Source organism: Cucurbita pepo, chromosome 16, assembly GCF_057944985.1.
Source record: "Cucurbita pepo subsp. pepo isolate OVF chromosome 16, ASM5794498v1, whole genome shotgun sequence".
NCBI classification, from domain to species: Eukaryota; Viridiplantae; Streptophyta; class Magnoliopsida; order Cucurbitales; family Cucurbitaceae; genus Cucurbita; species Cucurbita pepo.
In genome coordinates, this window is record NC_141813.1 from 8950677 (window position 1) to 9058161 (window position 107485).

Here is a 107485-nt window from a genome sequence, read left to right on the forward strand (position 1 = left end):
GTACTCTCTTAATATATTTAATAATATTACTTTTGTTTCTCAAATTGAACCAAAGAGTTGTAAATGATGCATAATAAAAATTATAAACTAATGATTGAAGTTTTAGTCAAACTAATTTAAATTATTTAAGAGTATTTTTTAAACAAATGGTAGAGTTCAACGAAGGAGCATCACTATCACTATCACTCTCTTACACATACTCATTAGGCGAACATCACTTACCTGTCACTTTAAGAATAATAAGAGGATGTTTGAGTTATAAGGGAGAGATGTAGTGGAGTGGGCTAGTGATAACATATTTTTTTTTGTTTCAGCCAAGGTCAATTGCTACATTCATAAACGAGTTTCATGATGGGGCGTGGTTTACACTTAGCCACCAAGGGTTGAGCTTTGGGCATTGTAATCCCTTTACCTTCACTCATGTCAACTAACGAGTTGTTCAATCTTTCCCATTCAAACCCTTGTATCAACGATGCTAAAGTCAAGCCAGCCACTCGTTGCGCCATTCCCAAACCAGGACAAGCTCTCCTCCCCAACCCAAATGGTATCAGTTTGTATGAGTCCGCTCCATTCTTCATCCCATTTTCATGTCTTTCAGGTTTAAAGCTGGTAGCATCTTCCCATAGATTCGGGTCTCTATGCATAGCCCAAGCATTAATCAATATTATCGTATCACGAGGAACATCATATCCTTCTATTTTGCATTCTTCAAATGCACAATGCGGCAAAAGAAGAGGAGCAGCTGGGTGAAGCCTTAAAGTCTCAGAGATTATTCCTTGAACATAACTCAAACTCGATAGATCAGCTTCGTTAACTAAACGTTCGTACCCAATCGAATTGTCTATCTCAGTTCTTGCTTTCTCTAACACTTCTGGATTGTTGAGCAATTGAGATAATGCCCACTCCAATGTCACAGCTAACGTGTCAATCCCGGCTAATAATATATCCTGCAATAACCAAAAACTTTCATAATGTTTAAGATTGTTGGGAGGGAGTCCCACGTTGGCTAATTTAAGAGATAATCATGAGATAATAAGTAAAGAATACATCTCGATTGGTCTAAGGCCTTTTGGGAAACACAAAACAAAGTCATGAGAGCTTATCCACAGAGTGGACAATATCATACCATTACGGAGAGTTATTATTTTTAACATAGTATTAGAGTCATGCCCTTAACTTAGTCATGTCAATAGAATTCTCAATGTCGTACAAAGAAGTTGTGAGCCTAAAAGATGTAGTCAAAAGTGACTCAAGTGTCGAACAAATGGTGTACTTTATTCGAGGGCTCCAGATAAAGGAGTCGAGCCTCAATTAAGGGAGACTGTTCGAAGGGCTCCGTAGGCCTTAGAGGAGGCTCTATAGTGTACTTTGTTCAATGGCTCTAGAGAAAGGAGTTGAGCCTCGATTAAGGGGAGGCTGTTTGAGGGGCTTAGTAGGCCTTAGGGGAGACCGTAAGGATTCAAGCCTCGATTAGGGGGAGGCTGTTCGAGGGCTCCGTAGGCATTAGAGGAGGCTCTATGGTGCACTTTGTTCGAGGAGAGTATTGTTTGGAGGGAGTCTCACATTGGCTAATTTAGTGAACAACGCTCATAACATTGTAAAGAGTCATCATTTGATCTAACACATCAAACACAACAAATTAAAATGAAATCATTAACAAATGGGTAGGAGTTAATCATACTTGAATCAATCCTTTGATAATTTGATCGCTGTAATATTCAGGCTCGGTATTCTGCAAGCTAAGTAAACGGTGAATCATAGTGTTCCCTCCATCATTTTTATCTCGAATTTCATCAACTAATTCTTGAAGGAGTTCATCAGATGTCTTTGCAAGCTTCTTTCCCCTCTTCCCAAAACCGGTTGGATCAATGAAACCCCATAAGGGTATGAAGTCTGCTGGATTGGTTGCTCCACTATGAGCCATAATTTGTGTCACCATCTCTTTAAACTTGTAAGAATGTCCCTCAAAACACTTCTTCCCAGCCACCATTCTCATAACAATATTGAACATAAGATCAAGCAACATGGGCTCCAATTCCACGACCCTGAATCGATCTTCCAATGAATTCCCACATAATTTACATAGCAAACATTTGATTTCCTCTTCCCGAACTCCCAAGAACAAATTGAGGCGATTTGTTGAGAAGATCTCAAGGGAGCCAATCCGGCGGAGGTTTCTCCAATGTTCACCGTAAGGGGAGACCGACATGACGGTATGGTTGTAGTCTAGGTACTTCCCAGAGTTCAACAGTGGGCGATTTGCAAGAGCAATATCGTTCTTTGTGAAGCATTCTTGTACTGCAGAAGGAGAAGAAATGACAATAACCAGACGGGAACCAAATCGGAGAGAGAAGACATTGCCGTATTTTTGAGAGAGGTTGGTGAGTGTTCGATGGATGGGATGGTTGAGGAGATGGAGATGGCCTATTAGTGGAAGACAAAACAGAGGGCTTGGTGGGAGTTTCAAGCGATGTGGTTTCAGCACAAAATTGAAGGCAAAGAGAAGAGTAAATAGGAAGAGAGAAATAGAAAGCAAGAGAATATCCATGGAGTTTCCGATGTGGGAATTTCGATGTTTGGATATAGATAAGGTTCAACTCTCTTAAAAGGGATAATATATAGATGGAAGACATTGCCCCACTTAGCTCAATCCAAGCATTTAATAAGGAAATGGGACAACTTTTTAAAATATCATCTTCTCTTAAATTATTGATATATTTTAGGGTTTAGGATTTAAGTAAAGCATGGTGTTGTTGTCGTACTAGATATTTACGACTAAAAAACATTGAATCATTAGAGCTATATATGATCGATCTTGGTTGTGGAGTGATTCGAATATCAAACAATTGTTTTTGCCTTGAAATATTCGATCAATAAGGTAATCAAAATCTTACTTCTCTAGCACTTTCTTATTATTTGGAATCAACGTCTTATTATTTGTATCAGAGTCTTATCATTTGGTATTAGAATTTTTCCTCAAGTTGATTCCTTATCAAGATTTCTATTGAAAATTTTCTCCATGTTTTTATTTTTTTAAAAAAATGATCATTCCCAAAAAACTTTTCTAAGGTATAATTTTCATATTTCACCATACAAAATGTAAATAAAAATCTAATAAAATGTACATAAATAAAATATTACGTTCTATATGAGAATATTTGTTGAAACCACCGGACCAAAATGGTGTGAAAGTTATCTATTTATAATAAAATAAATTACAAAGATATGAAAAGGGTAATAAATAGAAATAACAATAAATGGGAAGATAACTATGGTAGGCAGATATGATATACATGGTAAACTATAATTTAATACTAAATATCCTAAACACTACCCACATAATTTTTTTAAAAAATCAAATTTAATATAACAAAATAGTCTCCCACGATCATTGGGCATGCTGTTGTGGCAAGTTCGAAAGAACAAGACATATCGAAATTATGGCACATGCGACTCGGGCATGCTGGTGAGAAGGCGCTCCAAACATTGGTGAATCAGGGAGTCATTAAGGGCGCCACAACTGGTAAAATTGACTTTTGTGAACATTGTGTATTTGGTAAAAAAAAAATGTGAAGTTTGGTACTACTGTAAACCAAACAAAGGGCATCTTGGATTATGTTTACACTCATGTATGGGGTCCCACGAAGAATATCTCATTGGGAGGAAAAAGGTGGTTTGTCACCTTTATTGATAACTACTCGAGGAGAGTTTGGATGTGTCCCATGAGGCACAAAAACGAGGTTCTCCAGATCTTCCTGGAGTGAAAGAAAATGGTAGAGAATTAAATAGACATGAAAATCAAAAAAGCTGAGATCAGACAACGGTGGAGAATATACTTATGATCCATTCCTTAAAGTATGTCGAGATGAATGGATCGTTCGACACTTCACTGTTCTTGGTAAGCCACAACAAAATGGAGTTGCTAAGAGAATGAACCAGACATTGAAGAGAAGGTTCGATGCATATTGTCTCAAGCAGGATTGAGGAAGGCATTCTGGGCTAAGGCTCTCAGTTATGCAGTTCACTTGGTGAATCATTTACCTGTTTTTGGAAATGGTGGAAAAACTCCGCTCAAGGTATGGTCAGGTACTTCTGTCAGAGATTATGATAATTTGCATGTGTTTGGCTGTCCTGCTTATTATCATGTGACAGACTCAAAATTAGATCCTAGAGCAAAAAAGGTCAAGTTTATGGGCTTTAGCAAAGGCGTGATGGGCTATAAAATTGTTAATAGTCGAGATGTGACATTCGATGAGTCTGAAATGTCTTTGCAGAAGATTGAGAATAATGACGAGGCATCGAAGCAAGTGGAGAAGGTGGTGTTCTCTCCAGATATGGTGCTCCTACGGAAGAACCTATCGAGTAGGTAGATAATAACTCTGATGTCATAGAGCTGGTGGAGCAAAGCCTCGTAAATGAAAGAGTGGAGGCCTGAGTCCATCACCAGGAATAGACCACGAAGGAAAACTCGAAAACCTACAAGGTTTGATGAAATGATAACATATGATTTCCCTATGATTTATGGAGTTCCCAATAGTTACAAAGATACTATTCAGGGCCCAACCATTACAAAAATGCTATTTAGAGCCCAGATAGCTTACCAATAAGCACATAAACTAAACTTGGGATTTGGTACAACTTCCAAAACCTAAAAATAAATTCGTTATAAATGGGTTTATGCAAAAAAAAAAAAAAAAAAAAAAAATGATTCTTAGTGATTGGTTGCTACCCGTGGATGTAGGGAAATTTCTTCTCTCCGAACCACGTAAACATCTTAGTGTCTCTTTGTTTAAATTTCGTTCGATGGTGTTGTGAGTACATTCGATCTTGGTTCCGCTATTGGTAAAACAATTAGTATCAGAGCTTTGTGGTTGTAGCATTCCGGCGCACAACAAATCTATGTGGTTATAAATGGGTTTATGAAAAAAAAAAAAAAAAAGAACAATTCTTAGTGATTGGTTGCTACCCGTGGATGTAAGGGAATTTCTTCTCTCCGAACCACGTAAATATCTTAGTGTCTCTTCGTGGTAAAGAAGATGGAGGGAACACTATGATTCATCATTTACTTAGCTTGTAGAACACCGAGTGTCTCTTTGTGGTAAAAAAGATGGAGGGAACACTATGATTCACCATTTACTTAGCTTGTAGAACACCGAGCCTGAATATTAGGGCGATCAAATCATCAAAGGATTGATTCGAGTATGCTTTAATTCCTACCATTTTGTTAAGAATTTCTTCTTAATTTGTTTTGTTTTGTGTTAGAAATAACCCTTCTCCGCTGGTGTCCACTCTGAGCAGAAACTCTCATGGCTTTGTTTTGGGACCAATAAAGATTTGTTCCTTACTCATAAATCCATGATCATCTCCTAATTAGCCAATGTGGGACTCCCTCCCAACAATACTCAAGAATCCTCCCCTTGAACAAAGTACACCAGAGAGCCTCCTCTGAAGCCTACGGAGCCCTCACACAACCTCTCCTTAATTGAGGCTCGACTCCTTTCTCTGGAGCCCACGAACAAAGTACACCCTTTGTTCGACACTTCAGTCACTTTTGACTATATTTTTTAGGCTCACAACTTCTTTGTTCGACATTTGAAGATTCTATTGACATGGCTAAGTTAAGGGTATGACTCTAATAGAAATAACAACTTTCCACAATTGTATGATCAGCTCTTGTGACTTTGTTTTGGCTTCCCCAAAAGGTCTTAGTGTTAGGATCTATGCCTCCAAAGCCTAGTCGTTAATTATTTGGTTTCTAACAATAATTTATTTTATTTGTAATTTTATTGCTATCCATCGTATGAAAATCCAAGGTTATTAATGTAATCTTGAACAGTATGTAGTTGACATACAAGAGGATCGTGTTCAAGTAATAACCTAAAGAGTCTATAGTATATGGATAAGGTTGGGTTCCTTATCCTAGTAACACTATTGATACAACCCACTTTATAGTCGTTACAAATGATTTGATCCAAATCGTTCATGTGGAGACATGTAATTAGGGGTATCCTATACAATGAGTTTGTATAATACTGGACCAAGAAATATTTAATCACTCTTTATAAATCCGTTAATTGAGAAGATTAATATTTCACATGATGATCATATGCGACTTGATCTTAATCCTGAGTCAGTATGAACTCCGGCCTATGAGGGCTTATCCTTTAATTTACATGGGTGAGAATGACTTTGTTAGCCAATTCAATATACCTAACATTTTGGGGATTTGACCAAATAGGGAGTTGGGAACATAATATCATGAGATAGAATTCACTTCTTTCCATATAAGGAATATAGATGAGTTGTTCTCTTAAGTACTGATTTCGAGACTTGAACAATGGCCTCACCCTCTCATTGGCCTGAGAGGGACTTGGTTTATGGTTGAATCATAAATAAATTGTTCATTAGAGAATCAGTGGTACTTAAGATGAAAGATGTAATTATATGGGTAAAACGGACTTTTGACCCAGTGGTAATTATGAACAACTCGTGAAGAATCGACTTGCTTGTAATGGTTATATCAATGGACATAACTTGTCCTGCGGTGCATAAGAGTGCAACTCTGGTCTACAATAGAGTGATCTATAGTTAATGAATGGAAATTGATTAATTAAAGAGTTTAAATATTAGTTTTGTATTATTGGAGCTATAAATAGGACCTTCGGGTTGAGCCAAAGACACACAAATCTCTCCTACTTCTCTGGAGAATGAAATTACATCTCGAGAGAATTCTCGAAATTATTCTTCTCCAATCTCTAACTATTCTTCTCCAATTCCTTAGGGATTTTCTTTGAAAGAAGATTGACCTTGTGCTCGAGTCATAGCAAGGAAGATGTCCAATTCCTTAGGGATTTTCTTTGAAAGAAGATTGACCTTGTGCTCGAGTCATAGTAAGGAAGATGAAATTACATCTCCAGACAATTCTTGAAACTATTCTTCTCCAATTCCTTAAAGATTAACCTTGTGTTCGAGTCATAGTAAGGAAGATTGACCTTGTGTTCAAGTCATAGCAAGGAATCTTGTGTTCGAGTCATAGCAAGGAAGATTGACCTTGTGTTCAAGTCATAGCAAGAAACCTGACCTTGTGCTCGAGTCATAGAAAGGAAGATAAAATTACATCTCAAGAGAATTCTCGAAACTATTCTTCTCCAATCCCTAACTATTCTTCTCCAATTCCTTAAAGATTGACCTTGTGTTCGAGTCATAGCAAGGAAGATTGACCTTGTGTTCAAGTCATAGAAAGGAAGATTTCGTGGAATGTTGAAAGAGCTTTTGCATGGTTGGAATACTTCAAGGAGTATTGCAATCTAGGATTTCTAGAAAGGTAAGTTTTTACTCTTCTATTTATTGCTTTTTTTTAATTCATAATAAAAATCAAAACAGTTCCAATGATTTTGCTACGTGGATGAAGAGTTCATTCCCTTACCTTAGACCAATGAAGATGTATTACTTATAAACTCATGATTATCTCCTAAATTAGCCAATGTAGGACTCCCTCCCAACAATCTTCAACATTACGAAAGTGTTTGGTTGTTGCCGGATATATTATTAGTCGGGATTGACACGTTATCTGTGACATTGGAGTGGCCATTATCTCAATTACTCAACAATCCAGAGGTATTAGAGAAAGCAAGAGCTGAGAGAGACTGTTTGATTGGGTACGAGCGTCTCGTTAATGAAGTTGATCTATCAAGTTTGAGATATGTTCAAGGAATAATCTTTGAAACTTTGCCGCTTAACACAACTGCTCATCTTCTTGTACCACATTATGCATTTGAAGAATGCAAAATAGAAGGATATGATGTTCCTCGTACGTACACGGTAAGCTATTCCCAACTACCTTAACCTCGTTGTATTCGTTCTGTTGTCGGTGCGCCTAGACTTCCATCAAAACCCGAAAAACAAAAACTAAACGAATATATGTTGTAGGTGTTAGACGAACACGACTCTCCACAATGGTATGATATTGTCCACTTTGAGCATAAGCTCTCATGGCTTTGCTTTGGGCTTCCCCAAAAGGCCTCATACCAATGGAGTTAGCATTCCTCACTTATAAACCCATGATCATTCCCTAAATTAGTCGATGTGGGACTTCCATCATCCAACACCTCCCCTCGAACAAAGTGCGCCTCCCCTTAATCGAGGCTCGACTCCTTTGGAGTCTTAGTCATTTTTGACTGCCTTCGAGGAGGGGCTTGACTCCTTTTCTTTTGAGGATTTGAGGATTTACCAATTTATTGGCACGACTAAGTTTAGGGCATGGCTCTGATACCATGTTAGACGAACACGACTCTCCACAATGGTATGATATTGTCCACTTTGAGCATAAGCTCTCATGGCTTTGCTTTGGGCTTCCCCAAAAGGCCTCATACCAATGGAGTTAGCATTCCTCACTTATAAACCCATGATCATTCCCTAAATTAGTCGATGTGGGACTTCCATCATCCAACAGTAGGTACATCCGAGATGTACAACGCTATGGGAGCATGAGATGAAACAAGCATGATGTACAGTGAACGGGGATAAACAAGAAACGACAACGTAAATGACGTCGACGAGTTTCGAAGAAGATAGAGAATCCTCGGGAAATCTGGAAGAAGTCGGGTGTTGAAGAAGGATCCACCAGATCGGACCCAAACCCAAGTATCCAAACATGAGTACCCAAAGACTACATCCCAGCCCAGCAATACCTTCCACCCCGAAGTTCGTTCCAACCCAACAACACTGCCCAGCTCAACAAAACATTCCAGCCCAGTAACTAAATTTCAGCACTAAACCACTCGGCCCAAATTACAAGTCACAACCCAACCGACTCTCAATCCAATAATCACAGCCCTTCCACATAGATAGTAGACGACCTGTGCACTCAAGAGAGGAACCCGAGATATGCACTAACCCGGAACTGATTTTGACCCTAATCAAAGTCGGTGTGATGCCATATTTCAAAAATTCTAAGTTAAAACATTAGAATTGTGAAACGAAATGAACATTCTAATAGGAAACGACTTTCGGTGGCATTTGGAACAACTTCGAGGAACAGAGGATTAGCGTACTCGAATTTAGGAAAACGCTGCCTAAGGGAAACTAAGTAAGTGATCTTACTATAAAATAGGTTGGACAATTGTTGGATGTATGACGACATGTGTTTAGTGGCCCCTGCATGCATTATTTATGTTTTATACTTATGTTGTGATGTATGAAAGATTTTGAAATTTCCTTAACATGACGTTATTTCCATATTAAGATGAGATTCATGTTTTAAACGTCATGGCGCATGATGACAATGATTTTTCCTAGGACACAACCCTAGTTAATGTTAATGATGATGAATGCATGAACATCATTGCCATATATTACTTAGAGTAATATAAGGATCAGAAATTGGGGTTGTGCCATAAACAAGTTTTTAAGATGAGAAATCATAGGGACCTCATGCATGCAGTGTGTCACAATCACACTTTTGATGGCAGTGGACTTGCGATTGTGCGACACTCACTTTCCAACGACAAGTGAGCTAAGCCAATTTGTTCTTACGTCACCTACGGCCAAGCGACGTATGCTCGAACCTCTGGCCTCGGTTTAAGAAGAAAGTTTTAGAAAACGAGGACAGAGAGAGATTTTTGAAAGAGACGTTATATATGCAAGCAAGAGAGTAACAACAACGGCTCACAGTATATAACCTTTGGTAGGGAGAAGTTGAGAACTAGTCAGATTCTCGTATAGTACATTCTGAGGCATTTCATATCTGGCAGGCCTAGACATGATTTTTTCGAAACTCATACTCCCTAGAAATACAAAAGTAAAACACTAGAACATGGAAAGACATAAAGGGTTTGGCTTGTCATGGGCATGCGGCCATGGGCAACACGCCTTGGACGAGCATGACCGTGACACAGTGTATACATAAACATTGTTGAAAAAGATTTAGTTGTTATTTTTATGTTTTAAGTTCGAATATAAGATGACTGATATGATCTTATGCCGATATCAAATCATAGATATGATCTTAGGCCAGATTCTTTGTTTTGGTATGATATTCTACTTTCTGTTAAGATTTTATTTTTATCGTCCGTTAACCATTGTATTGGCTATAAATATAGTCATTGTTCACCTAATGAAGTATTGAATTTCCATCCTTCTACAAACTTATCTTCATTAAATTTAACATTTGGTATCAGAGCCTTGTCTCTTTCAGCCGCAGCTAAAGATGACTACTTAAGGCAGCTTTCTTCAACCAGCAGTACCAAAATTTGTTGGTCACTACGATCATTAGAGCATGTTAATGGAGAACTTTCTTCGCTCTAGAGAATATTGGCAAGTAGTTGAGTCTGGGATTTCTGCTATAGCAGATGATGATTACTCAGATGAACAGAACAAGGAGGTAGCATATCAGAAATTGAAAGACTTAAGAGCTAAGAACTACCTTTTCCAGGCCATCGATTGCGTAATTCTAAAGACTATTTGGATAAAGAAACTTCAAAAGGAATTTGGAATTCAACGAAGAAAAAAATTCAAGGAAATACAAAGGTGAAACGAGCACAACTACAGGCTTTACGCAAGCACTTTGATACCCTTCATATGAAGGAAGGTGAGATTGTTTCTGATTTCTTTTCTCGTACTCTCACAATTGCTAATAAAAATGCGTTTCTATGGTGAAAAGATGAGTGATGTTAGCATTATTGAGAAAATCATGCGCTCCATGACTTCAAAGTTTGATTACGTGACTTGCTCCATTGAAGAATCCAACGATTTGGACATCATGACCATTGATGAATTGCAGAGTAGTCTACTGGTTCATGAACAACGTATGCAAAGACATACTGTGGAAGAGCATGCGTTGAAGATCACTCTTGACAACATTACAGGGAGAACAAATCGTGGAGGTGACACAATTCAAGGTAGATGACGAGAACATGGGAGACCAGGTTTTAACAAAACTCTTGTTGAGTGTTTTTATTGTTATGACCTTGATCATTTTCAGTATGAATGTCCCAAGAAGAGTAAGGGAAACGAATCACAAGCTCATTTTGCTGAAACTTCTGAATCGCTACTTCTCATGGAATATGTTGAAGAGATGGTAGAACAAAAGGAGGACTCAACAGGTTGTTTGTCTGAAATTGAAGCTCCAGGGTTCATGAGCAAATCAAATCTTTCATTCATTTACTTACTCTCCTGTAATAGAATATCTTCTCTTCTAGCTGAGATAAGGCAAGCAAGGTCATAAAATAAGGGAAGGTGTAATAGGGGTTAAGTCGCTTCTCTGTCTCTTCTCCTTTCAAAGACTGTAACCTCGCCTCGGGCTCTTTTCTTTACTGTCCCTGGCGTTCGTTTCCAGTTGAGCATATGAAAGACTTCTTTCACTAAAACATATTCCATTCTGTCCGTGATTTAACCTATATCTATTGTTCTTTCTCTTTGGCTCATTACACTAAAGGTGAAAGAAGTTGTAACAATAAAAGAATTGCTTCTTATGGCACATGTTGAAAAAGCAACATACGAAACCATGCAGTTATGTGGCACATCACATCGACAACTTACTACAACCTCTACACCACAACAAAACGGAGTGGCAAAAAGAAAAATGCACTTGGATGAGGAGGTTTATGTGGCACAACCTCTTGGTTATGTGAACGGGGAGAAGGGAGAGATTCACACGTTATGGCGAAGATATCTGGCGATGGAGATGGGTTTTTGCCAGAGGTTAGTAACGGACAGGTGGTGGATTCCCAGGATACGTCGACGCCGATTCCGCCACCAAATCCAACATTGTTGATGATCTCGGGATCTTTTAGGGAGGGGAAAAGCTCGTCGCAGCGGTGGACGTTAGTCAGGTCGAGTATGGACGCCGACGACTTCTTGAACTTATTTCATGGTTCGGATCCAGTGAAGGTGGAGCTCAATCACCTTGAGAATGAAGTACGAGATAAGGATAGAGAGCAAGAGGAAGCTCAGACGAAGATCAAGGCTTTGAAGTTGTCTGAGCGGCTCAGAAAGAAGGCAGTTGAAGAGCTTACTGAAGAACTATCAAAGGCCAAGGAGAAATTAAAGTTGACAGAACCGCTTCTTGAAAGCTAGAATCTTGAAATAAAGACAATCTATTATGAGAAGAAGGCTTCACTGGCAGCTCAATTTGTCGCTCATGCTACTCAAAAGGATGATGACATGCCTCCAATAGATAACATTTTTGCACCTTTGAAGGCTGAGCTCAAGCTTGCACGACAGGAGATTGCAAAGCTTCAAGATGACAACAAAGCATTGGATCGTCTAACCAAATCAAAGGAAGTGGCTTTGGTTGATGCTGAGAGGATTATTCAAAGTGCCCTCGGCAAGGCCTTTATGGTGGATGATTTACAGATCACAAATCAAGAGTTAATGAAATAGATAGAGATTTGTCAGGAAGAAAACAAAATCTTGGACAAGATGCATCGACAGAAAGTTGCAGAGGTTAAAAAATTAATTCAAACTCTGAGGGAGCTGGAGGAGGTTGTCCTTGCTGCGGGATATGGCTGCTGGGGTGCTGTGAGAGATTATCAGCGTAAAATTTAGGAGATGAATGAGGAAAGAAAAACGTTGTACAGAGAGTTGGCTCGTGCAAAAGTGTCAGCCAACAGAGTGGTTGTAGTCTAAGCAAATGAAAAGATCCAGAAGTTACTCATTGATAAGCTTTTCCTTCAGCACCGAACAAGCCCCCGTTCGAGAATTTTCAGTATTGAAGATGAACCAAGGAAAGGAATTGATTCCAAATGGTTTCTCCTTGTCAGATTGCAAAGAAAGCATGGTTGAGTTCTTTTAAGGAATCCATGATTAAGGCATTTAATAGGACTGATCTTCCCATGTTCCATTATTAAGCTTACCAGAAATTCAGTCTTGCACAGTCGAAGCAAACACATTGATGATCGTTTTCACTTCCTCTGTGATTTAAGTAAAGATAGAACTGTGATGTGATATTACAACATTGTCCTACTAAAAAGCAAGTGGCTGATATTATGACAAAACCTTTGACTCTAGTTGTGGTTGAGAAGCTATTGATCTTGAAGTTTGATATAAAGACTAGGTCATCCGAGGGAATATTGAAAAAGATTTAATTGTTATTTTTATGTTTTAAGTTCGGATATAAGATCACTCATATGATCTTACTCCCATATCAAATCATAATATGATCTTAGGCCAAATTCTTTGTTTTGGCATGATATTCTACTTTCTATTAAGATTTTATTTTTATCTTTGATTAACCATTGTACTAGCTATAAACATAGTCATTCTTCGCATAATAAAGTACTGAATTTCCTTCCTTCTGTAAACTCATCTCAATTAAATTTAACAAACATCGGGCTACTTCCCCTTTTACGGGGACGGGTACAGATGCATACACTACGATGATGATGGTGATCATGCCTCGCATGACACTTAGGGGTCTGCTGACCTCCGAATGTCGTTACGGACAGCTAGCTCGACTATAATGGATCTAGGGGGTGCGAACCACGTGAGGATTCACGCTCACACGTGTGGGTCGTGTATAGAGAGAAGTACTACACATTCAATTTAGTTCAAACTAGAGGCCACCCCTATGATATTTTTAACGATAGGTCACTAGAACATGAGTTGCATGTGTTTGCATTTTTCTAGTCCGAATAGTAGCGTCACTTATTAATTATTTCTTAAAATACTCAAGCGGTATGCTACTTCTATTTCAGGTAAAGAGAAGGCACCTCTATACGGCTGACGACGATATCACAATCAAAGACCATGACACGTGCATAGGCTAGTAACATTAGACTTAGGTTAGTATAGGTCGTTTTGCATTTCATGTTTTACCTTATTTATTATTATTATCATTTTTGTTTTGCTTTTGAATTATGTTTTTAAGCAAGTTAAGACCATGAATATGTTTCTAAGTTGATATTATCTTTTTAAGATGAAGTTATAATTTACGATGACATTTTAAGAGTTAAATTTCGTATATAAACTTAGACTAAGATGACGATAGTAAAAAAAAAACATGGTTCAATTGACCAGGCGTAAAAGCCAAAAGCAATTTAAATTTGAAAATTGTGTAAATAAAACAAAACTCTTTAACATTTCTACTAACTGGGTGCAATGAATTGGAGCTATACCTTTACTTTTCATCATCTGTAGTAATAATTAGTACAATTTATCTATTATTTTACTCTACTTTTGGACCACCCAATTATTGTCTTCAAGCCGCCACACGTTGAAATATTTATTAGCCGAAGTGAATTTTTCATAAATAAAAAATGAAATAGGTGGTGGAGATGAGACGTAGAAGGCTTCTCCGGCCATGCCCTGCTCTATGGACATCTCTAATTTGAAAGACAATTAAGTGTATTTTGAATCGTGTATATTCAAATAGGACAAACAACTTCATTATTTTCTTCAACGTTTGGCATTTTCATCCATAATACATATATAAATTAGCTAACGTGTGTTTAATGATATTTATATAAAATTTCAATCTTCATTCGTTACGAAGCCAATGTCCTAGTTCTACGAGTTAGTATGTGCTTTTTCGAAAAAAATCTACATCATAGTTACACGACTGAACAAGACTTTCCTTTCCATTTGAGGTTTATAGGCGTTACCCGGTTTTCGAATCAGATGTTTGGATGGTGAGTTATACTCCACCCGGCATAGACATCTTCCATCTATATATTTGAACCTCGTCTATATCTATAAACATTGAAATTCCCACATCGAAAACTCCATGGATATTCTCTTGCTTTCTATTTCTCTCTTTATATTTCCACTTCTCTTTGCCTTCAATTTTGTGCTTAAACCACATCGCTTGAACCTCCCACCAAGCCCTCTCTTTTGTCTTCCAATAATAGGCCATCTCCATCTCCTCAACCATCCCATCCATCGAACACTCACCAACCTCTCTCAAAAATATGGCCATGTCTTCTCCCTCCGATTTGGTTCCCGTCTCGTTGTTGTTATCTCTTCTCCTTCTGCCGTCCAAGAATGCTTCACAAAGAACGATATTGTTCTTGCAAACCGCCCATTGTTGAACTCTGCAAAGTACATAGACTACAACCATACCGTCATGTCGGTCTCCCCTTACGGCGAACATTGGAGAAACCTCCGCCGGATAAGCTCCCTTGAGATTTTCTCAACAAATCGCCTCAATTTGTTCTTGGGAATTCGGGAAGAGGAAATCAAATGTTTGCTATGTAAATTATGTGGGGATTCATTGGAAGATCGATTCAGGGTCGTGGAATTGGAGCCCATGTTGCTTGATCTTATGTTCAATATTGTTACGAGAATGGTGGCTGGGAAGAGGTTTTATGAGCGACATGACAAGTTTAGAGAGATGGTGACACAAATTATGGCTCACAGTGGAGCAACCAATCCAGGAGATTTCATACCCTTATGGAGATTCATTGATCCAAGTGGTTTTGAGAAGAGGGTAAAGAAGCTTGGGAAGACATGTGATGAAATCCTTCAAGAATTAGTGGATGAAATTCGAGATAAAAATGATGGAGGGAACACTATGATTCACCGTTTACTTAGCTTGCAGAATACCGAGCCTGAATATTACAGCGATCAAATTATCAAAGGATTGATTCAAGTATGATTAACTCCTACCCTTTTGTTAATGATTTCTTCTTAATTTGTTGTGTTTTATGAACGACTTTCTACAATGTTATGATGTTGTCCACTAAATTAGCCAACATGGGACTCCCTCCCAACCATATTCCCCTTGAACAAAGTACACCATAGAGCCTCTCCTAAGGCCTACGGAGCCCGCCTCTAATTAATTGAGACTCGAATCCTTACAGCCTCCCCTTAATTGAGGCTCGAATCCTTACCGCCTCCCCTTAGGCCTACAGAGCCTTAAAAAAGTTTCCCCTTAAATCAAGGCTCGACTCCTTTTTCTGGAGCCATCAGACAAAATACACTATAGAGCCTCCCCTGAGGTTTACGGAGCCCCTCAAACAGCCTCTCCCCTTAATCGAGGCTCGACTCCTTTCTCTGGAGCCCTCGAACAAAGTACACTATTTGTTTGACACTTGAGTAACTTTTGACTACACCTTTGAAGCTCACAACTTCTTTGTTCGACAATTGAGGATTCTATTGACATGGCTAAGTTAAGGGCATGACTCTAATACCATGTTAGAAATAACAACACGTCATAATGGTATGATGTCAACCACTTTGAGCATAAGCTCTCATGGCTTTGTTTTGTGCTTTCCCAAAAGGCGTTAGACCAATGAAGATGTATTCTTTACTAACTCATGATTGTCCCCTAAATTAGTCAATGTGGAACTCCCTCCCAACAATCTTCAATATTATGAAAGTGTTTGGTTGTTGCAGGATATATTATTAGCCGGGATTGACACGTTAGCTGTGACATTGGAGTGGGCATTATCACAATTGCTCAACCATCCAGAGGTGTTAGAGAAAGCAAGAGCTGAGATAGACAATTCGATTGGGTACGAGCGTTTAGTTAACGAAGTTGATCTACCGAATTTGAGTTATGTTCAAGGAATAATCTCCGAGACTATGCGGCTTAACCCAGCTGCTCCTCTTCTTGTGCCGCATTGTGCATTTGAAGAATGCAAAATAGAAGGATATGATGTTCCTCGTGATACGATAATATTGATCAATGCTTGGGCTATGCATAGAGACCCGAATCTATGGGAAGATGCTACCAGCTTTAAACCTGAAAGACATGCAAATGCTATCAAGAATGGAGCGGACTCATACAAACTGATACCATTTGGGTTGGGGAGGAGAGCTTGTCCTGGTGTGGGAATGGCGCAACGAGTGGCTGGCTTGACTTTAGCATCGTTGATACAAGGGTTTGAATGGGAAAGATTGAACAACTCGTTAGTTGACATGAGTGAAGGTAAAGGGATTACAATGCCCAAAGCTCAACCCTTGGTAGCTAAGTGTAAGCCACGCCCCATCATGAAACTCGTTTATGCATGTAGCAATTGACATTGGTTGAAACAAAAAAAAAAAAAAAAAACGTGTTATCACCGACCCACTCCGTTCAACTTTAAATAAAGTGTATGATCATGTATTAGAAATCATTCTAAATGTGATGACCTCTCTACATTACAATTCAAACATCCTGAAAGTGATATTCACTAATGTATGTATGTGTAAGAAAGTGATGCAAATCTCAAGTATAAGAAAAGAGTCGGAATCCAAAGTACAATTATAGGTCCTTATATCGTCATAATAATCATGTTTGCATGTGTGCATTTTTCGATCTCAGTATAGTATTACTTGCTAAGAATAAGGACTTCCTAGGCGATTGACAATGATTGTTATCAAATATTGTCATCTTTGGGCTTTCTCTTTTTAAAATGCATATGTTAGGGAGACGAGAGATTAACACACTCTTGTAAACAATGTTTTATTCCCCTCTCCAACCGAATGTAGGATCTCACAATTCTCGCTGACACATTACTCAGGTTTCGTTACCTTCTGCAACCGATGTGGGATGTGCCCCATCTCATAATTCTCGCTAACACACTGCCCAGGTTTCGTTCCCCTCTGCAACCGATGTGGGATCTTACAATCCTTGCTGACACACTGCCCAGATTTCGTTCCCCTCTGCAACCGATGTGGGATCTTACCATCCTTGCTGACACACCGCCTGGGTTTCATTCCCCTCTCCAACCGATGTGGGATCTCACAATCCTCGCTGATACACTGCCTGAGTTTCGTTCCCATCTCCAACCGATGTGAGATCTCACAATCCTCGCTGACATATCGCCCGGGTTTCGTTCCCCTCTCCAACATATGTGGGATCTCACAATCCTCGCTGACACACCACTCAATGACGGGATCTAATACCATTTATCATACTCAAACCCGGGATCTAATACCATTTATCATGCTCAAGCCCGGGATCTAATACCATTTATCATGCTCAAGCCCATAGCTAACAGATATTGTCCTCTTTAAGCTTTGCTTTGTTCTTCTCTCCAACCAACGTGCAATTTCACAAAAACCCATGTTAGTTCTTATATTTTTAATGTTATCAAAATTTTGTTCTTTACGATTTTAAAATCTAATTATAATGCAATAATTTATCACACAAATTTTTAAACTTGCTAACAAATTGTATAATTAACCTCATTAAAACTAATTCAACGAATAAATGATGCAAAAATGAACTAACAAAACATCAATCATGTCACAAAAATGTATAAATCCTGTAATGAAATTAGTGGTTGTACCTATCACAATCACTTTGAAAAGTTAATCCAAACACATAATAAATGTCAAGACCTTAGAGCTTATCTTTTACATTCAAGAACATTATCTGATAGCAAACTTAAGCATCACTTTGACTTATCAGTAACCTCCATGGGAGATCTTAAATACTCAATCAGATCAATTGACTGTATAAAATGAACATACTTTAATGATTCACTGTCGGGTTTCAGTATCAGATCAGCACTGAGTGATGTAAATATGATTAACAGTGCCAAGAAACTTCACAACACTTGAATGACATTAATATATCCTAAGACTTCCAAGACTGCATAAACTTAGATTACCCACTAGATTTGAAGCTGAAGAGCCTACAATCTACAGAAAAAGTGAACTTTTCTCAAAGAAAAACATGTCAAATCATATTGATATATTACTCCTGGGATGTGTTCTAACAGATGCTCAAGGAATATGCAAGTATTCGACAATTATCGATCTGAAATCTAAACGTTCGGAGTCGATGTTGAAGATGATCACTCAGTTTTCACTGTCCGTGGAAGTCTTCCGGTTAATGAAGCTGTGCCAACTTGAAAATGAAATGCTTCGATAGACGAGGTAAACGACAAAGGAGAGATATGCAGCGATGAAGACGAACACGAAAATGGCAACAAGCACTCCGTTCACTTCTGATGAGAAGAAGCTCACCAAAAGATACCCGTTGATGGCCATCACCAAGACTGCCACTAGCCAAGAGGACAACTGAAGGTGCAGAAGGGCATGTGAGTTCTTGAACAACAATTTTTATTTGTTTCCAAACAATTTATGGAACAACATGGAGGTTTAAATGATCTTTTAGACCGGTCTAAAACCACGGGCTACAGCTCAAGCCCACCGCTAGCAGATATTATCCTCTTTGGGCTTTCCCTTCTAGGTTTCCCTACAAGGTTTTAAAACACGTTTGCTATGGAGAGGTTTCCACCCCCTTATAAAGAATGTTTCGTTCTCCTCCCCAACCGATGTGGGATCTCACAATCCACTCCCTTCGAGGCCTAGCGTCCTTGCTGGCACTCGTTCCCTTCTCCAGTCGATGTGGGAACCCCAATCCACCCCCTTTGGGACTCAATGTCCATGTTGACACACCGTCTCATGTCAACCCCCCTTCGAGGCTCAACCTCCTCGCTGACACATTGCCCGGTGTCTGGCTTTGATGCCATTTGTAATAACACAAACCCACTACTAGCATATATTGTCCTCTTTGGGCTTTTCCTTTCGGGCTTCTCTTTAAGGTTTTTAAAAACGCATCTGCTAGGGAGAGGTTTCCACACCCTTATAAAGAATGTTTCGTTCCCCACTCCAACCGATATGGAACCATCTATGACCCTAAAACATGAAACTAAGATGCAAGGTGCCTAGTAACTAATCTAAACATTCCCTACAAATCAAAAGGAAAAACAAAGATGTGACCAAGATCATTTGATTTGCATGATTTGCAGAGAGCTGTATAACATATACGTAGAACAGTGAACATCATACACATACCTTTAAAATGGGGCCAATTCTGAAACTGCCCATTAGATGTTCCTTGGAAGCCAAACAGAGAAGAGGAATCAGAGCAAAGGGTATCTGAATTGACTGAAGGACATTGAGCCATTCATTAAGAACATCGACCATCGAATCAGAAGTTTCGAACGCGAGAGCGACAATCATAGTTGGCACAATCGCAAAGCTTCGAGTTATCAAAGCTCTTAGCCATTTTTTCAACTTCAAGTTCAGGAAGCCACCCATGATAAACTGTCCTGCATAGGTACCAGTGATGGTGCTACTTTGGCCAGCAGCTAACAAACCAATAGCCCAGATATACAAAATGGGGAAGAGCCCTCCACCATATTTATCTTGAAGATATTGCCCTGCATTTACAAGACCAATGCTACTAGCTATGTCGGTGCCATAGAAAGCTTTAGCAAACACAGTTGTAACAAACAAGTTGATGATGAAGGACACAAAAAGAGCAAGAGTGGACTCAATGGAATAGTATCTAAGAGCTTCTCGAACCCGCCCTTTCTTGCTCGGATTGACGTCTCGTGACTGCACGAGAGCGGAGTGAAGAAACACGTTATGAGGCATAATGATACACCCCACAACAGCTACTGCCTGTTTAATTGTCTTGGAGCTAAGTTTTGGAATCAAAATACCTATAAAGAACATCCATTGTTGGCCATTGTGTAAGTGGCTAACACAATATTGACCAGAAAACTTACATACCAAACATAATGAAAGACCAAGAACAAAAATAGAACCTCACCCAATAGAAGCTCCTTCCCATCTGGCTTAGTTTCACCAAAAATCCAAGCAAATGAGAGTGCCATGGTAGCAATAAGAACAGCAAAAACAGCCTCAAGTTTCCTCACACCATAATTCTCAAGAAACAGGAAGATAAAACTGACAAGAATCCACAAAAAAACACATTCAATTAAGGAAACACATAATCATACACAACAAACTCAATTTGAATCAAAATTACCAATCAAAAGCAGTGATTATAACTCCAGCCCAAAGCGGCAAAGCCCCATTACTCAGAATCTTAATAGCAATAGCACTCCCAATAACTTCCTGTATATCAGCCCCAATGAGGGCTAACTCTGCCATGACCCACAGCAAAATTCTCGCCCAAGATGGGTACTCTTCTCTACAAAGCTCGGCCAAGTGCTTGCCAGTGGCAACACCAAGCCTGGCCGAGAGCAACTGGATCAAAAGCCCCATGGCTGTAGCCCACAACAGAAGCCACAACAAAGAATACCCAGCTATAGCACCAGCCTGAAGATTGGACTCCAAATTCCCAGGGTCTAAAAACGCTATACTCATCAAAAACCCAGGCCCCGTGAACAGCCAGAGCTTCCTCCATGAAAACGGCGGCAAACCCACATCCAAATCGGACTCCGCTTCGTCGATCCCAACAACCACAACCTTCTCCGTTAAATTGTAGGCAGTTTCTTCATCTTCCTCCTCCAACAACGGCTGCCGCCGCTGATCATCGGGATGCATACTTGGATAATTAACCGAAATATTGAGTGGATTACAGAGCTTTCGCTTCTCGAACCTGGGTTTTGAGTATTTTTGCCCAAAATTCCCCTCCCAAAAAGCTTTATCGAAGATAAAGAAAGAAACCGTCAGTAGCTAGCGTACTCAAACTTTCTTTTCCACCAATCCTTTTCAGAATTTCAAGACCCAATTAACCAAAGAAGAAGAAAGAACACCAAAATTAATCTTGACTGATTCACAGAAAGGATGAAAAATTTCACAGTCCCCAACAAAGGGGTTCCAATCAAACTCTCACCTTCCAAGATTTGCGTGCTCGATTAAAGTTTAAAGCCCCCAAGCAAGAGCAAACGCCAAAAGACGGGCCACTAAGTGAGCTCGAGACGAAACGGAATGGAACGGTGTGACGGGGATATACCGTAGTACGAAGACAGCGTGGCTGTAAAGCAAGAGGACGTGGAATAGGAATTGACCAAATTTGGAGATATTTTGAAGCAATTGAAGAAGGCGAGCGTGCGGCATGGACGAGTTTGATGATGCCAACTGTGTGGACAGAACGTGGACGTGGATGCCATCACCGTGCCCTGCCCGTGCCCTCGTGGATTCCACCAAAATGACTTGCACGTGCAGTCCACGTGCTTTTCTTTTATCTTTTATTTTCTTTCTCCTTTATATGATTTTAAAATATTAAACCCTTTGGAGATTCTTCATTCAATAATTATTTCTTGCCTACTTGTATTAGAATTTAAATTAATTTAATTTATAAAGTGAAATAACAAATTATATTATTTTGTTTTAGTGACTTTATTGAATAATTTAATGTATGCGAAATTTTAAAAATGTATGTGTTGAATAATTCAATAATTTATTGCCGACTCACACCCAAAAACAGAAATAAACAAAAAGACATAATTATTTAAGTGATTAAGAAAAAATAAATTCTCCATTTATGATTGGTAGCCAATTACTATAATTACTTTCATACTACACAATCTCACTTACAAAATTCTTCCCAATTGCTGCAAATATTGACAATGATTCCACATCTCAAAACAATACTAATTCTGATACATGAACCAGAGTAACACTAATGTTCATACATGAATCGAGATGATTCATGTACCAATACGAGAGAATGTTCTAATATGGGAGATGAACCAAAAGAATCTAATAGATTCATGAATCAAAGCGGGAAATATACCAAAAATATTCATGAATCAAATCTTTATTTTAGTATTTTGTGATTATTAGGATCAATTGAGATTGAATTCTAAGAATTTTAAGGAAAAAAAAAACTATGTAGGGGATATGTATGGATTCATTTAATTGTTACAAACGATTTGATTCAATTCGCTCATATGGAGACATATGAGTAGGGATGTCTTGTACAAACAACTTGCACGTGCAATCCACGTAGTTTTCTTTTATATGATTTTAAACTCTAAACCGGATGAAGATTCTTTATTCTATAATTATTTCTTCCCTACTTGTATTAAAATTTAAATTAATTTAATTTTTAGAGTGAAATAATAAATTGTTTTGTTTGGTTTTCCTTCATTTTAATTTTGAAGTAAATTTTAAAACATAGCATAAAATCATTTTCAAAATAAACTCTTAAAATTTTAAAATATTTCGAGTATTTTAAACTTTTAACTCATTGAATTTAAATCAAGTAATTCAGAAGTTTAGGTTCCGAGATATATAAAAATAATTTAAAATAAATCGATATATATATTGATATTAGGGTATGCAATTTTTTGGATTCATATAAACAATTATTATGACACATTATTTTGTAATAAAAATTGGGGAGAGTGAGCAATGTTCAATTGTATATGACTCGAGCCAAATTGCCTCTACATTAGACTAAATCATTCAGCTCGATTTTGTCTCTACTCTACGCCAAGATCTTTTATGTGCAACGTCGCATCTCAGTCATCATTTTGATTTCCATTGACCAACTCATGCATCATGATGTCATCTCGTGTTTCAGGACAATCATCTTTGCTTACTTGAACATGTCTATTGGAATCGACCCATGTATAGCTCATCTCATTAGGACATCACGAACATCCATCCATCTGTATTCTTATTGAGGCATGAACTCTCTCTTGTCGTGTCATGTTATTTATGGACTCCGTACTGAATAGTAGGTGCATATACCAACCTTCGACATATGGCCTAGGTCACAATGTCGATACACCCATGTTGTTCAAAATTGTCCTTGACAGACCTATTTTAAAGGAAGTCACTCGAAATGCTTGTCTTGCAATGTTCGCCCACACCATGACACACATATGCGCCACAGGAAAGCTCACTTAGGCCACAAGGCGCAAGAATACCAAACACCATGCCTACCCTAGAGTACATTTTTAGACCTTTTTAATTTTTTTTTTTTTTTTTTTTAGAGTAGACGTGATTTGGGAAAGCAGTCATATGACCACGTGGAGTGTCTATCGGGTATCCGATTGACACCAAATTTGGTGAACTTTCATATTTCATATAAACGGATCAAACTCTTAGAGATGTCGTCGAAAATTATATCAAAACCCAGACGTATGAGGTTATGGTCCAAGGCCCTACTCGGCCCTTTTCGAGCTTATTTTTGACACTCATGTTGCCTCGTTATCTCCAACTTTGTTTATGCCTCAACTTGATTTTAACACATACTCTTCTCGATGTGTTAGATGATACATAGTCTTCCTCGATCATATCATAAAATTTATTTATCTCGACTCTCACATGTGTTGGATAGGCGCCACCCTTTTCTATTCCCATGTTAGTCACAAACTTTTTAGTAAGGTTATGACAATAGACCGACAGCAAAGGGTAAAGAGTGGGCAAAAGAATAGCAATGTTGGTCAGAGTTGGGAACAAAGCAGGGAGAAAATCATAAACGTGGGCGGCTGTGGATATTTAATTAGTTTGTTGTTCATCTGAAAATAACCAATTACTAATTTTAGACATAATCTATATTTTACAAAAGTTGGAGTGCAATCGTGTTAATGTGTATATCATGTTTCTGTCCACGTTAATCTATATCGAATTTGTTTCATGCTTCACAAATAGATATAACGAAAATTAAGAGTCTTCTTTTCAACGCTCGTAAATTATTTAAAACATAATCTTTTTCTCAAATTTTAAAACTTCAATCCAAATTATTTCATATATTTTGTAGTTGATCATGGAGACGAGTAAAGAAGAGCACATAAATAAACTAAAACCACATTCGAATGAGAGCGATCCTGCTATATATATATTATATACCAATAATGTGCACATTCCTTTTCTGTGTGAGATATAATATTTGAAGAATATATTAGTTATGAAATATATCTTAGCTATTATTTTTTAATATTCTTTCCTTTATTATTGATTATTGATTTGTAGTATATTTTATTTTATTTTTAATATTTAATTAGTTTATATTATTATTATTTTTTTTTTTTTTTTTTGTAGGTATCAATGGATAGTTTGTATCAGGAATATGGATGAAAATAGGCACCTTAGATTCCAATTCTATTTCTCATTTTTAATGGAAATTGTTCGGAAGTTTAGGGTATTTTTAAAACAAAATATTAATAGTTGATCTAAAATTAACGGGGAGATATTTTGATTTTTTTTTTTAAAGTTTTAAAGATATTTTTAATATATGTATTTTTAAAATTTTAAAAGTCAGAATATTCTTTTTTATTAAAATTCAAAAGATATTTTTGATCATGTATTGTGTAATTGGTTTGGCATTAAATATATAACGACGGCATGACTTACCTTTGGACAATCGTTTTGATCGCATTTATGACAATCTTTACCATAATATAATATAATATTAAATGCACTATAATATTTTATTTATTTTCCTTTAAAAAGAAAACTCTAAATAATTAAACACTCTAAATTAATCGTGTCCCTTCAATCTTTTTGAATAAAAAACAAAAACAATCACATGAAAACTCAAAACGTTTTTAATAGAAATCATTATAGTGACATGCTTAATTTCATTAGAAATAAAAAAAAAAAAAAACTTCAAAATCAACTAGAAATTGCAGTTTAAAATAAAATATAAGTCGATAAATATTTGAGAGTAATAAAATGAAAAAAAATGTGAAAGATAAGAGCAGATACCGTGATCATCATGACTAGTAGTACTCCATCATGTTAGAATCGTCATATGTCCTTGTCTTTTCTTCAAAACACTTTTAGATAGATCGAATATTGAAAATATTCTATCTATTAAGGTTAGATATACGGGGAGTCACAAACCTATATCAAAAAACCAAATGATATACAAATCATTCGAAACTTGGTCGACTATCGCCTACCATAGATTCACAAATGTGTAATGTCACACGTCATACTCATGAAAATTATTCAATTCTCACACGAGTAGACAATTGCACCCAAGGTTTTAACTTTAGTCATATGATATATTTTCTTGAATTTTTAAACACTTAGTCTTGAGATCAATTAGATATTAACTACCCATCCAATCCGTGTGCATCACAAGTCGTAACCACAAAAATTCCAAGGTAAAGGTTGCATCTGCTCGGGCTCAAAAGGGGGCCTGCTCGAGCTAACTGCACATGGGATCTCTATTTCAAGCCCGTTCGATGTCCGTTTGTCAGTTTTTCATCCTAGTTTTGATAGTAACCTTATTTTAATGTTCATTAGGTATCTCTAGAGGAAATTTGGAATTTTTGAACAACTATTCGACTAAAGATCAAAGCTCAACAAGGTATGCGTCAGACTTGTAAGTAATCACACAAACTCCTAGAAAATAATACTTGTAGAGATTGCTTGGATTCGCATGTATACTAGAACAAGTTGACCCTAGGGATAGTTTAGCATGACCTATACCTAGAAATGTGGAATAAATGCGCAATTATATGCTTTTGTATGCGAAAAAGAATGTGCTAGGTCTCATTTGCTGTGTTGGAGGATAAGATTTTGTGAAATTAGTGCTCCGGGTGGCATAATTAGGCTCAGCGAGTTAAAATTTTTGGAGTTAAGTTTAAAGTATTTATGCATGATGAGGCTTACATAGTTTAAATTATTAAGGGTAAGTTTAAATTATTTGATGCAAAATTAGGTGAGCCAATTCTAATGGTAGAATTCTAATTTATGATTTTGGACTTCTAGATAAAATTAAATTTCAGAGAACAGCATTAGACTAGCATCAAGGGTTCGTAGTTGCTTCGACCTAGGACAACCAAGTAAGTGGTCTTTCTATTAGCATGATTAGAAATTGATGTTGTATGATGACATGTGCCCCGTAGTTTTACACGTGTCATATGCTTGATATGTGTGAAATGTTTATGAAATGATGTGATATATTTGACGATATGTTTGAGATAAGATACGTGAATGATATATATATATATATATATATATATATATATGTTATGATATGATATGTGAATGACATGATATATATGATGGTGCGATGCGTTTGAAGATATGATACGTGTCATATGCTTTATGATATGATACATGTATGGTATGACATGATAAGTTGGGAGACACGATATGCTTATGATATGATACACATGACATGCAATAAGATGTTTTGACATGATATACAATCCTGAAATTACATGAAAAGTTATAATAATGATATGATATGAAGGAAAACGCTAGAGGGATTGTCATACATGATAATGAAAATTAAAAAAAAAAATATTGGAACCTCATGCATCATTGTGTGTACATGCATCGAGGAATACGCTCGTTCTACGATGGTACGAATACGTACGTTACGAGGCATGAAAACGATCATTATGGTTATCATAATGGTGCGACGACCTGACAGAAAAACAATAATTATGTTTATCATAATACTGCGACGATCAGGTAGGAAAACGATCATTATGTTTATCTTAATGCTGCCATAGTCGCTATTTTTAAATGGGTGTTCGACTTCATTAGCTACCAGAGAATGCTAGCCCGACAAGAAATGGGCTCAAGAGGTGTGCGAATCGACTGGTGGGTCCATACTCACACGTGTGGACCGTGTGTAGAACAGTAAATACACATCCAATTAGCTCGTTTAGGATAGCCGCATAAAGAATATAGACTAATATGATAGGCCCTACTCATAATTGTGTATGCTTGCATCTAACTCCAATAGTGGAGTCACTTACCGAGTATTTCCTAAAATACTCAAGCCACGTGCTACTTTTATTTCAAGTAAAGGTAAGGCGTCCCTGTACGGTTGACAACAACATCCAACTCGAGACCATGACACATGCATCCATAAGGTAGTCGCATTTATTTTATTTAAACTAGAATAAGATGTTTTTAATTTAGATATTTATTTATTTCATTTAATTTCTTGTTGTGTCGTTTTAAAGATGCTTTCGAACATGCAAGTCTATGACAGTGTTTTAGGATGAAGTTTATGTTTTATGATAAAATTTAAATGCTTATTCCGCACAAAAATGATTACATTATGATGATGGTAGCAACTTTAAGTAAGTAGAAATTTAGGGTCGTTACAGTTTTAGTACTTCCTTACCCATTATTTTAGATAGATGGATAGATGTATAGCTAGATACTTGGATAGATGGATAGATGTATAGCTAGATACAAGGCATGCTGGTTTGCAAAGGCTTTATAACCAGCTTGAGGGTGTCGACTCTGATTACACATTTTGCCCTATGGTTTGTGTCTTTGGATGCTTGTTGTGGATGAGATTCGCATCAACGTGATGTTAAAGTCTCCATTTTACTTGTTAATATTGGTTTTACGCTCATAGTTCTTTGTTTTATGCGTCATGATTGGAATCCTATGATCCCCCTCGAATGTTAGTGATAATATTGATAGTTAGTAATTTATCTAAGAAAATTGTTAGTAGTTTTAACTAGTTTAGAAAATTTGTTAGTGTTTTCTCCCGTATAAATACTCATCAGATGTATGCTCTATTCACCACAGTAAAGAGAATTGAAAAGTACGGGTGCTTAAATTTATTCTATTAAAAAACGCTATCCCTCAAGTTGTTCTTTCTGCTTCATCTATTTATTTCGATACATTTCAATTGTAGACTATATTCAACACGGTCATAGTTGATGCGAAGACTTGTAAAACACCGATAGAGATTGGAGTCATTCTAAATAGGGTGAATTGCTTCACTAATAAGAGCTCTCATGATAGGGCGTGGTTTGCACTTGGCTACCAACGGCTGAGCTTTTGGCATGGTGATCCCTTGGCCTTCGGTCATATCAACTGGTGAGCTATCCATTCTTTCCCAATCAAAGCATTGAATCAATGAAGCCAAGGTCAAGCCAACAATGCGATGCGCCATTCCTACACCGGGGCACGCTCTCCTCCCCAACCCGAATGGTAACAATTTGTATGAATCGGATAACTCTATTGCAGCATTTTCATGCCTCTCTGGCTTAAAACTTGTGACATCTTCCCAATGATTTGGATCTCTATGTATCGCCCAAGCGTTAACAAATACGATCGTGTCACGTGGCACATCATAGCCTTGGATTTTACAATCCGTAGATGCGCAGTGTGGCACGAGCAAAGGAGCTGCTGGGGTCAGCCGCAATGTCTCTAAGATTATTCCTTGCATATAACTCAAACTCGACAAATCCTCTTCATTGACTAGACGGTCTTGTCCCGTGCAACGCTCTATCTCAAACCTCGCTTTCTTTATCACCTCTGGGTTGTTCAGCAGGTGCGAGAGTGCCCATTCTAATGTCACGGCTGTTGTGTCGATTCCTGCTAAGAGTATAACCTACAAGAATTCATCATCTTAGGATCTCTTAGCGTGGTTGGTATGTTATGAAAAAAATACTTCGAACTAAAAGGCTTACTCTATGCTAAAAATATTTCTACCATAACTATTAAATACAATAAACTAATAACGTCAAATTTACGTTTTAAACACTATAATCGACTAAGTCGGTGGAGAGATGGGCAATATGCAGCTAGCGAGGGATGTTAGAAATCTTTGGAAATTGAAGTCGTGTAGGGGTATTTTGATAATTTTCATATATCATAAAATTTAGAAAGAATTCTCAATTAAATACTCATAAATATTAGGGGTGTATAGACTTTCTGGTGTGAAATGCTTTTGGACCAACCCTAAATTTTCGGTAAGTTGGATTGGTGGACGGGAGTTGCAAGAGTCAAATATTCACAAGTCACAATGCATTACTAATACCAGCTACAAATATCAAATATTCTTAATTTTCGTCATAATCTTAAAAATATGGTAGGGTATGATTGAATTATAACTCTATTTTCAAGTTGGTCGGGTTGACTTAACTAAAAAATATCAACTTACAATTACAAAATTTTAATTTTTGAAAAATTCAAAACAACCCAAATCGAAATAATTTAATCCAATAGAGTTGAATAGTTTGAATTGATCAAGTTCATGGGAAATACTTTTTTTTTACGGTGAAAGTTTCAAACTTTATGAAAACGACTTTGAGTGACTTTAAATGGTGAGACATATAGAAAAAAAGAGCATTAAACATACATGTATGAGGCCTTTGATAATTTGGTCACTGAAGTATTCAGATTGTGTGGTCTGCAAGTGAAGCAAATGATCAATCATCGTATTCCCACTTCCTTTTTGGTTCCTAATCTCATCAATCAAGCCATGAAAGATAGCATCAGCTTCTTCTCCAACCTTCATAATCTTCTTCTCAAAACCACTTGGATCAATCCAATTCCATAAGGGTATGAAATCTCCTGGATTTGTTGCCCCAGCATACAACATTACTCTCTTCACAACATCTCTAAATCTCTCCGCTTGTTCTTCATCCGACACATCGTCTCCAAAGTACCTCTTCCCCGCAACCATCCTCATCACAATATTCGACGTAAGATCCATAATCATAGGCTGAACCTCGACAACAACAGTATCACCACGACATAGTTTACACAACAATCGCTTCACTTCATCTTGTCGAATTCCCGAGGACAAATCAAGTCGACTTGTTGAGAAAATCTCACGAGTACTAATGCGGCGAAGGGTACGCCAAAGCTCACCGTAAGGGGCAACGGCTAGTACCGTGAAGTTATACGTCAAGTGCTTTCCCGTGTTCAAAAATGGTCGATTTGCGAGAACGATGTCGTTGTTTGTGAAGCATTCACGGACGGCGGAAGGAGATGATATGACGACGACAAGACGGGAACCGAATCGGAGAGAGAAGACATGGCCATGCTTGTTTGAAAGCTGGTGAAGGGTACGGTGGATGGGGTGTTTGAGGAGATGGAGATGGCCTATTATGGGAAGGGAAAAAAGTGGGGTTGGTGGGAGGTTTTTGGCATGGCGTGGGAAGAACTTGAGGGCTAAGAGGAGAGTGATCGGAAAGAGGAAAATGTAAAGCAAGATATGAGCCATGGATGATGGTGTTGTTTAATTTGTTGGGACTTTTGTTGGAGTGGGTATCAATTGTTAGGTGAAACATAAGGGAAGATATTTTGGGCAGGGTGATGGGGACGCCTGTGGCTTTGTTTGCTCCGAGCTGTGGAAAAATTTGAAAGCAACAATGATGGTGGTATCATTATTGACGATAGACTTGACTGACTACAAGTTATTAACATTTTTTTTTTTTGGTTTCTTTATTCAAACAAAGATGCTTTTGTAACAATTATTGATGTTTGTTCCATTTTTTTCCACCAAATTGTTGAATTTTCTATCTTCCGACAAAAGCTTATAAGAAATATAAGCCAAACTATATTAGGAAATTATAATATTACCCTTAATATTTCTTAATATTTCAAAGTTGTCCTTACAAGCATCGTCCGATCCAATGTTAGAGAAAACTGAGACTTGAAAGTGACCTCGAATAATATGGTAGTGTATTTCGTATTTCTTAAATTTTTCAAAATTGTCCTTACAAATATCATCAAATATCATAGTTTGAATGTTAGAGAAAATTGGAACTTGAAATGAGTGTAGCCGTGACCAGAATAATATGGTGGTGTATGAATTCAGTTTCTATCTCAAGTCAGTGCACCGGAATTTTGAGGCTTTGAAACTAGATGAGATTCAAAAGATGAAAGCGAAGACAAATTAAAATAAACGTAAAATAAAATAAAATAAGAAAATCCGGTAAAATTAAAATCAATTTAAAGCGGTGATGTTCAAATGTATTACAAACATGAAACAATTACAAATCGAAATACAAATGATTCAAAATATAAAAATGAATTGACGTTTCAGAATGACCCTTTCTTTGACCGCACAACTTCCAAATGCTCCACCACCTTGATCTCCCACCTAAAAAAACCTCAACAAAGAAATGGAAAAGGATAAAGGGGTGAGTATAAAAATACTCGGTAATCTCCCATTGCATCCTTTACCTAATAAGAGGGCCTAGGTAGTTCTTCCCTGATATCATCTACTTATGCAGTTCTCCATCTCTTATCAAGGCGGATTCATCTTAGGCACAGTAGTACCTCCTTATGTTGTCTACCTATGTAGTCCATCATTCCCTCTCAAAGTGGGTTTACATCTACACATTAGCAATTTTCCATGTCACCTACTTATGTAGTCCCTCGTCTCCTCCCAAGGCATGTTTAACTCATTTCTACAGTAACACAGTTTCTCGTATCACCTACTCATGTAGTCCATCGTTTCCTCTCAAGATTGGTTTACAGGTCCTCACTCATTTCTACACACAGTAGTAGTTTCTCGTGTCACTTACTCATGTAGTCTCTTGTCCCCTCTCAAGACGAATTTACAGGTCTTCATCCGTTTCTACACACAGTAGCAATTTATCATGTTACCTACTCGTAGTCCTTCGTCCCCTCTCAAAGTGGGTTTACGAATTTTCACCAATTTCTACACATAATAGTAGTTTATTGTGTCACCTATTCATGTAGTCCCATGTCCCCTCTCAAGGCAGGTCTACGGGTTTTCATATGTTTTTACACACAGTTGAAGTTTCTTATGTTCCCTAACTCATGTAGTCCCTCGTCCCCTCTCAAGGTGGGTTTACAGGTTTTGACCCATTTTTACACAGTGACGATTCCTTAAATTGATATCGTTCATGCTGATAGCGATTTCGTAAGTTTTCATGAGGTTCTTTGGTGCCGTGGAGATTTATTAGGTTCTTAGGGGCGTCTAGGCATTTAAAATCTGATCGTTCACAACGAAAAGCATATAGAATAGCATTCATCACAAATCTCATCATAGAGACATTTTAGTAATTTTGTACATCATGTATAACATACTCATCCATATTGTCTAACTTGTATTCTAGTCATGCATCATCACCCATTTTAGTTGATGTAGGTGGACAAGAGTTTGGAGGAATGTATTGTGCCATATTATTTGTCAAACTCAGAATTTTGTTTATCGATGTAACCTATAACATGTAGTGTAATTGTAAGTGTAAGTGCAAGTGGAAGTGCACTATCTCTCATTGAAGTGTTGTGATATTGTGGCTGAGTTACAGGGTCGAGCTTGTCTTCCTTAGCTGTCTTCTTGTGTTATTATTTTTATTTTTTAGGACACAAGACCACCAAAACGATATGTTTTCTTGTTCTAGTGGCTTGGTTTTGTATTTGTTATCAATACTCTTTTAAACTCTCATCTTCCAATCCTATACCCAAATGAAGCTTGCTTACTTAATGTATTATGGGTGCAAAAACCTTTTCATTCCTGAGTATCTTTTTATGTTGTCATATTTTTTAAAATACACTATAAATTTTTTTTTATTCTACTGGTTTGCTACATACCATAGGTGACAGACTTTGGGTAGGGGTTATGAATTTGCAATGTAATACCGGTAAAGACTTACATAAGTGCTGACAATAAATAATAGACGTGCAAAGTTATTCTTTTTTGTTATTTTTAACTCAAAGTTTTCCTTTCGCGTGCGAGATCGGTATAGCTTGTTGTTGTTACGTAGATTTGAGAATTTGATGTTATTGTCAAGCTTCTCATATTTTTCTATGGTTTGGCTCTTATAATGTACAATTTCTTAAAAAATGAGATCGGTAGAGCTAAGTCTTGATATAGCATAGAAATGTTGTCTCATATCTTGCTCATTATTCTAACAAGATTATGGTAACTTTTCTGTCTTAAGTTTATTTAATTTTATTTTGGTTAATTGACTTACACATACAAAGGTACAAAGTTACCTTCTCTATTCTCTCTATTAAACAAAGCAAATGCAATATAAAATTAAAGATAGTTAGTTATGGGTAATGAAAATTATAGTATTTAATGAGCAAGGAAGTAATTCACGTGTGGATTTAGCTAAAAATGAATACGTTATACCATAAGATTAAAGCTACGAATACTATATTATAACGTTAAAAAATGTTATAATAAATTAAAAATAGCATAATATTTTAGCTATATTAAACATATTATAGCTTTAATGAAACGCTATAAAATATTTTTATAAAAAACGTATATAACCTTTGGTTTTATACTCTGTTATAGCATCTATTATAGTTATAAAAAAATGCTACAAAAAGTCTTAGACTTTTAATAACATGGATTGTCACAATGTACAAAAAACATTAAAAAAAAAAAAAAGAGTCTACGATAACGTTTTTTGTATGCTACTGTATCTATGATTTCTTGTAGTGGTAGTGTCCTTGCACGACGAAGATGGTAGAAGGAACGATAATAAAAATACTCTTCTCAAGCTCACTTGTGGAGAATATTTGAAAGGTTGAGTGAGGGTAAATCGAGGGAGAGAGACCAACTATTAATGGGAAAACTCTCATGGCTTTACGTTAGGCTTCTCCGTAATTTTGATATGGTCCACTTTGAGCCTAAGCTTTCATGGCTTTACAATTGGACTTCTCCGTAATCTTGATATGATATGATCCACTTGGAGCCTAAGCTCTCATGGCTGCTTCCTCGTCCTTACTTATAAACTTATGATATTCTCATGGGTTTGTTTTGAATTCTCTCGTATTCATTACTTATAAACTCATAATTTCTTTGTTGGATTATTCGTATTCTTAGTTATTCTTTGAAAAAGAAAAAAAGGGCTTCCTTGAAAATTATTATTATTAAAATATATTTTTCTTTGATTTCTTCTTTGATGTTTATTCCTAGCTAAGATATGTATCTTAAAATACGAGATTACTAATAATTACACGTAACCTTACTTTTCTTGACGGCCACAGTCTTTTTTTTTTTTTTTTTTTCTTTCTCACATTTATTTAATCTTTGACTAAAAAAGAGAGTATAGTTTATTAGTTTATTTATTTTTTCATGGGAGATATCTTAGCACTTACGGATCGAACTTTATATCATTATCTCCTTCGACCACTCTTCTTTTATAACCATACGTTAAGGCTCACAACTTCAAACCTTTATAATAATATAATATTGTCTACCGTTAGGTTTTGTTTTTATTTACTTTTGGTTTTTCCAAAGAATCGTGTACTAATAGAGATAATATCTCTTATCTATATATTCATGACCTTTTCCATAATTATATAATTTTTTATCTCAACCATGCTGATACATTCTCGAACTTTTACAATATTTAATAAATTATTTACTTTTAATTTTGTGTCTAATATATTTGAGATTTTAAAGTTTTAATTTATCTATGAAATATAAACTTATATTTTGTTAAAAATTAAAAATTGGAATCTATTAACAATCAAATGGATAGTTCATCAAATTGTTACTGTTGGATGATGGAAGTCCTACATCGGCTAATTTAGGGAATGATCATGAGTTTATAAGCGAGGAATACTAACTCCATTAGTACGAGGCCTTTTGGGGAAGCCCAAAAAAAGCTTTAAGTGCACAATATCATACCATTGTGGAGAGTCGTGTTCGTTATTATTATTATTTTTTTAGTTTGACTAAGTGGATAGAAAGCATATACACAAGATTCCTTTCATCCTAAGTTTGGGTAAATCAAGTCAAACTTGGCTACATCAACTTTTCTACATTCACATTTAATCCATTATTTTCAAAACAAGAGTCCCTTTGGATATAAAGATGGCCATGAAGGAGAAGCCAAAGCCAAGGCCAAAGCGGCAACCATGGATATGCTCTTTCTTTCCATTTCCCTCTCTATGCTATCTATCTTTCTAGCCTTGAGCTTTCTTCTTCGACCACCTCGCCAAAACCTTCCACCAACACCATTTTTTTCTCTTCCAATTATTGGTCATCTCCATCTCATCAAACACCCTCTCCATCGAATCCTTCACAACCTCTCCAAAACCTATGGAGACATCTTCTCCCTCCGATTCGGTTCACGGCTCGTTGTAGTTGTATCATCGCCTTCGCTCGTACAAGAATGCTTTACAATGAACGATATTGTTCTTGCAAATCGCCCATTGTTGGGCACCGGAAAGCACTTAGCATACAACCATACCACCATGGCCGTCGCCCCTTACGGCGATCACTGGCGAAACCTTCGTCGAATCGGTGCCCTCGAGATTTTCTCTACGAGTCGGCTAAATCTATTCATGGGAATTCGAGAGGATGAAGTTAAATGCTTGATGCTTCGATTACGTGGGAGTTCGTCGGAAGAATTCACTCTAGTCGAGCCCGAGACCATGTTCTTAGATCTTATGTACAATGTTATTATGAGAATGGTGGCGGGGAATAAGCCTTACGAACACGATAAGGGACGATCGAGGGAATTTAGAGAGCTCGTGACAAAGATTATGGCAGTTGGTGGGACAACAAATCCAGGAGACTTCATACCACTATTGAATTGGATTGATCCCACAGGTTTGGAGAAGAAGATTATGAAGCTTGGACGGAAAATGGATGAACTTCTTCAAGAATTAGTTGATGGGATAAGATATCAAAAGGGTGGAGGAAACACTATGATTGATCGCTTACTTCATTTGCAAAAAACCGAGCCTCAAAATCATAGCGACCAAATTATCAAAGGCCTAATACAAGTATGTATATTCCTCTCCTTCTCCATTTTTTTCGTATGATATTGTCCACTTTGAACGTAAGTTCTGATGGCTTTACTTCTCGTTTCTCCAAAAAACTTCATTCAATTGGAGATGTATTCCTTACTTATAAATTCATGATCATCCTCTAAATTAGTCAATGTGGGACTCCCTCGAACAAAGTACACTATATAGCCTCCCTTGAGGCTTATGGAGTCCTCGAACAATCTCCTCTTAATCGAGGCTCGACTCCTTCTCTCGAGTCCTCGAACAAAGTACACTCTTTGTTCGACACTTGAGTCACTTTTGACTACACCTTCGAGACTCATAACTCCTTTGTTCGACATTAAGAATTCTATTGACATGACTAAGTAAGGGCATGACTCTATACCATGTGAGGAATTATGATATTGTCCTCTTTGAGCATAAGCTCTCAATCTTTCTAAAAAGTGTTTGATTCTTGCAGATCATATTAATAGCAGGGATTGACACAACAGCCGTAACTTTAGAATGGGCGCTCTCGCATCTACTCAACAATCCAGAGGTTTTGGAGAAAGCAAAAGTCGAGATAGACAGTTCCATTGGACAAGAGCGTCTAGTTAACGAAGCCGATTTGTCGAGTTTGAACTACCTGCAAGGAATAATTTCGGAGACTCTAAGGTTGACCCCAGCAGCTCCTTTGCTAGTGCCACATTGCGCTTCAAAAGACACTAAAATTGGAGGGTATGATATACCACGTGACACAATTGTATTGATTAATGCTTGGGCTATTCATAGAGATCCCAGCCTTTGGGAAGATGCCACCCGTTTCAAGCCTGAAAGGCATGCAAGCCCTATTGGAATTGACTCATATAAATTTCTACCATTTGGGTTGGGGAGGAGAGCCTGCCCTGGAATAGGAATAGCTCAACGAATGGCTACCTTAACTTTGGGAATGTTGATTCAATGCTTTGAGTGGGAAAGAGAGGGCAGCTCGTTGGTTGATATGAGTGAAGGAGAAGGGGTTACTATGCCCAAATTTCAACGATTGGTAGCCAAGTGTAAACCACGTCCGATCATGAAAACCATTTTTAGCGAAGGAGTTCGTCACAATATCTGAAATGGGAAAGAAATCTCACGCACACTGATTTTTCTTTTGAGAGTAGAGAAACAAAAAATGATCTTAGACTTTTATCTTCAACATTCTTCCCATTTTCGTTTACCACTAACTTTTGAATTTAAAACCCACTAAAAATAACATTTAATGTTTATTCAACTCTCCCATAAACTTGAAGAATGCTCCTACCATTTGTCATGCTAATCATCTTCTTGTATTTGTCGAAAAGTACTTTCGGTAGCGGTTTTGTAAAGATATCTGCAACTTCATCCTGACTTACCACATGTAGCAATTCCACACTTCCTTCCTTCACATAATCTCGGATAAAGTGAAAACGAACGTCAATGTGTTTGCTTCTTTCATGGTTCACTGTGTTCTTTGCCAACTCAATTGCTGACATCTTGCTCAACAAATTAATTTCTAAGTCATATCGCGTGACACACACACCAAGATAATGCCACATATTGAAAGTGTCACGATCTCGATGTACTTTTCCAATCGTCTATGTCTACCAACCAACTTGTAATCTTCTGTTTTCGAGTAGAATAACCCATGTGACAACGCTCCTTGGATGTACCGTAGGACTCGATTCAATGCATTCCAATGTGAATAAATCGGCTCCCCCATGAACCGACTTATAATGCCAACACTTAATGAAAGATCTGGCCTTGTGCATGTAAGATAGCGAAAGCTTCCTACCAAACTCCGGTACCTATTTGCATCTACTTGTACTTCTTCGAAATCTCCTTTGCTTTTGCACCTGGTTCCATAGGTATGCAATTTTCCATCTGGTACTTCTTCGAAATCTCCTTTGCATATGTTTACCCACCTGGTTCCATAGGTATTGATACCAGGTTGCAATTTTCCATCTGGTACTTCTTCGAAATCTCCTTTGCATATGTTTACCCACCTGGTTCCATAGGTATTGATACCAGGTTGCAATTTTCCATCTGGTACTTCTTCGAAATCTCCTTTGCATATGTTTACCTTCCATCTTGTACTTCTTCGAAATCTCCTTTGCATAATGTTGTTTCCTGTGATATAAAAATCCTCTCTCTCCTTGTTTAATCTCCATAGACATAAAGAGCAACAAGTATCACATTACCTTTTCACACTTTGCATTTTTTTCTATGCGAACCTGAGACCTGTGCGTTGTTAGGTCAATGTTCTAACCACTTAAGCTATTCAACTTGACTGTTAATAAGATTGGCTCCTCCGCAATGATATACCACCGATGGCTTCAACCGGGCTCTAATACCACTTGTTGTTTTTCGATAATCGGTCAGGGAAATCCTTGACGGAAAGTTGTTGGAAGAAAATAAAAATGCAAAAAATAACAGAGAGAGAGAGAGAAAATTGCTGAAATTTTTACCGTGCTTAAGATGGGGTGGTTTTTTCTTGTCAATAGATTTACCTCTTTAAACAATTAACTATCCTAAAAATGCTGGTGAGTGGCCAACTAAATGCCATTTCTTTTGAAATGGCCGCCTACAAAATTAGTAATACATTCCACGTGTTTGTCAAATGTCAAGGAAAATATTTAATCAAACTAATTAAGATGTGTAAACCTAAATAAGGAAACCAACAGGCTTTTATCTAACATATTCTTCTTCTAGAAACTTGACGTCTCGGCTGATATGAAGTCTTTTCGCTTTAGGATCATACAAACGATAAGCTTTTGAACCTGCTTCATATCCCACGAAAATCATTGGCACACTTCGGTCTTGTAATTTGGTTAAATTTGGTGTTGTATTTCTTGCATACGCCAGGCTTCTGAACACTCTAAAATGCTCTACATTAGGCTTTCTTCCTCTCCATTTCTCATAAGGAGTTGCTTCAATTACACTCTTCGTTGGGGATCTATTAAGAATGTAGACAGTTGTCTTCACCGCTTCTGCCCAGAAATACATCGGCAAATTTTTGCACTTCAACATTCTTCGCACCATTGCAATAATAGTTTGGTTTCGTCGTTCAACCACACCATTTTGTTGCGGAGAATAGGGTGCTGTTAAATATCTTTTAATCCCACTGCTCTCACAATATTCTTTGAACTCAATACTTGTAAATTCTCCACCTCTATCAGTTCTAAGCGCTTGCAATTTCTTTCCGGATTCAGTTTCAATTTTATTTTTTACACGTTTGAATCCCAAGAATGCATCATATTTATTTTTGAGCAATTCAATCCACATATATCTACTAAAATCATCTACCAACAACAAAAAGAATTTATTACCTCCATGAGTTGTTGGAGTAATTGGACCACACAAATCGCCATGCACCAATTGTAGAACACTAACGGCTCGAAAATTCGTTTGTTGTGGGAATGGTGTTCTTCGTTGTTTAGTGATTACATAACTATCACAAACTTGTTTGATCCTTTCAACATGCGGAATTCCTTTCACGATTTGTTTCGTAGACAGGTTTCTTAAAACCTCAAAATTCAAATGCCCATATCTAGCATACCACAACCAAGAATCTTCAGACAACTTACCAAGTAGACATGTTGGTTTGGTTGTTTTTAGGCTAATTGTATATAGCCTATTTCTTGACCGCTTTGCTTTTGCCAAGAACTCTTTTGCCTTTGTGAAAATGACAAGTAAACCATGTTCGATCTCAACTTTACAGCCCTGTTCATCCAATTGTCCTAAACTTATAATGTTACTTTTAAGTTTAGAAATGAAATATACATTAGAAAGGATACAGTGATTTCCATTTTCACATTGCAGCAGCTATCTCCACGTCCTTTTATCTCTACAAGTGATCCATCTCCGAACTTCACCATGCCGGTCACTGACTCGTTCAATTCTGAGAACCAACTTCGACAACCAGTCATATGATTGCTGGCTCCCGTATCTAGGAACCAAGTGTTGTTTTTTTTCTCAATTACTTCCGGGACAACCTTCTCTTCATAAAGAGCCATCTCCGCCAACTCTGGTGAACCGAGAGTTCAGACTTCACAAATTTGTGCTGTAAGTAAGGCTGGCTCATACTCATCACCTTCGTCTCAGTCAAGTGCGCCTGATCCTCCCTTTTCCTCGATCTACAGTGGGATGCATAATGACCAATCTTTTGACAATTATAACACTTCACCTTCCGATATTCTGAGGCATAGTGGTCTAAGCCTTAACAATTGTAGCATTTTACCTTGCTCTTGTCACGCTTCTTCTCTTGATGTTACGAGTCGTTTCCATGTCCATGACCTCTCCCTTGTTAGATAAAAGCCTGTTGGTTTCTTTATTTAGGTTTACACCTTCTAATTAGTTTGATTAAATATTTTCCTTTGACCATTTGACAAACACGTCGAATGGATTACCAATTTTGTAGGCGGCCATTTCAAAAGAAATGGCACAGACTTAGTTGGCCACTCTCCAGCATTTTTAGGATAGTTAAATGTTTAAATCGGTGAATCTGTTGACAAGAAAAAATCACCTCATTTTAAGCAAAATCTTCAGCAATTCTCTCTTTGTATTTTTCGCATTTTTATTTTCTTCCAACCACTTCCCATCAACGATTTCCTCTCACCGAAAAGAATTTCCCATGCCAATTATCGAAAAAAAACAAGTGGTATCAGAGCCCGGTTGAAGCCATCGGTGGTATATCATTGCGGAGGAGCCAACCTTATCAACAGTCAAGTTGAATAGCTCAAGTGCCGGCATCTCCATCACCACCACGAAGAGGTCGACGCCGTAATGACGGGCGTCGAGTTGTCGTTGAGCGAGTGATCAGGGAGACAACGACCGCCATCGTTCAGTATCGGATGTTGACAAGGTCCAACTACAACGAGTGGACCTTGTTGATGCGCGTCAACCTACTAGCACAAGGGTTATGGCACACTGTCGAGCCAGAGGAAGGAGAAACAATTGAGTACCGGGAGGATCGGCTGGCGTTCGCCGCCATATTACGATCTGTGCCCCCAGAGATGCTGGCGTTTCTCTCCACCAAGCGCACCGCACAATCGGCCTGGGAGGAAATCAAATCCCGTTGGGTCGGTGTACAGCGAGTGCGGAAATCCAACATCGAGCAGCTGTGGAAGGAGCTCTCGGAGATTGCTTTAAGGACGACAAATCCGTCGATGATTTTTCAATGCGGATCACGGGACTCGCCAACAGCATCACCACTCTCGGTGGCAGCATCAGCGAGACAGAAATCGTGAAGAAGATGTTGCAGGTCGTCCCCGATCACCTTGAGCAAGTCGCGATTTCAATCGAGACATTGCTTGACGTGAACGACCTAACGGTGGAAGAGGTGACCGGAAGACTGCGTAACGTCGAGCAGCGAAAGAAAAATACTGTTTCAGCTGTCGACAAGGAGGGTCGTCTACTCCTCACTAAGGAGGAATGGCTTGCACGCCTAAAGCTCCGTGACGACACCGGCGAGAGCAATGGGCCCTCCAGCCGCAAAGGCGGTAAGAAGCCATGGAAATCTTGGCGCATGCGCGGGAAAGAGGCGAAGGCGGATCAAAAGAAGGAGCCGACTGATGACGGGCCAATCCAGTGGTCGTATTGTGGGAAGAGAGGTCACCTGAGCAAGAATTGCTAGAGCAAGCTCAGGAACAAGGAGACGGCCGAGAAGGCCCATGTAGCTCAATCCGAGGAGGACGAGCTGACCCTTTCCATGGTGACTGCATCAGTCCTACCTAACGTCCCTAATTCCGATTCCAAATCTACGGAGGTAATCGACGACGGCATAACTGCTCCGGTGAGCGTCAAACACGAGGAAGAGTTTTCCAAATCTACAGAGGTAATCGACGACGGCATAACTACTCCGGTGAGCGTCGAACCCGAGGAAGAGCTCCAACTGTGCATAACAAAGGCACCGGCTGGGGAGCCAATTCAACTGAAGGAGGAGCAAGTGTTCGCTCAAATCGGTGAAAGAGGCAAGCAGCAAGAGCACCGACGATGGGTCCTCGACACGGGGGCAACAAACCATATGACCGGGGCCAAGTCTGCGTTCTCTGAGCTTGACTCGGGGATTCGCGGGACGGTGAAATTCGGCGACGGCTCCGTCGTTGAAATCGAAGGGTGCGGCACCATCCTGTTCGTCGGCAAGGGAGGCAAGCACCACAAGCTGACCGGCGTCTACTTCATCCCGAGTCTCAAGGCTAATATTGTGAGCCTAGGTCAACTCGATAAGGCAGGTTGCCACATTTCCATCAAGCGCGGGCTACTTAGGATCCGTGATGATCGACGACGGTTGCTCACGCAAGTTCGATGCACGAAAAATCGCCTTTACATCCTAGAGTTGGAGATAAAGCAACCAATCAACCTCTTGGCCTGGTACCGGAAGATGGAAGACCTACTGGGAAGAGGTGAACCACCTGGACTGACAGGCGCGCCAGCTCGAACAAGAGGTACCAGATGTGGAGCTCGAACAAGAGCTCGGGTTATTTAGGTTTACACGTTTTAATTAGTTTGACCACAGGTTTTAGGAGGAGAATGTTAGATAAAAGCCTGTTGGTTTCCTTATTTAGGTTTACACGTTTTAATTAGTTTGATTAAATATTTTCCTTTGACCATTTGACAAACACGTCGAATGGATTACCAATCTTGTAGGAGGCCATTTCAAAAGAAATGGCATAGATTTAGTTGGCCACTCTCCAGCATTTTTAGGATAGTTAATTGTTTAAATAGGAGAAATTTTGTAGGAGACCATTTCAAAAGAAATGGCACAGATTTAGTTGGCCACTCTACAGCATTTTTAGGATAGTTAATTGTTTAAATAGGAGAATCTGTAGACAAGAAAAAATCACCTCATTTTAAGCAAAATCTTCAGCAATTCTCTCTGTATTTTTAGCATTTTTATTTTCTTCCAACCACTTTCCGTCAACGATTTCCTCTCACCGAAAAGGATTTCCCTTGCCGATATCGAAAAACAACATCCCTCTCCAGCGACCACTGAACCTCGCCCTCGGCTATGGCCTCCATTGTCGCTACGTTTTTTCTCGAACGTTGAACTTTCACCTTTGCCTTTCGATTCTTTTGCTTTCCATTCTCATTGAGTCAATAAGACATGCTCAGCATTCTCTTTGTTGCCACCGATCCGTTCCTCGTATGCTTTAAGACGGCCGATGACTTCCTCCATGGTCATCACCTTTAAATCGGCAAATTTCTCTATTGCCGATGCGATATGAAGAAACTTAGAAGGTACTGAGCGGAGAAATTTTTTCACCAAGTATGCCTCTTCAAACTTGTCTCCAAAAGTACGTATTTTATTAACAACTCCTGTCAACCTTGCTGCATAATCATCAATAGTCTTGGACTCCTTCATATTCATAATTTCGAACTCAATCTTCAGAGTTTGGATCTTTGCCTCCTTTACACGTTCAACACCGACATGAATAGTTTTTAACGTCTGCCATGCTTCTTTTGCTGTCTCTTTCTGATCCTTCCTTTCATCAAGACTATCTAGAGACTTAGTTGATTCGGTTGCGTCCCACACCCCGTGAGCACGCAAATAGACCTTCATCTTCATAGCCCATGCTGAGTAGTTGGTTCTCGATAACGTCGGATATTGGAGTGATATCAGACCTTCCTTTGTTGCAGACTTCGACGACTCTCCTCTCTCTCCAGCGTTGTTATTATTTCTCGGCATGATCTTAGGCATGTAACCACGCTCTGATACCAAATGACAGAAATACAAGAAAGTGATTTTGCATAATAACGTTATTCTCTAAGAGAGACAATACTTAGAAAATAAACAAAATCAACTTATTTTTATTCAACTTATTACACAGTACATATATAGACAGAAATAAAAACTAACTTCTTACAATCTTAGCCACACATTAATAGCCGCTAATAACTTCCCTTGATCTTAGCCACAAATACTAAAACTGACATAATTTAAAATACAAACATCAAATACAAATGAATTACGATTAATACAAGATTAAATAAACTAACACTTCACACCAATGGGCTGACTTCCTTCCGGTAATTCTGTTAACTCCCATGTATTGTTGTGATAAATCGCTTTAATCTCCTCATCCATGGCAGTTTTCCACTTCTTGTCTCGCACCGCCTCTTCAAAGTTGATATTTTCAGCATCTGCTAGAAGACATACAAGGTGTACCTCATTTGTTGAATCATACAAGTCTTGCAAACTTTGCATTTTGGGTTGTCATGGTTGATCTTCATCATCGAAAATTTCTAAGTTTGTTGGTATACTTGTTGGTGCAATGACTGATTGGTATATTTGTTGGTGCAATGACTGATTGGTATACTTGTTGGTGCAATGACTGATGATTCTCCAACTTCGATATTAACTTCTATCGAATTGTTCCAGTCCCATTCGCTTGCTTCATTTACTCGCGCATCACGATTCACCATCACCATCTTGCTTATCGGGTCAAGTAGCTTGTATCCTTTTTGTTAGGTTATGGAGCCTGATGCTTATTTATAGCTTGGTCAACGGTTATATCCGGTAAAGCTATATTTGGTAAAGCTATATCCGGTAAAGCTATATATGGTAAATAGCTATATATAGTAGTTGGCTAAATCGGGTAAAGCCATATATAGTAGATGGTTAAATCGGGTAAAGTTATATATAGTAAATTGGACTATATATATATCCCGTCTGGTAGAGCTTTGAGATGTAACTTTCCATTCTCTGTAATTCTCTCTTGTTGTACATACCTGAAGTCATCAATAAAGAAAAAATCCTTTTAGCCAGAGTTCTCCTTGCACTTTTCTCTATCCCATTCTTTGTGTTCATCTAGATCGAGCGTGTGCGTTGTTGTGCGATCCTAACACTTTTGTCTTCTCATCATACTCAATAAAAATATACCATTTGCTTTTGTCTTCGAGCTTCATTCTTCGCTGATCCGGTAGGTGAGCATAAGCCACACTACCGAACACTTTGAGATGAGAAACTGTAAGCTTTTGTCTGCTCCAAGCCTCTTGTGGTGTTTGATCATCTAACTTCGCATGTGGACATCGATTTTGCACATAGATGGCGCATTGCACGGCTACTGCCCAAAATTCCGTTGGCATCCTTTTACTCTTGAGCATTGACCGAACTATGTCGAGAGTGGTCCAATTTTTTCTCTCGGCCACACCATTTTGTTGAGGGGTGTACGGTGCAGTCAGAAATCGCCTTATGTCTTGCTCCTCGCAATACTCCATGAAAGTCGTCGATGTATACTCACCACCTCTATCGGATCGTACAACTTTGGTGTGTCTACCAGTTGCCTTCTCCACCATCACTTTGAACTTTTTGAACACCTCAAATACCTCAGATTTTTCTTTCAGAAAGTAAACCCAAGTTTTTCGTCAGTAATCATCGATAAGGGAAATGAAATACCTTTTACTGTTGAAAGACTCGGGGGTAATTGGTCCACATATATCTGTATAAATCAACTCGAGAGGTTGTTTAGCCCAAAATTCAGCCTTCTTTTGAATTGAGGTTCTCGCATGCTTGTTGAGCATGCATTCTTCACAAAATTTTCTTTTGTAGTCCATGTTGGGTAACCCATGAACCATATTCTTCTTCGCAAACTCTTTTAGGCCGCCATGATGTAGGTGACCAAAGCGGAGATGCCACAATGATGCATTGTCTTCTATGTTGACTCGCAAACAATTTTCTCGTATGCTTCTTAAATTCAGTATGTACATCCGATTTCTTCCTACCTCGACTCGAGCAACCAAACGCCCTTGCTTGTCCTTCAGATGTAGCAGGCGGCCTTTTAAGAATATCGAGTAACCTTTCTCTTTGAGTTGCCCATACTCAATATGTTGGTCTTGAGATCTGGTACGTAATAAACATGATCATCTTCAAATGACACATGACCATCTTCAATCTTTTGCATCTCTTTGAATAGGTACTCGTCACCACACATATGGTTGGTTGCCCCTGAGTCGAGGTACCACAAAGTGTCGTTGTTGATGTTGTCATCATTTTGAGCCATCAAGAGAAGACCTTCATTTGTTACGCCTTCCAAGGCTAGGTTGGTTGTTCCCTCCACCTTTTTATCGGCTCGACAATCTTTTGCAAAATGCCCCACTTTACCACAATTATAACATTTGTCGGAGTTACAATCATTTGCATAGTGACCAAATTTGTGACATTTGTAGCACTGAATGTTGGAATAAATTGATCGGCCGCCTCTTCCTTGACTGCGTCCTCTTCCATGCCAATTTGCTTGGCTCGACTGTCCCTTCTTCTTATAGTATCCTTCATGACTGCTGCCTTGACAACCATTTCCACGACTTCCACGCCACGACCTCTACCTTGAAAATTTTGAAAATAGAGTACCTTTTCATCTTTGATTGACACCTTGGTTTGAAGTGCTTGATCGAGTGTTTCTTCCTTCTTCTTCTTACGTTGTTCGTGTGCCTCGAGAGAACTGGTGAGCTCGTTGACGGTGAACGTCGCTAGGTCCTTTGACTCTTCTATCGCGCATACAACATTCTCAAAGTTGTTGGATAATGATCTCAAAACCTTCATGACTGCTGCCTTGACCACCACAACCATTTCCACGACTTCCACGACCACGACTTCTACCTTGAAAATTTTGAGAATAGAGTACCTTTTCATCTTTGATTGATGCCTTGGTTTGAAGTGCTTGATCGAGTGTTTCTTCCTTCTTCTTTTTACGTTGCTCGTGTGCCTCAAGAGAACTAGCGAGCTCGTCGACCGTGAACGTCATTAGGTCCTTTGACTCTTCTATCGCGCATACAACATTCTCAAAGTTGTTGGTTAATGATCTCAAAACCTTCTCCACAACTCGCGTCCCGGCTAACATTTCTCCGTTTCGGTTGAGTTGGTTTACCACAGTGTGTACACGCATGATATAGTCAGATACACTTTCCGACTCCTTCATTTACATGCTCTCCAACTCGCCACGAAGAGTTTGGAGACGCATTTGCTTGACTCGGTAGGTTCATTTGAACACTTGTTCTAAAATTTTCCACGCTTCTTTTGAAGTAGTTGCACTGGCAATCTTCTCAAAGTCCGACTTGTCAACGGCTCGGAACAACATGTATAGTGCCGCCTTATCCTTTGATCGCACCTCTTTTAATGCCTTGTTTTGTGCCGCCGTATAACCCGTGGTATCTTTTATTCTTCGAAACCTTCTTCGACCACCTCCTATGCATCTTGAGACCTTGAAGAGCTTTCATTTGAGTGCTCCAATTCTAATAGTTTGTCTTCATTAGTCGCGGTAGCGGCATTTGACCCGTCACTTTCGCCATTGGCTCTATACCAATTTGTGAAAGAAATCTCAAACACATTGATTTTTCTTTTGAGAGTGGAGAGACAAAAAAAAATACTCTATTTATCTGGAAAACCCTCTTCTATTATTATTATTATTATTATTATTATTATTATTATTATTATTATTTTCTTTTTTTATCTGCTTCTTCACAATACAAACAGACAGTATATTTATAAGCATTCACATGTCTTCTAAGACTAATTATAGCCATAAGAATGTCACTATTTCTAGAGCCATAAAATGTCAAAATAGGATTGACCTTTTATCTTCAACCCTATTTGGCCTTTTCCTTTTGCCACTAATTTTTTAATTTAAAACTCACTAAAATTAACTAAAAAAACATTAAATGAATATGAAATTGCTCTAATTATATTGGGCATGTTCTTCTATCCTTTCTAACATATATGAATGCATACAACCAGGATCCAACAACATTGTAAACACTAAACAGTTAGGGTAAGTGGAGTAGCTGACACCGCTATGCCTGTCTCATCGGCTTCCCTAACTGCCCTGCTGCAGTGCTCTCTATCCTCCCTAGTTTTGCCCTGCTGGCTGGTTAGCATCCTGATTCTTCTTGTGTGTACACTTTGGCACTTTGAGGCCTGACTTGCCACATCTAAAACATGCCCATTTGTTAGCTGCAACCCTCCTTCTGCCTCTCCTAGGCACTAGTGCATGAGGCCTCATTCAGTTAGCCTTCTGTGACCACTCTCTATCAGCTTCCTGAGGTCCGTTTTGTTTAACCTTCGGCGTTTGGGCAGCGGTATTGATCATGGCCCTTCTCCTGCCCCTCTTTGGGCGCTGATCCGTTAGTCATTGCCTTTATCTTTGGAGACATAATCTATCAGAAGACAGAAAATTTTGGTTACTACATATCCTAGCGCGCATCATTCCATTAAAAAACCATAGATTGTAACATCATAATCTTTAGGCTCTCAAGGTACCTACATACTCATGAAACTTACTCTAAGCCTCATAATTTCTCATAAGTTTCCTTAGGTGTCATCGAAATTTGCTAGATTCTTAGGATGTCTAGGTGGTTTAGATCTCATCTCACATTTTCAAGTTACTTGGAGTTAGTTCCTCGGGTCAATCCTCTGGGTGCTTTTAGGTCTAGACCCATGATCGTTGCTCGCAATTTTAGGATGCTCGGTCTACTAGAGATGTACTGACCTCGACCAACTTGAAAACCGTTCTAGCTCTAACACTGTATTCTTAACTTGGTTCACTCAAACATGCTTGGTTGGGGAGATATTTCTACGAATCAACTAAAACACGGGTTGAACGGGTCAAGTTATCCAAAACACATGTTACTCTAGGATGATAGTGTTGTAAATAAACTTAAATGAGAGAGAGAAAAAAAAAAAAAGCCTTAAGGTAAATGAGAGAGAGAAAAAGCTGTTATTATTTTTTTGGTTTTAAATTTGGTCCAAAGCCATATGTATTTTAGGAAAGGAGAGTGTATGGGTGATAAAACGAGGGAAGAAAACATGGGATAGTTATGACCATTTATAGCGTTAGGAAAACTTATAAATAGACCTTTACTCCTCAATGTAACAGCAGAGCAAAGAGAACAAGAGAGAGCAGCACAGCAAACTGTTTGAGTTAACGTTCAGTGTAGCTTTTGAGAATTTTTTGTCTCCTTGTCTCGCCCTCTCGACACCCCTTTAAAGTTTCGTGAGAGTTATCTAAACGAGTTAGTTTTAGAGCGAGCGTCTATTTTCTACAAGTTGGTATGGAGTGGCTTTTAATTTCTACATATCGGTATGAGAGCAAATTTATTTTCTACAAATAGACGTGTGCCCTCTCTTCTCATGCCACGTGTCCACTAATCAGCTAGACGCGCTCACCACCCATTTCAATGACACGCGTCCCTCAAGTAGTTGCTTACAAATTCTATTTTTCTAGAAATCTATGAGTTTTTGCTTCAATCTATTTTATTTCAATCGAAACTCAAATCAACCTGGTTTCTTCAGGAAAGTTGCAAAGTTTTAACATGTCTATGAGTTTCTGCTTCAATCTATTTTATTTCAATCGAAACTCAAATCAACCTGGTTTCTTCAAGAAAGTTGCAAAGTTAAACATGTCTGCACATTTTTTTCATGTAATTTTTAATCAACTATAGGAAAAGTTGATCTCACTCAAACTTGACAAAAATCACATCCTTACGGTTTCTTGAATGTCTGGCATGACTCCTCCTTTCAACCTTAATCTCCTTTGAGTTTCTTTGTGGAAGTTGTCAGATCATGACATCAAATAAATCTCAAAGATCGATTGAAAAATTGAGATAAAGATTTCATAGATCATACCTTTGAAAGGAACTCGTCGAAAATTGACCGAAAAAGTTGATTCAAATTCCCATACTTATTCTCCTCAGTCCAATGTTAAAGAATGCATATGTACAAAAAAAAAAATAATAATAAATAAATAAAAATACAACTTTGTGGCCCAAAAAACGTGCTCACTAATTGTCAATTTTTTAGTTTATTTATTTGAAAAGCAATTTTTAAATGCTATTTTGTAGCAATTAAAGTGAGTTCGGTAGGGTTGGCAACATAAGAAAAAGTAAGCTCAAACAATAGAATATCTAGTCCCTTCACAAAGCTAAAAAACATTATTTCGAGAATTAATATTACATATAAAATACAATATATTAGTCTCCAACTAATTAAAACATATATCTTCCACTAAATACTTATAGTTTTAATTCAATTATTACTTTCTTGAGTAAAAGAAAATTTATTGTACGTAGCCGTAAATTTAATTGCCGTGTTTACTCTCATTTAAGAAAGGAGATATTGAGATTTAAAATGTCAATTAAATTCTCTCCAAATAATTGATGGTCTCCAATCTCAATCTTAGATATATATTTTTAAACACTTAAGATGGTAAGCCTAGAAAAAGTTCGGTACCGATCAATAGGATATTCGAAACTTTATAAAATGTTAGGTTACATTTTGGCGAGAGTTCATAAACGTTTAGAAAAAAAAAATCAATTTTTACTTTTAAATTTACTAGCAAATTGTTAATAATACATTACGAGATGAAATAAACGACTGTCGTAATAAAATTCATCAAGCTAAGATTTCCTGAAAACTTTTGCGTATTTGTATTAATGGAAATTAAATGGAAACTCAATTTTCTCCTCTTCATTTACTCTATATATTCATAGTTGAAATGAGATGATAACCAACAAAGCAAAGAAAAAAAAAAAACATGGAAAACCTTATGCTTTGTCTCTGTCTCCCTCTAATGGCATTCATATCAGCTCTCATATTTCTACTCCGACCCTCCACAAAGCTTCCCCCAAGTCCCCCTTTTTCCCTCCCAATTATAGGCCATCTCTATCTCCTAAAGCGTCCCGTCCATCAAACCCTTCAAAAGCTTTCTAACAAGTATGGCCATGTCTTCACTCTCCGATTAGGCTCTCAACTCGTTGTCGTTGTCTTGTCTCCTTCGGCGGTTAAAGAATGCTTCACAATGAATGATATCATTCTAGCAAATCGACCAAGCTCGAACATTATCAAGCACTTGACTTACAACAACACGATCTTTTCGGCGTCCCCATATGGCGATCATTGGCGCGAACTCCGCCGAATTAGCACCATAGAGATATTCTCAGCCACTCGCCTTAATATGTTCTTGGAGACAAGGAAGGACGAAATCAAACACCTACTTGGTAAATTGTGTTGCATTTCAAGTGATAGCTTTGCGAGAGTTGAGATGAGTTCCATGATTTCTGAGTTGTCGTCAAATATTGTGATGAGAATGGTGATGGGGAAGAGGTTTTATGGAGAGGGTGTGTCGGATTTGGAACAAGCGAGGAAATTTAGAGATATTGTGAAGCAAGTTATGCAAAAATGTGGGAGTTTTGATTCAAGAAGTTTTATTCCATTGTTGAATTGGATAGATATTACTCATTATGAGAAGAGGATAATAAAACTTGGACAAAGGAATGATGAATTCTTGCAAGGCTTGATTGATGAGCATAGGAATCAAAAGGAAGAAGGAAGAAATACTATGATTGATCATTTACTTTCTTTGCAACAATCCCAACTTGATTTCATGAGCGACCAAGTTATCAAAGGCCTTATAATGGTGAGTTGAACCCGTGAAGGTAGGAGAATTTGTTTTCTCCGAACCACGTAAATCTTTGTGACTCTTTGTTTAATTTATGTTTGTTGATGTATGAGAATTTGTTTTCTCCGAACCATGTAAACCTTTGTGTCTCTTTGTTTAATTTATGTTTGTGGATGTATGAGTGCAATCGATCTTGCTTCTGTTTCCGCTACAAAAAGATTCATATGCTAAAATAATTTGCTTCTTCTCTCGTGATTCGTGCAGGTAATATTGCTTGCAGGCACGGACACAATAGCGGTGACTATAGAATGGGCACTATCTCATTTGCTCAACAATCCGAATGTGTTAAAAAAGGCTAGGATTGAATTGGACTCGATTATTGGACAAGAGCGATTGGTTGAGGAATCAGATATGTCGAAATTGAGTTATTTGCAAGGAGTAATATCCGAGACTCTACGATTAAACCCTGCAGCTCCTTTACTCGTGCCACATTATGCATCTGAAAATTGCTCGATAGCGGGCTATGAAATCCCCCGCGATACAATCATCTTGATTAATGCTTGGGCTATACATAGAGATCCAAATATTTGGGAAGATGCAAATACATTTAACCCTGAAAGATATAAAATTACCATGGTAGATGATTTGTATAAGCTAATTCCTTTCGGCTTGGGGAGGAGAGCTTGCCCTGGTGTGGGAATGGCCCATCGGGTGGTTGGTTTGTCTTTGGCATCATTGATTCAATGCTTTGAATGGAAGAGAGTGAGTAGTGAACTGGTTGACATGACTGAGGGCGTAGGGCTCACCATTCCTAGAGCTCAACCATTGGAAGCCATGTGTAAATCGCGACCAATTGTAGAAAGGGTTCTCATGTAGTAGTTAACATTTATGAAAGACCCGTTCGGATATGGAAGCTGATGCCTATTTATAATAAATGATTTCCTAGAAATATAGGGTAGGTGTAAAGATAAGATGTAGGGTAGATATTTCATAAAGATTTGATAAATTATAGGGTTAAATTTGTTAAAGTTATATTTAGTAAATTGAAACACTCGGTATACCCAATTGCAAGTGATTACAAGATGTACTTTCTGTATATTGGTGTACACATATGAAGTCATCAATAAAACCTTTAGCCAATATTCTTCCTCAAATTTTCTCTCTCCTATTCTTTGTGTTCATCTTGATCAAGTGTATGCGTTGGTGTGCAATCCTAACAACTGGTATCAGAGCTAGGTGAAATTCACCACAATCTGTGAAGATGGAAAGTTCAAATATTGAAATTGAAAAGTTTGATGGATCCAATTTCGGTTTTAGGAAGATGCAGATTGACAGAAAGATCTTCATGAACCACTGTTGAGGGTGAAGCTGGATACTATGACCATGGAGCAGTGGAAGCTCAAGGATCGCCAGGCCTTATGATTGATCCGGTTGACACTGTCTAGAAACATGGCGTTCAACATCATAAAGAAGAAGACGATGTTAGACCTATTGAAGGCATTGTCGAATATGTACGAAAAACCATCGGCTATAAATAAGATGTATTTGATGCGGAGGCTGTTCAATCACAAATTTGAAGATGACAATGATTCCATATATTCAGCAAAAGATACTGAGGTGCTCTAAACCATAGTGTGGACAACCCAGTTGAATCTTCGATTTTGGATTCAGGTGCATCGTTTCATTCGTCTCCAAATCAGGAATTGTTTCAAAATTTCAAATCAGGAAATTTTGAGAAGGTGTATCTTGTCGACCACAAAACCATGGAGATTGAAGGAAAGTGAGACGTCTCCATACAAACTCAAACTCCAGCAGAAAATCAATGAACATTAAAGGATGTCAGATATTCCTGGTCTCAAGAAGAACTTGATCTCTATTGGTCAGTTGGATAGCACAGGTTATGCAACCGAGTTTGGAAAGAGTTCGTTGAAGATTGTGAAGGGTGCCATGGTGGTAGCTCGTGGCACAAAATCTGGAACCCTATATACCACTACAAGGTGTATAAACATGGCTGCTATTGTTGAGAGTGCTTCCAATTCAAGTATATGACACAATAGACTTGGACATATGAGCATCAAAAGAATGAAGATGCTGGTTGTGAAATGAGTTTCAAGTATATGACACAATAGACTTGGACATATGAGCATCAAAAGAATGAAGATGCTGGCTGTGAAATGAGTTTTAGAAGGTCTGAAATTTGTTGATATGAGCAAACAAGTTCTACGTCCTTGTGAGAATTGCGTTATGAGCAAACAAGTTAGCTTCACAACAATTGCCAGAGAACTGAAGAAAGTGCCATTGGAAATGGTCCATCAGACGTTTGGGGACCATCTCCAATTCCATCACTTGGTGGATCAAAGTTTTATGTCATCTTCATCGATGATTTTAGTAGGAATATGTTGATTTATTTCCTGAATCACAAGTCAGATGTATTTGCCACCTTCAAGAAGTGGAAAGATGAAGTTGAAAATCAGACCGGCTTGAAGATCAAATATCTGAGGTCTGACAATGGAGGAGAGTACGAAAAGTCAGAATTCAAAGCATTTTGTACAGCTGGGGGAATTCGATTAATGAGAACAGTTCTTGGTAAAGCAAGACAAAATGGTGCTGCTGAAAGGATGAACATAACATTGAATAAGCGGGCAAAGAGTATGAAGATTCATTCTGGATTGCCAAAGAAATTATGGGTCGATGTTGTAAATACAGCAGTCTACTTGATCAATAGAGGGTCGTCAATACCCTTGGAGTTCAAGTTGTCAAAAGAAGTATGGACAGGAAAAGAACTCAAGTACTCTCACTTGAAAACTTTTGGTTGTACTGCGTATGTTCGTGTTGATCCAGAAAAGAGTGACAAGCTTGACGCTAACATGTGAAGTGTCATCTCATAGGCTATGATTCTGACATGTTCGGGTATAAATTTTGGGATGACAAGAACAGAAAAGTCTTGAGACATTGTGACGTGACCTTTGATGAAAATGTCCTGGACAAGGACAGAGAAGAAAGGTTCCAAGACAATGAAGCAAGTGGAAGTTGAGGTTGAGTTGCGGAAAGATTCACCTAGTGATGTTGTAGCAGATAATACAATTGTTGAGGAACCAAAGGTGGAGCAAGTGACACTTGAGTAGGTGTTGAGAAGATCATCCAGAACTATCAGAGTACTAGATAGGTATGCACCTTCATTACATTATCTGTTGCTGACTGATGAAGGGGAACCAGAGTCCCTTGATGATGTCCTACAGTTGGAAGATACAACCAAGTGGGAGCAAGCCATGGATAATGGGATATCTAGGCTCATCTGCTAAGACTGAGTATGTGGCAATAGCTGAAGCTGGAAAGGAGATGATATGGATGACAGACTATCTAGAAGAATTAGACAAGAAGTAGTGCGAGAAGATTCTTCAGGTAGATAGTTAGAGTGTCATGCAGTTGGTGAGGAATCCGGTCTATCATTCAAAGACAAAACACAGAAGGCGATACCATTTCACTTGGAGGTTAAAGAAAGATGATGATGTGTTTGGAGGAGATAGAGGGTGCAAAGAATCTACCAAACATGTTGTGTTAATGTTGAAACATTGGGGTTGTGCAAAGCTCAAGTGATATAATGAATATTGACAATGGAATTCTTGGTTGACTAAATCATTCTCAAAGTGAGAGATTGTTGGGATATGGAGCCTTATGCATAAAAATCTGGTAAAAATATATATGGTAGATATTTGGTAAAGATTTGGTAGAGATATATCTATGGGAGATTATATTGGTAGGTTAAATATCTTAAAGCTATATTTAGTAAATTGAAATCCTATATATACTCCATAATTACTCTTTACTCTTTTCATTCTCGGTATTCTATGTTGGCGTAGATATTGAAGTCATCAATAAAACCCTTAGCTAATATTCCTTCTTGAATTTTCTCTCCAGCTTTTTGTGTTCATCTTGATCGAGTGTGTGCGTTGTTGTATGATCTTAACAAGACGATCTATTTAAATGAAACTAACATAAAAAACATAAGTTACCTTGCATCACTCAACAAAATGTTCATTATTAATTTATTTGGCATGATCTTACTTTCTATTATATGTAGTTATGACTCGATCAAGCGAAAAATATCTATAAAAAAAAAATTAGTCCAAACTTAAATTGTTGGACTTCCATATTCATAAATAATGTAAAAATTGGAAAAATCTAGTTAAAAATAAGGTTTAAGATAAAAACAATATTAAACCATCTTAACATTGAAATTATACCATAAATGAGAAAAACTATCGATCAATGACTTCATTTATATAGCCTTCTTACCAACTACCATCAACCGAGCATGGGCTACTTGCATTTACTTGAAACATTTTAAAGCATAGTATGTATATTTAAAAATACTAAGTGATCTCATTACTAAGGTCAGAAAATGTATTCACAAACCATATGTATTATGACTAGTAGGACTTAATTTTTATGATTGTTTCTTGGGCTCTATTTTCTTTAACAGGTAGTGTCAGATGTATGGTACTTCTCTACAATTAGCTTATGCGTGCGCACACGAACCCATTAAGCAAACTTTGTTAACATACTCCTAAGACAAACTATGGGCTAGTGCACACTTATACGGTCCAAAATCAATGGAAAGGAAAGGAACACAATAGTATTATGATTTACATGTCCATACATAACATGCTAAAGTAATTTATGATCCTATGATATACAATATGCTTGAGATCCCACATTGAATATCATGATTCAATGAGATGATATGCATACTTTAATACTTATTATGATATAAATTCCTTAAAAATGTAATCACATGTTCATGATAAAAAAAAAAAAAAAAAAAAGCATGCATCACAAAATTCATTTGAATATCATAAAACAAATAATAACACGTCAAAAAGGTCATATGTTAAGTGTCATATGTTAAGTGTGATTAATGTTTTAAACAATTTCATCCAGCATAGCATATAGGATCCAATAGTAAATTCACTTAAAGTTTAAACTCTTCTCGGTATTCCTAAGCTTACTTTAGTGAATGTTCTTAGGATTAGCTTCACTTAGTTCAATTTTACCTACCATATCCATCCACTCAGAAAATGAAGCTTAAATTATTCTTAGAGTCAACCTATATTTACCAAAATCGTCCTAAAAAATGCCATCAAAATTTATACCCATTGTTTTGGAGAATTATTCTTAGAGTCAACCTATGCTGACGACAATTCTTTGATGCCTAAATCTCTTAGTGTAAAGCTCAAATCTTTGAGTTGGTTGAGAGAAAAGATTAATGGGAGTGACTTGAGGGGCTGAAACAATTGACAATAGGGTATACACATTGTCAACAAAAAGATGGTGATAGGGTGAATCTATATGTCATCGGTCCGATTCGGTCTAGAATTTTGACGTATTTGATGAAGTGTGGGATTAACTTATCTTTTTCGCTTGAACTTGAAAGCGTCTTTCACTAGTGCCACCTTCAAAAATATTGTGTTACCCACATCAAATTCTAGGTTCCTATGCCGTAAATTGACATAAATTTTTGTATCTACACTAGTGTATACACATCCTCATTCCAATCTTCTGCCCGACCTTATGGGTGTCTTGAGAAACCTTTATTCCTAACAATTTGTGGTCACCCACTTCACTAGTATACTTGAAGACCGGTACTATTTTTCATACAAAACCTCAAACGGTGTCATGTCACTTGTGACTTGAAAGTTTTTGTTATAGGCGAGTTCCATCATATGCAATCTGGAGGCCCAATTGTGTTTGAGAAGTTTAACACGCAAACCTGTAACATTTCTTCTAATGTTTGATTCAGACTTTCACTATCCGTCTGTTTATGGGTCACACACAATACTAAAATTCGACCATGCACTCAATGGTTTTGGATGGCTACACCAGACGATTCCTGGATCTCGGTCTATCAGCACTATAACATAGCTAATTTATCCTAACAAGAAGTAAGAAGGATTTGGTAAGTCTTTCGATGATCATCCATATCACCATATATCCTTTTAAAGTTCTTTCGAGTTCTTGGTAGAACCAGGATAAATTCGATAATTATATTTTTCGTTTTCCACTCTGGAACACATCATGTTATAACAACACTATTATCCTTTATCTATTTTCCTTAACCGGTTGGAAACTAGGTAATTACCTACAAACTTTTTCATATCGCTCTTCATATTTGTCACCAAAAGTATTGTTTCAAGTTCTAGTATATTTTCAGACCATCTATGACCGTTAGTATCTTGCTTTTCAACTCATCACCCATCATACACATAAATGCACTTGATAGAAAAAAGTCAATCATTTGATAGCTACAAAAAAATCGTCCTGTCTTCACCAGATTGGGATCCTCCTTTGCTCATTCCATGTCAACTTACATGTGTGGTTGTTTGGTGATCATAGCTGGTGAATGAGCTATCTTTCTATTCGGAGTATCAGCAACTATATTTGCCTTCTCAGAGTGATACTGTATATTCACATCAAGCTCTTTATGGTCTGTGAAATTATGGATCATCTCCCCCATATAGATAGTATCTCCTTACTACTGCTAGCTCTAAGTCATGAGTGGCATAATTGTAATCATAGTCGTTTGATGGGTAGGAATTACTCATCCTTTAGTGGTTACAAAGACATCACACCCCTAGAGACATCACTATAAACTACATAGCCTCTTGCTCCAATTGGTAACATGAGTATTGGGGTCAATTTGATTTTTTTATCAAATTAAATACATTCTAGATTAGTTCTCACAAAATAATTTTGGTTCCTATAAAAAAAAAACTCAAAGATGGACCTACCAAAAGAAATCTTGGACAAATTCGGATATAGAGAGCTCGAGAACTGAGCACCCAAACAATAGCGAAAAGGTAAGTAGCCAATCTGAACTTTTCTCAAGATACACGGGTAATCACTTGAAATTCGATATGAACATTAAGCTAAGATTTAAAGGATTATGTAATAATTAAGCTAAGAACTGTGAGTTATGGACATAAATCACACGTTTTACTTGAGAAGCAAGTAACGTTAAAATTATCCATTAAATGAATTAGGATGCTGTTAGGGTTGAACTAGGATAAGCACATAATGACCAAAATGCTCCTACGTAAGTGTTAATTCATGGACCAAATGAGCTCTAGACGACCCAAGATTATACATTTGGCCTGTTTTTAAGAATATAAGAGAATATATAAAGTTTCAAAGTCATTGGAGTAAATTTAAGGGCTAACCCAAGAATTAAGGATAAAATGATCAAAATGTCCATAGAATTCCTTTAAATATTTCAAGGTCTAAATACCATCCAAATGGTTTAAGATTTCAAGTAAGACCTATATTTAAGGAGATGAAGGGCTGTTCAAGATCTCAAAATGTTTGGATCAAGTTTAGAACCTAAACCAAATTTGAGGTAAAGCTGAAGATTAAGGGAAATAATGAAACTACCGTTAAAGACCCATAACCATTAATTTTAAGAGCTATGCAATGGGCTTAGAATTAAAACATAGCATATGCTAACTTTGGGGCCTTCAATGTTATATGTACCATGATAAATGTGTGTTATAAGTTTTATATTAAGCTTTAGGGTTAGGGTTAGTCTTGATTTTAATGTAACGAAGAAGCTAACCTAAATCAAGAGGAGTGAATAAGCTTTATGATGGACAGTAAATAAGCTATAGGATAATCCTTGATCTTCAAGTAACAAGGAAGCTACCTAAATGAACATGAGATCTAGGTTAGCTCTTAATTTTCAAGTAATCAATATCCTATTTCAAGATAATCTTTAGGATAGACCTTGATTTTCAAGTAATGAGGATGCTACCTCTAGATTAGTTCTTGGTTTTTAAGTAATTAGGATGCTATCTCAAGATAAGATTTAAGATAGCCCATAATTTTCAAGTAATCAAGATGCTACCCTAAATCAAGATGAGCTCTAGGTTAGTTCTTGATCTTCAAGTAATCAAGATGCTACCTTGAATCAAGATAAACTTTAGGTAGTCTTTGATTTTTAAGTAATCAATATATGCAACCCTAAGGCTATGAATCAAGTCAAGTGAGTGTACCACACACCCGTACCCTAAAGTAGCGCTACACAAGCACTATGTCTACTAAGATATGAAAACTGCTATGTACCACTTAAGAAACAAGAGCCAAGTACAAGAACTAAGGACAAGGACAAGAACTAAAAACCTAGGACAAGAAACTAGAACAAGGATCAAAATCCAATTTTTCAAATTAAGAACTCAAAACTCATGGCCCTCAGGCCAAAACCATAATAAGAACAACCATAATAAGAACTCAGAAATCCAGAAGGTAAAACCTAAGTTCTCAAAACATAAATAAGAACATGACAAGAGATGAGTGTGGTACCCTAGCATCTATCATGGACACTATTAACGGCATATGAGTAGGCTACTTATTGAGTTTTTGTACTCATTCAAGTTTTATCATGTTTTTCAGGTGACATGAAAGAGTTGGTCGAGGATGGAAGAAAATCTAAAGTTAGGTGTCATATAGAGTCACACCGAGTTTTCAACTACTTAATACTTCGAGTTCTTTTGTTTACCGAGCCTAATGTATTCGAACTCATAAACTTTATTTTGAATTTGTAATAAATGTATTTATGTTTTTGTATTAAGAAAGAAAAAAATATATCATTTTACCATCCGTCTTTTATCTTTTTAAGTTTTTATGAGTCGAGAAGTTTTTATCAGTCGCGACTCGAATCAGAAATCAAATCATGACAGGAGTCGTAATCAATATGGTGTCGCAACTACCTTTAATAATGTATTTAAGTTCTAATCCATTTTATCTTTTTGAAATAAAGTTAAGTTAGTTTTGGAAAATGGACAAGGACGGCTGAAACGCTTGTTAGTAATGTTGATCTTTACGTAAGAATCTCTTACTACAACGACGTTTGATTCATGGTTACATAGCTCCTCAATTTGTTTTTTGCTAAACTCGTGCAAATTCAGTCGAACAATATTTGACACACTACCTTCTGAACAATGCACTAGCTTACTTGCTTTAAGCTACTTTTTGCACAAATGCATCGAACACTTTTTGACAAAAATATACTATTCGTACACGTAAGTAACACATTTAATTTCGACATTAGTGTCAAGTCCTTAACTATCTCGTGCTTATAGAATTTGGAATAAATCATTTACATAGTGTTTGAGAAATAAGTTATTTGATCTAAATAACTCTTGAAACCAAAAGTTATTACTTTACTTTAGCTAGTTTTGAGGTTTCAAGAGTGGATTTCATTAGATATGATGTCGGAAATAGACTGATTTTATATCACCCTTTAATTCGAATTAGCAAAAGTAATGTTTCCTTACATAATATGGATTCCAACCATTCACGACCTAGATGTGAATGAGTTGAATTACTTATCCCTTGGGCTATTAATGAACTATCTCTCCACCGATTGTGAAAAATGTTCCACTAGAAATATTCTTGTTATTGCTTCAACCCATATTCTCTAAAAAGTGGATCTCACTCTGATAGCTCCGAATAAATTAAATACATCCATTAAACTATGAAGGCTTTTTATTCCACAACAAGTAAAGCACTCTTTCATATATTAGGGGATTTCACTTGGAAAAGAAAATATTCTATACTAATGGATTCGATTTCTTAACCATGGGTTCCAATGTACGAGATCTTATAGCACTTACCAATGAAACTCTATCGATTAGTACCATGCAGAAGAAATCAATTATAGACACTAACATAATTAGATCTGCTCTTCATAGATAAATTTGAAATTTGCGATTCGAGATAAGATCAGTTCATGATCATTTTATGCAACCGTCCTTGTGGCGCACATGCCACACATAACTGAGGATTGAGGGTGAGTATCTTTTGAAGTCCTTTTTAGCAAGATCTTCCACCGACCTTCCACAGAGGCAGTGGAAACATTCTCAATTTATAGCTCATCACAGCTATCAAACTTGTCATATGCAGTGAACAATGAGTTGCCTTTATAAGTTTGTCGAGTAGTATGAGTATGAATTCACCAGCCTTTGATGTGATATGCTATATTTACCTCGAAACAGACACCAACTAAATCATTAATAATACTCTGGTGGTTGGAGTTTGGTCCATTCTTATGTCTTTAAATTATACTTATATGGTCCTTCTTCATGTCAAATTTAGAAGGGCATTTTTGTAATCTTCCATTTTCTCAACGAATGAATCTTAATTTTCAGGAAAATTATGGATAAAGCGTGGAAGGAGACGAATGAATAGTTCGAACTCGTGACCTCGTGCTTAAAGTTTAACAAAAATCAGCGGAGTAGGCGAGCGAGGGTTTGAAGGGACGCACGCTCATGCGACGAAAAGAGTTCGAAAATCAACGTCCAACGAGTGTCGAACATTCGACCTCGCGGTGTGGAAATTCAAAGAAAAAACAAACGATTTTCACGCTCGGTCCGATTCGAACTCTCGCCTAGGAGCGACTGAACAAGGTTGGAGTGCGTAGATAGTCGAGCGTGGTTGCACGCACAAGACCCCTAGTGCACGTGGGTAAGTTGTTTTTCCCACGTTGACCTCTTTTTGTATATTTTTCTATTCAATTTTGATGTTTTTTTTTTTTTTTATTTATTTATTTATATATTTTAGATCCACTTGAGAAATTTTTAAAAATTTGGAGCATCGGACAAGTTAGCCCCATAAACCGTCAAGATACTCTTAAGTACCTAGTTTACCACCACGATAATTACGAAAATCTAAGATAACTCACATTATACCTATTAGCAGTTGTAAACAATATCACCAGAGCTAATAATGTCGACCAATTTCTATTCCCTCTGGTACGACCTAATAATGTCGATCTTGACTTAGTTTGGTTAGATTCATAGTGTATCGAAATTGTTTTTAGGCTAGTGTCCTTATCGTGTGTGAAATAGTTAGGGGTCTCTAAACATGGCATCAGTTTCATAAACCTGTTTGAAGTGGGACGAGGGACCACATACGTAAACTGTCACAACCAATTTTTTTAGTTTTCAAATCCAAAATCATGACTAAAAAAACAAAGCGAAATCAAATAAAATAAAAGATAAAAATTTGATAAATTTAAATAAGAAAAAACATCAACAAAGCTAAATTACATCCAATTATAAGATAAGGTTCTTCAAAATGTTATAAAGAGGGAAATGAGTTTGAAATACAATCATAAAATAAAATACAAAAGACTCCAAAATATAAAAAATAGACTGACGCTCCTTGACTGCATAGCTCTCTAACATTCCTCCACCTCAACCGGCAGCCTACGAACACCTAAAAAAGAAAAAGGAAAAAAGAGTGACTATAAAAATATACTCAGTAAGCAATCTACTTATAGACTTTCATCGCATTCATGACCTAGCAGGTGCCCACATACTTTTACTTTAGGCTTTAGGTGTAATAATGCTCTTGTGCACAGTCTTGGGTAGCTAGCTTAACCTATGCAATGGTAACCGGTACTCAAAGATGGGGCGCTATCTCCATAGACTCTATACTAGGTGGGGACAACATGGAGAGTGTTTGTCTTCCCATCATCCATGGGAGGTTATCTGACAAACCCATCCAACAAGCCATGAAGTCGCCAAAGGTTGGGGGCACTACCCCTAGTACGTGCCAGCTCCACTGGATATCCACATGATCAAGGCCCTCCCATAGGACAGATCCCCCATGTAGGATAACCACTAACTACCCGACATGATCAACGCTCTACCACAAGATGGATCCACCCGGCAAGGTAATCCTCGCATGATCAACACCCTACCACAGGAAAGATCCATCGTGCAAGGTAGTCTATCAAATTACTGAGTCACATATTTCTAACGAGTCTCCCACGGGATAATATAGGCTAGTTAAGTAATTATTTTCCTCTGATTAAACTCGATATTTTTTTAATTTATGGATATTTTTTATTAGTCTATTCTTTATAAAAATTAAAAGATAAGCAATAATTTTGGGATTTCATAGATAAGGGGTGGAGTGGTACCCACATGTAGGCAAAAGGCACAGCATATAATATCAATCAAACATGAAAATGTTTCCATTGAAATCATCAAACAAATCAAATGGATTTTCTCTCTGTTTTGCTGCTCCTCCTTCTTGTTTTCCTTTTCCTGCAACAATTCATTACCCGCCGGCGAAATCTCCCGCCGAGCCCACCGTCTGTTCCGATCATCGGCCATCTCCACCTCCTTCAACGCCCAATCCACCGGAACTTCCACAACATCGCCGCCAAATACGGACCCATTTTCACTCTCCGATTCGGATCTCGCCTTGCCCTCATAGTCTCTTCACTCCAACTAGCCGAAGAATGCTTCACCAAAAACGATGTCGTTTTCGCCAACCGTCCGCGTTTACTCATCGGAAAATACCTCGGCTACAACTTCACCACTATCTCCACCACACCTTACGGCGACCACTGGCGAAACCTCCGTCGCCTCACCTCTATGGAGATATTTTCCACGGCGCGTCTCAACGCAGCTCTCAGTATCCGTAAGGATGAAATCCGGCGATTATTGGTCAAACTCCATTCCGAATCGTTTGCTAGAGTGGAGTTGAAATCAATGTTTTCAGAATTGAGTTTCAACGTTGTGATGAGGGTTGTGACCGGAAAACGGTACTTCGGCGAGGAGGTTTCCAATGAAACAGAGGCGAGGGAGTTCAGAGAGCTTATGGATGAAACATCGCGTCATGGAGGAGCGTCGAATTGGATCGATTTCATGCCGATTTTGAAATGGATTGGGTTTGGTGAATATGAGAAGAGTTTGGCCAAATTGACGAAAAGGGCCGATAAATTTATGCAGAAATTGGTTGAAGATCGCCGGAATCAGACAGGATTGCAAATAGAAAAACAGAGTAATCTGCTTGATCGGCTTCTGGAACTTCAGGCATCTGAGCCGGAATATTACTCCGATGAGATCATCAAAGGGGTCATTCTGGTTTTGCTGCGTGCCGGAGCTGACTCAACCTCTGTGACCATGGAATGGGCAATGACTCAATTACTCAACAACCCGGAGGTGATATCCAAAGCCAAAGCTGAGATCGACACCAAGATCGGTCGAGATCGACTCGTTGATGAAGCAGATCTCACCAACCTCCACTACCTTCAAGCCATTATTTCTGAGACCTTCCGATTGCACCCTGCAGCCCCGATGCTCCTCACACACTATTCCTCCGATGACTGCACCGTCGCAGGCTACGACATTCCTCGTGGGACGATGTTGTTGGTCAATGCTTGGGCAATTCATAGAGACCCCAAGCTGTGGGATGACCCCATGAGGTTCCGACCTGAGAGATTCTTAGGGGAAGGGAATGAGTTGCTGTCGAACAAGTTAATTCCTTTTGGGATGGGAAGGAGGGCTTGTCCTGGGGAAACTATGGCGCAACGGTTAATAGGATTGAGTTTGGGGCTATTGATTCAGTGTTATGAGTGGAAGAATGTTGGATATCAAAAGGTAGACATGACTGAAGGTGGAGGTATCACCATTCAAAAAGTTCAGCCTTTGGAAACCTTGTGTAGAGCTCTCCCAATCATGGATAAAGTTCTATCAAATGGTTTGGACTAAATTTCACCCAGGTTTGCTTACACCCTTACAATTGTTGATGTATGTTACGTATCACAGTCATACTAGTCCAGGGCGTGTTGCTCGTGACTACATGCCCATATCACGCCAAACCCTTTAGTTAATTCAATGTTGTATTGTATTGTCTTATTTTCTGTTTGTATAGGTCTCTCATGCTTAAATCGCCCAAAATGTACTACGAGAATGTAGCTAGTTGTCAACTCCTCTCCTGCTTTGGCGAAATCAAGTTTATGTCTGCCGAACCTGAATCGCCTCAAAATGTATTAAGGGGAGATGCAACTAGTTGTTAGGGGATGCGACTATCTGTCAAATTCTCTCTACCTAAAAAGTTATGTATTATTTAAGTACTTGTATTGTCTTTTGTTGGTATGCCATATAACATTGCTTTCCATCTCTCAACCTTGCTCTCAAAATCAATCTTGCTCTCAAAATCTCTCTATCCCCATTTTTTAGAACGTTCTTCTCAAATTGAGGTAAGAAGCTTGAGCATGTTGCCCGACAGTAGGCGATAGCGAATACAAATTGACTTGACTCACTTAGTATTGGTAAAGTGTGCAGCACAACAGCCAAGAAAAGTGTGACTACGACAATATATGTTAGCTGCCAAGAAAAGTGCGACTACGACGCTAGTTCAGTTCAGAACAGCAAAACAACCAAACTGTGGCAACCTTTTATTCTCGATCATCAAATCAAAGCTCGAAATCGAATTCGAAATACAGTTTTCAAATCCTAATTTATATGTCCAGAGCATACAGAATCGCTAACAACCTTCGCTTCGATTGGGCTTCTGGGATTTGAAGATCAAATCACGATCATCAAATGTTGGGAGCCAATCATTAGTTGCAGGATTGCCTTTGTAGCCGCCATGAAGATGAACCCTCCCACCAGTTGCAGCATCAACAAAGTGAGTATGAACAACATTTCCTCCCCCTTCCTTACCCACTTGTATGAATCCACTCCCCGTCTGCTCCCTCCCAAATTTCATCACCAAAATCAGAGAGTTCTTTTTGTAATTTAAACTCAAAACAAACAAACAAACAAACAACCAAGGAAGATTAACCTTATGATGCCGCTTTTCAATCGAATCCAACTCCTTGTAATACTCCGTCTCCACATACTCCTCCTGCACCAACGAATCCCCAACTCCCAAGGCTAAGACCTGTAAACATTCCTCAAAATTTCATACCCAGATCAATATTCTCCCAAAATTTACAGAGGAACATAATTAATGTACAGAATCGATGAATACATGAGATTGGGTCTGGAGATTTCGGAGCTTATCGAGCACGGGAATAGCCTCTTCTGCGGTGCTTCTAGATGGGTTTTGCGTCGAGGAATCGGATTCAGATTCGCTTCGGCTCGGTTTCATCGGCCGCTTGGGAACGATGGAATCGAATTGGGCTCTGATCTGATCGGTGATTCGCATCTGCTCCTCGTTGTCCAACACCACGTCGCTCCGGCTTGGCTTGCTCGCTGTGCACCGCCGTGCCGCCATGGTGGTTCTGGCCTCCTTTTGTTTGGTAGTTCCTTGATCTGTGGCTTTTGTCGTTGATTTGTAGGTTTTGGCGGTGGTTTAAATATTATATAGTGAGGATAAAGCTTATATATATATATATTGAAGAAAATGCCAAATTAAATTCTTGGATTTTAATCTAATTTACTAATTAATTTATGTGACTTATAAAGTAATCAAAACAATTTTTGAGTGAAAATCAAATCAATGAAGATTAATTCTAAAGAACTCAAATTGAAGATGGATCAAATTAATCAACCGATCAATAATAACTTTTTAATATCAAAGGGTTCAAGATTATGTAACTGAAAATCTCTTAGGGCCTTCGATTGAACTATGACAACAACCCCAATATGAAATAGGAGTAGTGAAATCTTATAGTCGATTTAGTCAAAGATGTGCAAAAACCCACTAATTATGGCTAATGTTGCAAGTCCACAGCGGTGAGAACCATGACAGTACGCTTAGGTTCTCGATGGCTCAACCGTGATTGAACCATTTGAGAGATTTCACTCTCTTTGATTAGCTTCGTGACAGTTTGACTGCGTTCAGTTCTAACCCACCCTCTAAATAGATACAAATCAAAACACCATAGGTATAGATTTCAAATCAAGCTTATTTTGTGACTAAACTTGACTGATTTAATAACTTATGGAACAAGTTAAAGAAAACTCTGAGTGTTTTCTCTCCCGTAAATAGTCATCAGATGTACATTTCATTCACAACAGAATTTGAAAAGTAGGGTACTTAAAAATACTTTAGTATAAATAAATTCTCCCTTCAAATTAGTGTGCTTATTTATGCTTTAGTTATTCGTTTTGGTATATTTTAATCGAGGATCGAAACCAACATCTGGAACAAGAATTAGGATGTCGAAACAAATGCCGCAGACTATATGACCACGATAAAGAGTGAAAAGAAGGGGAACGTAATACTCCAATATCTGTTAGTCACGAAGAGTAACTTTTCACCATAGCATTTTTGTAATTTTTTCAAACTTTAGGAGTATTTTGATAATTTGTCATTTTAAAATTATATTTATTTTCTGAAAAAGTAAAAAAAAAAAAAATCCAAGAATTCCGTACACCTCATTGGTCATTTCCCACTACCATGAAAACCATCGTGAAGTTAACTCATTTTCTGGAAATGCAATTCTCACAAAGACTAATATTAAAAGATTTTAGATCTAATAAAATTATTTTCGCAACTAGTCTTTTTATTCTTTTAATGTTTATACGTCGAAGTCTATTGTGTCATAGACTTGGAATAGACTTGAACTAGAAGCACTTTCATCAATATCGCCATGTTTATATAGTGGTGTATAAGGTTCCAAATTTTGTGTCACATGCTATCACCGTACCACCATTCACAATCTTCTACAAACTCTTTGCAATCTCATGAGTTATGCAACTGACCAATAGAAATCTGATTCTTCTTGAGACTATGAATACATCTGACATTTTTCAATGATCATTGATTTCTTGTCGAAGTTTGTAGGTAGGCATCCTTAATTCTTTCAATTTCTAAGGTTTTGTTGTTGACAAGATACACATTTACGAAAATTTCAATACAGTTCCTTATTTGAGATGAATGAAAATACGCACGCAAATAAAAATCCTAAATTCAATCACGATGTCCACACTAAGGATTAGAGTATCTTAGTATCTTCCAATTTTTAGGAACATTTTCATCTCCAAATTTTTATTCTACTCCCTTGGTTTTGTACAATCTCTCCGACAGTGACATTTTTCTCTACAATTCCAACATGCTACATTTGGTCAGTTTGGAGATTTGTTTTTTCAATTCTTTGATTTGGACTAATCATGTTTGTTTGAGCGGTGCGATTTACTTCTCACCTTTTGGTCAATATTGAGATCACTGCTCGATAAATCTCCAATTTCCCATTTGTGAATAATTTTGGTAAGAGCGCATCTCAGATTTTATCAAATTTCAATTTCTCAGACTCCTGAGAACTACTGATCGCGACAACAACATTTTCTCAAGACTCAGGTAAAAATGACATCAAAATCAATGCTTTAATTTCATATTTGAAATTAATTTCCATAGAAATTAATTCACTTAATAGTTATATTGAATTCATTTATATGAATCACAATAGATCCACCTCTAGGTATATGTGGATTGAACAATCTATGCATCAAATATACTAGGTTCATAATCGATGATTTTTTGTGTACATATTAAATAGCGTCTTTAACATATTCGACATAGTCATGATTCATGAAAATCTTTCTGGTATCGACAATTTTCAATTTTCATCTTCTAGAAATCAAAATCAGATCCATCAAACTTGTAGATTTCAATCTTTATTAATTTTTCATTATTTTTCGATGCATATCCTACAAGTTTTGATTAGGCAATTGAAGACGAAAAATGGAAGATTGTAATGGATCAAGAAATTGACACAATACAAAGGAATGAAACGTGGGAGTTGATGGAGGTTCTAGCAAACAAACAAGGTCTTGGATAGCACAAAGATGAAGTCAAATGGTGAAGTGGAAAAACTAGAAACAGGTGGTGTATGGAGTTGATTATGAGGACACATTTGTCCATATGACAAAGGATTGAGACAATTTTAAAATGCGTGGAATGGTTACCAAATACACATAAAATCTCTTTTTTTTTTCTAAATGGATGCTTGAAGGAAGAGATATTTGTTGAACAATCTTTGGGTTGTGTGAAAAGAAGAAGAGGTGTAAACAAGTTTCCCAAGCTTGGTATAGTTGCATTCAATCTTTCTCGTTAAAATACTAAATTCTAGTTCGATAAACTTACAACTTATTCTACTAAGTTTATAACAATTCTTTTTCTAAGTTGTTCATTTTGCTTGTTTTATTTGTTTCGACATATTTTGATCGGAGTTATATTCAGCATCAACAACCAAGACCTTTCTATATTGATGTTTTCCTTGGGGACGAAACTGAACTAGAGGATTTCACAAAGCCATTTTGTTATGTATCTATGGGAGGGTCGTGACGATTTGAACTTGGAAGAGGAAAAACAGAATCAAAAGATGATCATTGTTCGGGTTTGTGTTGGCCGCGCTATGATAGTAGCTCTCATAATTGGGTTCCTCAAAGTGACCCATGGGAGAAGATTAAGTCCATTGATTTGAACCTTAAACTAAAGATAGGGAGAGAGCAACTTGAGGGAGAGAGCTTTTAGAGGGAGGAACCTTAACCACTTATGATTTATTAATTTTTTTTTGTTGTAGAAATAACATAGAGTATGTAGAGGGTAGATTGCCCAACCAATTCCTAAACTTCTCTTCAAGTTCCTAAACTTTCTCATATACAACTACTAACACATCTTAGGGATCAATCTTCTAAAATTTCAAATCAATAACTACTAAATCGAGTTAATAACTTCTTTTTGGTAAGTCAAGTTATTAACTCACATTCTAAGCCTCACTTTGTGACATTTTTCACTCCCAGCAATTCGTGCATCCCTATAAACTTAATCCTTGCTAGGGTATTGGTGAGAATGTTGGCACATTACTCTCTAGTTTCAACTTTGTTTGGGCCTGGTCAACTCTGTCTTCTTAAAAAGAAATTTAGATTTTGCAACATGCATTTTCTTCCACTCCTCTTCTGTGCATAGAATTTAGCGTCAGGCTTATATCTAGAAAATTCATGTGACGTACTCTTTTATTTTTCAACCTTCTTTTTAGGCCTACTTCCAGATTTCTTTGGTTGAGATGACAAGTTTGAAATCTCATTTTTCTTATGTCTTGGTGGTCTTCCTCTAGGCCTTTTGGTCAAGATAATAAGTTCGATGAAACACATCGACTTGTAGAGTACACTTTGCTTATTGAAGCAACCTCTGGTTGCTTCTTGGATTTATTTTTTGATTTCTTTTTCTCTCGACTCGTTGGTTTCTTCTTCACTCTCTTGTTGCCAACGCCAATAGATACTTTTGGAGGATGTTGATAGTCTTTTAATAGTATCTTATATAGGCGGTTTTGCAACCGTTTTACCTTCATTAACAGGGCTCCGTTTCAGTCGTATACCTTGAGGAACGGGTCGACTATCTCCACTTTGCTACCTTCTTCTATCATTTGACCAAGGCTAATAATATTGCTTTTCAAACTTGGGATGTAATACACACTGGTCAATAGATGTTTATCACCGTTCTTGCACTGGAACAAGATAGATTCTTTACCTTGGATCGGTACAATTGATCTGTTGCAAAGTTTCACGTTTCCAATGAACTTTTCATCAAGCTCCTTGAACTTTGCTTGATCTCCGGTCATGTGGTTGCTCACTCCGTTGTCTAGGTACCACATGTTGGTCTCCACTTGGTCTTCTATGTCTGTGAAGGGGTTCGCTATAACCTTCTCTTCATTAAGGATCAACAGGTTGGGCATTTTCTCGGCCAACATCAATGTCGGCTCTTCATCTTTAGAGAACATAAGGTTGCCTCCTCATCGCGCTCCTTATTGCGGCACTGTGCTGCATAATGCCCATATTTTCTACAAGAGTAACACTTGATCATACTCTTGTCCTTCCGAGGGTTAGCATTTTCATGGGGTTTGTGAGGTATTGTCACGACCTCATCTGCCACCACGTCCGCGACCTCTTTTTTCTTTGTTATGGTTGTCACGTCCATGTTGAAGAAATCTCACGAATTTATGAAAGAAATTTCACGCACACTAATTTTTTGAGAGTAGAGAGAAAAAAAAAAAAACACTCTATTTATTTGAAAAATCTTCTTCTATTACTTCTCTATTTTTGTTTTTTTTTTTCCTACTCTTCACAATAAAACGCGAGTACTTAGTGAAAAGACTCTTGCCTTTTCCTTTACCACTAACTTTTGAATTTAGAACCTAGTGAAAATTAACTAAACTTAAATGCTCCTACCATCTGTCATGCCCCATAAACTTAAATGCTCCTATCATCTGTCATGTCAATCATCTTCTTGTATTTGTCGAAAAGTACTTTCGGTGGCGGTTTTGTAAAGATATCCGCAACTTGATCCTGACTTGCCACATGCAGCAATTCCACACTTCCTTCCTTCACATGATCTCGGATAAAGTGAAAACGAACGTCAATGTGTTTGCTTCTTTCATGGTTCACTGGGTTGCCAATCAATTGCTGATTTGTTGTCAACTTGAATCACGGTTGCACCTAGTTGCTTTAGCTCCATCTTGCTCAACAAATTTCTAAGCTATATCGCGTGACACACTCCAAGATGCTGCCACATATTCAGATTCACACGTCGAGAGTGTCATGATCGATTGTTTCTTTGAAAGCCAAGTAAATGTTGTGTTGCCTGTAAAGAATACATAACCCGATGTACTTTTTCGATCGTCTATATCTCCGTACCAATCACTATTAGAGTAACCAACCAACTTGTGATCTTCTGTTTTCGAGTAGAATAACCCAAGTGACACTGTTCCTTGGATGTACCGTAGGATTTGCTTCAACGCCTTCCAATGTGAGTAAATCGGCTCCTCCATGAACCGGCTTATAATGCTGATACTTAATGAAAGATCTGGCCTTGTGCATGTAAGATAGCAAGGCTTCTTATCAAACTCCGGTACCTATTTGCATCTACTCGTTCTCCCTCATCGTACTTTGAGAGTTTTGCACCTGGTTCCATTGGTGTTGATACCGGGTTGCAATTTTCCATCTTGTACTTCTTCAAAATCTCCTTTGCATATGTCTCCTGTGATATAAAAATACCGGTCTCTCCTTGTTTAACCTCCAAACCAAGGAAAAACTTGAAGAAACCCAAATCTGTCATCTCAAATTCTCGTGTCATTGTGCTTTTAAACTCTTCGATCATCTCACCATTGTTACCTAAAAAAATGAAGTCATCGACATAAAGAGCAACACGTATCACATTACCTCCACTTTCTTTGTATAAAATGCATGCTCGTGGGGACATTGCTTGTACCCATTCTCCTTGAAATATGTATCAATACGAGTATTTCATGCTCGCGGTGCTTGCTTCAACCCCTAAAGCGCCTTCTTCAATTTTAGTATCTTCTTCTCTTCTCCAATTTTCATGTACCTGGATGGTTGTTCGAGGTAGACTTCTTCTTCAAGCACACCATTCAAGAATGTCGACTTGAGATCCATTTAAAAAATCGGCCATTTGAATTGAGCCGCTTGGGAAATGAGCAATCAGATTGTCTCCATTCTTGCAATGGGAGCAAACACTTTGTCATAGTCAATTCCCACATTTTGCTTGTATTCCTTCGCAACAAGTCGCGCCTTGTACCGCTCTATCTTACCTTGAGCATTCATCTTTTTCTTGAACACCCACTTCACACTAATGAGCTGACTTCCTTCCGGTAATTCTGTTAACTCCCATGCATTTTTGCGATGAATCGCTTTAATCTCCTCATCCATGGCAGTTTGCCACTTCTTGTCTCGCACCGCCTCTTCAAAGCTGATGTTTTCAGCATCTGCCAGAAGACATCCAAGGTGTACCTCATTTGTTGAATCATACAAGTCTCGCAAACTTCGCATTTTGGGTTGTCATGGTTCATCTTCATCATCGAAAATTTCTGAGTTTGTTGGTATACTTGTTGGTACAATGACTGATGGTTCTCCAACTTCGATATTAACTTCCGTCGAATTGTTTCAGTCTCATTCGTTTGCTTTGTTTACTCGCCCATCACGACTCACCATCGCCATCTTGCTTATCGGGTCAAGTAGCTTGTATCCTTGTCTTCTCATCATACCCAATAAAAATATACCTTTTTCTTTTGTCTTCAAGCTTCGTTCTTTGTTGATCCGGTATGTGAGCATAAGGCACACTACCGAACACTTTGAGATGAGAAACTGTAGGCTTTTGTCATCTCCAAGCTTCTTGTGGTGTTTGATCATCTAACTTTGCATGTGGACATTGATTTTGCACGTAGATGGCGCATTGCACGACTTTTGCCCAAAATTCCTTTGGCATCCTTTTGCTCTTGAGCATTGATCGGACCATGTCGAGAATGGTCTGATTTTTTCTCTCGGCCACACCATTTTGTTGAGGGGTGTACGGTGCGGTGAGAAATCGCCTTGTGCGTTGCTCCTTGCAATACTCCATGAAAGTCGTCGAAGTATACTCGAAGCCTCTATCGGGTCATACAACTTTGATGTGTCTACCAGTTGCCTTCTCTACCATCACTTTGAACATTTTGAACACCTCGAATGCCTCAGATTTTTCTTTCAGAAAGTAAACCCAAGTTTTTCGTGAGTAATCATCTATAAAGGAAATGAAATACCTTTTACCGCAGAAAGACTCGGGGGTAATTGGTCCACGTATATCTGTATGAATCAACTTGAGAGGTTGTTTAGCCCAAAATTCAGCCTTCTTTTGAATCGAGGTTCTCGCATGCTTGCTGAGCACGCATTCTTCACAAAATTTTCCTTCGTAGTCCATGTTGGGTAACCCATGCACTATATTCTTCTTTGCTAACTCTTTTAGGTCGTCATGATGTAGGTGATCAAAGCGGAGATGCCATAGTGATGCTTTGTCTTCTACGTCGACTCGCAAACAATTTTCTCGTATGCTTCTTAAATTTAGTTTGTACATCTGATTTTTTTCCTATGTTGACTCGAGCAACCAAACGCCCTTGCTTGTCCTTCAAGTGTAGCAGACGGTCTTTTAAGAATATCGAGTAACCTTTCTCTGTGAGTTGCTCCATACTCAATATGTTGGTCTTGAGGTCTGGTATGTAATAAACATCTTGGATTGACCTTATTAAACCATCCTTTTGCAAGAAATGTATCGTACCTCGGCCTTTGACCTCCACCTTTGACGCATCTCCAAATGACACATGACCATCTTCAATATTCTACATCTCTTTGAATAGGTACTCGTGATCACACATATGGTTGCTTGCCCCTGAGTCGAGGTACCACAGAGTGTCGTCGTTGATGTTGTCTTCATTTTGAGCCATTAAGAGAAGACCTTCATTTGTTACGTCTTTCAAGGCTAGGTTGGTTGTTCCTTCCACCTTTTTATTGGCTCGACAATCTTTTGCAAAATGCCCCACTCTACCACAATTGTAACATTTGTCGGAGTTACAATCATTCACATAGTGACCAAATTTGTGACATTTGTAGCACTGAATGTTGGAATAAATTGATCGGCCGCCTCTTCCTCGACTGCGTCCTCTTCCACGCCAATTTGCTTGGCTCGATTGTCCCTTTTCCTTATAGTATCCTTCATGATTGCTGCCTTGACCACCGCGACCATTTCCATGACTTCCACGGCCATGACCTCTACCTTGAAAATTTTGAGAATAGAGTGTCTTTTCATCTTTGATTGACACCTTAGTTTGAAGTGCTTGATCGAGTGTTTTCTCCTTCTTCTTCTTACGTTGCTCGTGTGCCTCGAGAGAACCGGTGAGATCATGGACCGTGAACATCGCTAGGTCCTTTGACTCTTATATCGCGCACACAACATTCTTAAAGTTGTTGGTTAATGATCTCAAAATCTTCTCCACAACTCGTGTCTCGGCTAACATTTCTCCATTTCGGTTGAGTTGGTTTACCATAGTCTGTACACGCGTGATGTAGTCAGATACCCTTTCGAACTCCTTCATCTTCATGCTCTCCAACTCGCCACGAAGAGTTTGGAGACATACTTGCTTGACTCAGTCGGTTCCTTTGAACACTTTTCCTAAAATGTCCCACGCTTCTTTTGAAGTAGTTGCACTAGCAATCTTCTCACAGCCCGACTCGTCAACGGCTCGGAACAACATGTATAGTGTCGTCTTATCCTTTGATCGCACCTCTTTTAACGCCTTGTTTTGTGTAGCCGTATAACCCGTGGTATCTTTTAGTTTTTCGAAACCTTCTTCGACCACCTCCAATGCATCTTGAGAGCTGAGAAGAGCTTTTATTTGAATGCTCCAATTTTCGTAGTTTGTCTTCATTAGTCGCGGTAACGGCATTTGACCCGTCACATACGCCATTGGCTCTGAGACCAATTTATTGAAGAAATTTCACGAATTTGTGAAAGAAAGCTCACGCACACTAATTTTTCTCTTAGAGTAGATAGAGAAAAAAAAACACTCTATTTATCTGGAAAACCCAAACACTCTAATTATCTGGAAAACCCAAACACTCTATTCTTAGTTCTATGTTTTTTTTTCTTTGCTCTTCAATACAAAGAAGAATGTATTTATTTAGTCAGTTGCTCTCCTAAAACTAATTATAATGGCTCTCCTAAAACTAATTATAATGCCACTGTTTTATGAGCCATTATGAGCCATAAAACGCCACTGTTTCAGACTCTTCAGTTTTTCCTTTACCACTCACTTTTGAATTTAAAACCTACTAAAAATAACATTTAAGTTTTATTGAACCGTCCACTCGTATTGAAAAAAAGAAGAGTCTTCTGCATCTTTATTTTTCGTCCGTGCTAGCCACTTCTCATGTGTGAGTAAGAGGTATTTCTCCTCCTCTTTATCTTCGTAGCCACGAATTCTCTCCTTATGACCTTAAGACGACCAACGACCTCCTCAACCAATAGGTTCTTGAGGTCACCGGACTACTGGATGGAGGTAATAATCTGCATGAATCTTGAGGGAACAGATCGAAAGAACCTCTTAACAATGAAGATCTCCTCCACAACGTCGCCTAATAAACGAATGCCACTGGCAATCTCGTCAACTTCATGGCAAATTCGTCTATTGACTCACCGTCCTTCATGCGGATAGCCTCGAACTCACTCTTCAAGATCTGCACCTTTGCTTCCTTGACACATTCCACACCCACATGCATTGTTTGCAGCGTCTCCCATGCTACTTTTGTCGAGTCCTTCTCTGCCAACATGAGAAGAACATCCTCTGAGACTGATTGGTAGATGGCGGCAAGAGCCATCCTATCCTTATGCTCCTCAATGTCACCATGCTCGACGACGTCCCATACGCCCTGTGCTTGTAAGTTAACACTCATCTTTATCGATCATGCTGCATAATTACTCTTCATGAGTAACGTGTACTAGAGCATTATACTCCCCTCCCTTCCACTCCTTATCGTTGTCACATCTCCTCCGGCAACTTCACGTGGTGATGGCATTTGTTTCGACATCCTAACTTTGATACCAAATGTTGAAAATTAATTGCCCATGATCGAAATATGTCAAAACAAATAACTGAAGTGGAAGCACAACGTGAGGGGAGAGCTTTCGATCACATGAACATTAAGAACTTAGAAATAACATAAATCTTATGAGTATTTATAGGGAGATTGCCCTAAACTTCCTCTTCAAGTTCATAAACCTTATCCTAAAATTAACAACTACTACTAGATTGATCTCCTAAACTTTCAAATTAATGACTCTTAAATCTTCCTAATAGATTAAATGAATAACTACTAAATACTTATCCTAAAATTTTTCTATCTAAAGCTTAAAAGCTTATGAACTCATAAATTATTGGTATTGAAGGAGTTGGGAAGGTTTATGTTGGTATGTAAGGTGGCTGTGAAGCGAAGTCAACCTGGGTACGTTAAATTTGGCATCTTTATCTGGTTTCCTTACATGGGTATATGTTAAACTGCCTCCAATCAATATTTGGGTTTAAATTTCAGCAGTTTTTTAAAAGTTTTTGAAACTAAGTTGAAATCATTATAGGTATAGCCAACAAAACCAAGAGATGATCTTGGTTTACGAATACATGGAGGGGGACTTTACAACAGTACTTATACACTTCAAAGACCAAAGATCGTCTTGTATTATCGTGGAAAGAAAGGCTTGAAATCTGTATCTATGCAGCAAAAGGGTAAGTGTAAACACACCTCAAAATAGAATTAGGATGACAACTTGAGTCAAGCTTATTTAAATGATCCCAACCGTTGACATGATTGAATTGGCTGCCCATTGAGAGGGAGAAAAATCACTAAGAAGAAATTATAAGACATTAGGTAGAATATTACAACACTTCACTTGGAATTTCATGGAACAAAAACGTGGGTAGGGTAGAAGAGTATTTATAGAAGAGGCTGATAATGTTATTGTAGCGACCTGAGATTTCTATGCTCTTACGCGGAATTAAATCTTTAAAACTTCGTCATAAAACATTGTCATGGACTTATATGTTCAAAAACATATTTGAAACAATATAACAAACTAAATAAAACAAGTAAAACATTAAAAAGTAAAAACACACTAGCCTAAGACTAAGAAAATAAATTATCACTGTCCTATGCGTGTGTCATGTTCTCTACTTGTGATGTCGTTGTCAGCCGTAAAAGAATGTCTTGTCTTGACCTAAAATAGAAGCAGTACACAACTTGTGTATTTTAAGAAATACTCCATATGTGACCCCACTATTGGGGGTAGAGAATGCAAACACATGCAACTTATATTCTAGGGACATATCATTAAAAACATCATAGAGGTGTCCTCTCGTCCGTTCAAAATCGGATTTATAGTACTTCCCTACACAAGACCCACACGTGCAAGTGTGGGTCCCTAGGCAGTTTGCAACCTCCTAGATAGTCAAGCTAGGTTAGTAGACTCCTAAGTGTCATGTGAGGCATGAACATCATCATCATCATCGTAGTGTACACGTCCGTACTCGTCATCATAAATGGAAAAGTAACCCGATGTATATGTACACACAAAATACATGAGGTCCCTATAGTTTTCATCTTTAAATCATGTTTATGTCACAACTCTATATATCGTTCACAAATTACTCTAAGTAACATGCATGCCTTAACCTTCATACGCTCATCATCATTAACATTAACTAAAGTTGTGTCTTAGAAAAATCATCGTCATAATGCATCATAACATTTAATACATACACATCATCTTAATATGAAATAACGTCATATTAAGTCATCTCATCATCATACATCTTACATCGCTAAGTTAGCATGCATCATCATCATCATATCATCATCATACAACATCATCATGTAACACCATCGTATAACATCATATAACATAGTCATATCATCATATAATATAAAGTATAAATGACACGTGCAAGGGTCACTGGACATGTGTTGTCATATATAAAACAAGTCTTCCGACCGAGTTGATAGTAAGGCCACTTACTTGATTGACATAGGCTGAACTACTATGACTCTTTGATGCTATCTTAAGGTCTATGAAATTTAATTCTACTTAAGAAGTCGAACAATCATCCATTAAAATTCTATTATAGTAATTGGCTTACCTAATTTTGCATAAAATAATTTAAACTTACTCCCACCTAGTTTTGCATCAAATAATTTAAACTAACTAAACCTAAATTTGCATAAAATAATTTAAATTTACTCACCCTAATTTGCCTCAAATAATTTAAACTATATAAGCTTAATTATGCATGAATACTTTAAACTTACTCCAAAAATTTAAACTAGCTAAAAGGTCGTCATACTAACCTTCAACGCTTCTGAAGTATTGAAACTAAGAGGAAATAGTCCGAACGTATCAGACTCGAGCCGAAACCATTCAAGTGAATTATAAGATGAGGTGAGAGATTTTTTTTTTTTGTTTTGTTTTTTTTTGGCCCAAACCACCAGTTATCCGCATGAGGATCCGATTAACTACTTCCGCCTGTTCTTTCCTCAAATTGACTATAATATTCTCTTACCCACTTCTTAATAAGTATAAGCCCTCTAGAAATTTTGAAAAAAAATCACCATAACAAGCACACGTTCTCTCGAACCTATCTTTGTCTTTTATATAAATGGACTTAATCTAAAGCAACATGTCAGAAACTCACGTCATAACCCAACTTTTGAGGTATTGTCCAAGACCCTACCTGACCCTATTCGAACCTATCTTTGACTATCATGACAATCCGTTGCCTCTAATCTTACTTATACATCACCTTGGCTATCATGCACACTCTTCCTAGCGTGTTGAATTATGCATCGTCTTCCTTAATCAGATCATAACACCTGCTTATTCTGCCCTCACATGATCAAATGGGCGCTACGCTACGTTTGTCTGCACGTGAAGTCACAACCTACCCTCGTCTCAGTCCGATTGTGACGCTAAACCTGTATGGTGTGCTCCTAAAACCTTAAAAACTATAAACTTTGTACAACAAACTAGCTTAAACGTGCCAAAAGAAATTTAAGGAGATTATAAGGAGTTGAAAACAAACCTAGAAAGAGAAAAACTTGCTAAATGCACTCCATATGCCTTCGAAACTAGAACGCCCTGAGCTGAACCAAAATGAGGGAAATGAAGGGCCGTGAAATGTTTTTATCATCCCCTCATAGTCCGACAATATGATAATTTTGTTGGCCTTTAATTTACGACCAAGTGGCAGGACATGGCGTACCAGGATTATTCTCGACCAAACTTCTTCATCCTAACACACTTTCTATATTGATTAAAACTCATCTTTGTCATAGCAAAACATATTCATACGAATAAAAATGTCATTATTGTCGGCATTGGTTCTCAATTGCCACAAATTTGTTTTTGTTGGGACAATTTTCATGTCGCTATGCCTGTGAGTTCGATGGTCTTTTGTGTACTGACAAATCATACGACTCTTTCAATTTTTATCATACAAAACTTTTAATCATTAACTTAAATATATATATATTTTTTTTTAATTTAGTTTATCAATTTAAAATATTTGTGAAAAAACTTTTACAAGAATCTTTCCTAACAAATGAAAAAAAGAATACAAATGGAAAACATCTTTACTAAACAAAATTCTTATTCTCTCGTTTAAAGTAATCTATCATGATATTGATTTTTCAACTTAAAAAGAATCTTAAAATATGTCTTTTCCTAATTAATTAACCAAATTAAAATTAAAATAAGAATGAAAGGAACGTATTTAAGAATCTGTGTCAGTACTCTACACTAAGCAAGAACTAAGAAAAATGACTATGCCCTAGAAAAATATAAAGATTATCAAGTACCGAATTTTATTATGAAACTTTGGAGACGAGATGTTGCAATATTTTTTCCTCCATCAAATTTTTTCCTAAAGAATAATATTAATTGACGAGACACATGAGACTTAAAAGAATATTTAGCTTGACTAGCAAAAATTGGTTAAATCTAACACTTTTTTTTTTTTTCATAGAATAAAGATTTGAATTTTAGTCTTTTCAAACTTTTAGCTACCAAAATTTAGGGGAGTTGTTTAATGGAAGGATTCCATTCTTGATTGGATATTAGTTTTTTTTTTTTTTTTTTTAATAAAAAAAAAAACAAAAACATCTTCTATTTTTATATGATATTAAAAAAAATGTTTAATGGATTCAACAATAATAAGTGTTTTATCATATTCAATATTTTTAAAATTAATTGACGTTTCAAATCTATAATTTAATTTTCTTACTTTCAATTTAAATTTATTACACAAAAAATTAAACTTTAGGGATATATATTAAGATTCTACTCAAATTTTATGAAGCATTGGAACAAGAAATAAGAGAACAATGGGCTGAAATCCAAGTAACACAATATGATGAGAGTAACTTATAATCTGTGAAAAGAATTTTTGTACAATCTCTGAAAAGCGTACTCTTTCTTACAGATCAAACCAAATCCCACAATTCCCATCTTCACTTGTGCCCATCTCCTCTTCTGCTGGGTCCTGACGCCAACGTGAACACTCGCTGATTCGACATGTCGAAACCGCCACCGCCGCCCTCGCTACCGCTACCACCACCACCACCACCGTCCTTTGGTTTCAATTTGAATTCATGGGCATCGGAGTTGGCCTGGAGGGCTCTCCTGTGGAGTAGTGAAGTAGAGGTGGCGGGAAGAAGCAAGGGTAAGAGGAGGAGGGAGAGCAGGTAGAGATGATGATGCCTCATAATGTTGGTGGTGGTGGTGGTGGTGTTGTTGTGGTGGTTGGGTTTGTGTTGTGAATGTTTTTAAGTGTATTGTTAATGAAAAAAAGGTCAAAAGATTCTGTAAGAACAAAAAGAATGGAGCAGAAAAGATAGTATCCAGACATGGCATCTCAAATTGAGCTATTGGGGAGGAGGGGGAAAAAGGTGGGGTTGGTGTTCAAATGCCGCTCTATGTTCAACCACTGGACGGTGAAGAGCCTTCTAACCTTGTGGCCTGTGGGACCTAATTATAAAGTTCTCATTTTGACTCACTGACCGACCTACCATCTCTTTTTTTTTTTTTTTTTGCCTCTACCACCTATCTAAAAAAGCTACCTCTTTCAATTACGTGTCTACTATGGAGAGATTAAAATGCATCTGTTAAGCTCGTTCCCCTTAAGGTGGTGTTTTGTTGTTTCCCCTTGAGGTTTTAAAGGTTTCCACACCCTTATAAATGTCGTCTTTGTACTTCTTTCCCCGGAAGATTTTAAAGGTTCCTACACCCTTATAAATGTCATCTTTGGACTACGTGTCTGATAGGGAGAGGTTTCCCCACTTTTATAAATGGTTTTTCGTTCTTTCCCCTTAAGGTTTTAAAGGTTTCCACATCCTTATAAATGGTATTTCGTTCTCTTTCCCAATCAATATAGGATCTAGCTTTCCCTTGTTAGAAAGAGGTTTCCACACCCTTATAAATGGTGTTTCGTTCTCTTCTCCAACCGATGTGGGATTTGGCTTCATCTGTTAGGGAGAGTTTCCACACCCTTATAAATGGTGGTCCATTCTCCTCCGCAGCCGAAGTGAAAACTCACAATCCACCCCCTTCGAGAACCCAGCATTCCCTTCGATACATCGTCCAGTGTTTATCTCTGATACCATTTGTAACGATCCAAGCCCACCAGTAGCGGATATTGTCCTCTTTGGAGTTTCCCTTTTGGGCTTCCTCTCAAGGTTTTAAAACGTATCTCCTAGGAGGTTTCCACACCCTTACAAATTGTGTTTCGTTATTCTTACCAATCGATGTGAGATCACACATTTATCCAACCAAGATATAAATAAAAATGTATTTTTGAATACCATCCTATTCCTTTCTTGATATTCACTTCATTTGCATTGAATCAACTCCCACCAGCCAAATAGGAATCCTTGCAATGCATTTAGGCTACAGAATATAGAATATGGCGTGCTGAGACGTGACGGGTGTGTGGTGCGACTATCTTCTAGTCGTCGAAGACAAGTAATCAAATGGTTACCCGACACGACTTTGATTCAGCCTAACTATACTAAGTATACAGTTTTTAAGTAATCTCTCAACAATTTGAAACAAATGGTAGTATTATGATTAGATTGTTGATATTTTAGGTGGTGATGATAAAGGAGTATAGAAGAAGGCTTATTGGTGTCAGGATCATTGTGGATATTATTTATTCTTTTATGAAAAGTAAAAAAAAAAAAAGAAAAAAATGGCTATGGTTGTGGAAGGAATCTTGGTTTGATTATTGAAGTATCGGAAGAAGTTTCGACCATAAGGAGTAGACGCACAAAAAGAATAACTTTTATTCCCATTTTTGTGATACAAAATGAAAGCTTCAAATTTCAAGGTATATGGTCACTTCCTTGTTTATATATTCACATCATGGAGTCGATGTCATAGGACTAATTGGATTTCAAGGAGCAGATTTAAGCTAGCATCAAGAAAATATAATTACTACAACTTAGGCGAACTAAGTGAATGATTTTATTGCTTGATTCTCATAGGCTTGATTAGATAACTTGTGTGGTGTATGAACGACATGTACCCTGAGACCTATGTGTGTGTCATATTTTTATAATGTTTCGTTATGATATGAATGTTATATGAAGTATTTACTTCCATATGTCATGTCACACCGATTGTGATAGCATGTTCACTCTATGCCTATGAGACACTGACAAACATGTATGTTAACCATGAAAGATATGAAGCATACGTATGCATGTCTCATAGGAATTCTATCTCATGAAAAGAATGGAAGTATGATTTGCATCTAAGTATGTACCGTGATTTAAAATTTTGGGACTTCATACATTTTATATGTCACGAGTATTAGGATAGTTCCCCATTAGTACGGACCCACATACCATGATACTATACGTGTTTTTTCTCTTCGTGAATTCAAGCAGCTTGAGCATGTACTAGTCCATAGTCAAGCTCAAGAGTATATATATAATCCTGCTTGGTGGGTTCATGTACACGTACATTTGTTGTAGGTAGAGAAATACTACACATCAATCCTGCTCCAACTTGAAAGTAAAGCCCAAGAAAAAGTTTATGAAATGATAGGCCTCATATGATTGCATGTGATTAAAATTTTCAATTCAAATAATGGGCCTACTTAATGAGTATTTTTAAATACTTGAGTCAGGTTTTCTAATTTTTTTTTTGAGGTAAGGATAAGACACCTATGTTCGGATGATGATATCTCTATGGAGGCCTTGGAAATAAAGTCATGATAGACGCATGTAACAACCCAATTTTTGCCGCATCGAAGCATTAACCATCACGATGAAATGGTATTAAATATCCTTAACACCCCCCGCAAGCTGAGCGTCGGATTTGAACGAACGTGAAGTTTGGATCTAAAAAATTCAAAGAGAGGTCGAGAAACACTTTTCATGAGATGTCAACAACCTAGTTTGGAGGAGGCGTAGAGGAACACTTTCTTGCCCATCGAAAACTATAGAGGGATCGCCTCTCAGCGGCGATGCTGCCTTGGCTTCGGCGAGATGTCTAACCATGAGAGGGATCGTCGCTCAGCGACGATGCTACCTTGGCTCTGGCGAGAATATGTCTAACCCAAGAAGTAGCCACCTAGAGCAAGGGACAAAGACAATGTTGAAGCCGAAAGAGTCATCACATTGGAAAAAGGAACCAATTATGGTGAGAAGGGCAACTGGAAGAATCGCCACATTAAGCGAAGGAGCCAATTTTGGCGAGAAGGGCAGCGACGACTTGGTTGGCGAAGAGGCTAGTGCAGCGCCTAGATTCCAAAGGTAAATCTCTGCAGAAGGTCGATAGGTTTCTCGAGATTCTATATATTTTCGATGGGAACTCGTGAGGATTCTGAGGTTAGGGTTTCTTTGAAGGATGAAGGACCGATTGGGAAGAAAATGAGAGAGGTTATGTTGGCTAAGGGAAAACCGATTGTGTTGGAGAAGGTGAGGTTGTATGTACAGAGTGTGGCAAAAGGTGATTTGAAGGTCAAAACGGTGGAGCCGAAGAGTAATCAATCGGCTCCGCTTGTGGCAGCCATGACGACTGCCCTTGCGGCGTCAAAGCTAGCAGTGGTGCTCGAGAAAAACCGTAGAACATTCACAAGCCATTAAAAAGAAAGGATCGGGGTTGTTAAATCGAAAAGACTCTGATACCATTAGAATGTTTGCTTAATCCACGGCACCTAAATGGTGTGTGAAAGCTAGCTATTTATAATCAAATAAATTACAATGATACGGAAATAATAATAAATGAAAAAATATATAATAAAGTATAATTTAATATTAAATATCTTTAACAAACGGGATGAAAAAGACGACAAAATTTTTTGCAAAATTAATATACATGTGTAGGTGTGCAACCTTAAATACAAATTCATTTACTTTAAACCGGGCCTACAAAAGACATTTACAAATAAAATAAAAGACTCAGGGTGGATAGGGTCTCTCGACAACCGCCCTAGCACGTTCTCAACACAATCAGTGCTCTACTCGTTACCTGAAAAATAAAGTGCAACAAGAGTAAATATTAAAAATACTCGATAAACAACTAACTTCTAGGCTCATCTACTTGAACCTTTTAGCATATATTTAGATTATGTGCTCACCTATAGTTCTGCTCTAGTTTGTGTTAGCCCTAAAAGGCTTATACATACATAAATTCTACATACCTGTTCTAGGAAATATAGACTTATCAGGCTCTTTATGACGAGCTCTGAATTACGTGGGCCTTATAATGGGCTCTTAAGTTTTGTGACCCATGTGACAGGCTTTGAATTACGTGGCTCTTGTAACAGGCTCTGAGTTTTGTGGCCTTTCTGACAAGCTCTGAATTATGTGGCCCTTGTGACGGTCTCTAAGATTCGTGGCCCTTCAAACGAGCTCTAAATTTCTTGGCTCTTTGTCTTACTTTTGCTTAGGTCAATAATTAATTACCTTAATGCTCGAGTCATTGTGGCCCAATGGAATGGGTATCGAGGAATCCTTTACTCTTAAAATGGTAAATATACTTCACACATATCTATCTACGGCCGAAAACTGTAAAATGTTTGTTTGCATACTCTTGAGTTAGAACAATATACTATCTCCTATTCATGCACAAATGGTAAATTTCTTATTCGCACAGTCTCTCATAACGACCCTAAATTTTACCTATTTAATCTAAGATCATTACTATACCTTGAAATGCGGAATATACATTAAATGGGCCCTGCTCGCCTTTTATTAACTCGTGAAAGAGAAAATTATTACAAGGGAAAAGAGAGGGAAAAGAACATTATTGAAATAAAGGAGAATGAACAAAACCGAAATGAATGTCTTATACTACCCTATAGTTTATTATGCAAATACAATTCAATCTATACTAACCTATACTAAAGTTGCAAACCGAATTCAACCTAGACTATGAAATGGAAAAAAAAAAAACAACTACCCTATGCATGTGCCACGGTCTCGGGGTGTATGGAAAAAAAAAAAAACAACTACCCTATGCATGTGCCACGGTCTCGGGGTGTACGATGCCGCCGTCGATGTCACATGGGTGTCTTGCCCTTATCTGAAAAAGTAAAGTAGCACGAGGCTTAAGTATTTCTAGAATACTCAGTAAGTGACCCCCTATCGGGGTTATGCAACAATCACATGCAATGAAATGATGGGACCTATCGTTTCATTTCGTTTCATTTTTCCTATGGTGCTGTCTTAACGGTAATCGTGGACGTGTACTATATACTCTACACACAGCCCATACGTGCGAGTATGGGCTCACCAGCTAGTTCGCACACCGCTGGGTCACTTTCCTTATCCGGTGGGCATATTCTGGGAACCCCTTATGCCAGGACCCGTTAAAACTAGTAACCGTCACGGCAGCGCTATGCAAAGCATAACGATCGTTGCCCTGCCATTGGATGTACGCGCCCGTACCCTCGTGATGGGATAGGGGTATCCCCCCAAATGCATGAACACACAATATGCATGGGGTCCCCACTAATCCTACATTTAACATTAATGATAACCCATGTCACGTTTCATACTTACATGTCATTCTCATTTTCATTTCTTTACGTATCATACATATTCCTAACGGGGTTATGTTTTCATGCAGTTTACCGTATTTCATGTCATATAATTCATGCGGTTTACATTCAAATATTCCATACAATTATGCCATAATCATTCAAGAATAACATATTGTCACATGCATAACATATCGCATCAAACTAAGCAGCATACATAGCATATATTCACATTTACATGATTACGTACTTAAGCACAACCAACTAGCATACAATTTAATGACACGTGTGAATCCACGTGCACGTGCCAACAAACAGCAATTAACGCGTAACCTACGATGGGTGAGCCACTTGGTTAGCTTAAGTCGTTGTCATGTACATATCCTTAATGAAAGTTCGATTCTGTCCTTTGAAATTCAAGTCAACCTATGTGAGCCCATGACATCAGTTTCAAGTTTGAACTCTATGGAATTATTTCTCTAATTTACCGGTTAAAATTATGATATTTACTATTAGACAAGATTTAATGGAGTTTCATGCCCCGATATTTTCTGTTTTATTTTTAAATTTTGTTCAACAAATCTTCTCTACCTCTTTGTAATTATTTTCGTAAATAGATTTTAAGTTCTATAAACATTTTCAATTCTGTAAATAGATATTCCTCTAATTCTATATTTATTTTCATTCGGTAAGGATCAATTCTGTAAATAAGATATTCCTCTAATTCTATATTTATTTTCATTCCGTAAACAAATATTGTTGGCCAATTTTAATAAATTGTTTGGCTACATCTTACCAATTTATGGATCTGCCAACTAAAATTTTATTGATTCTAACCCTATTTTTTATAACTCTAACAAAAAAAAATCTAATTAATTGAATATGTGATCTGATTATTACATGATCTAACCCTATCTCTTTCATATAACCATGAAAAAAGGAAATCTGAAATATGATTTTACGTAATAACAGACCAAAATCTCTCCTAGATCTGCATCATATTGAAACACCATTTTTTTTATTCCCAAATCTGACATTTTTTTTTTATCTGTTTATTTTTGGATGAACTGTGATATTGTGTCGTTGAGGAAAGAGGATGCGGTTGGGACAGAGGTTACTGGAGAGAGGTGGGTAAATTTTATTTTTATTTTTATTTTTAAGTAATCTTTTTAGTTATTTAATTATGAATTATTATTATTTTTATTATTTTGACTATATATTTTTTTATAATTATTTTTATTTGTTTATTTATTATTATTTTTATTATTTTTATTATTATTATTTTTGTTTGGGCTATTACCAGAGTACTACCTATCTTAAGAATAGTAGACTATCTCTTGCATATCTTTTGGGACGAAAACAGTAAACTTCCTATTCATATACCCTCTCGGGTTAGAACAGTATAAGGTCATGGCTTTCTAGTAGGCACAATAGTAGCTACAAGACTAGTACCCTCTAGGTATTATGAGATTTTCGATGGGTGACAACTAAACTTATGTATCAAATAGACTTTAACATTCGTTGGATAGTTCATGAATATGAGTTGTATCTTAATCATTCATATGAGATATCTAATCAACTCAATGTTCTACGAAATCCACATTTAGATTCTAGGATCAATATAACAAAAACAGAAGCTTATGGTTTATCAGAGTTATAATATGCATTCTAGGGCATAATTAGGCATATACAGGTTCTTGAACCCTCTAACATGCATATATGAACATACATCATGTTCAACATGCTTAAACAATAAATCATCCAATGCATGCTACACCCTTATAATCATATTAAAACTGTGAAATCTGTAAAACTAAATAATGTAATGAATGGTAAATTTTAGGTTTTGTTGGATTAGCCATTATATGAATTAGGCTTATAAACATGATTTCTAATTATTTACTTTGTTTAATAGACGTTGATCGTCATTCTTAAACATGAATGTGAGGTTTGCCTCCTCTGCACTCTTTGTTGCGATACTCGACCGCATAATGCTCATATTTTTTTAGAAGTATAACACTTGATCATGCTTTTATCCTTCTCGTGGTTAGCATTGTCATAGGTTTGTGAGGTATTGTCTCGACCTCTTTCGTGGACATGACTGTGGCCATGCCCACAATCTTTACTTTCCTTATTGTGACCGTCATGTATCTTTTTATTTGAAAAGGAAGAATCAACCACATCTTTCATTTTCGTCCATGCAAGCTACTTCTCATGTGTGAGTAAGAGACGCTTCTTCTCCTCTTTATTGTCGTAGCCATGAAGTCTATCCTCATGGACCTTAACAAGACCAACGACCTCCTCAACCGACATGTTCTTGAGGTTTTCGAAATGCTCGATGGAGGTAATAGTTTCCATGAATCTCAGGAGAACAACTTGAACGAACTTCTTGACGATGGAGATCTCCTCCAGCTTGTCGCTTAAGGAACAGATGTTGCTGACAATTGTCGTCAACTTCTTGACAAAGTCATCTATTGACTCACCGTTCTTCATGTAAATAGCCTCGAACTCACTCTTCAAGGTCTACACATTTGCTTCCTTAGTGCATTTCTCACCGACATGTATTGTTTGCAGCATCTCTCACGTTGCTTTTGTTGGGTGCTTCTTTGTCAACATGAGAATAACGTCCTCTGGAACTGCTTGATAGATGGTGGCATGAGTCATCCAGTCCTTACGCTCCTCAACGTTGTCACCATGCTCGAGGCATCCCACACGCCTTGTGTAAAGTTAACACCCATCTTTATCAACCATATTGCGTAGTTACTCTTCTTGAGTAATGGGTACGGGAGCATTACATTCCCCTCTTTTCTGCTCTTTATCATCGTCATACCTCCTCTCTTTACATTGTCATACCTCCTCTGACAATTTCGTATGATGACGGTATCTACTTTTATATCCTCGTTTATACCAAATGTTGGATGTGGCCCACGAAAGTAAAAAATTGCACCACAAACCACAAATTTGAATAGAGTATTTATTTATTTTTGGTCATTAGTAGGGTAGAAGTGAGAAATTTACACAAAACGGCAAAACAGAGTAAAATTACACAGATGTGGTGCGTTTAATGTTAAGTTAGTTAAAAAATTTTAAGATGCGATAATCTAAGGTTTCTCTTCTACCTTCCCAAATTAGGAAAATTTTCTCCTATTTCTTATCAGATTCAGCCTCTGGGTCCATCATCTTTTGTCAGGCGAACCCTTTTTGACTGAATAGGCCCACCTACACTTTGGGCTACTCGACGTCGGTCAATATGAGCCATGGGCATTCAGTCTAACCCTGTTGCCCTACTCCCATTTGAGCCTTGGGCCTGACTTTACCCTTCTTCAACCTCCATAAAGTCCATGTTGGGTGTTAGTAATGTTGGACTTGAGTCTATTTTTACACGAGTCCAAAATCACCCCCAAAAAAAAAAAAAAAAAAAAAAAAAAAAAAAAAAACAAAGATTTCGTAGTACTATCCATACCACATAGGCATGTTCCCATATGATAATAGTTAGATTAATTTAGACCTAACGTAATATATAAGACATTACTTATTATTTCAAAAGTCAATAACTCGATTTTGAAGATAGGAGAATTCATTTGAATTAGATGTTTATTGATACGTTAAAGACTTTACAACTCATAATTTTTAGCTTAAATAAGAGTATGAGTCGAGTATGTTTACAAAGCTCTCGTTAAGGTTTGTCATAAGGTTCGTTATATTCAGCTAGTGCTCTAAGACTGCTAGGTAGATGGTAACAAGAGCCATTTTGTCCTTACGCTCCTCAATGTCGTCACCATGCTTGATGGCGTCCCACACGTCTTGTGCCTGTAAGTTAACACACATATTTATCGACCATGCTTTATAGTTACTCTCCTCCCTTCCCCTCATCATTGTCACATCTCCTCTTGTTACTTTTTGTGTTGATGACATTTTTTTCGACATCCGAACTCTGATACCAAATGTTGGTTTTGGTCCTTGATCGAAGTACATCAAAATAAATAAGTGCAACAGAAAGAATAATTTGAAGGGAAAATACTAGACTTCTCAATTTTTATTTATTTTTGTGAATAGAGCATACATCTAAAGAGTATTTATAGAGAAAAAAACACTAATAAATTTTCTAAACTTTCTCTTCTAAAAAGTATGAATAATTCTCCTAAATAAATCACTACCCATTTTCTTGAGCTTATTTGCAACTTTAACAATTCTCCTAAAATTTCTCCATAATTAACTTCTTTTACTCAGTGAAGCTTATTGGCTCATACCGAGTTCATGATCATGATAGCAACTGCATCATTGTTCCAAGCATTGTGGCTGAGAAATTTGTTGAGCCAAGTGGTTGGAGGTGAGCTTTTAGTTGGTAGCTCTCTACATTGACAACAAATTTGCAATAATATTGATGAAGAATCAGGTATTTTATGGACGTAGCGAACACATTAACACTCACTTTCACTTCATCTTTAAATGTATCTAAAAGAGACATACTGTTGTGGAGTTCATATACACTAAAGAACAACGTGCAAGTATTTTCACCAAAACCCTAGTAAAATTTAAATTTGCAGACATGTGGGAGTTGCTCGGAGTGAATAATCTCAAATAAAGTTAAGCTTATGGGAGAACTTGTGATTCATTAAGCTTGACATAGTAATAAAAGCTAATTCTTATGGAGCAACTTTGAACAGAATTATTAGAAATTGTCAAATTGTAGATTCATTTATGAAAATAGTTAGTATTTTGTTTATGAGAATTGTTTGTCGTTATTAACTTGAAGAGAAAGTTTATGAAATTTGTTAGTGCTCTCACTTCTAAATAGTTTTCATAGGTATAGTTTATTCACTAAAAAAAAAAAATTGAAAAGGATAGTGCTTAAGGTTTTAGGTTTTAAGGTTTCAATTATGTATTTTATTTTTTCTTTTTCAATTATTTATTTCAATACACTTCGATCTACGTCAACACCATTATATTAATAGCAATGATTACATAAGAACATAATCTAAATAAATCAGTTACGTTAAATATATGATATGTTATTTTTTAAAATTATTTTCGTACACACGAAAAGAGAGTAATTTTGTGAATATCTTCAAAGTTCGAGAGAAAAAATAAAAAGAAAATACAAAATACAATAAATTATTGAAAAAAAAAAACAACCATACGTAGTCACAATCAAATAAGTAAGCTATCAATTACCAAACCATAATTAAATTGTAGACTTTGTTGTTTGTTTTCTACCTATTTCTCTCACATGTTTTTTTTTTTTTTTTTTTTTTTTTTTTTTTTTTTTGTAAACCCTAAGAATCACTTCTTATTCCAACTCGGTGCTAGAAAAATTAGGTTTTTTTTTTTTGTCAGTTGCTTTCAACCATTGCTACTTTTAAGCTTTTTATTATTATTTTTTTTTTGTTCATTCTTGTTTAGGTTTTCAAGAAAAATGGTCAAATCTTTTGATTATAAGAGGGGTACATAAGTTGAATAGGACTAACCCATATTAGATTTGTTGAATAGGTGATTTGATCAACACTAATAGAGTTCACAATCCAACTCTCTATTTTTTGATTGGGTTATTAGATTATGTACATCAATTCCAAGCGTCAAATATTCTTAATTTTCATAATAATCTAAGAAATATGGTAGGAATGAGTTGGGTTTGTAACCTTATTTTCGAATTGGTCAGATCAGTGTCAACTTGAACCAACCAGAATTTTTTTATTTTCTAAAAATTCAACTCAATTCAAAAAAAAAAAAAAATCTAATCCAATTTGGCCCATATGATTTGGATGGAATATTTTGGACTAATTGAATTATAGAACATATGAGCACCTCTAATGTATAACATATGGTTTAATAATACGGGTAAAAGATTAAATATATCGATAGTTTAACAAGAAATCAAATTATGGATTTAAATTTTTCTAATATCATTTCTTCGCCTTAATTAATAATATCTAATTAATGTTTTATTTGAGTGGTAAAAGAAAATGACATGTGACCTAATGGCAAAATAAAATGTTTGGTTTATTGGGGTATGTGCATGGCATGGCATGGCCCCACTCCTTTGACAAATCCATCGTAATTGGTTTTGTTCATGTGCATCATTATTATTTCCAAATAAAGGGAACTTACAAAAATTTATACCAATTTTCAACATTGTTTCTAAGTGGCTGTCTTTCTTTGTTTCATATATATACCAACACCTTTTGACTGGTCCCTATCATTATAATCACCTCCCCCACTCATATGTTATATATGTTATAGATTTGCTACCGTATAGATTATTTGTACAATCTTACAAAGTTTATGTTATTTTGTTTCATTTTTTCTTTAATGTAAGATTAGTCTGTTGAGATCCCATTTAATTTAGAGTTAGTAATTCCTTTTCAATGCATAGAATTGCTCAAATAGTGATGGAAAAATTTGGGAGTTTAGCAAAATGAATGAGAAAACTACAAATTAACAAGTTTGTATAAAATAATGAACAAAAATTATTTAGAAGAAATATCATTCCATATCCTCCACTATCAAGCCGAATCTTTTAGGCTTCGAATTTCGGACGGTGATGAAAAGGATAGTATAAATGATGAAAGCAAATAAAATGAAAGTGAGAATACGTAAAATTTTGCACAATTTAAAAACAAACAACACTAGAGTCGAAAGACAAATTGAAATCCATGCAAAACCAATGTTATTCAAAGTTGTTTGCAAACAGAGAATAGGGTTCGAGATACAAAATTAAACAATTACAAAAATCCCAAAATTCACAAAACAGTCGTGCAGATCCCGAACACTACCCTACCTTGACTAGTGGTCAACGATCACCTAAAAATGAAATGTAGAATGGGATGAGTATAAATATACTCAATAAGCAATCTACTTGTAGACTCTCATCACATTCTTTTCCAAATAAATTCCATGAGATTTTCTCTAAGCTTTAAGAAGATCAACCTTAAGTTCTATAGCAATCGAAGCATCTACGGAGGTCTCGATGTTTCGAACAATTCTCTTGTCTGATACATACCCCTTGGGGTCTAAGCAGGTTGTTCAACATTTATGTTCTTAGACTAAGGTAGCTTATTTTGCTTAGTGAATGACCAACATCTTAAGCTAAGGCACTACCTCATAAAATCTGATAGGGTTGTATGACATCTATTGATCTGAACATGGTAGACCTTTCCATGGGACAATATAAATTTTGGGGAAGCGACCCTATGTGCGGCCAACTACTATGTTAACCTATGTAGTCTTACAACTCTCTCAAGATGTAAGGATTGGGCTGACTCGATGACTCCAAAGAAGGGTAAATTTTTCGTGAAATAAAACAAACCATATTTAAAACTTCTCATACATTATTTATATTATATCAAAATAAGGTTATACAAAGTATTTAAAACACAACGCAATAGTTAATACACAAAATAAGGAACGACATTTTAAAACAAAAGGGTTGAGAACGATGGGTGCGGTTTGTCTATGTTCCCTGCTCCAGAGTCTGCTCCCAACCTTGACCAGCTCCTTATTACCTGAAAAAAAAAATGGAGAATAAAGGATGAGTATAAATACTCAGTAAGCAGCCTACTTGTAGGCTCTTAATCGTGTCCTTGATATGCTAGGATACCACACTCTTTCTTTTCTTGTTCTTGTCGTAAGTACTTAGGCCCTCTAGTTCTTGTTCTTGACTTCTGGATTCTTATCATGTTCTATCGTGAGGACCTTGGTTCTTGGATTCTAAAACCTTGGTTATTCTTTAAGGGTCTTATTACTATGTTTCTTGGTTCTTTTCCTTAGAACTTGGATCTTGATCCATGTTCTAGTCCTTGATCTTTCTCTTGTTCTTGTTTCTTTCTAGGTTCTTGTTCTATTTCATAATGCATTCTCCAAGACACTCCCCTTAGGATTTACGGTACTAGTCATAAACCTGTCAACCTGTGTCCGAGGCTTCATGTGTTCCAAGCGACACAGTCTCAATACCTATGCTCAAGGCTTCATGCATTCCAAGCAGCTTAGTCTAAGTTATGAGCATGATGTACCGTGGGAGGTCTTAGGAGGTTCTTGATTCTTGGCTAAGGTAACTGACTCTCTTCTTATTTCATCGTGACCCTAGATTACTCCTCATGATAGACCATAAATGATAAGATAAGGAATCACTACAAGGGGAGTAAGATTCGGATTACCTTGTTGATCGAATATCTCAAGGCAAGAACATTGTTTGAGATTCGAATCACTCCACAAGCAAGATCGATCATGTCTAGCGTGAATGATTCTTGTTGATCAAATATCTCAACGCAAGAACACTTGTTTGAGATTCGAATCACTCCACAAGCAAGATTGATCATGTCGAGCTTGAATGATTCTACATGCAACCTAAACTACAAAGAATTGCAAAAAAACTTAGCCATTGGCTAAAGAAGAGCACAAATGCTTCTTTTACTATATTTTTCAAGTCTACTTACAAATCCAACATACATGGCTTTATATAGCCTCAAAAATGAAACTACTAAGGCATTCCAAGAGTTGTAACATTCATATAATGGCCATAATTAGCCATTAGGTAATTGTAACCTAAAGGAAATAAGAAGTCTTCAAATACAATAACTCTAAATTACTACAAATTGTAACCCACCCAAAATTTATAACAATCAAACTTCATTTTCTTTAATGTGGCATGAATTGAAACATCTTTTGATAATTTTGACAACTTTTTCTTCACATCTTCATTGAAGTATATTGTATGATTGATGTCTCTTGGTTCATATCAATAAAGGTCATGTGATCGATGCATGCATGAACATGGCATAGACCATAAAGGTCACGTGATTGATGCATGCATGAACATGGCATAGACCATAAAGGTTTTGTGATTGGTGCATGCATGAACATGGCTTCCTGCAAATCTTTAGGTACCCATAACATGGTGCAGGGCATCTTACCTAGGTGAGGGAAACATAAGGTCAAACATGACATCCTGCAAAGGCAAAATGGTGTAGGGCATCCCACCTAAAAAAGGAAACATGACCTCTGAAAGCACCACGTGGTGGGAGGTTATGGGCCAAAATTGGACATGCTTAGAGTATTACCTAGCATTCTTGAGTCTCTGAGTCTGATGACCTTGGTCCCTTGTCCTTGAGTGGTACCTAGTAGTCTTTTTGCCTTGGTAGTTGTAGAGCATGTTTGGTATTGTTCTTAGTTCTCAATCTTGTAAGTTCCTAAGGTTTATAATTCCTTGAGGCATAAGTTGTCACATGCATTCGTAATCATATGAACCCATCATAATAATTAGCATGAGTTATTCTAGAAAGTCACAGATTCATAATGGATTCCTTAGAGAGTTCTAGAAGAGTCTTGAATGTTGAGGTGTTTCCTTTATGCATTTCTTAAGTTTTATCTTAGTTTAGGTTCCAAACTTGCTCCAATCAACTTCAAAACTTGAACTTATCCTCATGTCATATAGAATAGGCCTTATAGAAAATGGTTGGTAATTTGGAGCATGTCTAGAACTTGAGCTAGGATATAACTTCTTGTTTCATTTTTAGGTACTAAACCTCAGAGGTTGTCATGTCATGCATCGTATTTTAGCCATGAAAGCTCTTCCAAGTAACCCTTAAAATTTCTCCCGCATAGGTGGCGTAGGTGGCGTCGTCCTAATCGTGGCATCCTGCTGGCAAATCGTGATGCAGGGTGTCACGGTCATGCTTGTCCAAGGCGTGTTGCCCATGGCCGCATGCCCATTACACGTCGAAAACCTTTACATTGTACTACTTTACCGCTTTCTTTTACTGCTTTCATGTTGTATAATTTTTTTTATGTTTTCTTTAAGATTATGACGTTTCGGCAAAATCATGGCTACGCCCAGTAGACATGAAATACCTCAAAATGTACTCTAGGAGAATGCGACTAGTTGTCAAATTTTCCCTACCCAAAAAGTCAATATACTGTTTCATTGTTGTTGCCTTTTTGCTTGCATGCTATATAACACCACTCTCAATCTCTTTCTCATTCTTGCTTTCAAAAATCCTTTTACAAATCCTCTCTCCCCCATTTTCTAAATCTTCTCTTCAAATCGGGGCTCGAGGTTTGAATACACGTTGCCCGACCGTAGGCAACGTGATTCAAAGTTGGCTTCACTCACTCAATGTTGAGAGTGAGTGCCGCACAATCGCCAAATCCGCTGCCAAGAAACGGCGATTGTAACAGTTGGTATCAGAGCCTAGTTGGCTCCAAAGGGACTGATAGACATGTCTACAACCAAACAGTTGAACAAGTCCCACGTCGACAGATTAGTCAAAATAGAAGAACAGATGCAATACTTGCAGGAAGTCCCCAACAGTATTCGATTTCTAGATGAGCGAGTGAAGGAACTTGCTGACAAGACCCTCTCCGTTGACGCAAAAAAGGATCGGCTAGATCCGTTACCCAAGAAATAATGTATCGAATGGAAAAACTAGAAACAAAGACCACAAATAATGGTGGTTTCGAGCGAGGAGACAACTCGACAGGCTCTGCTGGCCTAATTGAGGAGCGAGTCGATGGCTTACAGCTCCCAAAAAGTGATGTTTCAGATGGTCACTGAGCTATCTGAAGATGTGAAGGCAACCACCGACATAGTCAGGTTAGAAATGACGGACATAAGCGCCATAGTAAACTTTGTCGTAAGGGCAGTGGAGAATCAAGCGCCTACCCGGAGGACAACACGACCCAACAAGATCAAACTTCCTGAGCCCAAGCCCTTCTTTGGGGCTCGAGATTCTAAGGCCCTAGAGAACTACATCTTGACCTTGAGCAGTACTTTAAGGCGACTGACATTGAGACACACGAAGAAAAGATCACCGTGGCCACCATGTATCTAGCTGAGGATGCGAAATTGTGGTGGCCTTTGAAGTATGTGGACATCCAAGAGGGTCGATGCATAATAGACACCTAGGAGAGACTAAAGCAAGAGCTTCGATCTCAATTCTTCCAAAGGAATGTTGAGATCATCGCTATAAGGAAATTGCGAGATCTTAAACACACGAGTAGCATTCGAGAGTATGTCAAACAATTCTCGCTACTCATGTTGGACATCCGACAGATGTTGCAGATAGATAATATATTCTAGTTCACAGAAGGATTGAAGCCATGGGCGAAGTCTAAACTATATGAGTACGAGATAGAAGACCTCTCCACAACCTATGCTATGGCCGAATGATTGTTCGATCTGAACAACGAACAGTCCCAAGACACAAAGCAAAACCAAGCCTCCTCGAGTGGAGGTAATTGCAACCATACATCTAACCCTTCCAGAATGGGAGGAGGGGACAAATCGAGGACCGGAGGAGGAGAGACAAGACAACCGCAACAGGGGACCGGTGTCTTAGGCAAGGGGCCTCACAATCAGAACAACTTCAATCGGCTACCTACCTTCTGTTTCCTATGTAGAGGGAACCACTGGGTATATGAGTGCCCGAAGAAGGCCTCATTACAAGCATTCCAAGCCGCATTAGATGTCGACTTAGACAAAAAATCTAAGGGCGAAGAAGCTGAAAAAGCGCTGAACATAGAAACTCCTCGGATGGGAGCCCTAAAGTTCTTATTTGCACTTTAAAAGAAGACTGGAGAGCAAAAAGAGCCAATTGAAAAAGGTCTCATGTACGTGGCAACATGGGTGAATCATAAATTGGCCAAGAGTACAATGGTCGATTCAGGAGCCACCCATAACTTCATGACCGAGACTGAAGCGAATCGGTTGAACATCAAATGAAATCGAGACTCGAGACAGATGAAGGTCGTCAACTCTGTGGCCCTACAGATCCTTGGAATAGCGAGAAAGACTACCCTCAAGTTAGGAACATGGAGTAGTCTAGTGGACTTTGTTATTGGGAATAAACTTAAATGAAAAGGGTAGTTTTAGTTTTCGTTAATTTTAGTAAGCTTTGAAAGTCAATCTAGGAACGAAAAAGCCAAAAGGAAAATTGAAAGGCCAATAACTATTTCAGTAATAGTGGTACCTATTCAAGTAAACATGGGTTAGAAAATGATGGCATATGGGATAGCCAATTTTAGCCTTTAGAAAAACAATAAATTAGTTTGTTTTCACATTAAAAAAAAGGAGAGCAAGACGAGCAAAAAAGAAAAGAGCAAAAGTGTAGAGAATAAAATGTACAGAGAAATAGAAAAGGATTTTTCAGAATTCTTTGTCTCCTTGTCTCTCCCCTCTCGACATCTCCTTCGTAGTTTTGTGAGTGTTATTTTAACAAATTAGTATCAGAGCGAGCGTTTATGATATGAACCAAGAAACATCAATCATACAATATGCTTCAATGAAGATATGAAGAAAATATTGTTGAAATTATCAAAAGATATTTCAATTCATGCCACATTGAAGAAGAATGAAGCTTCATGTTATAAATTTTGGGTAGATTACAATTTAGAGTAATTTAGAGTTATTGTATTTCATTAATGTATTTTAAGACTTTTTTATTTATTTTAGGTTACAATTACATAAGGGTTAATTATGGCCATTAGTATGAGTGTTACAACTCTTGGAATGGAAAATATAGTAAAAGGAGCATTTATGCTTTTCTTTAGTCAATCGCTAAGTTTCTTTGCAATTCTATGTAGTTTAGGTTGCATGTAGAATCATTCAAGCTCGACATGATCAATCTTGCTTGTGGAGTGATTCGAATCTCAATCAAGTGTTCTTGCCTTGAGATATTTGATCAACAAGAATCATTCAAGCTAGACATGATCGATCTTGCTTGTGGAGTGATTCGAATCTCAAACAATATTCTTGCCTTGAGATATTCGATCAACAAGGTAATCCGAATCTTACTCCCCTTGTACTGATTTCCATATCATTAAATGAAACTATTAAAGACATTCCAAGAGTTGTAACATTCATACTTAATGGCCATAATTAACCCTCATGTAATTTTAACCTAAAGTAAATAAAAAGTCTTAAAATACATTAATGAAATACAATAACTCTAAATTACTCTCAATTGTAATCCACCCAAAATTTATAACATGAAACTTCATTCTTCTTTAATGTGGCATGAATTGAAATATCTTTTGATAATTTCAACAATATTTTCTTCACATCTTCATTGAAGCATATTGTATGATTGATGTTTCTTGGTTCATATCAGTTTATTTTCTACAAATTGGTATCAGAACGACTTCAGAGCTAGCTTTTATTTCTACAAATTGGTATTAGAGCCGATTGGCGAACATGATGGGACAAATACCGCTACCACGATTAACGAAGACGAACTACTGAATTAGAGCATCCAAATGAAATCTCTTCTCGGTTCTCAAGACGCATGGGAGGTGGTCGAAGAAGGTTTCGAAGAACCGAAGGATACCACGGGTTATACGGCGGCGTAAAACAAGGTGCTAAAAGAATTGTCATCAAAGGATAAGGCAGCATTATACATGTTGTTCCGGGCTGTTGACGAGTGGGGCTTTGAGAAGATTGCAAGGACAACTACTTCAAAAGAAGCGTGAAACACCTTAGAAAAGGTGTTCAAAGGAACCGACCGAGTCAAGCAAGTGCGTCTCCAGACTCTGCGTAGCGAGTTGGAGAGCATGAAGATGAAGGAGTCAAATGTATCTGACTACATTACGCGTGCACAGACCGTGGCAAATCAACTAAATCGAAACGAAAAATGTTACGTGAGACGCGGGTTGTGGAGAAGATCTTGAGGTCGTTAGCCGACAACTTCGAGAATGGTGTATGTGCGATAGAAGAGTCAAAGGACCTAGCGACGTTCACGGTCGATGAGCTTGTCTGTTCTCTCGAGGCACACGAGCAACGTAAGAAAAAGAAGGAGGAGACACTCGATCAAGCGCTTCAGACTAAGGCATCAATAAAGGATGAAAAGGTACTCTACTCTCAAAATATTCAAAGTAGAGGTCGAGGAAGTCGCGGAAATGGTCGAGGTAGTCAAGATAGCAGAAATGAAGAAAGTTATAAGGAGAAGAGACTATCGAGCCAAGCAAATTGGCGTGGAAGAGGACACAATCAAGGACATGATCAAGGATATAATTCCAACGTCCAGTGTTACAAATGTAAAAAATATAGTCACTATGCAAATAAGTGTAACTCCGACAAATGTTACAATTGTGGCAAAATGGGTCATTATGTAAGAGATTGTCGAGTCGAGGAAAAGGTGGAAGAAACCATCAACCTAACCTTGGATGACGCAACAAACGGAGACATTCTCTTGATGGCCCAAAATGAAGAGTTGAATACAAAAGGACACGGCGGCGTGAAAGACGATGGCGATAGTCGTGAGACGGTGGAAACTGTTGGAAATGAGGTGATGTGCAACGGATGTGGCGAAATCCTGATAGCGGAGACGAGAAAATCAAAGAAAGATGAACAACCGGATAACAGAGAGCCCGAGCTCAAAGAGAGAGAGCTCCAATGGCCGGAAAGGAAATTTGAGGAGGAAATAAGGAGGAGGATGAGAATGGAAGAGAAAATGGCAGAGAAAATGGAAGAAGAAAAGAAAGAGTTAGAAATGAAGGTTGAAAGGTTAGAGAAGGAAATTGCTGAGCTGAGTGAGAGTTCCACCTATCTCAAACAAGAGAAGGAAGAGAATGAGAATGTAATCTCTGAACTTGTGAAGAAAGTTGAAGAAGGTGGGGAGAAAGTTGAAGAGAATTCCTATTGGAACATAAAGTGATCCCCATGTCTTTGGCTAAATGCCTAGTCATAACAGGATCAACCCCTACTATTGTCAAGACAAGCATCAAACAACTTGATGGAATCAAGATGATTTCGGCTCTCCAATTTAAACGAGGTATTGCGCGTAATGAACCACCGTTCATAGCCTTCCTTGTGGCTGAAACTGAAGGAACGGTTGAATTTGTTCCCATAGAAATACAACATGTACTTGAGGAGTATAGCGAAGTAATGCCAGAGAGTCTACCAAAGACCTTACCACCTCGTCAAGGCATAGAACACGAGATCGAACTGATGCCTAGGTCGAAATCCCCAACAAAGAATGCCTACAAAATGGCTCCACTTGAGTTAGCGGAGCTACGGAAGCAACTAGATGAACTACTTACTGCAGGGTTTACCAGACCTGCAAAAGCTCCCTACGGAGCCCCGATGTTATTTCAAAGGAATAAGGATGGGAGTCTTTGCCTATGCATAGACTACCGCACCATAAACAAAATCACTATTAGAAATAAGTACCCTTTGCCCATCATTACAGACTTGTTCGATCAACTACATGGCGCGAAGTAATTCTCAAAACTCGACTTAAGGTCAGGATACTATCAAATTCGAATTGTCGAGGGAGATTAACCCAAAGCGACTTGCATCAGTAGATACGGGGCCTTTGAATTCCTAGTTATGTCTTTTGGTCTGACTAATGCCCCAGCCACATTCTACACACTAATGAACCAAGTCTTCCACGAGTACCTCGATAAATTGTGATAGTCTACTTGGACGACATAATGGTTTATAGCTCCACCATGGAGGAGCATCAAAACCACCTGCCGTTAGTTTTCGAAAAATTGATAGAACACCAACTATATGTGAAGAGGGAAAAATGCGCGTTCACGGAACAACGAATCAACTTTCTTGGATATGTAATAGAAGCAGTGTATGGAAATCACTACACAGAGAGTAAGATTCAGATTACCTTGTTGATCGAATATCCCAAGGCAAGAACACTTGTTTGAGATTTGAATCACTCCACAAGCATGATCGATCATGTCTAGCTTGAATGGTTTTTGTTGATCAAATATCTCAAAGTAAGAACACTTGTTTGAGATTCGAATCACCCCACAAGCAAGATTGATCATGTCGAGCTTGAATGATTCTACATACAACCAAAACTACCAATTAAGTGGGGGAGAATGTCACGGTCATGCTTTTCCTAGGCGTGTTGCCCATGGCCGCATGCCTGTTACACGCTGAAACCATTTTCCTTGTACTACTCTACCGCTTTCTTTTACTGCTTTCATGTTGTATTATTTCTTTCTTGTTTTCTTTAAGAGTAGGACGTTTTGGCGAAATCATGTCTACACCTAGTAGACATTAAATACCTTAAAATGTACTATAGGGGGATGTGACTAGTTGACAAATTCTCCCTACCCGAAAAGTCATATACTGTTTAAGCCGTTGTTGTTGCCTTTTTGCTTGCATGCTATATAATACCACTCTCAATCTCTCTCCCTCATTCTTGCTTTCAAAAATCTTTTTACAAAACCCCTCTCCCCCATTTTCTAAAATCTTCTCTTCAAATCGGGGCCCGAGGTTTGAATGCACATTGCTCGACCGTAGGCAACGTGATTTGAAGTTGGCTTGACTCACTCAGTGCTGAGAGTGAGTGCCGCAAAATCGCCAAATCCGCTGCCAAGAAACAACGATTGTGGCACAAGGCATCTCATTTAGGTGTGGGAAATAATAAGTCCATCATGGTGTCCTGCTCATGGTACATATAGCTGGGCATCCTAAACCCTAAAGAGGAATAGGGACCTCGTGGTACACTCCATGATAGGAGATAATGGTTACTTCGGGCATGGATCCTAGTTACTTGTTAAGCATGATATTTGCATTAACCTAGGTGTTTTCTTGGATTCTTGGTGATCCTAGGTTTTATGCATAATGTCTTGGGCAAACATGGAACTTAAAAGCTCTTCTTAGGAATAGCCCTACGTGATCTTGTGCATGTAGGATCTTATTAGCGACCAAGGGTACATGTGAGGAATCTCTTATTTCATTGATACCTCATTAGTGATCCTAGGAGGTAAAGTCGTATAGATCGTGATGAGCGTTTTTTTTTTTTTTCATATCTTGGTTTTGCTACGGAAAATTTTCTTAATGATATCCAAACTTCATTACATCATCAAACATCATAAGATAAGATCTACTATGGAGTTTCATAGCATTTGGAGGTCATCTAAGTCAAGAACCGAAGGTAAATTACCTTAAGGGTATTATGGTCATTTTACACCATTTCTTGGTTTACCTACTTATACTTATCCAATGACTACCCAATTTCATATAACCTTAACATGCTATAATATGCTCAACATTAAAATATCATAAGCAACGGAGTTCATCTAGTAGGTTATTTTAACAGTACTTAAATCCCGAGTAATTTGGTCGATTCAGGGCCTTAACTTACGGTTCTGTGAGTTTTTCTTTCATATATCTTTAGTTCATACTTGGTTTAGGGTTCATATGAAAATCCAAGTGATTCCTAAAAGTATTTCTTAAGAAAAGTCCAAGGTGGCTACTTACCTCATCGTCGACGTTTGGGAGGCTACTTACCTCATCATTGATGTTTGGGACTTCCGTTCTTGTGCTTCCGATATTTGAATTACTTCAATTTCATTCCACATACTCCTTATTGTGTCTACTTTTTGGAACCGTAACATTTTTAATGAGAACCGGTCTAGAAGAGGGTTAAAATTGAAAAAAAAAAAAAAAACCGAGGGAAGGTTGGATTTTTGGTTGGCAAGGCCGATTCAACTGAACTGACCACGTCATCGTCTTCTTCCTCTGGACAAGAAGAAGGTGTGCATGTCCATTCACGCAGCTGTATGAAACTCGAGCTCCACAGCTCCGATTACATCATTTCTTCTCTCGATTTCTTCATAAAACTTATAGATGGTGTTATAAGAAAGACCTAGGTATTGATTTCATACCTTCTCGTGGATCATATCCTAAGATATTTGCCTCCAAAGGTTGTCCAAAAACTAATTTCTCGCCTAAGCAAAAACAGAGGATTTCTTATTGGGTAGCCGATTCTAGGGGTTTTCAAGGTTTGATTTCTTCATGAAACCTCTTCCATATCCTTTCCTCAAGTTAAAAAAATTGGTTTGGAGGAATGTCTTTGAGTGTGAGACCTTAATTTCCAGAAATCGCTCTCGGTCCGCAACTCACCTGAAGCACCAGATTTTCGTTCTCTTGGGTGGCTTGTTTTACGACGTTTCCGCTCTCGATTCCTTCATCAAAGTTACACAAATTCTTCCTCTAAAGTTAAAGGAATCCTTAATTTGAAGGAAAAGAGGTCGTAGATTGGAATTCGACACTTCCCCTCAAATTCTACCCAAAACGAATTTCCTTTAATTGGGTACGCTCCCGAGGTTTTTTTTTTTCATGGTCTTCTCTGGAGACACTCCAAGCAAAAACTGATTGAGATCGTTCTGCTCGATGAATTATCGTGTATCCTTGGATTAGATTTCAAGTTTTCCTTGAAGTTCTCCGATTGTGTGAGGGAGACGATTGTGTGTTTTTATTCCATATAATTGGCTGCACTTTCAACACTCTATTTCTTCATAGAACTAGTGGGTAATTTTGTTAAGAAATTGTAGGAACAAGTTTGAAGAAATTCAAGCTTCCACTTGCATGTTTGAGAACTTTGCTAGTCCTTAACATTTTTACAAGCTTCGATTGATTTATATCTCGTGTATTGAGAATGTTGAGCGTGATATAGGTCTGATTTTCTTTAGACCCATGCCAAAAGGTTTGGAAACCCGTTTATGTCTATTTATGCTTTGGAAGATCACTATGTGATAAGGATCACGATGTTCCAAATATTCCAACTAGACCAATTACACGATCCAAGGCAAGAAGATTCAACAAGCATTCATTCTTCATCTACAAAATTGGATAGGCTCGGTTCAACCATTATTTCATGTGTTACAAGCGGATTTGATTGAGGAAGGACCATTTGAAGCTTCAAAAGTGAATATTTGCACGTTTGAAGTAGCTAATATAGTTGCTATAAATTGCACTTGATTAATAAATTGTTAAAAAACTTTATTTATTATTTTTTAATTTCATAATTCTTGTACGGCAAAAAAGGGTGAAAAAATTATTTGTCAAATTGACTTCTTACTTTGTGGAGATTTAAACTAGTGGGATTAAATTATGGTCACTAACTTCTTTGGTGGACCTTTGATGAATTGAAAGTGAGGGAGAGACTATAAATACCCACATATTAGATGGAATGAAATTGAGATCTCAAATTGAGACTTTTACCCTTACAAATTCAAGCATCATCTTTGTCATTTCTAAGTTTGAAGAAATTCTTGTGGTAGATTGCATCTGAGTCATTCCATTAACCCTAATCAAGTTCAATTGTAGAGGGCCTCAATTTAGAACAAGGTTCTTCTAGATCTTTCAATTGTAGAGGGCCTCAATTTAGAACAAGATTCTAAATCACATCATCTTTGTCATTTCTAAGTTTCAAGAAATTCTTGTGGTAGATTGCATCCGAGTCATTCCATTAACCCTGATCAAGTTCAATTGTAGAGGGCCTCAATTTTGAACAAGGTTACAAATCTTGTTTCTGGATCTTTTAATTGCAGAGGGCCTCAATTTAGAACAAGGTTCCAAATATTGCTTCTAGATCATTGATCTCTAGCCTTGTCGCTTGGCTGATCCGAATTTTGTATAAGGAAGTGTTAATTTCTATGATTAAAGATTTTTGCTTCAACAAAAACTTGGATCGTTGGGTTGAGAATTAGGGTTGCCTTATCAATTTGGTAAAAGTATAGGATGCATCTTGTGGCCTACTCTAAAATTGATTTTATCTTTCATTTATGCTATTGTTTATCTTTCTTGAAATCTGTCCATTTATTTCTTTGCTGCCACTTCCACCATTTTCATCATCTTTTGACTTGGTTCTCATTCTCTTCTTGAAGATAATATTTAGATCTTGAAAAAAAAAAAAAAGGTCTAGAACTTTTTCTTCTTATATTATGGTTATAAATTGTTTTATCGTTTATTTTAGACCATTTGCATGTTTATTTGAAGATCAAATAAATTTCGATTTCACATTTACTTAAACCATATAAATCTGGAACCATTGTGTTTAATGCTTTTTCTCCTAATTTATACCTGGAGATAACTTCTAAATTTTCCTGAATTCTATAAAAAGGAAAAAGGAAAGTTAGATGGTCTTAAGATCTTCACAACCTTTATTTTTTAATTCATTTTTTCCGTGTGCAATTCTATCAAAAAAATATATTTGTGTCTCTGGTTTGTTGTTCATTTCTTGTTTTATTTTGCTGTTATTTCATAATTAACTTATGTTGATTTCCTTGAATAGCTTTCTATTATCAGAATTGTTTTATCCATATATTATTCTACCTTGATCATAATTTAGTCACTTTACAAATAGCCTACCTTTGGGTGTAATAAACACAGTGTCCCTAAGTGTAAAATAAGTGAGTTGAGTTTGTGACGTCCTAAACATATTTAACTACTTTTGTACAATCATAAACCAAGAGGGACGTGGAAGAGAGATCAATGAAGCTAGGTAGAGGGAAGCACAGGTTGGGACCATTACTTGTTTGAATCAAGATATTAGTACATTGACCGACCGGATGGAGTGAATTGAAATAGCCTTAGGTAATCTTCAAGGAAGGGAAGTACTCTTGAATGAAGGAGTTAAAAATGAAGAAGATAACAATGTCACCCTTTTAGCGTGACATAGTCCTAGGGGAAGGAGAGATGTCGATCGAGGGAGAGGAAGAGGCAAAAGAAGGGGTAGAGAAATTTCAGCACCAAAAAAAATTAGAGGGAGTACCAATATGAGAGAGAAAAAGAAAGAGGAGTCGGGGGAGTAAAGTTTAAAATTTCAACTTTCTATGGGAGATCTGATCCAGAAGAGTATTTGCATATGAGAGCAAAATTGAGCATATTTTCGATTGCAACAATTTTAGTGAAGAAAGAAAGTTGATCTTTGAAATCATAATTGAGGAGAAATTACGAAGAACCAATTGAAATGTGGGAGGAATTGAAGACATTAATGAGAAAAAGGTACATTCCTAAGCATTATTCTCGAGTACTCAAGCAAACACTCTACACTCTGGAGCAGGGATCCAAATGTGTTGAAGAATATTACAAAGAAATGAGGCTCTTATGAATAGA

At 37.5% G+C, this 107485-nt stretch overlaps 8 protein-coding genes and 1 pseudogene across 8 annotated transcripts; 5 read left to right on the forward strand and 4 right to left on the reverse strand.

The window, feature by feature from the left end:
• Positions 1–203: 203 nt before the first annotated feature.
• Positions 204–2591, reverse strand: LOC111776978 (cytochrome P450 81Q32-like). Its single transcript, XM_087118376.1, has 2 exons — positions 1682–2591; positions 204–947 (listed from the first exon to the last, which is right to left on the reverse strand). The coding sequence occupies exons 1-2, from the start codon at positions 2546–2548 to the stop codon at positions 321–323; spliced, it is 1494 nt and encodes a 497-aa protein (XP_086974502.1). The 5' UTR covers positions 2549–2591; the 3' UTR covers positions 204–320.
• A 9067-nt stretch (positions 2592–11658) lies between these two features.
• LOC111777760 (microtubule-associated protein 70-4 pseudogene) lies at positions 11659–12783 on the forward strand (annotated as a pseudogene).
• Positions 12784–14498: 1715 nt separating this feature from the next.
• LOC111776988 (cytochrome P450 81Q32) lies at positions 14499–17054 on the forward strand. Its single transcript, XM_023656418.2, has 2 exons — positions 14499–15586; positions 16333–17054. Exons 1-2 carry the CDS (start codon positions 14723–14725, stop codon positions 16957–16959), a joined length of 1491 nt encoding a protein of 496 aa, XP_023512186.2. The 5' UTR covers positions 14499–14722; the 3' UTR covers positions 16960–17054.
• A 1319-nt stretch (positions 17055–18373) lies between these two features.
• LOC111777397 (metal transporter Nramp3) lies at positions 18374–21650 on the reverse strand. Its single transcript, XM_087118536.1, has 4 exons — positions 20711–21650; positions 20492–20628; positions 19729–20381; positions 18374–18948 (listed from the first exon to the last, which is right to left on the reverse strand). Exons 1-4 carry the CDS (start codon positions 21229–21231, stop codon positions 18727–18729), a joined length of 1533 nt encoding a protein of 510 aa, XP_086974662.1. The 5' UTR covers positions 21232–21650; the 3' UTR covers positions 18374–18726.
• Positions 21651–28178: 6528 nt separating this feature from the next.
• Positions 28179–30812, reverse strand: LOC111776928 (cytochrome P450 81Q32). Its single transcript, XM_023656342.2, has 2 exons — positions 29717–30812; positions 28179–28966 (listed from the first exon to the last, which is right to left on the reverse strand). Exons 1-2 carry the CDS (start codon positions 30584–30586, stop codon positions 28331–28333), a joined length of 1506 nt encoding a protein of 501 aa, XP_023512110.2. The 5' UTR covers positions 30587–30812; the 3' UTR covers positions 28179–28330.
• A 4360-nt stretch (positions 30813–35172) lies between these two features.
• On the forward strand, positions 35173–37267 carry LOC111777653 (cytochrome P450 81Q32-like). Its single transcript, XM_023657353.2, has 2 exons — positions 35173–36090; positions 36554–37267. The coding sequence occupies exons 1-2, from the start codon at positions 35218–35220 to the stop codon at positions 37184–37186; spliced, it is 1506 nt and encodes a 501-aa protein (XP_023513121.2). The 5' UTR covers positions 35173–35217; the 3' UTR covers positions 37187–37267.
• Positions 37268–50609: 13342 nt separating this feature from the next.
• LOC111777846 (cytochrome P450 81Q32-like) lies at positions 50610–52439 on the forward strand. Its single transcript, XM_023657571.2, has 2 exons — positions 50610–51494; positions 51741–52439. The coding sequence occupies exons 1-2, from the start codon at positions 50613–50615 to the stop codon at positions 52350–52352; spliced, it is 1494 nt and encodes a 497-aa protein (XP_023513339.2). The 5' UTR covers positions 50610–50612; the 3' UTR covers positions 52353–52439.
• An 11055-nt stretch (positions 52440–63494) lies between these two features.
• Positions 63495–65449, forward strand: LOC111777333 (cytochrome P450 81Q32). Its single transcript, XM_023656875.2, has 2 exons — positions 63495–65043; positions 65196–65449. The coding sequence occupies exon 1, from the start codon at positions 63533–63535 to the stop codon at positions 65030–65032; it is 1500 nt and encodes a 499-aa protein (XP_023512643.2). The 5' UTR covers positions 63495–63532; the 3' UTR covers positions 65033–65043; positions 65196–65449.
• A 248-nt stretch (positions 65450–65697) lies between these two features.
• MEE59 (maternal effect embryo arrest 59) lies at positions 65698–66635 on the reverse strand. Its single transcript, XM_023656876.2, has 3 exons — positions 66300–66635; positions 66111–66209; positions 65698–66014 (listed from the first exon to the last, which is right to left on the reverse strand). The coding sequence occupies exons 1-3, from the start codon at positions 66543–66545 to the stop codon at positions 65811–65813; spliced, it is 549 nt and encodes a 182-aa protein (XP_023512644.2). The 5' UTR covers positions 66546–66635; the 3' UTR covers positions 65698–65810.
• Positions 66636–107485: the final 40850 nt, after the last annotated feature.

Excerpts from the sequence above, each read along its gene's own strand:
- LOC111777333 (XM_023656875.2), top strand. The coding sequence starts at position 63,533 with ATGGATTTTCTCTCTGTTTTGCTGCTCCTCCTTCTTGTTTTCCTTTTC.
- LOC111777846 (XM_023657571.2), top strand. The coding sequence starts at position 50,613 with ATGGAAAACCTTATGCTTTGTCTCTGTCTCCCTCTAATGGCATTCATA. Across the intron at positions 51,495-51,740 it reads TTATCAAAGGCCTTATAATG|GTAATATTGCTTGCAGGCAC; the intron begins GTGAGTTGAACC and ends TGATTCGTGCAG.
- MEE59 (XM_023656876.2), bottom strand. The coding sequence starts at position 66,545 with ATGGCGGCACGGCGGTGCACAGCGAGCAAGCCAAGCCGGAGCGACGTG. Across the intron at positions 66,210-66,299 it reads ATCTCCAGACCCAATCTCAT|GTCTTAGCCTTGGGAGTTGG; the intron begins GTATTCATCGAT and ends GAATGTTTACAG. Across the intron at positions 66,015-66,110 it reads TTGAAAAGCGGCATCATAAG|ACGGGGAGTGGATTCATACA; the intron begins GTTAATCTTCCT and ends GGGAGGGAGCAG.
- LOC111777653 (XM_023657353.2), top strand. The coding sequence starts at position 35,218 with ATGGATATGCTCTTTCTTTCCATTTCCCTCTCTATGCTATCTATCTTT. Across the intron at positions 36,091-36,553 it reads TTATCAAAGGCCTAATACAA|ATCATATTAATAGCAGGGAT; the intron begins GTATGTATATTC and ends TGATTCTTGCAG.
- LOC111777397 (XM_087118536.1), bottom strand. The coding sequence starts at position 21,231 with ATGCATCCCGATGATCAGCGGCGGCAGCCGTTGTTGGAGGAGGAAGAT. Across the intron at positions 20,629-20,710 it reads ATAATCACTGCTTTTGATTG|TTTTATCTTCCTGTTTCTTG; the intron begins GTAATTTTGATT and ends GATTCTTGTCAG. Across the intron at positions 18,949-19,728 it reads GAATTGGCCCCATTTTAAAG|TTGTCCTCTTGGCTAGTGGC; the intron begins GTATGTGTATGA and ends CTGCACCTTCAG.
- LOC111776978 (XM_087118376.1), bottom strand. The coding sequence starts at position 2,548 with ATGGATATTCTCTTGCTTTCTATTTCTCTCTTCCTATTTACTCTTCTC. Across the intron at positions 948-1,681 it reads TTATCAAAGGATTGATTCAA|GATATATTATTAGCCGGGAT; the intron begins GTATGATTAACT and ends TGGTTATTGCAG.
- LOC111776988 (XM_023656418.2), top strand. The coding sequence starts at position 14,723 with ATGGATATTCTCTTGCTTTCTATTTCTCTCTTTATATTTCCACTTCTC. Across the intron at positions 15,587-16,332 it reads TTATCAAAGGATTGATTCAA|GATATATTATTAGCCGGGAT; the intron begins GTATGATTAACT and ends TGGTTGTTGCAG.
- LOC111776928 (XM_023656342.2), bottom strand. The coding sequence starts at position 30,586 with ATGGCTCATATCTTGCTTTACATTTTCCTCTTTCCGATCACTCTCCTC. Across the intron at positions 28,967-29,716 it reads TTATCAAAGGCCTCATACAT|GTTATACTCTTAGCAGGAAT; the intron begins GTATGTTTAATG and ends GAATTCTTGTAG.